At 41.2% G+C, this 114,487-nt stretch overlaps 1 protein-coding gene and 1 pseudogene across 2 annotated transcripts; one reads left to right on the plus strand and one right to left on the minus strand.

Moving 5' to 3' along the window:
• The first annotated feature begins 15,693 nt into the window (after positions 1-15,693).
• Positions 15,694-107,254, plus strand: GNPTAB (N-acetylglucosamine-1-phosphate transferase subunits alpha and beta). 2 transcript variants are annotated; one of them, XM_027855783.1, is made up of 21 exons: positions 15,694-15,845; positions 34,824-34,909; positions 47,461-47,580; positions 48,786-48,827; positions 49,613-49,818; positions 56,015-56,079; positions 56,329-56,463; positions 63,675-63,836; positions 64,242-64,421; positions 65,137-65,307; positions 68,232-68,355; positions 69,485-69,688; positions 70,629-71,716; positions 73,079-73,278; positions 74,005-74,224; positions 75,509-75,622; positions 95,555-95,640; positions 95,862-95,960; positions 101,948-102,115; positions 105,028-105,118; positions 106,084-107,254. In XM_027855783.1, exons 1-21 carry the CDS (start codon positions 15,729-15,731, stop codon positions 106,159-106,161), a joined length of 3,756 nt encoding a protein of 1,251 aa, XP_027711584.1. In that variant the 5' UTR covers positions 15,694-15,728; the 3' UTR covers positions 106,162-107,254. The 2 variants fall into 2 exon arrangements, with proteins under 2 accessions (XP_027711584.1, XP_027711585.1); XM_027855784.1 differs by lacking the exons at positions 15,694-15,845; positions 34,824-34,909; positions 47,461-47,580 and having other exon boundaries at positions 48,792-48,826; positions 49,611-49,818.
• On the minus strand, positions 45,308-45,895 carry LOC114038510 (annotated as a pseudogene).
• Positions 107,255-114,487: the final 7,233 nt, after the last annotated feature.

Here is a 114,487-nt window from a genome sequence, read left to right on the forward strand (position 1 = left end):
GTCCCCTCCTGCTCCAGCATTCAATGTGTTTCACAAGCTTTGGAGCAGGAAAGTTCTCCCCGATGTCTAACCTAAATCTCTCCAGCTGCAGTTAATAGCCCATTACCCCTCCCATAAGGAACATGGAAAACAGCTGTCTCACTGCAGTCACCAATACCTCCCAGCTCTAACTCCGAACTGCTTCTGTTACAAGAATTCTGGATTCAGACCACATGCTGCCACTGGGAACCTCTCCCATCCTGGGCCTATCAGCTCTTCCTGGGTTCTCTTTCCCCCTCGTCCTGGAAGTCACAAAAAGACCGGGCCTTTCTGTGGATTGTCATGTGGCTGGAGGAAAGGCTCTCCCTGCATCACCTCTGCTGAGCTGACCACAGATCAGCTGCCCAGCTTCTCACTAAGTTTTCTGGGAGGATTATTTTTCATGATAGGAAAAGTACCCTTGTTTATTGGCCAGCATTTTGTAGAGGAAGGAGTGCTTGACTTGGGGTCAGGAGATTCAGGTCAAATTCATTCTCTAGTATTTCCAGCTGTGTGACAACAAGCAAGCGATTTAACCACTTTGAGCCTTAGTTTCCTCATCTGTAAAATGGGGACAATAGCATTTTACTTCCTTCCTTGCTCCCTTTCTTTCTCCCTCCCTCCCTTCCCTCCCTCCTTTCTTCCTTTCCCTTTCCTCTTTCCTTCCTCTCTTCTTCCCTTCCCTCCCTCCTTCCTTCTTTCCTTCATCCTTTCTTTTTTCCTCTTCCTCAAATGAGATAATATATGTAAAGTATTTAGCTCTCAGAGCTTAGCACAGTGGCTGGTACATAGTAGGCACTTAATAAATGTCTATTGACTGACTGCTTTGCAAGCTTTAAATCACTATATAAGTGCTAGTTATTATTATTATAGCTTTGAAAATCCCATGTTGAATTGATTTTAGATTTCAAAAACAAAGCAAGCTTTTCATTAAACACATTGGCAACTTTCTATTTAATCCTCTTTTTTTCTGTTCTACTTCCCACATGATAATGCTTCTTTTATTTGGTGTTATTTAACTTCTGGGTTTTTTTTTTTTTTGTTTGTTTGTTTTTTGTTAAGGGGAGGGAAAGAGCAAAAGATGTGAGGGTCTCAGAGGCAGCTAGCTGGTGATGTGTGTATAGAGCTCTGGGTCTGAAGTTAACAAGACCTGAGTTCAAAATTAACCTTAGCTATTTAATAGCTGTAAGACCCTGGACAAGTCACTTAACCTCTGTTTGCCTCAGTTCCTCAGGTGTAAAATGAAAACAATAACAGCACTGACCTCTCTGGGTTGTTGTGAGGATTATATGAGATAACATTTGTAAAATTCTTAGCACAATGCCTGGCACATATGCTATATAAATGTTTATTCCATTCTTTCCTTTCCCCTGGTGGATTCTAAATTCAATGTAAGTCAACAGTGTGACATGGTAGCTAAAGAAGATGACACATTCTTGGGCTGAGGAAGGTGATAATTCTACTGTAATTCACCTTGGCCAGATCACAGCTATAGCTCTGTGTTCTGGGTTCCCCCATTTAATGAAGGGTAATAATAAACTGTAGGTCATCCCACAGAGGGTGACTAGAAGATGAAGAAGGAAAGAAGGAAGGAAGGAAAAAAGGAAGGAAGGAAGGAAGAAGGAAAGAAGGGAGGAAGGAAGGGAGGGAGACAGGGAGGAATTTAGGTAATTAGAAGATAGTTTTTCTCCAGAAATATTGGGTTGACCTACAAATCTATGATTTTCCCCTCATCTTCAGTTACTCTGTCCTTTAAACCTCCATACAAAATATGAGCCCCAACATGTAGAAGATAGTATTGCATATGGTGCCATCTACTTGTGAAATGTATAATTGTGTTATAGAACAAAAATCATTATTAAAGTTGTAAGAAAGACATTTAGTCCAGCTTGTACTTGAAGAATGAAATCTCTCTACAAAATCCCTGAGGAATAGTTTTTAACTTCTCTCAAAGTTAAGAAATTTGCTGTTACCTTGGGGCAGTTCATTCCTTGCTCACAGTCTAGATTATAGAATTGAAGTCCAAAAAGATATTGTGGGCAAAGGTAAGCCAATGACATTCTAAGGCACCAAGAAATAATGAAACAAAATCAAAAGAATGAAAAAATAGAAGAGAATGTGAAACATCTCATCAGAAAAACAACTTATCTGGGAGAACAGATCAAGGAGAAATAATGTAAGAATAGTTGGACTACCTGAAAATTATTTTTTAAAAAGAGAATTTTGATACAATATTACAAAAAATTATCAAAGAAAATTACCCTGAAGTTCTAGAACAAGAAGGCAAAGCAGAAATAGAAAAAAATCCACCAGTCACCACCTGAAAGAGATCCCAGGAGGAAAACTTACAGGAATATCATAGTCAAGTTTCAAAGCTCCCAGGTTAAGGAGAACATACTGGAAGCAACAAGAAAAAAAACCAATTTAAATATCATGGAGCTACAATAAGGATTACACGATACTACATTGAAAGACTCTCAGTCTTGGAATACTATATTTCTTTTTTTTTTCTATTTTCACTTTATTTTTTGTGTTTTTTTTTCTTTTGTCTGTTTCCTCTTTCACAACATGACTAATATAGAAATATGCTTTACAAGATTGCATATATACAACCTATTTCAAATTGCTTACCATCTTAAGGAAGGGGAAGGAAGGGAAGAAGGGAGAAAATTTAGAACTCAGTTTTTTTTAAATGAATGTTAAAAATTGTCTTTACATGTAATTAGAAAAAAATACAATTAAAATAATAATTGAAAAATATGGATACTACCTCTTTTTAAAAAGTTTTATAGAATTCTCTTGTGAATCTGTCATGTGAACCCTGAACCCCCTGAACCCCACAAACCCCAATTCGAAACATAGTCTGCTCTAAGAGACAAATGAAATTGGGGTACATGTATCCACGGTTTAATTTCTCTAAAGGTGGCTTGACATGCATTGTGTGGGAATTCAGTTCAAAATTGGGCCCCTCTAAGGGGGCAAGTTCAGAACTGGCTCAGTTTGGGATTTTGGGTACAATCTTACATGCCTTTCGAAGAGTAGGTGTATCCAAGGGATGCCAATCAACTGTGATTGGTCAACATACTAGGAGGTGGGTAGGTTCCTTAGATCACTCAGTCCACAGGGGCCAATATCACCTGCCATCAAAGGAAATACCACCCCCAGTCTTGGAAGTCTGTCTCCACCCAAAGCTGAGTAGGATAAAATCAGTTCAGGCCTGGGTTGGAGTTTGACCAAGATAAAAAGATTAAATGCAATCTCATTATCAGAGATGTCTTTCTGAACAACTTTGGACAGAAGACTGGTAGGGTGGAGCTGGAATACTATATTTCATAGAGCAAAAGAGCAGGAGTTAAAACCAAGGGTAACTTACCCAACAAAGTTAAGTGTAATCCTGAATGGGGGTTGGGGGGTGAGGAGAATGATATTTAATGAACTGAAAGATTTTCAGGTATTTGTAACAAAAAACCAGTAGAACTTAAGGGAAAATTTGACATATAACATCCAGGAGAAATATAAGGTAAACATTAAAGACTAATTATAAGGGATTCAATAAGGTCAAATTGTTTACTTCTTATACATGAAAATATCATCAGTACTCATGTAAGACTGTCATCAGTATTTGGGTTGTTTGAAAGAAAGGCTTGGGCTGAGCTGAGTGTGATGGAGTGCTTCTAAAAAAATAAAACTGTAGGGGGAGATAAAAGGGAGTAATTATGTCATAAAAAATGACGCATGAAAGGAAAAATTGATACAGAGGAAGGTAGTGGGGAGAGGGCAGGTAGTGTTGGAACCTTGCTGTCATCGGCAATAGGTTAAAGAGGGAATGTGTGTGTGTGTGTATGTATACAAACACGAGCTTGTGTGCGCGGGTGCACACACACACACACACACACACATATATACAGAAAGAGAGACAGAGTGAGACAGAGAGAGAGAGAGGATAAGGGAGGGACTTTTAAGGGGTGAGTAGGTTAAGGAAAATGAGGCCAAGGTAGCAGGTAGAAGTAAAGCAGAAGAGTGAGGAGGGATAGGAATAGGATGAGAAGGATAGTGAGGAAAAATAGGAAGGAGGAAAATACACAACAGGTAATTACAGCTTAGAATGAGAATGGGACGAATTTATCCATAAAATGGAAACTGATAGTAGATTAAAAATTTGAATTCAACAGTATGTTGCTTTCAGGGGATGCTATAAAAATGAGAGATCCATAAAAAAATAAAATAAAGGACTGGACTAGAATTTATTATGTAAAAAAAAAAGCAGAGATAGTAATCATGATCCCTGACAAAGTTAAAGCTAAAATAGATTTAATCAAAAGAGAAAAATAGAGAAAGTACACTGAGTCAGCAATATTATTCAATATTATTTTAGACCATTTAAAATAACTCAACAGTATGAAATATGTGAGAGTATACCTGCTAAAACAGACACAGGAGCTATATAAACATAAACATAAAACGCTTTTTATACAAATAAAGTCAGATCTAAATAATTGAAATAATATTTATTGTTCATGGGTAGGTAAAGCCAATATAATAAAAAAATGACAATTTTACCTAACTAATCTATCTATTCAATGTCATCCCAATTAAATTACTGAAAAATTACCTTACTGAGTTATAAAAAATAATAAGTTCATTTAGAAGAACAAAAGGTCAAGAACTTCAAAGAAACCAGGGAAAAAAGATCTACAGGAAGCAGATCCAGCAGTATCAGATCTTAAATTACATTATAAGGTGAGACCATTGTTGAAGTGGAAAATGGATAATTTTAATTATTTTAAATTGAAATTTTCTTGTATAAATAAAACCTATGCGGCCAAGAATAGAAGGAACGCAGAAAACTGGGGGAAAACCTTTCAAAGACAATCTCTCAGGATGTGATTGGGTTGGAATATTGCTGTGGTATAGGACATAATAAGCTGGTTGATTTAGAGAAACATGAAAAGACTTGGACTTAGGAAGGAAGATGCTCTCCACCATCAGAGAAACAGATGACAAGTAGAGATTAAGCATAGTATGGTCTTACATATATGTGTATGAATATATATATGCATATATATGTGTATATGTATGTATATATGATTGTATGTGTGTGTATATCAATGTTTAATTGCAACTTTTTCGGTGGGGAGGAGAGAGGGGGGAAAATAAAGTAAAAAGTGCACAGCAGAGAACAAAAGAAAACCTAGAAGGAAGCAAAGAAAAGTTGGGCAGCTTTGAAGACAATGTATAGTACTTATTATATAGGTTTTCTTGAAATGGAAATGTAGTGTTTTATATTGACTCCTCTCTTATGGTCTTCTGTGTACATGGCTTTTTTTTCTTTTCTCATTTTGTATTTAAGTTTAAAATAAAAACATTTCCACCCCCTCAAAAAAAAACCCAAAAGATACTGGCAGGCTAGATTGTTGAAGTGAAATTTAATAGAGATGAATGGGAAGTATTACTTAGGTTAAAACAATGAATTGTACAGGTAGGGGAGTTAGGTATAGACAACTAGGGCAAATCACTTAACCCACTTGGGCCTCAGTTTCCCCATCTGTGAAATGGTTGGACTAGATGGGCTCTGAGATTCCTTTCAGCTCTAGGTCTATGATCCTATATGAAAAAAGACCTTGAATTCTGAGTGGCCCACAAGTTCAATATACATCAGCAGTGTGACATGGTAGTCCCAAAAGCTAATGAAATTTTAGATTGCGTTAAGAGAAGTACAGACATGTATAACCTATATCAAACTGCTTGCCTTCTCAATGAGGGGGAAAGGCTAGGGAGGACGGGAGAGAATTTGGAAGTAAAATTTTAAAAATCAAATGTTAAAAATTATTTTTACATGTAATTGGAAAATTTTTTTTAATTTTTTAACAGTTTTTAAAAAGTGAAAAGTACAGACTTCTCCAGAGTGGGCTACAGAGTGAGAAGAAAACACAATTCTTTTTTTAGGCAATTGCCCCACACAGCTAGAAAGTAGCAAGTGTTGGGTCTGAGGTCACATTTGAACTCAGGTCCTCCTGACTCCAGGGCCAGTGCTCTGTCCACTGCGCCACCTCGCTGCCCTGAAAAAAACATCATTCTGTAGTACTCGGCCTGCTTAAACCATAGCTGCAGTAGGCAACCAAAGATCAAGAGGAAACCCTTCATCCTATATCTTTAAGGGAAGATATATAGAAGGACACGGATAAGAATCGGCGAGAGAAGGCTGGAAGCGAGTGCTCGCATTGGTGAGATTCCCGCTAAGATATTAAAGAAAAAGCCAGATTGTTATTAGTCCAGTTATTTCCATTTTAGCCAGTAAGACAGTAGCTCCTTTCATTTAAAACTCTATTTTTCCAGTGACTAGAGGAGAGAGTGAGGCTGATGACTTTGCACAGCTCCGAGTTACTCAAATCTAATTCACGAACAAGTCAAGACATCACCCTCATGATGTCAGTGATCCTCTGAGAAAATAAAGGACAAAGAATTTTTCCAATAGAGGATGAAGTATCTTTCTTTTCTTTTTCTTTTTTTGGGTAGGCAATGGGGTTAAGTGACTTGCCCAGGGTCACACAGCTAATAAGTGTTATGTATATGAGGTCAAATTTGAACTCAGGTCCTCCTGAATCCAGGGCTGGTGCTCTATCCACTGTGCCACCTACCTGCTCCCGATAAAGTATCTTTTGATTAGAGAAATTTCTATTTGCAGTAGTTCTCAACCAGTCAACTTATAAATTCATGTATTAAGTCCTTACTAGGTGCCAGGTACTCTGGCTGAACTCTGGGAAAATCATAACAACAATGGAACAACATCCCTACTTTTGAGGAGTTTACATATTAATGGGGTGGGAGAAGACATATATAGCTATATACAAGATACATAGAGTAAATATGGGGTAACCTTGGATGGGAATACAATTAATAGTATTTCAAACTTAATATAATGTGAGACATATAGTTTGAGACATTCTGTACCACTGCCAGTATAATATTAGGGACACACCTAGTAAGAATTCAGAGCAAATCCTTTGAGAACCATTTTTTACTACTACTACTACCACTACCACCACTACCACCACTACTACTACTAAAGTTAGTGTTTTCATGCTTGTAATTTTTTTAAAAATGAGATTCAAAGGCAAACTTGATTGAATTCTTCAAGGATCCATGACTTAGAGTGTTTTCTCCACTCAGCAATCAATCAACAAGTATTTAGGTGCAAATGCTAGTGATATAATTGCAAAAATAAAAGTCTCTAATGGCCCTTACAGATCAAGTGCCTGTGAGGGCTGTTCCACATTCATATAAGGTATATACTTCTCTATATACACATGCTGCTCCACATTAGAATGTAAGTTTTTTTTTTGTTTTTTTTTTTTGCTAGGCAATGGGGTTAAGTGACTTGCCCAGGGACACACAGCTAGTGAGTGTTATGTGTCTGAGGCCGGATTTGAACTCAGGTCTTCCTGAATCTAGGGCCAGTGATCTATCCACTGGGCCACCTAGCTGTCCCAAATGTAAGCTCTTTTAAGGCAGGGACTGTTTCATGTTTGTCTTTGTAAACCCAGGGCTTAGTACAGAGCCTGGAAAATAGAAAGTAATTAATAACTGGTCACAAGGAATTTGCATTCTATGACCAATCAATAAATCACCTTGACTCATTTCATTTCAGCAAACATTTCAGCCAGCCAGTCAATAAGCATTTATTAAGCTCTGCTATGTGTCAGGAACTGTGTTCAGCTTTGGATACAAAGAAAGGCAAAAGATAGTCTCTGATTGAGAAGCTTATAATTGAATGGAGGAAGACAACTTAGTGTGACCCTAGTCCCAAAGCCCATTGATATAGAACTCTCTCCTCATTGGTGGAAATCAATGTCCTGCACCTGTGTGAGGGGTGGGTTTAGTGAAGGAGGCAGACTTGGAGAGGTGTTGAATCTTTTTCAAGTTGTCTTCCAGTTGTTTGGAGTTCTGCAGTTGGTTTCTGCACTTATGGCTTACAGCTTCAAAAGAGAAGATGAAAGATGTCAACCCCACTTCAGGTTACTGAAGGAAAAGACTGGAAGAAGCTGATGTGAGGGGAGCTGCTAGTCTGCAAAGAGTTAGAGGACTCTTGTGGTTGAGCTGAGTTACCTCAATCCCAGTGGGAGATCTCCTTCACTCTGTATTGCTTTGTATATATTCTCTGATGTAAACTTTTTCTGATTTCTCTTTTGCTACCAATTTGGATAAATGGGTTTCTTAGCTAAGTGCTATGTGTATTGATTGTGGAACTAGTATTTGGTGAGGAGAGTGTCAAACCTTGGATATAAAGCTTGGGATTGTCTTCACCTCAATAAACAGTGATGAGAAGTTAGATTAAACCTGAAAATCACATCCCTTAACCTAACAAGATTTTAGGGAGTAGGTATATAGAATTCTAACCTGATTCCTGCCCTGTCTGTGAGAGGCCGTCAGCCCCCAACTTCCTGCTTCCCCTCCTGGCAGGAATTAAAATCTCCCTTGGAGAAATTGTGGGGAGAAGCTAGAGATGTCTGTTCTCCCTTTGAGGCACCCCATGCTACATGTGGGAGATAGCCCTCCCCACAATAGAATTATACATTCTGAGCTACAAGGGACCTTAGAGGCCAAATCCAACTCTCATTTTACAAATAAGGAAAGTAAGACACAGTTTAAGCAACCTGCCCAGCTAGTGAGTGTCTAAGGCAGCTCAGGTTATCCGGGGGGGGGGGGGCAGCTAAATGGCCCATTGGTTAGAGCACTGGCTCTGGAATCAGGAGGACCTGAGTTCAAATCCAGCCTCAGACACGTACTAGCTGTATGATCCTGGGCAAGTCACTTAACCTCAATTGCCTTTATAAAAAAAAAAAGACTCAAGTTATCTTGACTCCAAGCAAGTCTTTATTGTTTCCGTCTCTGTTATGTCTGACTGAATTTGGGGTTTTCTTGGCAAAGATACTGGAGTGGTTTCCAAAGTATGCTACACCTTGGTAAAACGGTCTGCCAAGACAGTTTAAACCAGGTTCAGAATAAGTGACAGGCCTCAAACCCATCAGTGAGTTAGCGGGATGTCTATGCCTAGCATGTGAAGACTTCCCCCTGGTGGAATGGGTAGATAAGAACATTTTGGTCCAAAGGTCATGAGGCAGTTGAAGCAGGTCATGGAGAGCTTAGAGCTTGGTAAAACATTGAAGATGCCAAGGTCATCCATTGCATCCCAGGCCATCACCTGTCATCTTGACTTTTGTCTTGTCATTGAACTTTATTTGCTCTGGAAGAGAGATTGAGGCGATGACATTGTACAACTGTTCCTCGCTTAAATCCAGTTCACATGGGAGTCAAGATGTCATCCCCAATGTCACTGGTCCTCTTCTAAAATAAAGGACAAACAACTCCCATCTCCCAGTGAGAAAGTAATGAGGAGGAGTGGAGGTGACTTGACCTACCTCCTCATTAAAATGTCTATTAATTGGGATTGTCTTGCCTTTGCCAGGGGAGGTCCAAATGAGGTACTGTCAGTCCAATCAGAAGGAAGACACAGCTATATTTAGAAGACCCTGTCAGCCCTTACTGGGGTCTTTGATCATTGAAAGAGTCCACTGACCCAATTTATTGGTTAATGCTAGCCTAACTAATAAATTGATCATGCTTAAACCATTGTCTCTCAGTTTACTTTCATTTTAAGTGTAACAGCTGACTATAAAGATTCTGGGAGTTGTATTTCTTCTAGCTTGAGAAGAGAGGAAGCTAATATGAAATCAGGACGGAAATTTTCCCAATATAGTGGAAGCTTTGAGGAGACAGAAAGAGGAAGGGGTAGGGGAAAGAGAAGGAGAGGAAGAGGAACAGCCGGGGACAGGCAGAGAGAGACAGAGAGACAGACCAACACAGACAGACTAGGGGAGGGGTGGGTGGGAGAGGGGAGAGAGGAAAAGAGGGAGGTTCCTGGGATTGGTCCACATACATGCATCAATGCTATGTGCCTACAGCAGTTGTGTTGTGACCTGTTGGAATTTCAGTCTTCAAACCCAAACTTTCCTGGAAGACCACGAGAGGTGACCTATAAATAGACAAGTTGTTCATGTGTTCAGTTGTGTCTGACTCTTTGTGACCTTGTGGGTCTTCTATCCTCCACCATCTCCCAAAGTCTGTCCAAGTTCATGTTCACTTCCATGATACTATCAATCACATAAATAGACAAGTAGAGAGGTCTATGTGACTGTAACATTTTTTTTCTTTCTTAAATCCCCACCCCTGTCCCAGCACTTAAAAAAATAAACAACCCAATATAATGACCAAGTGTTACTTGCGGAAAAAAAAAATACAAACTCATTTTTTCTTGGAGAGGAGAAGGCTTTGGTATTGTAGGGGTTGAAGAAAGGCCTCATGTAGGAAGTGGTTTTTGAGGTAAGCTTTAAAGAAAACCAGGGATTCTAGCCCTTCTAAGCCTTAATAAATGGTTTTCCTGAGTTTTTGTGGTTGAAAATTTCATTAACCTTCTGATGATGAACCTTTCTGACTTGGGCTGGTCCTCAAATGACAAACTCACTATAACAGGGCCCATGATCAAAGCCTTTCCAGCTTGGCATACTGCCCCTCCTCCTACCCCCAGTCCTCCAGCTCATGATCCTCTTTGAGCCAGGATAACTTCCAAACCTGATGAGATATTAGAGTAGAACTTCAGTTAAGAACCAGCTATACAAGGAGAAATTCTTTGTTCTTGATTTTCTTTCCTGAAAACATGTGCAGGAGTATTATGAAATTTAAAAAAAAAATACTCTAGTAAATATGAAAGAGTAAACTCTCATTTGTCCATTATCCTTAGGAAATAAGTTCCCCATGAGTGAATTTTCCAAGTTTTTCTTCTTTAAACACCAAACTTTTGCTTGTTTTCATTTATTCAGTTTTGTATAGAACTCTGATATATTGGAAAATAAGTTTGGATTCTGGAGACAGAAGACCTGGGTAAAAATTCTGGCTCTGCCAATTATCAGACCTTGGGCAAGTCACTTTATAACTTTAGACCTCAGCTTCCTCATCTGTAAAATGGAGGTGTTAGACTACTCATGTGTATAAATGACTTGGGATTAGCAATAATTTTGATGTCTCATTTTGTGACTGCAATGGTGCTACATGTTTGCTTCTGTTGACACCGGGGAAGATGCTTCAGTACTTCTGACCTTTACCAGATGAAATGAGGCTGAGCTGGTTTGCCCATCTTTAGCTAGTTCTCTGTCAGTTGAGTGCTGGATTCTATATCATACAAATATTTCATTGTTGTTTTTTATTTGTGTTTTTAATTCCGTGGCTTTTAAGAATAGGTATCACCACAAGGAAACAGGCAAAAGTTGTCACTCTTAATGAACACACTTCAATAACAGTTAGAGGTATTGATGGTGACATCAAACATTACAAGGATCATTTAAGCCTCCAATAAAAACAGGATTAGGTTTCTCTTGTTTTTCTTGCTCAGTCATTTCAGTTGTGTCCAACTCTTCATGACTACATTTGGGGTTTTCTTGGCAAAAATACTGCAGTGGTTTGCCATTTCCTTCTCCAGCTCCTTTTACTGATGAGGAAACTGAGGCAAACAGGATGAAGTGACTTACCCAGGGACATACAGCTATTAATGTCTGAGCCCAGATTTGAACTCAGGAAGATGAGTCTTCCTAAATCCAGGCCTGGCATTCCCAGCCCAGTGTGCCACCTAGCTGTCCCAATGAAAATGAGATTAGTTACACTGGGGGCAGCTAGGTGGCGCAGTGGACAGAGCATCGGCCCTGAAGTCAGGAGGACCTGAGTTCAAATCCAGCCTCAGACCAAACACTTGACATTTACTAGCTGTGTGACCCTGGGCAAGTCACTTAACCCTAACTGCCTTAATAAAAAAAAAAAAGAGAGAAGAGATTAGTTACACTGAAGTAAAATGGAAAAACTGATTGAAAACAAACATAAAAACTGATAAGCAAGAACTGATGAATCACTGATGCAAAATAGCTTAATAAGTCCTCAGAAAAAAAAGCCAAGGCCTTCTGATACAGCTAGCAGCTGAACAAGTTGATATGATTTTTTGAAGATGGAGGAACAAGAAGACCAGTAAAACAAAACCAGCTGCTGACTGTTGATATGAAGAAAAATATGTTTGTCACAAATAAGGCAGTACAAATGCTAGAGTACTTGTGATTGGAGAAAGGTAATTCTTATTAATAAAAATCACTTTTTAATTCAAGGCTTCATCAAACTATTGTCAAATGAATTCCAGGTGGATGCATCAGGACAGACTCCCCACTGGCTCAATGCCTTGGGGAAAAAGTGATTGTGGCTGATCACAGCTGTGGCCCAGGGCTGGGGGGATGGGGGGGAGCGTGCCCCAAAGGGTAAATGTGACCAACCCCATCAGCCACCTCAACCTCCCTCCTAGCGCCCAGAGGCCTACTGAGCCCACAGCACCCAAGGCCTCCGGGGGTGGCAACCACACCATGCAGACCACTCTGAACACCCTCCAGCAACAGACCTTCAAGATAGACATCAACCCTGACAAGACCGTTAAGGCACTGAAAGAGAAGATTGAATCTGAAAAGGGAAAGGATGCCTTTCCAGTAGCAGGCCAAAAATTAATTTATGCAGGCAAAATCCTCAATGATGATACGGCTCTCAGAGAATACACAATTGATGAGAAGAACTTTGTGGTGGTTATGGTGACAAAACCCAAAGCAGCAGCAGCTACTTCAACACCATCACCATCAACAACTCAATCATCAAATCCTGCTCCCACTACTCCAGTTAGTTCCTCTACAGCAGCATCTGTGGCTCAAGTCCCATCTCCTTCCGGGCCTTGGCGCCCACCCATGCCCCTACATCTGTTATTCCAACACCAGCTGCAGCAGCTTGGGAACCTAGACCTACCAGTGCTCCCAAGGAAGAGAAACCAGCAGAGAGGACAGTAGATGCTCCTGTTGGTATGAGCCCACCATCCTCTGACAGACTTTATGGGCACACAAAATCTCAGTTTAATGAATACCATTATGATGTCCACTTCTATGTAATGAGGATATTTCCACATCCCAGCCAACAGTCCATACTAACATTGCTTTGCTGATGTGGATACAGTAATAACTCATTTATTCGGAGGTCCCCTTTGTGGCAACCTCAACTATTCAGAACACCGCCAAGAACCTGGAAGTAAGCAAAATAATAATAATAATTAATAATAATAATAATAATAATAATAAAAAGAGGCCTTTAAGCAGTTAAAATAGGTGTCATACGGTCCACAAGGTTCATGCCTTTTACTCATTGGAAAATTCCTCATACTGTCACTCAAAACCCATTTAATTATTTGGGACACAGTTTTAATCACCCAGGTTATATAAGGTGGCTCCTTTTGGTAGGAACATTGATAGCAACGAGCAGTGACAACAAAGTAAAATACAGATAATAGAACAAGCAGGCAGAATAACTGAAAAAAAAGCATTACCATTTAATTAAAGATAATCAGTGACTGTGCTGATATTCTTCCTGTAGTCCCAGTACTAATAATTGATTGTGCATCATTATTACCCTAAGTCAAAGAAAGGGTTAAGTATACTCTATTTAAGAAGTTGGGGAAAGACTTCTATCTAAAATGGTTAAATTTTTAAAATTACATGGTGGGCTTCAGTTATCCAGTTATCCAGAAAATTAACATGTGAGAAACTTCATTTCTCTGAGATGAAGTAAATGAAGTGTATAGCCTAATTTTTAAAAAATTTAAATCCTATACTGCGTTTGTCCATTTAACAAGGATAATCCTTTTGATGAGATATTTCAGTATTTGTTCTTGAATAAGTATTAAATTGAATACTAATAAAATTTCTTTAAAAAAAAAACACACCTACTTCTGCTCCATTGACTACACTAAAGACTTTGTGTGGATCACAACAAAATATGGCAAGTCCTCAAAGAGACAGGAGTACCAGAACATCTTACTTGTCTCCTGAGGAACCTGTATTCGGATCAAGAAAAATTAGAAGCGAACATGGAACAACTGATTGGTTTAAGATTGAAAAGGAGAATGACAAGGTATATATTGTCACCTTATTTATTTAACTTATATGCAGAGTACCTCATGTGAAATGCCAGGCTGGAGGAATCAAAAGCTGGAATTAAGGTTGCTGGGAGAAATATCAACAATCTCAGATATGCAGATGATGCCACTCTGATGGCAGAAAGTGAGGAAGAATTAAGAAGCCTCTCGATAAGGGTGAATGGGCTTGAAGCTTAACATTGAATAAACTGAGATCTTGGCAACTGGTTCCATCACTTCCGGGCAAACAGAAGGAGAAGAAATGGAAGTGGTGTCAGATTTTATATTCTTGGACTCAAAGATCACTGAAGATGGCTACTGTAGCCATGAAATTAGAAGAGGCTTGCTCCTTAGAAGGAAAACTATGGCAAATCTGGACGGCAAACTAAAAAGCCGAGACAACGCCTTTCTGACAAAGGTCAAAGCTATGGGTTTTCCAATAATAATGTATGACTGTGAGAGTTGGAATACAAGGAAAGCGGAGCACCTCAGATGCTTTTGAATTGTGGTGCTGGAGAAGACTTTAGAGAGTCCCTTGGACAGCTGTGAGATCAAATCAAGTCAATACTTTAAAAAAATTAATCCAGACTATTCACTGGAAGGTTAACATCTGAAGATGAAGCTGAAATACCTTGGCCACATAATGAGAAGACAGGACTCATTGGAAAAGACCCTGATGTTGGGAAAGATTGAAGGCAAAAGGAAAAGGGGATGGTAGAGGATGAGATGGATAGATGGTGTCATGGAAGCAGTGAACGTGAGCTTGGATGAACTTTGAGAGGTAGTGGTTAATAAAAGGGCCTGGCATGCCACGATCAGAGGAATCACAAGGAGTTGGACAGGACTGAAGGAATGAACAACAAACGACGTGTGGTTTATAAAAAAAACACTTTCGAGGTTGCGAAACTCAAAATACATTGTCTCATTTAGGTTCTATAGGTTAAAATTGCACCAAGACTTTTGGGACACCCTGTGTTTAGAGGACTTTTCAAGCTTTGACGTTCTATAGACCATGCTTATTGCAAGGCACCCATGAAACAATGTATGCAAAGTGCTCTGTAAACTTCCAAACATAAAACCCACCTTTTTATGCAGCTCGAATGAGACTATGTTTAAAGTACTCTGCAATCTTGAAAATGTTTTTATAAGCCAGCAGGAGGCGAAGGGAAGCTCAAATGAGACAATGTATATAAAGGGCTCTGCAACTTTTAAAGTGTTTATATAACCACATTTCTGGGGGAGCAGGGGACTCCATTGAGACAGTGCATTTAAAGGACTCTGCAACCTTTACAACACTTATAAATCCTACTTCTCTCTGGGGAGGCTCCCACCGGCGCGGAGTACACCACTCGTTCGATCCTCCCGCCCCCGGCCTCCTCTGCTCTGCTCTGGCTGCGCGCACCGCCCAGGGGCCCACGCGGTGGGCGGGGCCTGAAGCGGCCCACGAGCCTCGGAGGGCACCGCGTCCCTCCGCACACCAGGGGGCGCTGCGTTGGGAGCCGGTGCCGCCGCAGGCTCCGCCCCCAGCCTCGCTCTCGCCGCGGCGCGCGGCGGGGGCGGGGCCGGGGCCCGGCAGCCTCCCGGAAGCGGCGGCGCCTGGCGCGCAGCTGAGCCCAGGGGCAGGCGGCCGTGGCCGGGGCTGCCATGAGCGGCGGCGGCGGTGGCAGCGGCGATGCTGCTCAAGCTCCTGCAGAGGCAGACCTACACCTGCCTGTCGCACAGGTACGGCCTCTACCTGTGCTTCGGGGGCGTCGTCCTCATGATCGTCTCCGCCTTCCAGTTTGGAGAGGTGAGTCCGCGCGGAGCCTCCGGGTCCTGGGGGGGGCTGCCGGGAGGGGGGGTTCTGCTATGCACCCCCCCACGCGTGTGCCTCCTCCGCGGGGGGTCCCCGCCATGCACCCCCACGTGCTGCCTCTGCGGGGGGTCCCGCTCTTGCACCCTCTGCTGGGGCGGGGGTCCTTGCTTTCCCTCCATATGCCGCCTCTGCAGAAGGGGTCCCAGCTTCCTTCCACCCCCAGGTGCTGGCCTCTGCAGGGGGTCTCTGCTGCTGTTTTCCACAGGCTTCCGCTCGGGACGGGTCTCCCCTAACCCCTTTCCCACATGCTCTCTCTCTCTCTTTATTTTAAGGGGGGGTGTCTTTGCCACCCTCCAGTGTTTTTATCTCTAGGGGGGAAATCTCTACTAACCACCACTTAATGCCTCGATTGTTCTATGTGGGGGGCTCTCTGCTAACCCCCCCACCCGCTGATTCCTTTGAAGGGCCATCTCCTCTTCTCGGCCTTCCAAGGTGGAGAGGTGCGACGCTTACCACTTTCCCTTCCAGCTTCTTTGTTTCTCCCTCTCACCGCATCCCGAGAGCCTCTAACTTCACCTCCCCAGCCGTGATCCTTTGGGGGAAGGCTGTGCTCCAGCCTTTCAGTTTGGAGAGAGAAGTGTAACCCTCACCCCCCACCCTGACATCTTCTAAATTCTCCTACCGTCTCCATTCTACCGCCTTTCCCCCATTATTACCTCTCTTTATAGGGAGGTAAGTTTGGAAAGGTGTGGCCCTTTCCGTCCTTCCCTATTTCCTAAATTTCTCTCTCCTCACACCCTGAAAGGTTTGTGAGCTCTGTCATCTTTGTTACACGTTTTCCCCTCATACTCTTTTTAGGGGGAGAGAGAAGGTGAAGTTTTGCTTCCTTTTAGTTTGGAGGGGTGAGTCTTTCACTTAAGACTCGGCCGGTTCTAAGGCATCCAGACCTGCCCTACTGCCTACTGTCATTCTCTCCTCCAAAACAAAACAAAACAAAACAAAAAAACAACCTTTTTTTTTTTTTTTGGAGGTTACTGAAGTACTGGCTTTCCCTTGGGAGAGATGAGCCTTTCACCAATATCATCCCCACTGCCCTCTGTTAACCTAAGTTTCCTAAATTTCTGTCTCCCTAATATACCCTGAAAGGGGTGTGCTAGCAAATGTTTAGCATTCAGCTGTGGGAGGACTTAGGGACACAGTTTTAAATCAATCTGCATTGAGGCAGTAGTAAGTGGAAGAGCTGAGATTTGAACCCAGGTCCTCTGACTCCAGAGGCAGCTAGGTAGCACCACAGCATACAGCGTGGGGGGCTTGGAATCAGGAAGACTCATCTTCCTGAGTTCAAATCTGGCCTCAGACACTTACTACCTGTATGACTTGCTCAGTTTCCTCATCTGTAAAATGAGCTGGGGAAGGAAATGGCAAACCCCTCCAGTATCTTTGCCAAGAAAATCTCAGAAAAGGGTCACAAACGGAATGACTGAACAATACCACCTTTGACTCCAAATCCATCACTCCATATTTACTCCATTTCCTCATTTCCCAAATCTCTACCTCTGTAAGGCATCCTGAGACTCTTAAATGCCCACCCTTCTATATTATCTGCCTCCCCACTCCGGTTTTGTTTTTGTTTGGGGGGGAAGGGTGTGGTCATCTCAGTTTTCCTTCTTGGAGAAGATGCGATCTGCACCTCACCTGACTCTTGTCTCTACATCTTCCACCTGAGTTCTTCCAGGGTCCTTTACCTGTTATTCACTGTGCAGTGTATACGTATGTCTCATTTTCTGAGTTGTGGCCCTTCAGTCTTAGCTTTTCTGTGCTCCTCCTTTGTTCATCTCTTCTTTGATCCAAGACACCTTGAATTCCGTTCCCTCTCCTGTCCTTTCAGCACCTGGGTATTCATCTGTTAACTGCCTTTAACACCAAGGTTTTCAAGTCCTTCATTGAAAGTCCCTGCTTACTTCTAATAGGCCTTGTCCTTACCTCCACTTTATCACTAGTTTGTGCCAGTTTTGCCACCTCTAATGGACAACCTTGTTCCCTTGCCCTGCCCTCCTGTACCTCTTCCCTTTTTTGCTCCTTCTTAATTCTCCTCTTTCCTCACTCCTATGTCTGGAAACTTTTGACCCTTTAGGCTTTTAGAAGTGAATTTGTGCTTGAATTTTGAGGGTTTCGACTCCACTGATGGGTTGAAGAATCCATGGGACTTGGTACTTTCTAAACCTTTACCGTAATTGCCAGGTTTTAGATTTTTGTACACTTGTTTCAAACAGATTACTCAGCGTAGGTCATCAACCGGTCTAGCCATAGTTTTCCTTTTAGATCTGTGTATCATCTCATGATCACAAGACCAACTCAGGCTCTGGGACACGTGACTTTATGAGGGCAGCTCCCTTGGACTTCAGCACAAGGCGTCTTGGGGTACAGCACAGGCAGTTAGAGAGAGAATACGGAAATATTCTAGATTTAACATGGAGATGGTCAAGTCTAAAATTCCTTAGAGTCAATATATGGTAATACTGCCTTTAGTTGAATTAGAAACTGTTAAGAGGGTATGTATGTTTGAACAGCACTTGGGGATGCCCTTAATGGTGGCTTATAACCTATTTAAAATGTCTTTGAGTGAAGAAATACATTAGTTGAGACACTTTTTTGCAGTTGTTTTACTTACTTAAAACTGAATCAATATTTTTCTCTTAGCATGATTTTTACTGAGGTAATAAAGAGTTGAATTGTTAATAGAATGCGTGTGTGTGTCTACAGGTGCAATTTATCTTGAATTTTTGAGGAGTTCTTATCTAACTATATGGTTGCAGTACTTTTTTTTTTTAAGTACTCTTCAGGTTGTTTAAAACCTGCTTTTTTGTTGAACTGAATTTTGGCTCCAGGGCAGAAAAGGATTATAGGATATAGTCCAAGAGCTTTGTAAACTTTCAAGTACTACCTACTGTGAGTTATTCACAAACACAAGTGTAGATGGTGCATTGTGCCCTCTTATCTGTATGCCATTTTGTACATGTGGCCCTTAGAATCCATGTTTTGACCCTTCTAAGGTGTTTTCAGTTGTAAAAAACCATTAAGTTTTAAGTCGATTACATCTAGGTTCATTAATATGTTTATTAATGTGCCTGACACATAAGCACTTAAGTACTTGCTGACTGTTGTATACTTCAAGGAACAATGATTTCATTGGCATGTGGGCTTTCTCCACTGATGCCAGTTTTACTGGTATAGTCTCTTTATGATTGACATGGTTTCACAAGTTACTTGGGTCAAAAATGTCATCCCTGGAGGCTACCTTTGGAGATCAGCTTCCATGCATTTCGCTAGGCTGGCTTTAGGCTGTGACAGTCCATTGGGTTTGATAGGACCAGAAAGAGGTTACCTGGCACTGCGTGACAATCCATCTTGATGCCTGCCTTCAAAGCCCTCCCTCCTCCCTAAAACCTGCCTTAATTATAGAAGCTGCTGCTAAAACTACCAGTTCACACTTATATAGTCCTTTAAGGTTTGCAAAGTATCTTACCAAGCACCGTTTGATCGGCACAATAATCCCAAGAGGGGAGTGCTGTTATTATCATCCGTATTTTGCAGCCCAGGAAGCCGAGGTTAGATGCCACACCCAGGCTCACACAGCTCACGCAGCTAGTGTCCACGGTGGCCTTCCAACCCAAGTCTTTCTGCCTCAGTCCAGCGCTCTCGCCCCGCTACTTCACAGGACCTCTCTGGAGTAAACAGTAGACCAGTTTATTCATTTTCCCAGTTGAAAAGGGGAGATTTACTATAATATGAACAAGTCATACCTTAAGCTGCTGGAGTTGGTCATTCTTGTAACGCTACTTAAGTGTAGTGGAGAGAAACCCTGGTGGTGTTTCAAGTCTGTGTAATGTTAATGCATGCACTGGGGTCAAGAATCCTTGTTAATAAAAACGGAAAAAGCAAACATCTTACAGAGTTGAGAAATGATGGAGCCTAGACCAGTACTCTGAACCACTTCTAATTTTTGTTCTGTTCAGTTGTCTTCTCTTGGCCACCCTTCACTTTGTCTGTTGCATTAGCTCCACTTGGATAAATGTAGCATGACTAACGTATCATTTTATCAACTTAACTAAAATTAAGATCGTTTTCTTCCTCTGTGCTCTTTGCTTCAAATGCTACTTTTTCTTCATTGCTTTATACTTCATTCCTCTTCACTTATTTCATAAATGCTCCAGTGTAGGTCAGCATTCCTCCATTCAATTCTAAGAATTTCCTAAGTAAGATGCTCTTTTTTCTTTAAAAAAAGTTTTATTCTGATTTTGAAAAATGCCAGCAAACATGAACCTTTCTATTTACAAAGAACAAAAAAAAGATTGCAAATTAAATTACAAAATTTTTAAAATAGTATTTTATTTTTTCCAATTATATGTAAAGATGATTTTTAACATTCATTTTTTAATAAAATTTTGAGTTTCAAATTTTTTTTCCTTCCTCCCCTCCCTCCTCCCTAAGACAGTAAGCAATTTGATATAGGTTATATAAAACCACAAATTTTTTATATACAGCTTGTATTTTTTTATTTTTTGGAGGTAGTCAGCATTAAGTGACTTGCCCAGCTAATAAGTGTCTGAGGCCTGATTTGGACTCAGGTCCTCCAGATTCCAGCGCTGGTGCTCTGTGAACCTTGCTACCTAGCTGCCTAGCTTATATTTTTTTTTAGAAGCATATAATACATTTGTTGTGATTTGAACAAGGAGATGAGTCTTCCTGACTCCAGGCCTGGCACTCTACTGTGCCACTCAGCTGCCCCCATAATATATGTTAGTTTCAAAACTATCCTTTGTGTCTGTAGCTCCCTCTGAATTTCTTTCTCTTCTCTTTTGTGCATTTTTAAAAAGTGTTTCAAAGACATTCCCTTCTTTGTCTTTGTTTGGAGAGGTCACTATGTCGTGATTCTTCTTCTATATACTTCCCTCACATTTCTCCCCAAACAAAAACAAAACAAAACAAAAACCCCCAATCCCTTATAATAAGCATAACTAATTCACATATTGGATGTGTCCAAGAATTTAGAATTTAGCACTAAGTCCATGATCTTTCTGGCAGGAGGTGGGTAGTTTGATATTTATCTGAATATACGTCATTTTTACTACCAAAACCTGATTCTTTTTTATCTTAAATTTCTTTAGAAAATAAGTGGCTGAACCAGTGTACCTAGCATAAAGATTATACATTTTTCATTTGTAAATTAAAATTATGCAATCGGCACAACTATTGAATGTAGCAAAATTTCCAATGGGTGGGTACATGTTTAGTTCTATATCATATATACATAGATAACCACATAGATAAAATACATAGATAACCACATAGATAAAATGCATAGATAAATACATGTAGCTATGTATTGCTGTTTGCTGCCTGCCAGATATCCTGACACATGCACAGCTCTGGAGTGCTAATAAGAACCTTGGTAGGGCAATTTGGTCTGCCATTTAGAAAGTCTTATAATCTGAACCGTGCACCATAGTGAAGTTCAGGTGGTCAGCTGGTAAACCTGGATCCCCCCAGGGAGTAGGTTTGAATCCATTTTTTCATTTTGAGACAGTTTTTATATTATCCTTAGTATGTGTTCCTCTTTCAAATGTTGCCAGCTTCCTCATTTCCAATACCTCTCCCTTATCTCAACTCACTCCCTACCCTGATTCAAGGTCTCTAGTCTTTTTAAAAGCTTTATCTAAAAGCATACCACTGCCCAGGTCCCCTTCCCCCCCCCCCCCCCCCGCCAGACTGCTTGATTTACCTCACATTATCTTGATCTTAGGTACTGTATTTTAATATGTAACATTGTGAGAGGTTCAGAGTAATTCCATTTCTGTAAATTCTTTGCTTTTTACAGGAGTGGGCAAGGTTGTGAACCCCTTTGGGCCTCAGTTTTCTTATTTGTAACACTAAAGTATTGGGATAAGGAATCTCCAAGACCTTTTCAAACCCTGTGATCTTCCATTTTATACCATTCTACAGCAACTAAAACAAATGAAAACAAGTTGTCTTTTTTTTTTTTTCCAAAGGAAGCCTTCTGCTGTTTCCCGTGGGAGGCATACAGAACTATATAAGATACTTCTGGAAAATTCAGAATCTAGTGGTAGTTGTCATAACCTAAAAGAGTTTTTCCTCCCACAGTGGGAAATGAACAAAAGACCAACCATTGACATAGACCATCACCATTTCCTATGGAATATAAATTAGTGTGAACTGATCCCCACAAAAACCAAAACAACTAGAAACTCATTTAGACAGCAAACGTTTACCTCCTTTCCAAGTAGATAGCAGCCACAGGCAATATCAATTTAGAATATAAACTGCTTTGTAAAATTTAATAGAGAATTGTAGAAGACTCTGAGTAGTATATCCTCATAATTTTTTTTTTAAGGGAGCGATCAGATTTTCAGAAAGCTTGTGAATAGACCTAGTTAAGTCTGAACATACCAAGAACATTTAGAATGACATTGTAAGGAATTTAAGGAGCAGCCAAAAAAAGAAAAAAAAACATGGCAAAGATGTGCTTAGATATTGCGACCAACTTTCCTCTGCAACTTTTATAGTCTAACCTGCCAGTTCACGGTGTGCTGCATGAAGGAGATTTGGGACTAAAGAAAACAAAGGGAGTTTTTCTTTGTTGGATGTGAAATCATTTTGAGGATATTGAGAGATTGATGCTCCAAATATCCGCAAGTGGCTAAAATACTAAACTCAGCAAAAATCACAGACCTTATTTTTCAAAGAAGTGATCTAGAGAAGAATCCCAGTAACAACTGATCTCACTGCCCGTTTCCCATGTCTGGCCTTTGATGGAGGTATGAGAAGGAACAGGCAGGCTTTCATAGCAATGGTACTCTGCAGTAGAGCACACATTTATAGTCACATAGTCTACCGAACGTCAGGGGGAATCCAGGATCCTTTCTGCGCTCATTGCTTCAGTAGAGCAAATGTTTCTTTATAGGCTCTTCTCCAACAAAGTATCTCCCAAGTATGTTAAGAGCATATAAGAATTTTTTAAAGCAGTAACCACACACAGAATTTTGTTTAACCCTCTGATGATTACTAGTGTTCAGTAAAGAATAAATCAAGGAGACATGCTTGCCAGAGGTGTTTGCCGCTGTCTTGGATGATGCTCAGTGTAGAGACCAAGAAGGTGGCTTCCCTCCGGGTGGTGAGGTCCTTTTGATGCTTCTGTCTCTGGGGACATTATACAGGTTACACCTAGCCTAAGGACACCGCAGAACCTACTAGATGAGATCTGTAATTATTCAAGAGTTTGGTCTGATCATCCACATAGGAAAAACCAAGTGGCCTATTGTCTATATTGAAAGATGCCAACAGATGGACAGCCTCTGGAACTGGTTCACTAATATTCGCATCTTAGACAACATAGATGAACAATGAACAGGGATTCTGATGGGAGGACGAAAACGGGGTCGTTTGCTTCAGGGGAATTGCCTGATGTTTTTAATGGACCCAAGCTTCCCCCGCTTTTAGAAAACTGTTTTCCCAGTGATACTGTTTGGCTGAGAGTCATGGCATATCCCTGCATCTGAAGAATTCAAATTGTAGATTGCCTTAAGGTCATAGGAGGAGCTCATTTTGTCAGCAGAAGTTAAATGATTCGAATTACAGCTTGGCCAGAAGGAGAAATGGGAATTTGGGATAAGTAGTGTGATATAGTGGTGTAATAGTGTTTCAGGGAGGTCGTTTCCTCTTTGCCATAGCATTTATGATTTCTTTTTTCAGTTTTCTTTTGCTAGGAAGTTGTCAAAAATCATATTTTTCACCATCTTATTCATTACTACACCATTTGCTTAGGCCTTCACATGATCCCACGTTGAGTTTGAAGGCTGTTGAACAGACATGCTTCCTACCTTCACAATTAAGAACAAAGTTGATTATCTAAAATTCTTAAGCATATATGTAGAATCTGAAAATCCAGAACTAACACATTGAATAGATTATGAGACTTGGGCTTATATTAAAGTAGGGAAGATTTACAATATAAAGAATCTTAGAACTGGAAGAAATCTCTTGAGGGCATGTAGTAACTAGTATCTGAATAAGAGTCAACCCTCCAGAGTAGCTTCACCCCAGCTTCACCCCAGTAGTTAGTCATTCCTTCTATTCATTATTTCCTATGATACTACATTACAGTTCCAGGCCACATTCAGACATTTCCCAACTGACAGGTGCCTATTTTGTTCCCAGTTTTTTGTTGCCACAAAAAGTGCTGTTCTAAATGTTTTTGTATATGTGAGACTTTTTTTTATTTGTTTGTTTTTTGGTTTGTTTTTTGCTTTCAACAAATAACCCAGTTTTTTCTTGAAGAATGGAGAGCCTACGTCAGATGAAAATATGAGTTCAAGGCCCCCTCATGATGTGTACTGGCTGTATGACCCCAGAGGAGTGACTTAACCTCTCAGTGCTTCTGTTACTATAACTACAGAGGAGATAGAATGAATGTCTTCATTGAGAGTTCTGTATGCCAATGAAATCATGGGTGTAGTCCAAAAAAAAAAACACAACCTTTGTTTCTGTTTCCCAATGATCCAGAATAGTTGCATGATTCTCTCCACCTTCATTCAGCAGCTTGAGTGTAGGTATGAAGGTGGTGAAAGGTAGGATCTATCCAAGGCTGAGGCTTGGCTGACCATGATCAGCAATATGGTAAGGGGGATAGGGCTTCAGGAGAAGAGGACAGTGTTGAGTTGAATTGGTTCACCAAGGGACCAAAATGAGGAAGTACAGCTAGTACAGGGGAGATGGCCTGGGAGAGAACTGAGGGATCAAGGGATGAGAGGGCGTAGTACAGATGAAGAGTAGGGTTATATAAAAGAAAGCAGAGGGAGAAAAGCTAAGAGGTTCTGGTCGGATAAGGGGATTTCACCATTCTTGAGCATAGAGATGGTACTTGAGAGTCATGGTAAGATCAAGGGTATAACCGGTGTTGTGTGTGTCTGAGGTAGGGTGGAGGAGTAGCTCATAGTAGGTGAGTAAGTAGAGGAACCAAGTAGTTAAGGCATTTAAAACAGAATCATTGTGAATGTTGAATTCCCCTAGTACAAGGTCAGCAGAGGAGAGAATTCTAATCCTTCCATGTAGTATCCCTTCAAACACTTGAACTCTTCTCCCATCCCTTTTAAGTCTTTCCTTTCCCGGTTAGGCATTCCCAGATCCTTTAACTGATTCTCATCTCCCCCCCCTTTCCCGAAGTGTAGACACTCTCCTTTGGAGCAGCATGGGACTCAGCTGAGCACATGCCTCCACTTGCCATCTGACCACAAGATCGCTAGTCAGGCAGCTTGAGATCACGGTTAGCTCTTTTAGTGGCACTGTTGACTCAGAGAAATTGTAGTTCACTGAAACCACGAGATCTTTGTCTCCTGAGCTGATGTCTAGCCAACCCTCCCCCATCTTTTACTTTATGCTGACATGCTTGGACCTCTTAAACATTTATTTAACCTAAGTGTAGGACTTTACCTTTCTTTCTCTTACATTCCATCATATTAGATTAAGCCTGTCAGCTTTACTTGTTGAAATCAGGGAATAAGCATTTCTTGAGCACCTGCTCTGTTCTGTTGTGGGGGAGGGGGAAGAAAGGAAGGGAAGGGCAGGGGGTGATGAGAATGAAACAAAGCCAGCTCACAACGAGCTTATTTACATTCTAATTTTTCTGGATCCTGACTTGGCATCCATTGTTTAACTTATCCCTTCCAGGTTTGTGTCATTTGCAAATTTGATGATTACCCTATCATTTTCTTCATCCTAGTTCTTGATACAAATGTGAAATAGCACCCCAAGGACAGATTCTTGTGAAACTGTACCACTGGAGTTCTGCCTCCAAGTCGACATTGACTCCTAAATGACTGTTTTGGGGTCTGGTCATTCCTCCATCTTAGAATCCACCTGACTTCTTTACACCAATCTAGTCATCTTGCCCACAAGAACTGCATGAGAACGTTTGTCCAATTCAATTCTTTGATGAAATTGAAGTTTGCCAGGACTAGGATAAGGACATTCTCCTTATCTGATAGTTTATAACTGTTAAAAAACAAAAAACAAAAAACGGGGCAGCTAGGTGGCGCAGTGGATAGAGCACCGGCCCTGAAGTCAGGAGGACCTGAGTTCAAATGTGGCCTCAGACCAAACACTTGACACTTACTAGCTGTGTGACCCTGGGCAAGTCACTTAACCCCAATTGCCTAAAAAAAAAAAACAAAAAAAAACCAAAGAGGGGGCCTAATGAGCTTAGTCTGGAAGTGAAGCAGCATTGGGTAGGGGAAGGAGTGTTGGACACGTTTTCTGGAGACCTTAAGAATCCAGCCTCAGAAGGGAAGTAACCCTGGGAAAGGTACTTAATGTGCCTGTAAAAGGGAGGCGATTACGGCTTGCATCACTTACCTGCCTTAGAGAGTTGTGAGAAAAGCATTTTGGCAATCTTGAAATGCTATAGAAAGGTGAGTTGTGGTTATTCTGACTTGTTACTGATGAAGCTTTAGTCACAAACCATCCCTGGCTTCCTTTTAAGTCCCAACTAGAATTCCACCTTCAACCTACCCCCTCTTAATTCCAGAGTTTTCCCTTTTTCAGTTATTTCCTCTTTATCCTGTGTATTGCTTTCTGTATATCTGTTTGCATGTTGTCTCCCTGCAGATTGTAAGCTCCTTGAGGTCAGGGCGGTCTTTTGCCTCTTTTTGTATCCCCAGCATTTAATATAGTGCCTGGTGCATAGGAGGCGCTCAGTAAACTTTGACTGATTGATTATTTAATCATACACTTTAGAATTTTTCCAGTAATAAAAGTCAGGCTTAGAGAGCCGGACCACATTTTACATCTGCTAGTCTTGAAGCGTCTCCAGTTACCCATGATTGTTCATTGCAGTAGATCAGGAGTTACATCTAACCTTTCTCTTAGTACTCTAGATCTGGTTTGTCTTGGCCTTGGTGCAGCTCTGCTCTCTCACTGTCCATTTATTTTAGTTTTCAATTCCTTGTTAACTACTTTGGTTCTTCACTTTTCTGCCCTTCTTGGCAAAGAAAATGGAATTAAGATTGCTATTGGGAAGTTATCAGTCATCTGTTCTGTTCTTATCCTCGCCTTCTCCCTGGGCAGGTCTCCCACCTTTTCTTTGATCTCCTTTCTACTTAAGTAACTAAAAAAAGCTTTTTGTTGTCTCTACTATTCCTTGCCAGCTTGATTTATTCCTGTTTATAGTGTCTTTTGAGGGCCTGCCTCTCCATGCTATTAAATTGAGTCATGCTATATAGCATAATATTAGAACAAAGCCAACCAGATCCAGTAAGTCTGGTTGTATGACCACATTTCTGTTGTGTATGTTCTAAGTCTGGCCCTGGAGTTGGCAAACCTTTGTGTTCTGTAAAACGGAAAGGGAGCAAATGGTCTGGGGTGAAAATCATTGTCTCATTGATTTAGAGCTGCCTAAGGCTTGTACAGCAGTAATGAGGATGCCTGGATTTGTACCCACATTCTATGACCCTAAGTCTTACTGTAGTTTGGTACTTATAAAAAACAAAGGCATAAAACAGAGACACATGCGCTTATTAAAGTATGTTAATGTTGTGGGGAATGTTCTGTGCAAAATTTTAAAAGTGAAGGAATTCATTTGCTAAATACAGAGAGGTTGTCCAAATACTCCCTTTTTTGTGTGGGTTATGTTGTACTAATTGCATCAAACTTTGAAATGGTATAAGGCCCTTTCAACTTTACACACACACACGCACACACACACTCACACACACACTTTTTTAGTTTTGATACAGACTTGTGTTCCTATGAATTTCTGCAACTTGTCTATAACTTATCATCATAGAAAATTGTCTGGGGTATTGAGAGATTAAGAGATTTCCCCTGGGCCATATGGTGAATGTATGCCCAAGGCAGGACTTGAAGCACAGGTCTTTAGCAGGCCTGGCCGTATATATCCACTGTACTGCTTTTAACACACTCTGGACACTCAGAAGAGACTGGCCTTGTCATCAACCCAGGAAACACAGAATGAATGAAGAATTCATACTGTGTAAGTTATGATGTGGAGTTGGATAGACGAGCGAGCCCATCTGTTCATATGCCTCGGGACATGCGCAGCAGCAGTGAGCTTGGGCCCCCAGTCATCTAGAACAGCGCGTCCTGAACTGTGGGTCTTCGTTTATGTGGTCCCACAGTTTAAGAAGCGCTGACGGGGTCTCAAGTGGAAAAAGTTTAAGGAGCCCAGAGAAGATTGGACACCATCTTACTTGGAGTAAGGTCCCTTGAGACTCTCCCTGCTGCTGAGGGTTGTCTTGTTTAACACCAACATTCTCCTCATTTTGCTGTATGTTTGCAAATCACGGGACCCCACGATGTCAGAGAAACATCAATTTCAGGCATCCTAATGGCCTCTGGAAATGTGTACAGTGTGTGTAAGTAGACATCTTTGCTTGACCAATGGTGATTTGTCTGTAAGAATTGGCTTAAAAGGCAGAAAGCAAGGGGTGACAAATGGGCAGCCTGAGAATGAAACTGATAGCCACAAAAAATAGTACAAGAAGCGGAGAGAGGATTCAAGGATTTATGGAGGGCAGAAATCACACACAGTACAGACATATGATGGGTTGCATTCAGTGATGGCAGAGGGAACGGCCGCACTTCTGTGTTCAGAGATCCAGAGAAGTTTATGCTACATAAAAGGAACTATAATACATTTGTAGGATGTGTATGAAAGAAGGCTAAGGTTTGGTCTCAGGCTTCAGATAGCTTCTGATGTAGGTGAGCACCATCTCTATGAGAAATAGTTGTGATAGAATTGCCCAGAGAGCATTGAGTTTTAGTGACTTGCCCAAGGTCCTACAGCCAAATGTGAGTCAGAAGCAGAGCTTGAACTAAGGGCTTCCTGGTTTTAAAGCCAAGTCTTCAGTCCACTGTGACAAGATTTCTTTTTTGGGAAGACTGATAAGGTACAAAAATGTGAAAAGTGCTGCCAAATTATAAGAGATAAAGGGTATGACAGTACAGAGAATGTTGCAAGAAGTCATCGAGTGAAACAGATGAGGAGACCATGGGTTGAATTCAGGTGGAGATCCCTTGTGGGCCAGTGTCATTGGACAGCCTTCCTGCCCGGGAACTTCAGCTTTGAACATTTGGGCTGTTTTGTTTTTTCCTTTTTTTTCCATTCCTTTTAACCATATCTCCTTTGTTGCTTTTAGAGATAGAAAATATTTATCTAGATCTATGCTAATTGGGGGAGGCAGTATTGAAATTTTTGTGGTTTGCTTCAACCCCCAAATTCCTTAGAATCAGTACTATCTCCGTATAAGTAGAGGGACAGTTCTGTTACAAAATCTCTCTCTGTTCTTTTCATAATGAGATTTTCTTTTAAGAAATTACTTTGTAAAGATTCATTTTGCTACTAACTAGTTGAGTGGCTTTTGATTTTTAGGGCCTCAGTTTGTTATGAAAAAGGAAGATAAAAGTATAGCACGTTTCTCTAAGGTGAAGTGAAGGTTAGAAGGAATCCAAGCTGGCCAGCAAAGCTAAGGCTGACAAAGGGGAAAGGTTGTATTGGATAAAAGGGGAGCCTCTAAGAGGGGATGAATTACCAACCACAGAAAGACCCTGGAGCCGTTCCATCCTTTTTTTTTTTAAATTATTTATTTATTTTCAGTTTTCAGCATTCACTTTTATGAGATTTTGCGTTCTAAATTTTTCCCCCTCCTCCTCCCCAAGATGGCGTGCATTGTGATATAGGCTATACATGTACAGTCATATTAAACACATTTCCATATTAGTCATGCTGTGAAAGAAGAATCAGAACAAAAGGGAAAAACCACGAGAAAGAAAAAACAACAAAAAAAATTAGTGTGCTTCAATTTGCATTCAGACTCCATAGTTCTTTCTCTGGATGTGGAAAGCATTTTCCATCATGAGGCTTTTGGAATTGTCTTAGATTCTTGTATTGCTGGGGAGAGCAAAGTCCAACAAAGTTGGTCATCGCACAGTGGTGCTGCTACTGTGTACCATGTTCTCCTGGTTTGAGCCGCTCCATTCTTAATAGCGTTTGTTTTCTTTGCTGAGGAGAATGGGTTTGGGACCAAAGGAACAAACCAAAAATGTCTGAAAAGGGGGTTATGCCCTAGATAACTGAGGTCGCTCCTCAGTTCAAGCCATTGGGCCCAGAGAAGCTGCATCTTAGGGTACTGGAAGGAAAGGCAGTGGTGATTTCTTAGTCACTTACAGCTTTGACTATTGTGGAGAACAGGAGAGATACCACAGAAGTAGAAAATGGCAAATATCCTGCTGACTTTCTGAAAGTGGGCCTGCCAACTGGAGGTGGTCATGGTGAACATCTGGAAGAGGATATGGCCGGTCACCACGGGCTGGTGTGACTTTGTCAAGAACAAGTTTTGTGGGGCAGCTAGGTGGCGCAGTGGATAGAGCTCTGGCCTTGGAGTCAGGAGGACCTGAGTTCAAATCCGCCTCAGACGATTGACACTTACTAGCTGTGTGACCGTGGGCAAGTCACTTAAGCCCATTGCCTAGCCAAAAAAACCCCCAAAATCCCCCAAAACAGGCTTTGCTGGGCATACAAGCAAGAGCTTTTACAGTGGAGAGGAAAATGGAGGGGGGGGGGTGCACAGTGCTTGAACCTCATTCTCATGGGAATCAGTTTAAAGAGGGAAGAACACACACACACACACACACACACACACACACACACACACTCAGTCATGTGTAGAAATCTGTCTTAGCCAGTAGTGAAATAGGAGGGCAAGGGAGAAGTGAAGTGGGAGGAGGAAATGATAAAAGGAAGGATGAATTAAGGGAGGCAGAGGTTAGAAGTAAGAGACTTTTGAGAAGGGATGGAATAAAAAGAGAGAGAAAAGGATAAGCAAGGAAATGGAATTGAGGGAAATAACCCAGTTAGTAATCATAACTGTGAATGGCATGAGCTTATCCATAAAATAGAAACGGATAGCAGAGTAGATTAGAAACCAGAATCCAACACTATGTTGTTTACAAGAGACACTTGAAACAGAAATACACACAGAATTAAAGTAAAGGCCTGGAGCAGAATCTAATATGCTTCAGCTGAAGTAAAAAGTCAGGGGTAGCAATCATAATTTCAGACAAGGCAAAAGTAAAAATAGAACTAATTAAAAGAGAATCCGGGAAGCTACATTTTGCTACAAGGTACCAAAGACAGTGAAGTAATATCAAAAAATTTTATAGCAAATTTCTCTGATAAAGGCCTTATTTCTCAAATATATAGAGAATTGAGTCAAATTTTAAAAAATAAATATATAGAGAATTGAGCCAAATTTAAAAAAATAAGAGCCATTCCCTAATTGATAAATGGTTAAAGGATATTAAGCAGGCAGGTTTCAGAAGAACAAATTAAAGTTATCTGTAATCATATGAAAAAATGCTCTAAATCACCATTGATTAGAGAGGCAAATTAAAATAGCTCTGAGGTACCACCTCATACTTATCAGAAATGACAAATGCTGGGGAGGATGAGGGAAAACAGGTCCACTAATGAACTGTTAGTGGAAAAGTGAACTGGTCTATCTATTCTGGAGAACAATTTGGAACTAGGCCCAAAGGACTATAAACTGTGAAAACCCTTTGATCCGGCAGCACCACTACTAGGTCTGTATCTCAAAGAGATAAAAAACCAAAAAGGAAAAGCACCTATGTATGTACAGATATATTTACAGCAGCTCTTTTTGTGGTGGCAAAGAATTGGAAATTGAGGGGATGCCCATTATTTGGGGAATGGCTAAACAAGTTGTCATATATGATTGTGTTAGAGCAATATTGTGCTGTGAGAAATGACAAGGGAGGTGATTTCAAAAAACATGGCAAGACCTATATGAACTGATGCAAAGTGAAGTGAGAAGAACCTGGAGATCATTGTGCACAGTAAAAGTATGAGCGAGTCTGAAAGACTTGACTACTCTGATCAATACAGTGGTCCAAAAGAGAACTGATGAACTCTGAGTGCAAATTGAAGTATCATTTTCTCTTATTTTTTTTTTTTGCCTCATTCATTTATTTATTTATTTTTGCAGTATGGCTATTATGGAAATATGTTTTGTATGATTTCACATGTATAATTGATACCGTATTGCTTGCCTTCTCAGTGGTTGTGAGAGGGGATGGGAGGGAGGGAGAGAATTTGGAACTCAAAATTTAAAAAGAAAAGAATATTAAAAATAATAATAATTTTTAAAAAAGAACAGGCCTTGCTGAACTAACTTTATTTCTGTTTTTGACAGTTTCTAGACTGAGTGGAAGAGGAGAGGATTCTTGGTCAGGGGTGAGATTGCTTGTCTCTGAGGTCCCTTAGAGTGCTCAGAGTCTGTGATTCATTCCGTTAGATACCATGTATATGGTTCCATAGTCCAGAGCTGGATGAATCCTGGGCTCCAGCTCCCCATGGCGGTTTCATCATGGATGTCTAATATTTATCTTCCCTGAAAGCAGCAGACAAGTGACAAGTGGCTGGGGATGGGGGCAGGAGATAGATGCTAGCATAGGTGTTTAGGAGAGTAGTTTGGTGAAGACTGGGCCATTCGGTCCAGGAAATGCTCTGCTTTGCGTGCTTAGCTCCCTCTTCTTGAACGTTTGCAAAGGAGTTTTCCTTTTAGAGCATTCTGCAAACCCTCAATGAGTTAAATGTGGGTTACACCTTGCTTGTGGGAACTAAACCCTCATCACAGGCTGCCCTTTGTTTCAGCTGAAGACTTTTCATCTGGTGCCTACATACTTTTGACTTATTTCTAGATCCAAACCAAATTTGCTGAGCCCTAGTTTAGTCTGTTACAAAAATTAGCTGTGGTCTTCGAAGAGTTAGGGCTAAACAGAAGGGATGAACAGAGAAGTGAAGCTGTGGCATGCAAGAAAGAAGAAAACAACCCTTCAGGGAGATAGATGGTGTACTGTACCCCGAGGAATCCCTCTTGGACTTAGTATGACAGTCCCCAGAATATTTGTGAATGTGTTGAAAAAGGTCAACTTCTCATTGGCTGGTTTTGTTCCTGTGTATAATGGAAGCAGTTTGAAGACCTTCAGATGAATTTATCTGATGAAAGAAATGATTAAGGGAGTATATGCATTTGTCCTTGAGGGCAGGGATGGTCTTATGATTGGCAGTGCCTCTTCTATTATACGTGCTTAAAAATAAGCATAGTACCAGCTATAGGAAAATGGAACATGTGTGTGTGTGTGTGTGTGTGTGTTTGTGTGTGTGTGTGTGTTAGGGCCTGGACCTGTAAATTAATTGATATAGGAAGTCCCAGATGACTAAACTCCCTCTACCAAAGCAGATCTGTACCTTCTTTACAATTTCTAGTCTTAGAGACTAGAGAGAGTTAGCTGGGGTACTGAGAAGTTAAGTGACTTGCCCAGGGTCACCCAGCAGACTTGTCAGCAGTGGGATCAGAAGCAGGATTGGAGCCCAGATTTCTACCTACTCTGCCAGGCCGCCTCTTCATATGTGTTGTATGTATATGTCTCTGTGTATATGTGTAAAAAAGGCAAGTGTAAGGCCAACTGGTGTCTATTGACATGTTGGTTAAAAGATGGATAATTAGGCCTTTTTCTCTTCAGAAACATACAGTTGTAGGGGTAGATCAGTGTTTCACAATTGAAAGAATTGGAAAACAAGACAGAGGCCCCAACAAACAAACATTCATTAAGCTCCCATTGTGTGTACACTGTAAGAGGAAATGGTTTAGGTAATGGATGGTCTCTGCCCTCAGCAGCTGTAGAGTCTATTAAGATTGCTAGCCATGAGCACAGACAGGAGGCTGGAGGCCGATCTCTCCATATTTAGTCTTACCTATGTTCAGCACACTCACAAACCACAAGCCATATGTTTACACTGGACATGCCACGTGGAGGGAGTGCCCTCCCTTCTCCCCTCCACCTGGAGAGTTCCCTTCTGCTTTAAGACCCAGCTTGAGCACAAAGTTCAGCCTGAAGCCTTCCCTGATCTTCCCAGCTGCTCCCTCCATGCCATAGTACCTTATATTTATATATATATTTGTGCTTTTTCAGTTTAGAGTTATGCAGTCTGTGTTTTTAGATGTACTTGTCTCCATTAGAATGTAAGCTTCCTGGGAGGAGGGGTTACAGCATTCTCTGTATTTGTACCCCAGCCCCTACACAGGGCGTGGCCCGCAGCGGGCACCCCAGTCCTTTGCCCTTCTCCTTATTGAAGCCTCTGCTGCTTTTCCCAGCTGGCCCAAGCTTATGCTTTCCTGGCATAGTCTTAGAGACACCAGGCCCACTGGCTTATGGGGAGGGGTTGTTTTTAGGGTTATTATTAGGAATAATAAAGTTTTTTTTTCATTTAAGCTAGCATATGTGTAAGGCTTTAAACTTTGCAAATTGTTTTACAAAGGAGGTGTTTGAAAAAGACTGAACTACAGTCTCTGTTCTGTTGGAAAGGCTTCCGCTCTTTGTGGATCTGGGCTCTGTAATGGGAACATTGCCATACTTAGGGGCCTTGCCATACTTTTGAGCAATGGCTGTAATTTTTATAGAAGCATCAATGTAAGTACACTAAATTATTTTTTTAACTTCATATTTTGAAAATAACGTCTGTGCCACAAAGGAAGCAACTCTTGAGTTCTGTCATGCCTCACTCGATTCAGTCAATATGCATTTATTAAGTGCCTCGGACTCACCGTGCTAAGTGCAGGAAATAAAAGAAGGCGAAAGATAGGAGCTCATAATAGGTGAAAGTTATTTTAGGGATAATCACGTTTGATGGATCTATGAAAATATTTTTGGAAGCAGTGCCTCTCCCCTTCCAACCCCATCACCTTTGGGTCCAGGCCCCCTTGGGAGTAGGAGGAAAGGGGCAGAGATAACAATTATTCTGTTATCCTTTGATGCCAAGAAAATGTATAATGATGTAATCGTTAAATTTTTCTTTTTTAGGTTGTTCTGGAATGGAGTCGGGACCAATATCATGTTCTGTTTGATTCATATAGAGACAACATTGCTGGCAAGTCTTTTCAGAATCGGTAAGATTTCTTTTGAAGACAATTAGACTTTTAGAATGCTTTCCACCTTGTCACTTTCAGTGTGTGTAAGATACGGTGCAGTTTTTGAGATACACAAATGAAGAGTTCTGCCAGTATCTATAGAGAGTATGTAACTGGTTCCATTCAGTGCACAGAATTTTAGTGCTTAGTTGAGCTCTAAACCAGGTTAGACATCACCCATGTATTTGGTCCAAATCTGGATCTGGATTGGGAAAGCAGATTGTCTATATGGTGAGTCCCCTTGGAATCTCTTCCTATGACGTAGGTAAGGTAGCAGCTTTCCTGGAGTAGCTACCTTCACGTGTTTCCCCTACTTCCTGTTCATTGTGTAGACTTACTATACTTTGTTAGTTGCTTCTGGTTGCCCTGTATGATTTCAAATTATAAACTGGAGGCAGCATGGAACAGAGGCTAGTGCTCTGGACTCAGTGGAAAGGTGTGGATTCAGACCCTTCCTCAGACGTGAATTGGCTGTGTGACTCTTACTTTTTTAACCTCAGTTTCCTTGTCTGTAAAATGAAGGGGGAGGCGGTAGATTCTATGGCCTGTGAGTTCCTTTCCAGCTCCAAGTTTATTATCCCCTGATTTTTAGCAAAGAAACCAGGTGCTCCGAAAATCGGCTATTAAGACAGTCAGTCATTAAGTACATGGGTTTGATTAGGTGTGTGTATCTATATTTCTTCTAATTTTAGATAGCATCATGCATCATTTGTTTTTATGACAATGTATTTCAAATTATTAAATCTTGCTGGCAAAAGCTACCAATGGAATATAATTTCAGTAAACGTTTAAAAATATTGTCCTGTGGACATTTTCAGCTTTAGTAGACAATGCTTAAGCTTGTATGCATTTTTTCCTAATTTGAATAGCTTAGAAAAATGATGCTAGTTTTTTTTAATTGAAAGAATTTAATATGTAAATGTCATTCATTTTTCACCCTCTTATTGGACATCCTGAAATCTGGCTATCCTGCTAACTCCTCAGGCTCAGTGTGACCAAAGCTTTTATCGTCTTCTTCACCAAACCTTCCGCCTTGCTTATTTCTGTCTCTGGCCTTGCCTGCCTTCCAGTCCCCCTCACCTTCATCCCTCCCAGTGCTCAGCGGGACTCTTTTTGAAGGCTTCCAGGCACTGAAGCCTGAGGCACCACAGATCTCTTTGGGGGATCTTGAATCTGCTCATCTGTAGCCACTTCCCATTGCCCCTCATTCTGCTCTCTGAGACCAAGCAGGAGAGCTCTGACCCCTCCTCCATGACAGCTCACCACAGGCTTGAAGGCAGCTGACATCCTGAAGTTTTCTCTGTAACCCGTTGATGTCCATCTCTCTTCAAGCTCCTAGATATCCTTGTTCATAGATTAGCTTATCCTTCCTTAACTGTGATGATGTCTGGAGCTGAACTGTCTGTAGTTTGGAGTGCTGTTCCCTCCTTAATGGGCTTTCTTGATACCCCACATGAGAGTGAGTTTTGCCCTCCTTGAATCTTGCATCTCTCACCCAATCTCTTCTTCCTCTCTCCTTTTCCTCTCTTTCTTTCTTTCCTTCTTTCCCCTCCCTCCCCTCTCTTCCTACCTCCTTCCCCCCTTTCTCTCCCTCTCTTACATACACACACACACACACACACACACTCACACACTCACACTCACAATGTGCACACACACCCTTACATTCTAGTTATTTTTGGGTTCCTACACTATATAAACCTGAGCTAGTATTACGAGAGGATGGGTGGCTTAGCGGAGAGCACCCTGGACTTCGAGTTCAAAGATTGAGGTTCAGGTGCCGGCTTTGACACTGTTACCATGGCCTTGCGTACTGTGCTTCTGGGGTCTTCATCCAACAATATCACCGCTTAATCTGAGCCTCAGTTTCCCCAACTGAAATGTAGGGGTAATGATAATACCTGTCTTATGGTTGTAAGGAAAGTACTTTATAAAGTTTGCAGTGTTGTATAAATATAAGTTATCATTTATGCACACATCTGCTTTCCACCTAGTAGACTGAGCTTCTGGAGGTCAGGGATCATGACATTTTTCATCCATCAGTTAAGTATTAAGTATCCCTCTGGGCCAGGCTCTGGGCGGGGTGCTGGGGTTGAAAGAGCGAAGGCAGGATCCCTATTCAATTTTCACGCTCTATTGAGAGAGACAAGAACCTATTTGAATATATTAGAATAAATACAAATGTAGACCTAGTTGTTAAATACAGGTAGGTCTTTTTTCTTGGGTGGGGGGGAATCACCAGCAGTCAGGGGTAGGGGACCAGGAAAAGCTTCATGACATTTGAGCTGTGGCATGAAGAGAGAGGAACTTCCTGAAATAGAAGCTAGGAGGGTATGTGTGCTAGGCAAGAGGGACAGAAATGGAGGAATGTGTATCAGAAACAGAGAGAAGGCCCGTTTGGGCAGCTTACAGAGTGTGGGAGCATGAGGGAAGAAGTAATATCCAGTGAGACTTGAAGGATGGACTGGGGCCACATTGTAAATGACTCTAAAATCTAAACCCTGGAGTTTATATCTAACCCTAAAGTCCATAGGGGACTGTTGGGAGTAGGGAGGTCAGGTGGTCAGATCTGCAGTAGGGAAACCTGCTTACCTGTTTGGGCAGCGGGATACTGGGGGGTGGGGAATGGGAGGACCTTGGGGTAAGAAGACCAGCTAGGAGATGTTTGAAGTCACCTGGGTGACTAGTGCCAGCGATGCTATAAGATGGTAGCAGTGTGCCTGGAATGAAGGGACAAGATGTGAACAATGTGGCGGAAAAGGGAAGAATCATGGCAAATGGTGGTGTTATGAACCCAGGGAATAGGATATTGGTGTCCTTGAGAGAAGAAGGGATGTTTGGAAGAGAGAGGAGGGGAGTTCTGTTTTGGACTTACTGAATTTGAGATGTCTCTAGGACATCCAGTTTGAAATGTCCAGTAGTCAGTTGATGATGTGGAACTGAAGCCCAGGAGAGAGACTGGGTATACTTACCTGTGAGTCATTTGCCTACAGAGGACAGTTAAATGTATGAGCATATCTTAGGTGATTACTGAGCAAGAGTGTAGAGGGAGAAGAGGAGAGGATTTAGCACAGAACCTTGGCCAGTACCCACAGTTAGGTGAGTATATGATGGATGATAGACCAACGTGGGGTCTGAGGACTGGTCAGACAGGTGGGACGAGAGAACCCAGAGAGAAGAGAGTATGCTGGTGGAGAGAGTTGTCCTTGCGTAGGGGCGGGACTGAGAAAAACCATTAATTAGCTTTGGCAGTTAAGAAGATCTTTGGCAAGTGCGGAGAGGTGTGCGTGGTGATGAGGTTGGAAGCTCAGTTGCAACGGATTATGGAGTGAAGGAAAGGAGGCCTTCACATAGATTCTGAATGTACCACTAGTAGCCCAGTGACCTTGGTAAAGTCACCATGCCTTCCTCATTTGTAGAATGGACAGTCTCTTGAGCTCTGTGATTTTAAGTTCTAAGTTCTGCAGTATTCTGTGTTGTAAGTTTTCTAAGATCCTTTTTGAAAAATCTTTTAGTTTTACCCAAAAGTTAATTTTAATACCCTCTGACATTGGATAGAGATCAAGCCTGAGTCATAGATGATGTAAATGTCAGTGCTTGTTTCTACCTATTTGGAAACTGATAGTGGTTTAGTGGTTGGAACAAAGCCTCAGATAGAAAAGCCATAGTCTAATCTTAGAGAAACTGCCAACTGACTCACTGACCTTGAGGAAGTCATGTGATTCGAAGCGTGTGCAAAAAAATTGTACTAACGCTCTTCATCTGTCCTAGAAGAGCTAATGTTTGGTATGAGCCCCCTTAGCTAGGCACATTGTGATTTCGGTTTATCAGCCAGTATATCAAGCAACTTTTCACACGATCTGACTTTTGTTTGTTTTTTAATCGTCAGATTTATCATCTTAGCATTCTACATAGGCTAGGGTTAAAATTAATCCGGTTCTGCTGGCAACTATTTCGGTGACCTCAATCAAGTCGTTTTGCTTTGGGGCTTTGGTTTCAAAAATAGTTTTACACATTTATGTGTAAAATCAGAGGGCTGGAGCCTTTGACTCTGTGGCTCTGGGTAGGGTGGAGAGCTGAGGATTAAGACTGTCCATCCCAGATCACTAAACCACATGAAGACAATTGATAGCATTTGATGGATACCCTACCAGAAATAGGCATATGTAAATATTTTATTTATAGAATAAATATGTGGGGCTACTGACTTTTTCATTTTTATCAAGCAGGAGTTGAGGGTTTTGTGAAAGAGCCTTTCCCTATAGCCTTGAGGATTTCTGAGTTGAAAATAAAGGAGCTCTTATTTCAAAACTTGGAGAAGAAAAAGTTGAGTGAGATTAGATAACTCCATACTTAAAGTATGTGGTTGAAGCTTCCAGGAAGGTTAAAATTTGCATTAGGAAATATTTCACTATACTAATAATCAAGTATTTGTGGGATTAGACAAGGTTGGGCAGTTTATGGTGTTAGATTTAGGGATCCTCCCAAAATACTTAAGGTTTTAAGCACAACTACTTGGGAGTGAGTACTATGATTATCTGTTTAGGGGTGTTACTATGATCTCTTAACTCCCTGGGCTGTGCTGGGCTCAGGAGTATAGACCACTTGCTTGTGGTAGGCATTAGAAGGCCATTCATTCATTGTAGCTTCTTTGGCAGGGGAATGAAATATAATCTTGAAAAAGGGACTCTTGTGGTTTGTTTACCAGCCTCTCCCTCAAGCATGAATCTTTCCCTGCAGTATTCCCAAATTATTATCTAGCCTCTGCTTAAAAAATCTCTAGTGACAGGGAGCTTGCTACCTAACCCATCAGTCCATTCTGCTTTTTAACATCCCCATTATATTGAGAAGCAGTAGTATGGTGTGGAAGAAAGCTGGCTTCAGTCAGAAAGACCTGAGTTCCAAGTCCTGTCTCTGACACATATTGGCTGTGTGATGTTTGTTGAGGGACTTATCTCTTCTCCTTGGCCCAGGCAACTCTCTACTCCCTCCAGCTGCTGCTGTGGTAGAGGGAATTTCCTCCCTGGGAGTTTTCATCCCTATGAAGTCACAGGGCCAGTCCATTGTTAAGGAATTCTTTTGGCCCCTACACTTCCTACCTGCTGTTCTTGGTACTGTCTCTTAAGCCTTAGCAGTGAAAAGCCTTCACATGCTTGAAGGCCTCCACGTGGGGAGTATCTTTCCCCAGCCCTTCACGAGGCCAAGCATCAGCAGGGCCTTTCCCCATAGGAATGGTAGGTGTGATCTCCAAGCCTTTCACCCTCAGTCACCTGCTCCATGACCAGCTCTAGTTTGTCCATGTTCTTTTTAAAATGGAGGGCACAGTGCTGAGCCTAGAACTCTGAGGTCATCTGAGTGGGGGGAGGAGTACAGGACTGCCCCCTCCCTCCTGCATTTTGGACATGCTGTCATTCTTCCACTGCAACCTAAGATCATGCAGTAGTTCATCCTCCCCCCCCCACCTTTTTGTTTTCCTTGACTCATTTTGAGCTTTAAACGTCCACTCCACCCTTCAGATGATTTTCGTGTGAAATGTGGTCTGACCATGATGTCCCCATCCTGTACTGAGAACCAGTATTGGCAGATGGAAATTGTACTAGGAAATTTAATAATACTGTTTATCCTCACTAGAACGAATTTGTGTTTGTGTTTTCAAAAATAATCTTTAAGAGCAAATACATAAAAAGATCTGTTTACACCTGGCTTTCACATCAAACTTTTGTGATTTTTTAAAAAAAATCAGATTTTTTAAAGGCTGATACTAACATTAATATGAACTCAGCCAAATCATTTAATTTCTTTGAGCTTTGGTTTCTTCAAGTCAACAAGCATTTCTTAAGTGTCTACTGTGTGCCAAATGCAGTGGGGATTACACTGGGGATACCAAGAAACATGAGCTCGGGGAGCTCAGAGCCATGAACAGATGGATGTCTGGGATTCGGTAGACCATCCTCCAGCTGACATTAGTCTAATAATGACGGTTTTTTGGTTCCAGTCATTCAACCAGTTCAGATCTACGCGGCTATACTGTCTTCTCCAGGCTGTATCTTTTAATCTTTTTTTCCTTTTTTTTTTTTTGACTAGGTAATGGGGTTAGGTGACTTGCCCAGGGTCACACAGCTAGTAGGTGTCAAGTGTCTGAGGCTGAATTTGAACTCAGGTCCTCCTGACTTCAGGACTGGTGCTCTATCCACTGTGCCACCTAGGTGCTCCCCCCCATGTCTTTTAATCTTGCATGTATCATGTAAGCATGAGACACCAACATTAAGTGGTTTGCCAAGATCCAGGTAGAAGGTGTTCAGCCTTTCTCTGGTCCGCCAGCCTCATGATCCTGTTAAATAAGTTACTTGCAGTTATTTTTGTGTGACCTGTTCTTGAAGAAGTTACACATTTAGTGTTCATAGCGTCCTCTAATAAATTCTTCCCAACCATTCCTTTAATATTATGTTGCAGAACTCTGCCAAAAATTGAAGGTAAGTTCACTGCCCTCTAACATCTGAAGACTTCACCTGCTAACTTGAGAACTCTTGTGGGGAGGCAACATACGTGCAGAAAATTAAATACAAAACACTCAAGATTTAGTCACATGCTTTGCTGAGAACAGGTCTACTGTCCTAAAGTCGTTCCCCTAATGTACTACTTGACCCTGACCAAAGAAGAGTGATGTTTCACATGACCTCTTTCTCAGTTAACCCATAGTGGCCCAGAGTGTCTTCTGACAAATTCTTTATCCATTTGATGTGGAAAGTGCTTGGACTAGGAACTGAGAAATCTGAGTTCTAGTCTTGGCACTTTCTGTAAATTTTCCTATGTGGAATATTTAACGCCAGTATTCTTCCAGTGATGTTATGTGATTATGAATCATAGAATGCCCCAGTATTTGAAGATGTGAGACTACTAGCAGCTCAGAAGGCAATGGAGAGATACCTGGTGGATGTATGCAGAGCACAGCTTATCTCGAAGATGATTTACTTGCAGGAAGTGACATAAATGAAATATGGGCTCAGAGAAGGAGGTGGATTGGTTATGTAGCAAGAGCAAGGCTTAGCACCTGGATAGTCTGAGTGAGGGTGGTGCTGGCACCAAGGGGGAAAAAAAAAACAACAGCCTTGAGCAAGCCAAGGGAAGGATCCTCTGTGGAGAATTTATGTGAAGACATGGGCAAAAAATCCGCTAGCTTGAGAAGTCATGGAGGAGAGGGAGCAAGATGAGAGAGAATATCTGCGTTTACCGGAGAGCCCAGGTCCATTGGTCCATTTAAGTATTGAGTTCTGTAACTCTTTTGTGTCTTTTGCTTACATCCTTTTTATAAATAAGTTAGTGAGAGCTCCCTTTGTAGCCACAACACTCTGTTTAATTGTTACCTTCATTTTCTTCCCTATCAGGATCATTCATATTTATATTGTCAAAATTTAATTCTTGAGGACTTCTCATCTCTTTTCATCTGATCTCCATGTAGAATCTATGGCCATGGAATATTTATAATTTTGCTGAATTGCAGTGAACTGCAGTTCAGATTTTGGATAAGTCATTTTACTTCCGTGGGCCTGAATTTCCTTATCTGTAAAAATGGGTCTCAGGGTGGGGAAGAAACCACTATTAACAAACACATATTGAGTGCTTTCTGTACCTTTGATATTCTGTTATAACCTGGGGACACCAAAAGGCTTCAAAATAAAATGCCTTAAGCTCTCTATTCAATGGTCTTCACTATTCTAGGGGGAATTTACATTTAAACTCATTTCTCATTTAATTTAATCTAATCTTGGCCACAACAAGTTAGACAGTCTGTTAACAAGATTACTTGGAACTAAACTCAAGGATGTATCCTTTCTCTTTCTTTTTGTTTTTTTGTTTTGTTTTGTTTTTTGTTTTAACCAGAAGTATTTATTGATGGATCAAAGAATACAATTTTAATGGAACAGTAAGGCATATCCATGGATTAAAACAGTTTGCTATACAGCCAAAGGGGAGAAATGAGTTTTTTTCTCTTAAGAACCTTAATTTTGCAAGTTGTGAAGCCGCTAAAGTACCTCTCTAACAAATCATCACATCAGGCAATTCTTCCCCCCCCCCCCCACTTAATAGTATTTTATTTTTTCCAATTACGTGTACATATAGTTTTCAACATTCACTTTTGTAAGATTTTCTCCCCCCCCAAGACAGCAAGCAGTCTGATATAGGCTATACATGTATAAACATATTAAAAGTATTTCCACATTAGTCATATTGTGAAAGAAGAATCAGAACAAAAGAGAAAAACCATGAGAAAGAAAAAAAGAGAGAGAGAGAGAAAATAGTATGTTTCAATTTGCATTCAGACACCATAGTTCTTTCTCTGGATGTGGATAGCATTTTCCATCATGAGTCTTTTGGAATTGTCTTGGATCATTGTATTGCTGAGAAGAGCTAAGTCTGTTAAAGCTGATCATCGCACAGTGTTGCTGTTACTGTGTACAATGTTCTCCTGATTCTGCTCACTTCCCTCTGCATCAATTCATGTAAGTCTTTCCAGGTTTTTCTGAATCAGCCTGCTCATCATTTCCTATAGCACAGTAGTGTTACATTGCATTCATATACCACAACTTGTTCAGCCATTCCACAGTTGATGAACATCCAATTCTTCTCTTTTATAGAATTCCCATATTATATCATCTGAGCAGTAATCTAGGTTCATTCCCTCATGAGAAAGTCATCAGCAGTTTGCATCTACATTGCTTCACCTAACTAGCTCCTTACCCCACCCTGTTTTTTCACCTGGCATTCTGATTCAGGATAGGTCAGCAAGATACCTTCTCAAAAAATCCCATGTATACCCTGCTCAGTCTTCTGATGCAAATAAGCAAGCAAAGAACCAGGAAAAAGCCAGTCCAGGGCAGATAAAGAAATTAATCAACTCCTACAACAATTAGCACAGCACAGCCTGATTCAGGGAGAGTCTCAGTTAAGCTGACATTGGCAGGGAAATTGCTCTGACTTTTTTCAAGGGCCTACGAACCCACCTCAGGATGTGTGATCATTGCCAGACCCCTCATTTCTGAAGAATCAGCTGCAGTATATATGAGGAGCTAGGAAGCTAGTTAACTGGCAGGCTAATTTTGCAATATATCCATCTCTTTGGACTTCTAACATGAGCTAGTCATGAATTCCAGCATAATAATTTGCAAATGTCAATTTTAAAGAGAATTTGAGCACAAAACTTCAAGGTACTGAGGACGATCTTAAAATCTCTTGGTCAGGGGTAAGTTAGGCACTTCCTTAACACTAGTTTGTCTTCTTGGACACTCAAAAGTGTGAGATAACTTCAATGAAGTAATATTGAAGTGTAAGCCATGCTGTAGGTGTCAATACTGAGGATCTCAGAGGACATTAAGCCTGCCTCCCTTTCCAAGGAGCCATGAGTAATCTCACATACATATCACCACAGATACCATCCCAGTAATACCTGCCCAGAAATCAAGTGTTTCCAGGTGGATGGCCAGTTCCTGAAGAGTAAATACTGTGTTAACAAGAGAAATCATGTGGGTCAGAGACCAGAGGTGAGGTGACCTAAGCAAGCACAACCAGAGGCTTGACCTCTGCCTCTCATCTTGGCCACTCCTTTTAGGAAGGATGCCTCTAATCTGCAGTCTTTGATCTACAGCACAGATTAAGGAGCCCAAGAATGTTTCTGTTCTTCAAAGAAAAGCTCTTGCGGAGGCAATGTCGTAGAGTCCCAATCAAGAGTGGAAGGTGATTAAAAACCAGCAAGCTATCTCACCGACCTTATTAAGTCCCAACAAATCGGAGTTGTGAGAATGTGGTAGGCATAGCTTGGGGGACGGAAGAGCAAGGTGGGGAAGGTAGAGCAAGGGGGGGGGGAGGAAGAGCAAGGGAGGGTGAGGCTTATTAAAAAGGAACTTTGAAACTGAAGGATTGGCTTTGCAGTTACATATGTGCAGATAGAGAAATTAAAGAGTCGAGGAGGGGTGCTAAAACCTGACTAGAACATATGTATGGCTCCAGTCTCCATCCAGGGAAGGGGCTTTGCTGGCTCTTTGGAGATGGGGCATGGGTGGCAGTGCTTCCCTTCTTCCCTTTCTTGGGCTGATGGATTTAGAGCTGACAACAGCACAAAAAGGAAAGGCAGCGTTGATATATGGAGAACATGGAGGGAGAAATGGAAGAGAGTAGGAGAGCCCAGGTGTCCCAGTCATTCCTTAGTGCCCTGCTTGTAACACCAAGGTTGACAGGTGTGTGCTGGCAGAAACAGGGCAGGGCTTGTCATACAACAGCAGTGGCACTTGGGGAGAGAAGGGGCTCTGAAGAGAGAGGGAGAAAAACTCAAGTTTTGCTTCTTAAATACAAGACAATCAGGAACAATTTGGTCCCATTCTATTAGTGAAGAAACTGGATGCACATCTTCAGCTTGACATCCACCTTCTCCATAACCTTGACAAACTCTGAAAAGGATATGACACTGTCCCCATACTAGTCAGCTTTTTGGATCATCCTATCTGCAATGTTGCCCAGCTGCTCATCAGAAATATTCACTCCAACCATCATGTGCAGGACATGTAACAGTTCATCTTGGGAAATCTTTTCATCTTTATCCAAGTCATATAATCAAAAAGAAAAGTGTAGTTTATTGCTCCGGCTGTTCACCGGTTCTGGTCCATTCACATCTTTGCTTTTCTCATTATCTTTGATTGGTCAAAAGTGAGCCAGAACTCTCATGAATCCACGGAAGTTTACCTGGTCCTCTCCCTCAGGGAAGAAGGCATTGATGATCTGTTCCCCCAGGGTGCTGATGGCAAGCTCTGGAATTTACTGGAAGTCTTCCCAGCTGAAAGTACCATTCTGTCCTTTGTCCAGGCTGGTAAACGGGCTGTAGAGACGGGTGATTTGACTGTGGGAAGAGCCAGTCTCTTGTTTTATCTCCTTGAATTCTTCATCCCGCAATAACATGGAAGCACAAGAACCCATCGCTGAGCTGGATGAGCTCATCCTGAGGCAGAGGCAGAGGCAATGGTGGGCAGCAAGGAAGGGGGGGGAGAAGGAAAGAAGGGAAACCCCCTTTCTTTTTCTCTTTCTAGCTTCCTTCCTTTTTCTTTCTTTTTTTCTCTCTTTCTTTTTGTCTCCCTCCCTTCTTTCTCTCTCTCTCTCTCTCATCAGAGAATGAGTACTTTGTACCCCAGTGTTTCCTTTTTATATCTTAGTTGCCAGGAAATTGGTCATCTCTTAGGACTCTGCCATAGTAATTAGCTATTCACGGTATAACTCTTGCATGATCTTTGTTCCGTTTCACCTGTCCTTTAACTGCATAGGTGGATTATAAAGCGGCCCCATTTTCTTCTATGTGCAGAGCAAGCACTTGATAAATTCTTGTTAATTGATTGATTCTGCAATTCTTGTCCATGTCCTTCCATAAATCCGCTACGGGAGTGTACCCACTGGGCTGGACACATTCCTCTAGACCTGAAATTCTTTACTTGGTATCCACAGAACCTCAAGGGGTATTTCTGGAGGTCCATGAACTTGGATGGGATAAAGCAATTACATTTTTATTTAATATAACTGCTTTTCTTTGTAATCCTATGTATTGTGTTGTGTGCATTTAAAAGCATTATTCTAAGTAAGGGTCTGTCCAAAGGTTTCCCCAACTGACTGCCTATGGGGTTTGTGAGCCAGGAGAGGTGAAGAAGCCCCTGCTCCAGATCCTAATTCAGTTTCTTAATGTGACAGTAAGAAATAAGCACCATAAATGTATGAGCTGTATTTTTATAATCATTCAGAAGCAGGCCAGAGAACCTGCTAATTTGGTGTTTGTGATAATTTAGAAAAAAAGATTTCTGCTCTCTTTGAAAAAAAGATTCAGCTGAGAAATGAAAAAGCATCCATAGATTTTTAAATGGAGCCTATTCGACTTGAATATTTTTTAAGGGCTTTAGAAGAGCCCATATACATTCAAATAATTATTTTGCTCATTTCCATTTTCTCTCTTCATTAATGTTGGCAGCCAGGGCCTGCATGCTTTCTTAGCCAAGGGTCTGTGTCTTGCTTGTGGTGCTTTAAATCCATTGATCATAAATTGCATAATTCTAAATATGTTGGATAGCTTACTATTTAAATGGACTATATTATGAGCTTTTTTAAAGGGGATGTTATCCTCTCCCATTAACTTTTCTGTGTAAATTATTGGCTTTGGAGATTGTTGCATTTGCTGTATGTAAAAGCAAAAACCAAATCTTATGTCCCTTCTAGCTCTAAAGCGATGGCCCCAGGATGCTAAGCCTTTTGGTTAAAAACTGCAGCATTTTGCTACTTTAGGTAGATCTTTCCCCAGTTTGACTTAAAAAAGTTTCATTGTTTTTGAAAATCTGTATATTTGGTACTTTACAAATGGTATTCATCACTGCCCAGCAGACACTTAGAGAAACATAGTCATGAGGCTTTTATAACTTGTTGATTCAAACTTTTTTTTTGAAGTTTTGGTTGTAATCCATGTAGAAGATTCAATCTCCAATGTTGTATGGGTCTTTCTCCTTCAGGCTCTGTTTGCCCATGCCCATCGATGTGGTCTACACCTGGGTAAATGGCACCGATGTTGAACTGCTTAAAGAACTTCGGCAGGTGAGAGAACAGATGGAGGAAGAACAGAAAGCAATGAGGTAAGATCAAGGTCCCCTTCTCCATCCCCCTCCTCAAAAACCTTTTGTCAGCATTTGGAGAGATTGAGCTTGAAGAGATAATGTTGTAAACACATCCATCCTCCTTTCAGAGTTGTTACATTTAAAGAAGTAATCACTCTATATAGATTTTATTCTATTTTATTTTACTTATTTATTTTATTATATAGAGATTTTAGTTCTCTTCAATTAAACAGTTTTTTTGAAGTTGAAAGCAGTTAATTTTTAGTTACTTTAATTCTGCCAAATCTAGTCTCTGGCCTCTCGAGGAAGTTGTCCTGCATTGAGTGGTTCATGTATTATAAGTATCATGTATTTACAATAGGATTAGCTTGAGCGTGAAAAACAATTTTATAAGATATCACTACTCAAGTTTTTCAGGTTTTGTCTGAAAACGGTCAGCTTTGCAAAATCTTAAACAAGAAGAGAGCATTCGTTTTCCTCAACTCCTCATTCATGCTCACTCCACCTATCCAGTCCAATTCCAATCTTGTTGTTTCTTCCTTCAGAACATCTCATATGTCCCTCCTTCTTTCAAATCCCATAGCCAGAACTGTAGTTCGGGCCCTCATCACCTCTTGCTTAGGTGACTGTGTAGGCCTTCTGGCTGGATTCCCTGCTTCAGCTCTCTCCCAGCTGCAGGTGCCAAAGTGGTCTTTCTAGAGCACGGTCTGACTGTCGGCACCGTCCTGGTCAGTAATTTGAGTGGTTGCCTATCACCTCCAGGGCATTTCCAGCTCTTTATCTCCAGGCTTGGCTTTAGTCTCTTAAGTTTCCCCGACTTCTGAGATTCAGCTCAAGTCCCACCCTCTGTGGGAGATAGACCTGCTCCCTGCCGTCTGCTCATGCTATCCCCTTTCAGATTATTTTCATGTACTCTGTATCTTCTTTGTTCCCAGACTCATTATTACGTATTATTTACCCCAGTAGAATTTACTCTTCCTGAGAGCAGGGACTGTGATTTTTTGCTATTAGCTAGTGTTTGGCAAAAAGTAAGTGCTTAATAAATGCTTGCTGACTAACTGACGTAAGGGATGGTAGAATACCTTTGGTCATCATTGACCGCTCATAATTGGCTCATCAGACATTCTATTTCTGTCCCTGTGTCTCCTATCTGACACCAGCTGAACTTCCTCATCCATTTGTACATATTCTATGGTGACCTTAATTTTATTGTTTTTGTTTAGAGAAATCCTTGGGAAGAACTCCACAGAACCCACAAAAAAAAGGTAAATGTAGTAGTTTTCTCTGAATAAGAATTAAAAAATACAATTTTATTATTACATATTAGTTATGACTTGTGTGCATTGGCCAATACATGTTTGAGCACACAAAGGTTTGAAACCCTGAAATCTTCTGCCGTTTATGAAGCTGACACTATCGGATTTGGTCATATTGTGGTCCAGGGACATATTCTGGCTTCAGGTTGATGGTAAAACCATTGTTTGGGGGAAGAAAGGAGAGGTAGGAGTTAGAATGAGTAATCGAGGATTCTAGAAAGGCCATGATGACAACAATGCAGCTTTGTTTACTCTGATGTTGGGACCATGGGCAGGGGATTGTTCTCTCCCAGCCTCAGACTCCACATCTGCAAAATGGGGCTAGCTTGCGCACAGTTGCAGATAATTATGTTGCATACACGGTTGTTGTTTTGTGGTTGGATTTTGGTGGGGTTTTTTGCACTGTACAAGCCTTGGATGCTGTAAGGATATGAATTATTAGTTTCTTTGACAACTTACGATGAATCAATGTGTAAGAATCATTTTTAAAATGTTAATTCATATAGGTAACTAGTTTCATTATTCTGGGGGATCATGAGAGGAAGCTGTAGCTTCAAGTTGTCTTTATTTCCTGGAATCCCTATGTTCTTGATAAAAATGCTTGTATGTTAAAACATCCTGACTTTTCAAAGGATGCAATTAAAAAGCAGCAATGTTTGGCAGCATTACTATAATTTTCATCGTCAGATTGGTTTTTCAAGGCTATTAGTGGTAATGTTGGCGTTTCTTTCCAGTGAAAAGCAGTTAGAATGTTTGCTGACGCATTGCATTAAAGTACCCATGCTCGTACTTGACCCTGCCCTGCCCGCCAACATCAGTCTGAAGGAGCTGCCGTCCATATATCCTTCTCTGCAGTCTGCGAGTGACACGTTCTTTGTTGCAAAACCCAAAAACCCATCAACTAATGTTTCTGTTGTCGTTTTTGACAGTCAGAAGGAAGGTAAGCTTCTTTTTATGGGTATGAAAAAAATGTAACGATCACTTGTTTGATATTTGTATTAAAATACTTTGCATATTGAATTAATTGCAGTTGAATTAATGTTATGAGAACAACAAAAAGAGACCAGTAAACAGAACATTTAGAGAGTGATTAAAAAAAAAAAGCCAGTGCTTTTAGTCCCATGTTAGGGAGAGATAATTTAGTTGACTTTATATAAGGATGGACCTGGACCTGGATCTGGGCCTGTGATTTCACTGCTGTAAGGAACCCCGTAGATGCTTAATAATTGTTTGTTTCCTTACCCCTATAGGGAAGCTTCTTTTACTAATGAAAGTCAGGGCCTTCTCTGTAACTTAAGAGTTTTAGAGACTGGTCTAGAGCAGAGGTATCAGTGTTCATGGCTTATCTAGGGTCACATACATGGCCCGTATGTGACAAAGCTGGTACTTGAACCCCGTTCTTTTTGCTCCATGGTGCCATGCTGTATTTCATGATACAGAATTACCTAAAAGCTCACCTTTTACAGATCTGCTGCTGACCATTGTGTTGTGTATGGCAGCCAGGTGGCACAGTGAATAGAGCGCTGGGCCTGGAGTTAAGAAACAGGAGTTCATATCCAGCCTCAGACATTTATCAGCTGTGGCAAGTCACCGAACCCTGTTTATCTCAGTTTCCTCAGCTGTAAGATGAGCTGGAGAAGGAAGCAGCAAACCACTCTAGTGTCTTTGCCAAGAAAACCCCAAATGGGAGTCGGATGTGATTGAAATGATTAAACCACAAAAACTTTGTGTTTTATTCTCTCCCCCCACCCCCAACCCATAAAGGTGTATGCACAGCTGCACCCCTCTCTGCTGCAAGGCAGCTCTTTGATTTATTTCTTGTTGACCAAGTCATGGGGGTGCCCCACAGCTCCTCAAGCCCTCATCTCACCTACCCACCCCTGCCCTCAGCGGATGACCTTGGTCTACTGCTTTCCAGATGAATGTCAAAGCCATCTGACACGAGCGCTTAAAACTCCCCTCCTCCCTTCTTCCCAAGTCTTTTGTGTTCTCACTGCTCCTTTCCTCCTTCCTTTCCTTCTCAGAGGAGGAGGAAGCCGTCTTCGTTGCTAAAAACTAATAATAATAATAATAATAATAATAATAACCACAATTGTTGTTTATGTATCATCTTACATAAATTATCTCATTTGGGCCTCACAACAGCCTTATCAAGTTAGGCTCTATGGGCATCAGTGTTCCCATGTTATATAGGAGGAAAACGAGTCTCAGGTTAATGGACTTGCCCATAGTTACACAGCTGGCAAGTATCAGAGGTGGGATTCAAACTCACACATCCCCTATTTCAAGCCCAGAGCTCTGGCCACTCGGCCACCTTGTCTTTTATCTGACCTCTTCACCTGGGTTCTGGGTTCCAGTTCCTCCTCATGTAATGTAATCCTTGACCTTGTTCCCTCAGTCATCCCAGTCATAAGGTGAGACTGCCAAGGGAGAGAGTCTCTTAATGGGACTTCCTATTTCTGCTCTTTCCACGTGCCAAACCTTTTTCACACCTCTGCCATCTTATTCTCCCATGCACTTCTGTCTCAGACCAATAGTGGCTACCTGTTGGCTACCGAACAAAATCTAAAATCCTTGGCTTGTCATTCAAGACATTCCTAATTCCTCCCTAATTCCTCTCTGGACTGACTTCACATGCTTTCCTTCCTTGGACTCCATACTGTAGCCAAATTGGACTGTATGTTTTTCTGTTTCGGCCTTGTATTTCTTTATTCACAGTATCCTGCCCTCTGCTTTCTTCCTGCCGGCTTTCCTGGTTTCGCTCCCATCCCCCCCAGTGGTAATGACCTCTCCCCACTTTGGATCTCACATTGACTTTGCTTGCCTGTCTTTGATAAACATTATTTTATGTTCTCGTTATTCGTGGAAGTACTGTGTGCACCTTCTAGACTGTGTTAAAGGCAGGATGGGGAGTAAGAAAAGGCCAGAGGATTGGGCAGCGAAGAGCTCATTGGTAACCCTGGAGAGAGTAGAGAGAGCCAGCCTGACAGTGGCTGAAGAGGGTCTGAGAAGTGAGGAAAATGGAGGCAACAAGCCTGCGTGACACTTGGAAAGCTTGGCTGCTGCAGGGAGAAGAAATAAAGGGGGATCGATCACTTGATGGTGTCCGGGGTCTGGGAAGGTTTTCTGTAGGATCTAGATCCCTGGGCATGGTTGTTATTGTTTGTCCTTTGTTCTCTAAGAGGACCTTGATGTTAGGGAGGTGATGCCATGACTTACAAGTGAGTTGGATTTAAGTGAGGGAGGGCTGTGCAAAGTCACCAGCCTTACTTTCTCCTCCAGAGCCATCTGGGTCCAGTGGCCAGATGTAGATCAGGATGACTAGAGATGGCCCTGTCTGGCATGCTTGTGGGAGTTGGAAGAACTAATGGAGGTAAGGATGCAGTGACCAATGGCCCAGCTTCCCAAGTCAACAGGGAATGAGGGCCAGGGTACAAGTCACGGGTTAGGCTTTGATGAGGAGGACAGCCACTCCTTCCATAGACTCTGGAGCACAGGAAGAGAGAATAGAGCATATTATGAGGGACCAGATGTATGGAAGAGGGGAGAAGGAGCTCATGGTGGATGGCCTTTCTCTTCTCATTCAATGAGGAGTCCAAGTTCTTTATCAAGTGGGAATGGAGAAGAGAAGATGAAGCTTGGACTAGGCACTGCAGGGAGCTTGGTAGAGAATTAACCTGGAAAAAAGAGAGGTGAAGTTTGTAACCCTTTGTGCCTTGGATTCCTTTGGCCGTCTGATGCTGCCTGTGGCTGCCTTTTCTTACTCATGGTTTTAAAAGTGTGTGTGTGTGTGTGTGTGTGTGTGTGTGTGTGTGTGTGTGTGTGTGATTACAAAAAACCCAGTTCTACCAAAATACAGCCTAGACTCCTTCAGGTTAAGAAGCTCTAGTTTAATATATGGTGCTGAGCACCCAGTTAAAATTAGATTACCTAAATTGGTAATGGGCCCAGTGGGTATTGCAATACACTTTAACATTATGCAGTTAGGAATGGAGAAAATGAGGGATTACTTGGGGTCGAGGTTTGACTAAGTGATGGATAAAATGGGAAAAGAGGCAAAGGATTCAAGGGTTGAGAATAGCAGGGGACTAGTTTGGTGCTAATAGGGTCAGAACTCTAAAGAGTAGACCATGGTCCATTGAGGGATCATGAACTTGGAGAGCAGAGGGAGGGATCTTGGTCCCAGAGGAATTTCAGAGTTCCGAATTGTAGAGGTCGTAGTTCTTTAAATCCTCAAAGACAGCTATCATGTCCTGATTTGTAGCTCTTCTAAAACAGGTCTTACCTGACTTTACCCAAGCTCATCCTTAATCATTCTGGGTAGAACAAAATTTTGCAAATCAATTCCTGTTTGAAGTTCATTTGAGGAATTACACTTTAAAGAAATCTTGTGTTTTCTATCAATTCAGATTTTTAATTTTAGAGTTTGCTTTAAATGAGATCACCTGTTTAAGTTTTATTGGGAGATAAAGACAGCTCATGGTTAAGTTGGTGTTTATTAGTTCTGTGAAGCAGACCCTATTCTGTATTGATTTTTGTGGCACAGCTGATGTTGAAAGACCTTGAGCTTGTGAAGAGATAGAAGTAACTATGGTTTTGTGATTGGGGTTGAAGTATCTGGATGACATCCAAGTGGGAAATTAATTTAATGCAATATTGAATTATTCTGAATTATTGACTGTTGGAGTTCAAAGAGAACTTAGGGATGATTGTCTGAATTCAGCACTTTTAGTTAAACTTGTAGTTCCAAGTTTTCAGATCGACCCACTCAATCCATCCCTTAATTCTGGCTTTTCTTTCCTTTAAATGTCTTGCGTTTCTTCCTTGTTCTCCATTCCCACTGCTCCTGTGAGTGTCTATACCAGGCCTGTACAACATACTGCCCTCAGGCCACAAGGGCCTGTTTTTACATCCTCTACATTTTTCGCAGGCCACCCAAAATCCTTTCGCAGGCTGCAAGTGGCACGTGGGCTATATGTTGTGCAGGCCTGGTCTATACCCTTGACTACCTTATCCCTATAATCATCCTGCACAGGATTTTCAGATTTTTTTTTTTGGTCTGGGCCTATTCTTTCTTGGTCTTAGAGATCTCAGTGAGGAAGCCACCTTTACCAAAGCAGATGGACTTTTTCCTTAGAGAGAGGTGTCTGTGGCACTGAAAGGTTAATTAAGTAAAAACCAAGTAAATACTGGCAATGCAGCCAGTATTTGTGAGAGGTGGAACTTGAATCCCGAGTGTCCTGACAGTGAGGCCAGCTCTATCCACCGTACCACACTCCTGCTCGTTTCATGATTCATCTTCCCCATACTTCACTTCCTTTATTTCACTCTCCAGAATATATGAGTCTGGAAAAGAGAAGCAGCTTGGGGAAATAGGAAGTCTGGATCCAGACCTGGATTCAGATCCCATCTCTGCCATTTGCTACCTGTGTTACTACCTAGGACAAGGCACTTCCTCTTAGGACTGGACGTTGGCCTCCACGTGCTATATCTGTGATTCTGTGATCTCTCCCTGGGCCTCAGTTTCTAAATCTGTAAAATTAAGGAAAGTGGACTAGATGGCACTGAAGATGCCTCCCAGCTCTAAATCTATGCTTCCTTGATCATTGTCTGTTTATTGTCTGAAGTCTAAACTGCTTTGTTTGGCTTCCCGAATGTTTCCTCATCTAGTCCCACCCGCATTATCCAGTTTCCATTCTCCTAGTTTTTCATCATTATTGTTCACTCTAGAGAGCATGTGAAGATGCTCTGACACATCCTGGCTATGTGATCTTGGGCCAGTTCATCCCTGGACTTCTCGGTGCCCTTGGACCTCTCTGAAGTTGATAGAGGGAGTTTCATCACCTTGGAGTTTTCTGTAACAGCAAAACCACAGCTCTGGTCCTTTGGCCTATCCCCTAATCCTCCACTCTGCCTTTATATGAACCTCCCCCCAAATATATAAAATGCTCCCTAATTTCTCACTGCTGTAATTTAGCTGTTGTTCTGCCTTTGTTTGAAAGCCCTGCCCACATCCTGCTCCTCCTTTAAAAGACTTGCTTGACTTCTTCCTCCAAGCCTTCCTGAACTGCTCTGGCCCCAGCAGATGCCCCCAGGGTCTCAACTCCTTACTCAGTCTATACTGTTTTATATTGTCCCAAAACGATTTTATATCTTTTTTTTTTTTGGCTAGGCAGTGGGCTTAAGTGACTTGCCCAGGGTCACACAGCTAGTAAGTGTTATGTGTCTGAGGTGGGATTTGAACTCAGGTCCTCCTAAATCCAGGGCCAGTGCTCTATCCACTGTGCCACCTAGCTGCCCCTATATCTTTTTTTCTTAACTGTCAAATAAGTTTTATTGGTACTAGGTTTATTCTCAGTATTTGATCTTACAAATTCTGGGAACTTTCAGATATTCAGGATCCTTGAAAGTAACTGATGTAAATCTCATTATCTGAGCCTGCTTAATAGCCTTTGTAATCTCTTTCTGTGTTTTTTTTCCCCTTAAGCCTTTATGTATCTTCCATAAATGTATCCAGTGAATGGAGAAACACACCGGGACAAAAACTGTACATTCTTGTAACCTACAGGTTTTCCATACAAGATACATATTTGGTGTAATTTCTTGTAGGGATTTTCCATTGGAACTGGCAGGTTTCCATCACTGACCACCTGTTTATACTGGGAACAACTTCTCCAAAGGACTGTCACAATCTGAACCCAGCAGCTAGCTCAGCCAGTGCACACACTTTCCAAACACATGATTAGCTTCTCCCTCCCAAGTGCGAGACCATCCACCGCTAGCACTGTGGCAGGCCTGATCACCTTCCTTCCCTCACTCCCAGCAATTTTACTTGTTAAATGGGGCAGCTAGGTGGCACGGTGGATAGAGCACCGGCCCTGAAGTCAGGAGGACCTGAGTTCAAATCCGGCCTCAGACCAACACTTGACAGTTACTAGCTGTGTGACCCTGGGCAAGTCACTTAGCCCCAGTTGCCTTAAAAAAAAAAAAAAACTAAAAAAAAAATTTACTTCTTAATTTTGTCTCCCCAGCTTGCTTTTCAGCTCTCTGAAGCCAAAGATTATCATGTCTTACACTTGTTTTGTGTGTTCAGCACAGAGTGGATTCTCAAAACATATCATAATTGTGTTTTGTAGTTGAAGACGCCCAGGCTGGAATGTTAAAAGATGCTGACAAACAGTCCGTGTGGAGGGGCTACCTGGTAGGTTACCTACGTTACTTACACATAACAGCATCAGTGATAAATACTCTGAAACTCTGAGGATCTTCTCATCTCCCTCGTTTGTTAGTATTAACCCAAATTGTTTCTGGCATCGTGACTCTGAGGCTTGTATAAAGTTACATCTTTATTCATTTTCTCACCTCGGAGGTCCTCTCCATGGGTCACAAATGCAGCTCTGAAGTGTAAAAAGCCAGAGAATTGGGTCATGTGTATTTTGTCTTCTTTCAGACCACAGACAAAGAAGTCCCGGGCCTGGTGCTCATGCGTGACTTGGCTTTCCTGAGTGGATTTCCACCGACATTCAAGGAAACAGAGCAGCTAAGGGCAAAGCTCCCGGAGAACCTGTCCTCCAAAATAACATTGGTAAGGATTTGGAGGAGAGGGCAGTTGAATAGAGGAGGAACCTGCTGCTCCTTGTGAAATTAAAGAACATCGATTGGCCTGAGCCCCTTCAGTGGATGGACTGTGGGTCCAGGTAAAGAAGGCGGGGATTCTCCAGCCTCAGTCCCTGGGTCTTTGTGATCACGACAGCTCTCTAAAATGGTGTCCAGAACCAGGAAAGACGCCGATAAAGGTCTGGGAGCAGCCAAAGTGTGCAGTGCATGTGTGTGCACATGTGTGGAGTGGGGGGGGGGGGGGGGTCAGGAGATGTCACCAAGGCCTGCTCTGCTTTACTCTTACTTTATACACTATTCTCTCCTACTGTGTGTTAAAAATAGATTGAAAAAGGGAAGAGGATATACTTTCAGAGGCAGTTGTTTTAAAAATGGTGGCTGACAGTATTGGGGTAGGCCCGCTGAACCCCCACTTTCACATACATGTGTGGGTGCACACAACACAGAAATAGGCAGGCCCCAGTGCTTGTTTCTCTCTCAGGAGCCAGTTGTGTTAGCTCAGGAACAAAAAATGAGCACCTGCTATGTACGGGGGCTGGGCTCAGGACTGGAGGAGATTCCAATTTTAAACAAGATAAAGTCCTTTCCCTCAAGGGGCTTACAGTTTCATAATTTCGTGTTTACCTTTACGGAAGGTGCATTAAAGAGAGTTGAAAAGCAGCGCTGAAAATCATCAGATGGGAAAAGCTGCCAAGAAGCTGCCCCAGGTCAGGGAGGACTTCAGGGGGGAGGTGACCTTTGTGGGGAGCATTTCATGGACAGGGAACTTTCGAGGCTGGAGAATGCCCAGCATGGCCAAGGGTGTGACGGGCAGAGGAGATGGCGAGGTCTAAACCTAGATTCACTTTTTTGGCAGCTGTGGTTCACTGCTGGCTTTCCCAGAATCTAGAGTTGAGTAAAACCTGTATCTAGCTCTTTTTTTTCTCTCATGAGCTCTAAGTCAAGCCTCCCCCATTCTCCACTTGTGGGGTTGATGTTTTGAACCTGTGAGAGCCAAAGCTCAGAAACCAGAGATGGGCCACTCTGAGAATTGCTGGAACCAGAGCCTAGACAGACCTGTCATGGTGGGGCAGCCCTATCTCCTCTGCAGGTCATGGGCAGTCTAGCCAGGTGGGTGAAGCGGCCGGCAGAAGCTTGGCAGGGGTCAGGCAGCAGCTGACCAGGCAAGGGCTGAGTGCATCCTAGTGTGTGGATTGGGGCAACGCCACGTGAGACTTGTACTGAGCAAGGCAGGGGTGGAGGGCAGCACAGCAGGGAGCCAGTGATCATGCTTGGCTGAAGTGGACTCCCAGCTCCAAGGAGCTGGAGAGGGGCGTGCTGAGAAGAGTCAGGGCGCTCACTTTGGAATTGTCTGTGGAGCAGGGGCTTATGACGTCTTCCTTTTCTTTGCATTGATGGGGCTGAAAGCTTGGAGCAGGACCAAGTTGGCAGGGATGCAGGGTGGGGGAATAAAGCTGGTGTTTACACAACCAAAGTGGTCTTTAGTGAGCACCTTTAGGTTCCATCTGATTACTCCCAGTGCTTTCTTCTGACCTCTCAGGATGAGGTACTTGAGCCTCATCTGTAAGCTGGCTTAGTGTGAGCATCTGAGCTGCCAGGTTGTAATGATCACCAAACGAGGTGATAACCATGCACATAAGGACCTGTGTGAGTGTAAGGCACATTGCCCAGCTCTTTAGGCCCGGTGTCCAATGATGTTTCATCTGCTTGTGTGATGATGGGCCCAGGAGTTGCATATTCCTCCAAATGAGTGATAAGGACAGTGACACACCCGGGGTGAGCTGATAAACCACTGGAGACCTCCTGGTGGTGCCGTGGTTCTTCAGCTCACCCTTCCTCATCTTGTGCCCAAGAATTAGCAGGAGAATCAGTTCCCAATTTTAAATAACCCTATCAAAAAGAAACTGAAGTTAGTCTACATCTGCTACTTTTCCTTTCTTTATTTAAAGTGTTCTCATCCCACCAGTTTAGTAATTAAAACTTTTCTCTAGAGTGAATCACACGTCAAGCCCACTGGGTTATTTTTGGGGTCCGCATCTATCCCCCATTTTCATAGGGACACAAAAACTGCCAGTCTCCAGGTGCTTGCAACAGCCCCAGCCCTTTGTGATGCTTCTGAGATGAGGGATGGCAGCTCACCGTAACATCCCCCATTTCTCTCTGATTATAAATCATTTGGGCCTGGAGATTTCCTTTCACCTCCCTCCTCATCTTGAACTCTGCTTCCTTCTTTCAGCATATTCTTTCCTTCCCAATTTCCAGGTCATTCTCTTTCAGAGAAAAGCCCAGCTCAGAGTCAGAATTCATCAGGCTTACTTTCCTGTGTCTGCTAGCCTGACATTACCTGTCTTGGGCATTGCATCTGTCTCTTCTTTCCTTCCCATCTTGGTCAGGACATAGCTGAGTCAGCCTTCTGCTTTGTCCTCCACATTTTTGGTAAACTGTGGCTTGTTTCCAACACCTTTTGTTAAAGCTTGTGCCCCTCATCACCCCTAGGTTATTTATGCTGCCCCCCTTTAAAAAAATGCCTCCCGCTAAAGATAGAGCCCATCAGGGCTGATGCCCAGCTTAGAGGCAAAGACTCCAGACCATGGGTACTTAGCCCAGCCCTGCCTCCTACTTCTCACGTTACTTTGGTCAAATAGCAATCAACTTTTGTGAGGCTGAGTTTCTTCCACCTGCAAAATAACAGCTTTGAATTAGATACTGGTTCTTTTCAGACCTGAAATGGGATGATTCTGGGATATATTTCCCCTGGCAGCCACATTGGTTCCTTTCAATATGCCTTTCTTTTCTTTCTCTGTGAGATCATTGGGCATTGTATAAAATTCTCAACGTCTCAGATTAGGCTGTGCTGCTCAGTGGAGAGAGAGAGGTGACATATCCCTGATGGACTCCCAATTCTGATCTGCAAGAAACCAGGAAATGTGTGTATTTGTGCAAGCGCATGATGGTACCATTAACATGATCACAGGATTTCACACCTGAATGGACCTTAGATCACCTTGTTCATCACCTTGTTCTGCGCTCTCCTTTTACATGTGAAGACATTTTCTGTGTTCACATTTATAGATGTTCAGTGAGTTCCCACAGTGTAGCCAAGCCCTCTCTTGTAGGCAAGGGATTCTAGGACCGCTTCACCCAATCCTTTTTTATAGAAAATCCCAGAATTTTTTTCAGACATGTCTTGGTATTATGCTGATGTCTCATCTAGAGGCCTGATTCGGGGGAATCAGTCAACAAACAAGAATTGGGCCCTGTGCCTGAATACTGGGGGGACAAAGAATTAGGACAGAAAGGAAGCAATCCTTTCTCCTTAAGGAGTGTGTGTGTGTGGAAAGAATGGGGACTGCACCTCTGATTTCTCCCCATCGAGGCGTTCCCTCCACCAGGGCAGGGTCATGGGCACCTTCTTTCAGTCTTAGATCATTACCAAGAGGCGGAAGTGACTTTCCCACAGTTTGGGTCAGAGGGGAGAATTGAACCCAGCTCCTGCTCTCAGGCTGACACTCTATATGCCTTTTCCTTGAAAACTTGGTGCTTTGTCAAAGATTTCAGTGGATTCTAGAAAGATGGGGGGGTTAGGTGTCCCCTGTGTACAGAGTTGTGCTTGGTGCTGGGGTGGGGCAAAGTTTAGTTCTTAAGGAGCTAAGGACTAGTGGGGGGTATGAAGGCCCACCCAGTGTAATCTAGATTGAGACAAGCAAAGGTACACCAAGGGGCTGCCGCATGCTGTGGAGGGCCGAGGAGAAGAGGCCACTGCTGACAGTGGCAGCGGAAATCAGGGCTGCCATGGTGTTTCAATTTAGGCCAATTTGAAACAGAGATGAAAATTGAGCCCGGGAGGCTGGACTGGGAGGTAGAAGGATGTGTGGAATTCAGGCTGGGGGACAGTATGGACAAAGGCAGGGAGGCGGGAAGTATAGCACCAGGGAAGTGGGGAGTGGCCTCATCTGGTTGGCATGCTGGCAGCAGAGGAGAGTGATGAAAAAAACCTCTTGAAGATTTGGGCAGTGAAGCAGAGAAGAGAGGAAACATGGTTGGATGGGCCTGAGATTCAGAGAGAGGCTTTCATAGGATGGGCGAGGCCCTGAGCACGTTGCAGGCCCATGAGACAAGCTGGCAGAGAGGGGAAGGAGATGAGCGCTGGAGCCAGGGCTGCAGGAGGAGCTGGGAGCCGGGGAGCAGTACAGGGCTGAAGGGCAGATTGAGGTCTTCCTCTGAGACTAGGAGACCTTGGGCTGGTGAAGATGCCGAGGACGGAAACAGAAGGGCCCCTGTCTGGCCCCCTGAGAAGCAGGCCAGGCTGTGGCGTCCGTAAGACCGGCTGAAGAAGAGGGAGGGCAGGTAGTGAAGGAGGGAGGCAGGAACCATGGGGCCGCAGGGGCTGCCCTGGGCAGGGAGGGCTCGACCACCAAAGTCAGACTGCACTCTAAGCGAATCCCCGTGTTTCAGGTCACTTTCATAGAAGTAATCAGATCTTCTCTTCCTTTTTTAGTTAATGTTCCATTTAAATCACTTTTTTCTCCTGACCTGAGATTTTATTGATCTAGGAGACTCAATCAGGAAACCCCTTAGAATACTCCAGAACAGCCCCCGCCCCACCCCTTCTGGTCTCAGCAGTGCGAGGGCCAGGGGCACACAGCTTCCTGTTCACTGTGTCATGCTGCCCCTCTCACCTTTTTGAAACTTGCCATCCCAAGGTCCCAAAGGCTGGCACATGGTCCTCGTGCCAAGGATTCCCTGAATCCTTTTCTTGGGGTCACTGGCTTCAGTGTCGTTTTCTGCTGAACTTCCCATCACTCCACTTTAGCACCTAACTTGGGGTTCCTTAGTCAGAATGCAGTGCCTCGTCAGAGTGCTTCCTGCCTTGTTTTTTCCTTGTCCTTACAAGAGATTAAATTTTTTTTTTTGGAAGCAGTCAGGGTTAAGTCACATAGCTAGTAAATGTCTGAGGCCAGATTTGAACTCAGGTCCTCCTGACTCCAGGGCCAGTGCCACCTTGCTGACCCCAAGAGATGAAGTCTTAAGCTAGACAAGTCAAGAACTTACCAGACTCCCTCAAGTCCCTCATCATTTGTCTCTATGCCCATTGGTTAATCACATTTGGTGTCCAATATATATCCCCTCCACTTGTGTGGACAATTATATACCACTACCAAAGGTCATAAGATTTAGAGCTGGAAGGAACCTTAGATCATTTAATTTACCCTCTCCCCTCCATTCGCATTGTACAGTTATGGAAATTGAGGCCTAGTGATATTATGGGACTTATCCAAGCTTATGTAGCTAGTGAATAGCAAGGCATACCCTCTAATTAACTAATTCTAAAGCCAGCATTTATCTTTATATCACCCCCACCCCGATGCTTCTTCTGTCTGCTGGTGCATTGGTTATTAAGCATACTCTCCTGATAATCCCTTTTAGGATTCTGAGGTAACAAGATGCACCCCCTTCCATCGCCGTATTCCAGTCAGCAGTGTGACTGGGAGTAGCAAGGAGGAGCCATGAACTGGACTTGTACTTTCATTAGTGTTGGGCAGAGGGGTCATACACACAGCCTCCCTGAACCAGATTAAAATGGAATTGGGAAATACTTCACAAGGCACATAAGAATACAGTACAACACAGATAAGATTTTTAAGTCAGTATGTGACCTGCAGGCATCCTTATGTGTTTCTTTTCGAGTTTGACTCCACTGGGGTCAGGAACGCTTGAGGAGAAAACTCCTGTTAGCAATCCAGATGTTCCATGCACTGTGACTTACATTGAGAAGTTAAGTCCCTTGCCCAGGGACCCACAGCCAGCAGGGGTCATTGGCTGGCCTCGAACGTGGGTACTCCTGGCTGTAGACCGGTGTTCTCTGCCCTGTGTCCTGCTGCCTCTCAGGAGATAAGGTCACGCTTAGCTCCTTTTATTATGTGACTTGATTTTTTGTGGTTATCCACACAGGGGCTTCCAAAAGTCTTGGGGCACCTTTAGGTGTTCTTGTCCTTAGCTCTGTTCCCTCTCATTTTCTTGTAAAAATTAAGGATTTTTGGACACACTCCCGACTCCCCTACGACCCTCACCTTCTTTCTGTGTTATTTTGTTTTCCATAATACTGCTTTTTTACAGTATTATGTGGGTATTTTATTCCCTCCTTAAATTCCCAGGGAGCACCCATGATACTGGGTTGGTAGTACTCTTGCCAAACAAACCTGGACTGCCTAGGTCTCCTGTAACAAATTTGATTTCATTGCCATGAACCCGTCTTCTTATGTGAAGAGCTAATGGGCCAGAAAATTGCATCTGGTTGTATTGGGTCTTCACTAGAGGGTGACGTGAGTGGGGAAGAAGTGACCACTCATCCTTCACATCTCATGGTTTTGGTTTGGTTTTGGTTTGGTTTTTGGCTTGGTATCCATAGTACCTGATTGATTGACTGATGGCCTGTCCCTCCTTCCCCCAGTTTCCCATCACACATAGCTCTTCTTTAATTTCTCTTCCAACTTTTGTTTATTAATTCAGGAAGATCTCCCCTCTTTTCATTTCATTTGTGAGTCCCTAAAATGACCTAATAATGGCTGGTGAGAAAAGTAAGAATGCTACTAGTATAATTGTATAAAGGAAAAGGAAAGCTGTGAATTTTAGGGGGACAGTTAGCTATACTAAGCCATCAGCATTATCAATTTCTTCCATCCCTTCCCGGCCTGTCCTAGGGGTGTGGTTTGGAACTTGTCCCTTTCTGGAGACCTTAACTTACACACCCGTCCACCTTTCATCCCTAGTACCTTTCATGGTATTCGTTTTGGCTGCACCCCTGGAGACTGTGAGTTATGGCGTTGATTGAACCACACTGTACAGGCCACGTGGGGAGCCCTCCATGGAGCTGTGTGGCAGGCCCCTGGCCTTGCCTGCAAGCAGCCGAATGTCATTTTGGTTTGTCGTTCAGAAACCTGCTGTTATCTGCACCTGGAGCAATTCCACAGGAGTCCCTGTAGGAAGGGTCCCTCCGGTCTATGGCCATAGAGCCCACCCAGTGGCCTGATGGCATTCCGGCATTCCTTTCTGGGGAGATTGTTCCTCCACAATTAACTGTATTGAGGAAATACACTGAAAATGTGACTTTGGAGCGTCTGAGGTGCCTCTTTTTTTTCCCTGGAAACTTTCTTATGATGTCATGCTGTTTCTGTGTAGCTGCAGTTGTATTCAGAAGCCAGTGTAGCCCTTCTGAAACTGAATAACCCCAGAGGCTTCCAGGAGTTGAATAAACAAGCTAAGAAGAACATGACCATTGAGGGAAAGGGGCTGACCCTCAGTCCTGCCTATTTGTTGTGGGATCTCAGCGCCATCAGTCAGGTAAGAAATGGAGGGGGATTTTTAAAAGTTAGCAGCAATGAGAGTCAAGGGCCCGAAAAGAAAAATGAGAAATCCCATGGGTGTGGCGTGTGATACCCACCACAGTTGACTGACAAGTGATTGGGTATTTCTACTTCTCCAGGCCGCCATGCTGTTCCTGCCTCAAATCCCAGCTTCAGAAGGGAACAGCAGGGTCAAAGACAGGAGGAAGGGTGGGGAGAAGGAAGGGGCTGACAGGGAGGGAGTTACTTGGTTGTGCCTGATAGGACGCTGCCCTGTGCAGGCCCTGCTGTGTGCACAGAGGCAGGTCAGAGCCCCTCCGCTGCTGTCTGTGTGAAGCTTCCTTTCCCAGCTCCGTGGTGGAGTGTCTCTGAGCTAAACTAACGGGCTGAATGGTTCTTGCAGTCTAAACAGGATGAGGATGTTTCTGCCAGCCGTTTTGAAGATAACGAAGAGCTGAGATATTCTTTGAGGTCCATAGAGAAGCACGCTCCGTGGGTGAGAAATATCTTCATCGTAACCAATGGGCAGATTCCTTCCTGGCTGAATCTTGATAACCCTCGGATAACTATAGTAACTCATCAGGTAAGTATCTTCCCGTCAGTTGGTCAGCCACCAAGCATTTATTAAGCACCTTTTGCATGCTAGGCATTGTTCTCAGAATACAAAGGCAGAGAGTAAAACCACCCCTGCTTACAGGAGCCCACCTCTGTGCCATTTCCTTTTTGTTTTCTTTTTTTTTTTTTAGTGATTTTTTTTTCTGGTGAGGCAATTGGGGTTAATTGACTTGCCCAGGGTCACACAGCTAGTAAGTGTTATGTGTCTGAGGCTGGATTTGAACTCAGGTCCTCCTGACCCTAGAGCCGGTGCTCTACCCACTGCGCCACCTAGCTACCTGCCATTTCCTTTTCTTATCTTCTGTTGTGCCACAAGGATTGTCTCAGTTGCCTCAAATTACTGTGCACGTTCGCCAGTCTTTACATTTGGATTCTAATATGAAATTTATCTCCTGTTCTGTAATTGGTACTCAGGCATCAGGTCACCAGAATTAGGAAAGACAGTAGAAGACCCAAGTGGGGAGGTGCGGAGGGAGGGAGACCTCCTGGAGATGCCGCTGCCCTGCAGGGAAAGAGTTTAAGGGAAGCCCTACCTTAGCGGCAGAAGGGTCTCCTGTAAGTCAAGGAAAAGTGGTCCTCGAGTAATTGCTAGAGGAAGTGTAAAGAGTGTGTTGTTTGTATCAAAAGAGTCTTTCGATAAAATAGCGATGATAGCTAACCCTTTCCCTGCTTTGTCTTCCTAGGAGGTGTTTCGGAATGTGAGTCACTTGCCTACCTTTAGCTCTCCTGCTATTGAAAGCCATATTCATCGGATTGAAGGGCTGTCGCAGAAGTTTATTTACTTAAATGACGATGTGATGTTTGGGAAGGATGTCTGGCCAGATGATTTTTACAGTCACTCCAAAGGTCAGAAGGTGAGTGGAGCTGGGGAGAAAGTTCCCACCTCGATGTGAGGTCAGTTGATAGGTATTTATTGAGTCACTTCCACACCTTGCTAGACGCTCATCGCCTGAACGCTGGGCATGAGCTAATAACTTTTTGCCACAGTAATGAATGAAACCACTTGTTGAGGAATGGACAGGTCAGACTCTCCGTTAGCAGCAGAGGGCCTTTGAGATACTCCATCCTCAGCTGCTCAGAAAATTAAAGAGAAAGAAAGGACGTAAGAAGACTGAAAATGTACATCTCCCAAATCGTTTGTATTTATGACATCTACTCATGTCCTCATCTTCTGAGTCCATTCTGTCCAGAGAGAGAGCTACCATTTCATTTAAAGCAGTGACTTTCAATCCTATAGGCTTCTTTTTCAAAAAAATATATTCGTGTCTTCCAGTTATTCCAATAATTATCATGCATACAAGCAAATTTATTGTTATTGAAAAATAGCTCTGTACCACATAGGACTTTTAAAATTGGAAAAACATCACAATTCCCTAGCTATTGTAAGAGTTTCTATTTAAATTTGCGATAAGTCTTCAGGTGGAAAGGGTTAATATTGAGCTTTCATCTCACCAGGAGAGAGGATTGTACCTACAGATTTTCTAGACCAGTCTCAATTTCAAAGAAAAAAAGGTATGTTTTTTAATGAGGCTTTGCTCTGAGGGAGTTTAGGAAGAAATGAATGGAATTAGATTATTTTTACTCATTTTTGGTTGAGATGCAGTGCTGCTGGTCCATGCCCATCATTGAGTGAGTGCCCTGACCTGAGCTTCTTGTTATTCCAGTGTGATCCTTGGGCACATTTTCAAGCCCAAGACTGCATTGCATTTTAGGGAGCCAGGCATTCATCTATTCGTAGAGCGTTAGAGCTAGTGGACCTTAGGGACATCGGCCCATCCCAAGGCTTTTATAAATGAGGACAGCTGAGCCCAGCGAGGCCAGCATTGGTCAGCTTGCTTACTAAGATCCATTATGCCATTTGGAAGGAAACCTTTGATGTCTCCAAAACAGAAATGAGAGAGAAGGGAGGGCTACAGATTTTCGTTGGGTCCAGACACTCACAGAAATTAGTTATGATCTGGGATTTAAGACCTGATCCCCCAGATGAAGGTTGATGAGAATCAGTAAATCTCCCTGTCCAGTTAAGGGAGAGCCACCCTTTTGATTTCTGTATGAGATTGAGAAAAGTGATTGTTTTCGAGAATAAAATAAGGTCTGCCCTTGACCCTTCCCATTTGGCCTTTTTAATCCTGGTGCAGTGGGAGGTGTGCTGGATTTAGTCATTGAAGATCATAGATTTAAAGCTGGAAGGGATCATAGAGGCTCCTCCTCATTTACAAATGGGGAAACTGAGGTGTAAAGAAGTGAAATGACTTGGCCAGGGTCACACAGTTTGTGTGAGTCAGGATTAGCACTGTCCATGTGCCTAGCTGCTTCTGAGGACCTGAGTTCCCATCTCGGTTCTGCCCCTGGCTGAATCATTAAACTTCTCTCATCTCCATTTCTTCACCTGTAAAATGAAAGGAATGACCCCCAGGATACCCTCGATTCTAAATGTCTTATGATCCCAACAGACTAGAACCATAGGCCATTTGTTACAAAATGCAGTTTACAAGGCAGTGTGAAATCCTGCATGTGGGTACCTGACGGGCACCAGAATAAGACGTGAGAGGTCACGGCAGCAGATCAGTGGGAAAAGACTTGGGGTCTTAATCAACTTCAGACACAGCCTGTGTCTGCTTGTAATCACTTTTCTCAATTTCATACAGAAATCAAAAGGGTGGCTCTCCCTTAACTGGACAGGGAGATTTACTGACTCCCATCAACCTTCGTCTGGGGGTTCAGGTCTTAAATCCCAGATCATAACTAATTTCTGTGAGTGTCTGGACCCAACGAAAATCTGTAGCCCTCCCTTCTCTCTCATTTCTGTTTTGGAGACGTCAAAGGTTTCCTTCCAAATGGCATAATGGATCTTAGTAAGCAAGCTGACCAATGCTGTAAAGCCGGTGTCTGCAGAGTGGCTTAGATCTCAGAACCACCCTTCATGGGAAATGTGGAAGAGCCGAGGTGAGTGACAGGGGTGGTTGGGAGACTCAAAACCACATCCTGGGCTGAGCCGGGGAAGTCATGGTGGCTGTCTGTTCTGAAGGGTTGTCCTGTGGAAGAGGATGAGCTAGTCTTACTCCGTGGGTCCCTAGAGGGCACCAGTGAGGCACAATTACAGGGAGACAGTCTGAAGTTCAGTGTGAAAAAGCTGGAGCTGTCCAGCGGTGGAATGAGCTCTTTGGGAAGTGGGCAGGTCGAAGGGAGATGAGCTTGGACAGGGATGCTTGGGGCCAGGGCAGATGCCAGACGTCCTTCTAGATAGGATTCTGTACTTGAGGAGGAGTCTGTTTCAATCTATTTCCCTTACAGTGACACTTCACTGCAAGGAGGTAGCTTCCTTCTGAGTGATACAAAGCCCTGGCAGAAACAGAACTTACCCCAGTGTTTCTAGGCTCAGGGATGATCATTAAATGTTTAGATTTCAAGAAGCTGTACTCCTGAGATGATGGCTATAGGCAGAGGAATTCTGTAAGGTAAGGGGCGAAGGGGGAGGGGAGAGCAAAGAGAGAAGGAGTTGAGAGAGAGAGAGAGATGGGCGAAGGAGAGGGGGAGAGAAAGAAGGGAGGGAGGGAAGCCAGGAAGGCTATCACCAGAACAAGTTGCTGAACCAAATACTCTAGTTGCTATTAATGAATTTGGTAGCAAAGTTTGTCAGCTCCTTAGCCTTTGGGTAGTTGAGATTTGACAGCTTCTAGCACTTGCCTTTTTCCAAGTGTCCTGTAGATAGTTTTTTGGAGTCCTGACCTGTGGATGGAGATCCTCGAAGTTAAAAACGTTTCTTCTCTTCCCGTAGGTTTATTTGACCTGGCCCGTTCCCAACTGTGCTGAGGGCTGCCCCGGCTCCTGGATTAAAGATGGGTACTGTGATAAGGCCTGTAATAATTCAGCATGTGATTGGGATGGAGGAGATTGCATTGGTAAGAAGGAGGGGCAGGTGCAGTTAGGTGATATTATTTACAGTCATTAAACAAAAGCATTAGGGCTTATATAGTTATTCAAAGTACTGCTCTGGGCTTTAGTCTCATCTTTTACTTCGAAGGCATTTTCCCCGTGTCAGTGTGGAATCTGAGAAACCTTTTTGCTTATTTAAAGTGAGTAAATCCATAATGCCTCAGATATTAAGCACTGGAGTTGCTGCTATTGATTTCTCAAAGAACGTAATGGCTTTAAGGTCCACAAAGCATAGCTGTATCCACAGTGAATAGAGCACCTGGCCTGGAGTCAAGAAGACCTGAGTTCAAATCTGGCCTCAGGCATTTACCAGCTGTGGCCCTGGCCAAGTCACTTGACCCTGTTATCCCCAGTTTCCTCATCTATTAGATGAGCTGGAGAAGCCAATGGCAAACTACTCCAGCATCTCTGCCAAGAAAACCCCAAAGGGGGTTATGGAGAGTCAGACGACTGAAATGACTGAACAACAAAACAGCACAGAGATGCACATTCCTTATAACAGCCTGGTGAGATAAGGGAGTGGAGGCGTTATACCCACTTTATAGATGAGATACCTGAGACTCCAGAGGGATGTGCCTGTAGTTGCACACCTGGGATCCCCGTGAGTCAGGATTAGGATCTGGGGCTCTTTCTGCTGCCTTGTGTCTCCTGTCCCTAGGGAGTATATATACTCACGGCCCAGCCAGCACTTATTAAGCACTTACTGTATCCTAGGCCTGGGGACACACGGTCAGAGAATGACACAGTGCCCGCTTTCAAGGGTCTTTCATTCTATTGAGGGACACAAGAAACGCAGATAATAAGTGTATGTGGAATAAATTTTAAAAGAGCAGATACAGGGCAGTTAGGGAGAGGGAGCTCTTGCAGTTGTGGCAGATGGGGGAAGGCTTCGTAGAAAGTGGTGCGTAAGGAAGGAAAAGAGGGATTCTGTGAGGAAGTGGTGAGCGGGGAGTGCATTGTGGGCATGGGGACCAGCAAGTGCAAAGCCATAGAGGTGGGGGATGAGTATCACGGAGGGAAAACAGAGAGGAAGTCACTTCTGAGAACGGAAATAAGTTCATTCTATATAATGAGAGCCAGTCTCTTCTCTTTCAGGCAACACTGGCAGCAATCGATATGTTGCTCCAGGAGGTGGCCACGGCGGTGGAGCAGTTGGGCCACCCTGGCACTTTGGTGGTGGAATAAGCGGTATCTCTTACTGTAACCAGGGATGTGCCAATTCTTGGCTCGCCGATAAGTTCTGTGATCAGGCGTGCAACGTGTTGTCTTGTGGGTTTGACGCTGGCGACTGTGGGCAAGGTATGTGACCTGCTGACGGAAGGGAGGATGTGTTGTTGAAAAGCATAGGGTGCTTTTTGGAAAGGGACTCTTCTCTGTCAAGTTACATTTTGGCTCAGACCCAAACTGTGGGACGTTTCTAAGTTGGGGCTGAGACGACATGGGTCCTTTGAATAATGTAGAAACTGAGCAAGTTTCATTTCCTGCTGTTACTGGCATTTGGTTACTGTAGCCAAGTAGTATACCTTAGCTTTCAAAAATGCTGAAAACGATGTATATATATATATATATATACACACATACGCAGAAACAATGATAAGAAGTTTCAGGATGGGATCACACTGATAGCTCTATAATTTTGCTTGAATGTATTGCATTAGAAATGTACAGAAAGATGAAATTGGTCATTGGAATACACTGGCATAATGTCTTATCACCTTGGGTTCCACATAATGCTAGATGTTTATTAAGTACCTATTGTGTTCAAGGCACTGAGTACTGGGGATATAGAAGTGAAAACTTATACTTTGCGTGCCTTCAGGGAGCTTACACTTTCATGGCAAATACATATGCATATATATGACAAATCAGAATGTTCTGAGTGCATCAGAGGGGGCCGTCACAAAAAAAGGTGCACAGAATTCTTGAGAGGGATTGGAAAAGAAATCCCTTCTAGATGGGGGTGGATGAAGATTAGAGTCTTGAGGGCTGAGGCACAAAAGAAGGATTGCAAGAGACACTGGTGGAGATGGCAGTCAGTCTCAAGTGTGCCTGCACATGGGCCAATGTTTTAAGCTTGCCTGTGGGCTAGCAGTGAGGAGTAAAGAGAAAAGAAGAAAAAGATCTGCCCCTGCCCCCTGTTTTAATACCAGATCTGTGATTTCATTGGTGCGGGGAACTCCCAGGACTGAACTTCCCTCTGCCAGTGTGAAACATTCGAGTGTTATGGTATTTTTTCTAGATCATTTTGATGAATTACACAAGGTGACTCTCATCCCAAACCAGACTCACTACGTTATCCCCAAGGGAGAATGCCTCCCCTATTTCAGCTTTGCTGAAATTGCCAAAAGAGGAATCGAGGGTGCCTACAGTGACAATCCGATCATCCGCCATGCCTCTGTTGCCAACAAGTGGAAGACGATCCACCTCATACTGCACAGTGGCATGAATGCCACCGTCATACATTTCAACATCACATTTCAAAATAAAAACAACCGAGAGTTTAAAATGCAGATCACAGTAGAAGTGGACACTAGGGAGGAGCCAAAACCCAATATTACCACCCAGAAGTCTCTTTCAAGTCCAGCTAGCCCCACCATACCTCTGCCAGAAGCTGAAATCCTATTTGAAGATGTTCCAGAAGAAAAACGCTTCCCACAGTACAAGAAACATGCGGATGGCTTTCAGGAAACCATAAAAATACCCCTTGTAAATATCTCTGAACTTCCAAAAGAAGTACAACTGAGTCTAAAGAAGTTGGATGTAAAACTGGAAGGTGGTGACATTACTCTGAAGGGATATAACCTGTCCAAGTCTGTTCTGCTGAGACCATTTCTGAAAGGCGCTCAAGTCATCGAAGTAAACGCTAACCAAATTGTAAAAACGGAAAAAGACAGTCTGCAAGACCCTGTGAGGAGTGAGCATCACACCAGCCTCACCAAAGAGAACTCAGAAAATGTCGATGGCGTGAAGAGAATAGACTTGCCAGCCGAAGGTGCTGGCAGGACAGTCAAGGTGGGCGGGAGGCATTGGGATCACTCTTTACCTCAGGACTGGGCAAAAGCTGCTTCTGCAACTCAGAAAGCCGGAGACAGTGTTGGCTTCAGAGGAACGACCGTTGTCCCAACCCAAGACCAAATGGCCCAGGAGAAGGAGCTCTTAGAGAAAGCCAAGGAGAACAGAGGAGTGGAGCCGATTGAAGGGCATGCTGAGGACAATGATCTAGGCAATGGTGGAGTAAGGCCTGGAAGAAAACTTCAAGAATATGCTGGGAGCTATCCAGGATTCTTGCCTTGGGAAAAAAAGAAGTATTTCCAAGATCTTCTTGAGGTAAGTCGAGTTTAATGTCATCTCTTATTTAGAAGGAAAAAAAGGTAATTTTACACATACTTTCCGGGGTCATTCATCGTGGCGCGCTTCATGCGGAAGATGGAGTTTGAGCTGTCTCCCATAGGAAGGGAGGGGGCTATAGAGGAGGAAAAGGAAGACCAGCAAGGGACGTGGTAGGAGAGAGAATGAAGATTATTATTGGTGGATGGACATAGCCAGGTCACGTTTCTGTTGTTGGGACTTAGAATCTCATTGTAGGTGACTCCCAGGGAGGAAACTCCCCAAGAGAGCATCTGGGACTGCTCTTAGCTTGGTAGTCTTGGGGCATGTTGGTTGGTGCATTGAGAGGCTGAGTGAGTTTCTTGGGATCATGGAGCTCATATGCATTAGAGGCAAGTTGTGAGCCCAGATCATCTTGATTCCAAAACTACTTCTCTGTTCGTTGCCCCCCACTGTCTGCCTACCTCCCTCTCATAGAATATTGGGAAGGGGCACAGCAGTGTCAAAGGAAGGCAGGATTGCGGTAATGGTTCTATCTAGCAACAAAATGAGAAGCACTGTAGTGCAGTGGGTAGAGCACTTGATGGAGGATCAGAAGACCAGAGCCCTGGTACTGTCCCTGACCAGCTCTATGTCCCTAAGCAAGTCACTTAATCTTTCTAGGCCTTAGTTTCTTCTACTTAATTAGGGTTGCAGACTAAATGATCTCTGAGGTCCCTTCTGGTGCAAACATGTTAGGATTCTACCGTTTCTCCCAGGTGGGCAGTCTCTGGCAAGAGGACCAAGGTTCTTATAGCGCTCCTTGTCATGTATTTCAAGCTTAAGCTCTTTTAATTGTTCTAATGCTGACTTATTAAAATGAAGCAAGATTATGGTCCCCATGTCATCTGCCATATTTGTGGAGAGTTTGGCCTTTTCCATTTTGTGTTTGCTAAGGCAAGAAACTTAATATTGAAGTCTTCTTTCTCTACATTTAAGCTACTAGGAACCATCCTTTTTTATAGTTACACAATTCTTGACTTGTCCATATTGACTTCTGGTACTGTGTATTCTTCTGGGCATGAACAGACTCGGGTTTTGATATCAGCAGAAAGGCAAAACATGTGCTAGTCCATAATAGCTTGGCAAATATGATTGCTTTAGGAACAGCCCCTTCAGAGAGCTTGGTAAAACTCTACTCTACAGTTCCTCCTCCCCAGGCAGCCTAAGAATATTACTCAAAACTGTTTTATCCTAAACTTAGAATGTTAGGTTTTTCCTTCACTGACCATCATTAATTCTCCTTATAAAATAGTACCCAGTTCTCTCCTTTTCAGTCATTTTCATTTTACAGTCTTTTATATTTTTTTATGGATTTCTTAGGAAGAAGAATCATTAAAGAAACAGTTGTCATACTTCACGGATAGCAAATATGTTGGAAGACAACTAAAAGATACATTTGCTGATTCTCTCCGATATGTAAATAAAATTCTAAACAGCAAGTTTGGATTTACATCTCGGAAAGTCCCCGCCCATATGCCTCATATGATTGACCGCATTGTTATGCAAGAACTACAGGATATGTGAGTAAAAGTGCCTCTTTCTAGACTTAAATGTCCACCGTTTTGGATTTGTAGCAGCAATATTTGGTGATGTGTTGAACTAGTCATTTAAACCAAAGCAAAAGTCACCTCTATGGATTTTGCTTTTTTTCCTCTTTTTAAAAAAGACACTCTTGATTGTTACATCAATTCCAAATATATTCTTCTCTTCCACCCACCTCCCCACATCTACCCAGTGAACTATCTCTTATAATTAATATTTTAAGTAATACTTTATTTTTCCCCCAGTTACACATGAAAACATTTTTTAACAGTTTCAAAGTTTTGAGTTCCAAATTCTATCCTTCCCTTCCTCCTCTCACCACTCCCTGAGACAGTAAGCAGACTGAAACAGGTTATACATGTGCAATCATGTAAACCATAATATAATAAATATTTTAAAAGAGAGACGGAGAAAAAGCCATTGAGCAAAACAAACCAACCAACATGTCACGTGTCTGACAGCATATGCATCATTCCACAGCCATAGTCCCCCTTTCTCTACAGTGAAAGGAGTGAGTTGATTTTCTCAGCTGTAATCCAGGCCAGCGTTGCTCTTCAGAATTGTTGGACGCAATTGTTCCTTCTTCCCTTTACGCTATTGAAGCTGTTACGTACTCTTTACTAGCCTGGCCCACTCTGTGTTTTATGGCACATTGATATTCTGGACGTAGCCAGCTTTGACTTCCCTATGTTGTATCGGACTAGGTTTCCTGAAGAATTTGACAAGACTTCCGTTCACAAAGTGCGCCACTCTGAAGACATGCAGTTTGCTTTTTCTTACTTCTACTATCTCATGAGTGCACTTCAGCCGCTGAACATTGCTCAAGTTTTTGATGAAGTTGATACTGACCAGTCTGGCATCTTGTCGGACAGGGAGATTCGGACATTAGCTACAAGGATTCATGACCTGCCTTTAAGCTTGCAGGTACTAATTAGAGGTGTCACTACTAGGGGTGGGTGTGTTTTGGGGAGGGGTGCTAGGAAGGAAAGAATGTGGACCTTTGTGTCCCACTTCAAAACAGTCATGGGCAGTGTTTTTAAAAAATACATTTAATATTTTATACATTGAGGTTATGGATTTAGACCTAGGAGGGATGGCAGTGGTTACTCTACAAAATGACAACTTGGATTTTTAAGATTTTGCTTTTGTTCCCCCAATAGATTAAAATTTTGTTATGATCCAAAGAAAAAGTAATGCACATTTATTGGGGAAAGTACTTGCCTCTATCTTTTTTTTTTTTTTTTTTGTTAAAAGACAGAGTAGAATATAGCCTGAATTAAGACTGGTTATTACACAAAATTTGTATTTTTCTATTTGGTTCTCTAGCAGGGCAGATTTTTTGAGTCACAGTCCAGGAAAAGCCCTGGCAGCTGACTGTGCTAAAAATGCATTTAAAATGGTCTTCCACTTCCATTTTCAAGGGCAGAAGGCCTTGGGGCTCTGGGGCTTGCCTCATTCAATCTTTGGGCTGTTCCAGGCAGGGCCGGATCCATAGATCGAAGTTGGATGAGACCTAAGAGGTCATCTAGTCCATCCTCATCTTTAGATGAGTAACCTGAGGCCCAGGAAGATGAAAGGACTTGCCCAAAGTCACACAGTGCCAGATTTGAGCCCGGGGCCTTTGCAGAGTCAATGTTCTTTCCTCTCGTTCACTCCTAGAATGGAGAGGGATAGGAGGGGAATTGAGCTGAAGAGCTGTGGAGATCTGGCCACAAGAGCTGAAAGAGAAAGGCCATGGCCCCAGTGAAGAGGTTAGGTTAACCTCTTCTTTCACCTTTACAACCATGTTTGAAATTCTGTCCATTTGGAGGAATGCTTGGAGACTTGTATGAAGTATTTGCTTTGCTTTACTCTACTTTGGGCTTGGGAGGAGGGGGCCAGAGATAAGACCTTTGATTTCCCTGGGATAAGGCACTTCTTCCAGGAGAGATGCCTTCAGCCCGTGCACATCAGCAGTCGCTTTGCAATTTGTAGTCTTAGGAAGTTGCCTCTCAGAGGCCAGCTCTATGCACTCACAAGATGCCTTTTTCTATTTTTAATGGGTTTCTTAATGTTCTCCTTTTTGCAAGGTCAACTTTAAATATATTATTTTTGCTATTTTGGAGTATTTCACTGTACCACTAAATAGCATTTAAAAAAAAACAAACAAATGCCACTAGTCCCTGAAATGCTTATAACTTATTTGTTCTTTTTGTTTTCTTATGTTAGGATTTGACAGGTCTGGAGCACATGTTAATAAATTGTTCTAAAATGCTCCCTACTAACGTCACTCAGATAAACAACATCCCTCCAACGCAGGAAGCTTACTACGACCCTAACCTGGTAAGAGAATTTCCTGGGACAGCATTTCTCAGAACTATAATTCAGACCAGCAAATAGTGGTTTCCCTGGCTAGAGCTCTTTTAATCATTTCTGTAGCATACAGCAGTGGCTGCACATGATGAGATGCCATGCCACGCCTTGGCATGGATGTGGTCCACAATCAGTTCTGTCTGACTGTGGCACACCTTGTGTTTCTTTTTTACCAAGATGCTACATCCCACATCAACCTTTGTTTTGGTTAATATTTCAGTTGCTTTGCTTATGCTTACGCATTTCATAAAAATAACAGAGCGGAGAAGGTGGCCAAAAAGTATCCAAAAGTAGGGCGAAAACATGGCCGGAAGGAAAAATGTATGAAGGGAAATCCACCAAGTTTATCAATAATGTGACAGTTCACCCATGTAGAAATGATTATTGACTATGCATTGCAACATCTTAGAGACTACTAAGACTTGCTAAGTGTTTAAGTTATTTATTTTGGATAAAAGTGGATGTCTGCATGGATAGAAGAGCCAGGTGCATGCCTCACTTATTGAGAGCCCCATAGCCAAACATTTAAGTGTCAAAATGGATCAGTTGGGGGCCAGGGGAACTGAGGGAGAGGGCAGTTATTTGTGTTACAGAGGGATTCACAGCAGAATTACTTTAAATAATAAAATGCCTTTAGTGTATATAATTGTCTTTTTATGGCACGGTTATGTTAGCGTCTCTTAATTTATCCAGGCATCGATTATTTCTGGTTGTTGCTATTGTAAAACAACAAAGGCTACTTTCAGACCAGCAAGTTTTTCTCTAGGATGTAGCCCCAGCAGTGGCATTACTCTTGCACAAGTTAGATCTTGTTCGTGGTTCATGTTGTAGTCTGTCTCTGACACTCGGCTTGCTGTGTGACACGGAACACCTGGCTTCACCTGTTCCTCATGGCCTCATGTTCTTCATCTGTTGATGGGAAGGAATGACAGCACACCTTTTAGAGATGACGCGTGCACTAGAAAAGTGAAAGGTTACACGCGGTGGCTGTGTATGAGGACGGCGCTCGATGAGCATGAGTTGTTGGGGAGCTCTAGGTTCTGCACCTGGGATTCCAACCACGTAGGGAATGCCTGTCCTGGAAACTCTCCTGAGCGTCACAAATCAGCAGCCCCTCTGTAGCTGAGAGCCTTAGCTGTCTGATGTACCAAGAGCTTAAGGGACTTGACCAGGGTCTCGTAGCGGGTATTTGTTAGAGGCTAGACTTGAACTCAAGTCTTCCTTCCTCCAAAGCCAGCCCAAAATCCATTCCTTCATGCTACACCTCGTGTCTTGATCGTGAGCTTGCCCGATTGCTCTTCATAAAGCTACACAATCAGTTATAGGACAGTGGAACTGTCTATTTCCCTGCAACCTCATTAATATTAATTTTTAGTTACTTTTGCCATTTGGGGAACAAAGTGCTGTCTTAAAGTCATTTCAAAATCATTTTTCTTAATTTGAGATTTTGAGGAATTTTCCAGGTAGTCCTTAAAAATCTGTATTTCCTCCTTCAAAAGTTGTCAGTTATGACCCTTAACTGTCTTACTAGTTGGGTAATGATTGTGACTCTCAGAAATATGTACCAGTTTATTATAGATTCTGAATGTCAGATTTTGATCAGATGTATTTACCACAGGTATTTATCCTTGTCTTTTCTTTTTTGGGAAGACATAGCTTTTTGTCATACACATTCCTTTTATCTTTATAGAAATCTAACCTATTGATTTTGTCCCTGTTAGTTGATTCCATTTGTATGATAAACATTTTTTCCTCCACAAATGAGATGAACATACTTCCATTTTAGAAATTTAAAAAAAATTTTTTTAAAATTTGAATTATTTTAGGAATAATTTTAAAATTTCTTAGATCATTGATCCAAGTAGAATTCAGAGTAGTGTATGGTTTGAACTATAGATCTGTACCCATTTCCCCCATATAGTTCAAATACATGCAAGTTTTTATGTGTTTTTTCTAGTTATTTTTGTTGTTGTTTTAATCTTTGATAAACCCAATATTAATTTCTTGTATACATTTATACATTTGTGATTCTGTTTTTGGATTCTCTATTCTCTTCCATTGATTTACTTTTATGTGTTTTGTTTTTTTTAATCACCGTCAGTCAATTTCAGCAATCTCAGCTTTATGTTAAGCTTAGATTTTTCACCATTAGTTGTTCCATTTGTATGATAAACATTTCTTCCTTCCATCAGATATTTTTCCCAGGGCTTCTCCTCTTGATCATCTCTTCTTATTCTTCCTTATGAATTTTGTTAGAGTTTTATCTGATTTCTGGCCAATGGTACTTGAATATCACATTAAATCTGCATATTAATTTGGGAAATGCTGATATTTTTACCGTATTAGCTTAATATGACCACATGCATGGGAGAAAGAGCAATAATATCGTTTGGGACCTTGGTTGCTTATTTGTATAACTGAAGGGGGCACAGATTCCTGTTTCGGTCTAGATTCTAATCTTATGATCTATTCTTGTTCAGTTTTCTTTGCACAATATCACAAAATCCATAGCTGTCATGAACAAGTATTTTTTAGCTCCTCTTTCACCCCGAAAGAAATATACAGTCCTTTTAACAAATAGGCAGAGTCAAGCAGAACAAATCCACACGTTTACCATGCCCCAAAACATATGCCTAACATTCTCCACCTTGGGTCCATTGTCAACCTGTTAAGAGATGGGGGGCAGACTTCATCTTCCAGCCTTTAGCATCCTGACTAGCGAATGTACTGGTCAGGGTCCAAAGCCTTTCAGCGTTGTTTTTTCTTTACAGTGTTGTGGTTATTGTATAAATTGTTCTTTCGGCTCAGTTCCCTCCACTCTTTATCCTTCAGAAAAGTGTTCCCAGGATTCCTTTTGTCATTTCATCAGTCGTATTCCATTCTTTTGTAGACCAGCTGTTCAGCCATTCCTCAGTCGATGGGCACCCTCTTTGTTCCTAGCTCTTTGCTGCAACAAAAAAAGGTGCTGTAAGAATTTTTATGCATACAGCTCTTTTTCCTCTTTTTTTGGATATCTTTGGGGTATAAGCTTAATAGTATTATTTCTTTACAGTTAAGTGATTTTGGGGACCTTGTCATTTTCTTTTTGTCATCTTTGCCCAATATGATGGGTATTGAAGTGGAGCCTCAGGGTTGTTTTAATTTGCATATCTCTAATTGTTTAGTGATTTGGAGCTTTTTTTTTTTAAAATATGTCTGTTGATAGCTTGGATTTCTTCATCTGAAAACTCTCAGATCAGTTCCTTTGATTAGTTTTCTTGGGGGAATGACTGTTGTTCTTATAAATTTGAATCAGTTCCTCATTTATCTTGGATAGGGCAGTGGACCTGGAGTCAGGAATACCTGAGTTCAGTTTTGCCATCAGAAAGTTTCTAGCTGTGACCCTGGGCACATCATTTAACCTCTGTTTGCCACAGTTTCCTCGACTGTAAAATGGGGATGATAATAACATCTACCTCACAGGGTTGTTGTGAGGATCAGATGAGATGATATGTTTGCAAAGCACTTAGCACAGTTTCTGGCACGTAGTAGGTGATTCATAAATTGCTGAAGTGAATGATGTGCTAAGTGCTTTATTCCTTCCCTCTTATTTTTAACTGCATTGCCTTTGTGCAAAAAGTTTTCAGTTATCTGGTCACAAACTTTTCCTTTTTACAGAGTTAGCAGAAAGGTGTTTTATTCCTTGATCCTGTAATTTGTTTGTAATGTGACCTTTCATATATATTCTTTTTGAACTCATTATGGTATAAAATATGAGGTGCTATTTCAAACCTGATTTTCTCCCAGATTCCCTTTTAGTTTTCTTAGCATTTTTTGGTTGAGTAGAATCCTTACCCAGTAGCTGTAGTCTCTGGCTTTATTAAGCATCATTACTATATTCATTTGCTTCTCTATTATGTAACTAATCTGTTGCACTCATAGACTTTTCTATTTTTTTGGCCAGGACCAAATAGTTTTGATTATTATTGCTTTGTAGTATAGTTTGAAATCTGGTTCTGATAGACCTACCATCCTTCTTTTTGTTTTTTCCCCATTATTTCTCTTGAAAATCTTAACCTTATTCTTTGAAACAAGCTTTATTATTTTTTTTCTACCTTTCTAATGTACTTTAAAAATTTTGATTGGTATAGCACTAAATAAGTAAATTAATATAGGTAGTATTATCACAAGATAATACTATCTGTTTCAGTTTCTGTAAAGAATGTTTTGTAGTTTTATTCATATAGTTCTTATGTGTCATTTGGCAGGTACGTACATAAATTTATTTTGTTGCTGTGAATGGAATTATTTTTATATCTCTTCGTGCTTGGTTTTGTTGGTGGCATATAGAAAAGCTGATGGACTTGTAGGGGGTTATTTTGTATCTTGCTACTTTGCTGAAGTTACCAATTGTTTTAATTAATTTTTTAGTTGACTATAGACTTCTTTATGTAGACCATCTCATCATTTGCGAAAGTGCTAATTTTATTTACTTTTTGCCTGTGCTTATTCTCTCAGTTCCTTTTACTTGTCTTATTGCTGTTACCAACATCTCTAGTAGTAATGTTTAAAGAATAAGGTAATAAAAGACATCCTTATTTTACCTTTGATCTTACTGGAAAGATCTCTAGTTTATTTCCATTATATAGAAAGCTAGCCTGGTCTTGGTTTTAGATAGATACTACTTGTCATAATATGGAAAGTTCCATTTATTCCTGTGCTATTTAGTGTTTTTAAAAGAAATAGGGATTGTATTTTGTCAAGCTTTTTCTGCATCTATTCATATGTAATTTTGATTGTAATTTAATATGGTCTATTAAGTTAATAGTTTTCCTAATATTGAACAACTTTGCATTCCTGGTATAATAATCTTACATGGTCATAATGTATAATCTTTTTGATTTGTTGATGTAGCTGCTTTTAAAATATTTGTGCAAATATTCATTAGCCATTGGTCTTTAGTTTTCTTTCTCTGATTTTTCTCTTTCTGGTTTAGGTATCAAGAACATATTTGTATCATAGAAGGAATTTGGTAGGATCCCTTCTTTTCCTATTTTTGCATACAGTTGCTATAATATTGGAATTCATTGTTCTTTGAACGTTTGATCAAATTCGGTTTTAAATCCATCTGGTCCTGGGTTATTTTGTTGTGTTTTTTTTTCCCTCCTTTGGGAGCTCATTTATGGCTTGTTCAGTTTGTTTTTCTGAAATTGTGTCATTTAATAAAATTTTTCCTTCTGTTAACCTGGGCATTTAATATTTTTATAGATGTTAATCCATTTCATTTAAATTGTATTTGGGGCAAAATAATTTCAAAAAATTTCCTTTATTCATCTTTTGTAGTTTCTTCTTTTTCATTTTTAACATTTGTTATTTGGTTTTCCTCCTTTTTTCTTATAAGACTAACTCATGTTTTATCACTTTTATTGGTTTTGGTTTTTTGCTCTGAATCTTTGATTTTCAGCATTTCTGTTTGGGTGTTTTAATTGGGTTTTAAATTGGGGGGGCATTTTTTTAGTTGCATGCTAAATTCATTGATCTTTTCTTTCTCTTTTGTTGAATAAAGTGTTTAGAGATATAAATTTTCTCCCTTAGGACTTCTTTGGCTGCATTTCAAAAGTTTTGGTATGTTTATCTCTTGTCATTTTTTTAAATGAAATTTTGTTTGGTTTTTTTTTTATATATGCCATTCACTATATTAAGGAAAGGTCCCATGCTTTTTAGTACTTTTAGCAGAAATGAATGTGGTATTTTGTGGGAAACTTGTTCTATTTCTGTTGATATAATCATGAGTTTAGTATGATTTAATCAAATTTTATATCTCCAATTAATTTTTATGCTATCTTCAACCCTTTATTAAGTGTGAGTTTTATTGTATTGTGATTGATAAAGGATGTAATTAATCTTTCTTGTTCTCTTGCATTTGTTTGTGAGGTTTTTATGCCCTAATACGTGGTCATTTTTGTAAAGGATCTGTGATCAGCTGTGAAATATGTAAATTCCTTTCTGCTACCATTTAGTGATCACTAGTTGTTAATAATTCGTTGTCATTGGTGCCTTTTATGCATAATGTAATTTCTCTGTTTTTCTCTATTAATCATTTCTCTTTGTTCTGTTGCCTTGTCTGAGATCATGATTGCCATTCATGCTTTTTTGAGTTCACCTGAGGCATATTGAATTCTGCTCCATCTTCTAATCTAAAGTGTTTCTTGTAAACGACATATTGTTGGATTCTGCTTTTTAGACCCATTCTGCTAATTTTTTTAATTTTATAAGTGAATTCATCCCATTCATGATTATGGTGATTGATTGTTTACTGTATATTCTCCTCTATTCTCTCCTCTTATGATCTTTCCTTTCTTTACCCCTACTCCATCCTTTATAAAGAAGGAAGTGAGATAGAAGGGGTGTTCAATTTTAGTGAGTGACCTTCTGTTCTACTGCTCCCCTAGTCTTTACCTCAGGTTTTTGCCCTTTCTTTCCCTTTACCTCTGTCTCACAATCCACTTTCCAATGTTGGAGTTTATTTTTATTATGCTTCATTCCCTTTGCCCACTCTCCTTCTTAAGCCTTCCCTCCTCTTTTCTTTTTCTCAGCTGATTCTCTGTTGAATTTGATATTTTATACACCCCAATGTATATGTTTTCAACTTTCCTTTGCCTTTTTCTTTTGTACCCTTGGCTATGGCAAATAGTAAGTTCCTCCCTCTTTCTTCTTTAGTGTATTCTATTCTACCTCTTTTTTCTTCACTTTATATCATTAAAAGTGAACAAAATTACCCATAGGGCCTCAATTTGTCTTATTTGACTCCCTCTATGACCCTTGACATCAGAGGATTCTGAAGGGACACTTGTTTCTTCTTCCCCTGTTAGCTTATACAAATTTATTGTATAGGCCCTTCCAATCGCTGGATTTTCCTTTCTAGGTTCTCTTGATTTTTGTGTTTCAAAGATGTAATCAGCTCTCATCTTTTCATCAGGAATAACTGAGTTTCTTCTTTCATTAAGAGTCCATTTTTTTTCCTCTTTCACATTTATACTCAGTTTTACTAAGTAAATTATTGATTAAAAGCTTTTTATCATTTGTCTTTTGTTATAGCATGTTTCGAGCTCTCCTATCCCTTAACATCATAGCTACCAAGTCTTGCTTAATCCTGATTATAGTCCCTTGGTACTCCAACTCTCACAGTGTGGCTGCTCATAGTATTTTTTCTTTCATTTAGAAGCTTTGGATTTTGTCTATGCCATTCCTGGGAATTTTCATTTTAGGATTTCTTTCAGGAAGTGACTGATGCATTTTTCTATTTTCACTTTATCCTGTGGTTATAATAGGTATATATAATTTTCATTTATGATTTCTTAGAATGTGGTATACAGGACTTTTTTGTGGGGGGAGGGCGGAAGCAGAATAGAGGGTAGTCATGGTTTTCTGTTGGTTCCATGATTCTTAGACTATATCTCCTTGACCCATTTTCTAGATCAGTTGTTTTGGATAGGAGCTATCTTACTTTTTTTTTTTAATTAAAAAAATCTGTTTTAATATTTCTTGTTTCATGGAATCATTTATTTCTGCTTGGTCTATTCTGATTTTCAGGGAGCCTATTACTCGATTAACATTTTGCATATTCTTTACTAAACTGTTGATTCTCCTTTCAGTTCTTTGCTCTAGGTCTGTCATTTTACTTATAATATTTTGATTTCTGTCATCTCTTCCAGAATTCTCATAGACCTTGTGGACAAGCCATACCCCTATCTGAGACTTTGCTTGTATTCACTGTAGAACTAAGTATCTTTTTCTAAGCTTATGCCCTGAAGATCCCTGGATGCACACATGTTCTTTATCATTGATGTCTTCGTATTTGATTTACTCATATTCCAAACCTTTTTGTCAAGTCTAGGGTCTGTCTGCTTCTACCTTCTTAGATGGAATGGTGGACTCCTGTTTGGTCTCCATTTGTGTTGTCCAGGCTTCTGTCACTGGCCACTCCCTCTGTTGTTTTGTGTTAAATACAGAATGCTGGCAGCTCCCAGGTTCTCCTGTGTGCCCTGGGAACAAACTGCTGAACTAGCTCTCAGGTCTGTCAGACAGCTCAGGTCAGTAGCTGTGAACTCTTAGAGCCTCTCAGGCATCAGACTGATAGCTGATTCTTCTGGGGCTCGACAGGCTTCTTGGCTAGCGCTTTCTGGCGTTTTGGCTAGACATGTTTGAGCTGGAAGGCCTCCAAGGCACCTCAATGCCTGCAACCTTCTAGGTGTTCTCTTACCGACTTAGGCTAGAGGGAGGTACTCACTGTAAGTTTTCTTTATTTCCTAATCATTATGATTTCTGGTACTCTTGTTTTATCTTTTCTGGAGTATATGAGTATGAATTGGGCTGCCATCTTGACCAGGAATATACAAGTGTTTGTTTGTTTGTTTTTTTCCAATTAATAGTATTTTATTTTATTTTCCAATTACATGTAAAGATAGTTTTCAGCATTCACTTTTGTAAGATTTTGAATTCCACATTTTTTTTCCCTCCCCTCTCCCTTCCCCAAGATGGCATGCAATATGATACAGGCTATACATGTACAGTCATATTAACATTAGTCATGTTGTGAAAGAAGAATCAGAACAAAAGGGAAAAACCACAAGAAAGAAGAAACAAAAAAAAGAAGAGAAAATAGTATGCTTCGATCTGCATTCATACTCCATAGTTCTTTCTCTGTATGTGGATAACATTTTCCATCATGAGTCTTAGATCATTATATTACTGAGAAGAGCTAAGTATCAAAGTTGGTCATTGCACAGTGTTGCTATTACTATGTACAATGTTCTCCTGATTCTCACTTTACTCAGCATAAGTTCATGTAAGTCTTTCCGGGTTTTTCTGAAATCTCCCTGCTTATCGTTTCTTATAGCACAGTAGTATCCATTACATTCATATGCCACAACTTGTGCAGCCATTCCCCAGTTGATGGGCATCCCCTCAATTTCCAATTCTTGGCCACCACAAAAAGAGCTGCTATAAATATTTTTGTACATTTCCCATTTTTGTGATCTCTTTAGGATACAAACCTAGTAATGGTATTGTTGGATCAAAGGGTATGCACAGTTTGATTGCCCTTTGGGCATAGTTCCAAATCACTCTCCAGAATGGTTGGATTAATTGGCAACTCCTGTTTGTTTTTTTTAAACATGTTCAAAGCCCATAGTGCTATACTTGGCACTTAGGGTAGACATTGACCAGGCCATGCCCTTTAAAAGAAAAAAAAATATAATCTCATGGAGGATTTTAGTGTTCAACACAACTATTAAAGTCATGTATTCCACACTCTCTTTTTTTTTTTTTTGGCTATAGGAGCAAATTAGAAAAAAGGAAGAAAAAACAAACAAATCAGAAATATGTACCTAGCACGTAGGCTTCTATGTGGTAGCCACTTGATAAATTGTGTCGACTTAAATCAAAGAGAAGGAAATGTACGTGTGCATCCATCCATCCATGTGCATCTATCTCCACATATACTTACCAGTGCGTCCCTCTTCTACACCTTCACACAATCAGAGTTGGAAGGAATGACTGACTGCAGGAACCATTGTCCACGTGTTCTCAGAGGAGAATCCCCTTGACAGCCTCCTGAAGGAGGGGTTCTCTAGCTTTTGCTTGAAGACATCAAGGAAGGGGGAGCCCAGGGCTCCCAATCCACTGTTGATCAAGTCTTACCCTAAAGAGGAAGTTTTCCTTGCCTTGAGCCTTAATCTGTCTCTGGGCAACTTCCACCCCTTCTGCTTCTCCCCTCTGGGACCTAGGTGAACAAATCTAATTGTTCTTCCACCTGACAGCCCTCCAAGGACTTCAAGACAGGCAGCACATTCCCCTAAATCCTTCCTTTCCCAAAGGAAATGCCCGTGGGCTAGTCCTCAGATTTTCATGGAGCCCAGTTGCCAGGTCCTTCTTTATCCTGTCCCTCCTCCTGTGAGTGCCGTCCAGCTTGTCATGGGCTTCCAAGAGCTGAGTGCCGTGCTGATGAGGGCAAGGAGCCGGCTACCTTTCTACTTCCAGACACTCTGCCTCTCCCCAGAGCCTCTTAGGTTCTTCTTCACCTCAGCTCATGTTGAGCTTGGAGCCCACCAGAATCCCCAGGCCTTTTTCAAGTGAATTTCCTTTCCCATTTTGTACTTGTGAAGTTCTTTTTTTAAGTGTTTATAAACCTCCATTGAATTTCACCTCATTAGATTGGGTTTTTGGGGGGGGTTTTTGGGGTTTTTTTGGCTAGGCAGTGGGGTTAAGTGACTTGCCCACGGTCATGCAGCTAGTAAGTGTTATGTGTCTGAGGCCGGATTTGAACTCAGGGCCTCCTGACTCCAGGGCCAGTGCTCTATCCACTGTGCCACCTTACCCACCTCCTCATTAGATTGAAGCCAACAGTCTAGCCCCTTGAGGTCCTTTTTGCCCCCTTTGTCTTCCGGCATGTTAACCATCCCTCCTGGCTTTGTCACTTACCAATTTGATCAACACGCCATTTATCCCCTTACCCAAACTGTTAATAAAAAATGTGAGATAGCACGGGGCCAGTGACGTCTGTGTGAGGCACTGTACACAAGACCCCCTAATATCCTGCTTCTCAGGTCCCATCTTCGCGCAGCTCTGAGCTGAAATAGCTCATTACATTGTCATCTAGCCCTCATCCCTCATCTCCTTCACAGGGATTCACAGACGTGTTATCCATCAGAAGACAGTCAGACCTGTAACCTCATCTGTTTGGATGTTCTCTCCAGAATGCCGATTTTGGCTTATCCACACCTGGCTACTCTGTGTTTCCCTTGTTCCTGTCTTAGGATCATATCTCTGGAGCTGGAAGGGACCAACCTCCTCATTTTACAGTTGAGGAAACTGAGGCACAGAGAAGTGACTTGACTTGCCCAGGGTCACATGTAAAGTGAGTTGTAGAGCTGGGATTTGAACTCAGGTCCTCTGAGTCCAAATACTGTGCTCTTTCCACTGCACCTTAATGTCCTGTAAGTACTGGGGCTCTTCCTCGCTGTCTCCTGATATCGTGAAATTGTCAGTAGAGCCAAGCTCTCAGCTCTTCACCCAGGGTCTCTTACTCTGACCTCATGGGCAGTGCATTGTTTTTGCTCAGTTCTTTTGGGAAGATGCTCGTGTTGCATTCTCATACCCACCATGCACCTTGGCACTGTCTTCATGAATGTGATGTTCTTTTAATATTATCTTTTTATCCAAGTTTTTTGGTTCTGTGTCATCTATGTTTTTCATGGTATGCTCAGCTCACTCTGACCCTCTTTCAATTCTTCAGTCAAGAATCTTGGCATTAAAAGTAGGGACCTTTGTTTCTAGGAGAAATACGAAGTTATTAAAGAAGCTTTCCTGAAGGCAGGCCAGTTAGCCAACTCTTCTCCTGTTTAATTCTGGGCCCAACTCATTTTCCTTTTGTACTGTCTGGGGCGTGTGGTTAAAAAAATGATAAGTAGCACAGAGCCAATGACAGATGCCTAAGGAGGAAAGGCACACACTCACACACACACACACACACACACACACAGATATTGATAGACAAGCTCTCTGTTTATAGTTTATCTAACTGCATGTCATAACCTCAAAAACCAATATTTTTTGTAATTTTTTTGTAATTGTATTTTTTCTCTATTTATTTAGTTTTCAGCATTCACTTCCACAAGATTTTGAGTTCCAAATTTTCTCCCCATCTCATCCCTCCCCCCACCCCAAGATGGCATGCATTCTGAATACTCCTTCCCCTAATCTGCCTTCCCTTCTATCCCCCACCCCTCTTCTCTTATCCCCTTCCCCTTCTATTTTCCTGTAGGGCAGGATAGATTTCTATACCCCACTGCCTGTATATCTTATTTCCCAGTTGCATGTGAAAATAATTTTTAACATTTGTTTTTAAAACTTTGGGTTCCAAATTCTCTCCCTTCCTCCCTCCCCACCCACCCTCATTGAGAAGGCAAGCAACTCGATACAGGTTATACATGTGTAGTCATGCAAAACACTTTCATAATAGTCATGTTGTGGAAAACTATATTTCCCTTCATCCTATCCCACCCCCTGTTTATTCTCTCTTTTGACCCTGTCCCTCTTCAGAAGTGTTTACTTCTGATTATCCCTTCCCCCAGTCTTCCCTCCCCTCTATTGTCCCCCTGCTCTCTTATCCCCTTACCCCCTATTTTCCTGGAGGGTAAGATAGATTTCCATACCCAATTGAGTGTGTATATTATTCTCCTTAAGCCAAATCTGATGAGAATGAGATTCACTTATTCCCTCTCACCTTCCCCTATTTCCTGTCCACTGTAGGAAGCCTTTTCTTGTCTGTTTTATGTGAGATACTTTGCCCCATTCTACTTCTCCTTTTCTCCTTCTCCCAGTATAATCCTCTCTCACCCCTTAATTTTATTCTACAGGTATCACCCATTCATCTTCAACTCACCCTGTGCCCTCTATCTATCTGTCTGTCTGTCTATCTATACATATAATTTTTTTCCCCTCCAAGTACCCTAATACTGACAAAGGTCTCATGAGTTACAAATATCATCTTTCCATGTAGGAATGTAAACAGTTCAACCTTAATAAGTCCCTTATGATTTCTTTTTCCTGTTTACCTCTTCATGCTTCTCTTGAGTGTTGTATTTGAAAGTCAGATTTTCTGTTCAGCTCTGGTCTTTTCATCAAGAATGCTTGAAAGTCCTCTATTTCACTGAATGTCCTTTTTTTCCCCTGAAGGATTATACTCAAATTTGCTGGGTAGGTGATTTTTGGTTGTAATCCTATTTCCTTTGCCCTCCGGAACATTGTATTCCACGCCCTCTGGTCCCTTAATGTAGAAGCTGCTAAATCTTGTGTTGTCCTGATTGTGTTTCCACAGTACTTGAATTGTTTCTTTCTTTGGGCTACTTGCAATATTTTCTCCTTGACCTGGGAACTCTGGAATTTGGCTACAATATTCCTAGGAGTTTTCCGTTGGGGATTTCCTTCAGGAGGTGATCGGTGGATTCTTTCCATTTCTATTTTACCCTCTGGTTCTCGAATATCAGGGCAGTTTTCCTTGATAACTTCTGGAAAGATCATATCTAGGCTCTTTTTTTGATCATGGCTTTCAAATAGTCCAATAATTTTAAAATTCTCTCTCCTGGATCTTTTTTCTAGGTCATTTGTTTTTCCAGTGAGATATTTCACGTTGTCTTCTATTTTTTCATTCTTTTGGTTTTGAAAAACCAATATTCTTTATGATTTAATCTTGATTGAATTTAGGTGTCAAGGAATGGAATGTGGTCCCTGACTTTTTCTTCCCTCTTCCTGTTTGTACATCTTCCCTCCCTCCCCTAGAATGAGTGGTGGGGACAGAGACAGCAGGCCTGCTTGGCTTTTGACTTTCAGAACTGATTTAAAGCCTAAGGTTGCTAGTCTGTACTTCAGAAGCAAGCTAGAAATAGATGTTGACACCCCCTAAAACTTCACTTGAAGGTCATTGCCAAATACTGCATGAATGGGATAGGGAGCTAACTTTATGGGAAAACCCGTGTGCAAAGGAACAGATTCAGTGACCCTGTCATCAGTATGATGGAATGAGGCTGAACCTCCTTTGCCTTCTAAAAGGGGAAAACAAAGCTGCCAGCAGTTTGTTCCTGTCTGGGTTTTTTAGTGGATTATAGTTAAGACTTCTAGCAAATGGAAAACCTTTCCCAGCAGTTTTGCTTTTTTCCTTTCAGAAACGCTGAAAACACTTTATGTAAAAGAATTCATAGTCAGTGGAAGGACTAGAGGAAGGTCAGGACGTGACAAAAGAATTAGGGGCATCAGTTAGGGGAGTTGGGTCAGTACAAAGCACCCCAGTTCCGCAGTCTGTTCAGATCCTGCCTCGGATGCTCACAGCCTGGGTGACCTTTGGAAAGTCAGGTCAGCTCACCAGGGCCCTTGCTCTCCCCATCTGTATGATGAGGGACCGGGCCAGGTGTCCTTGAAGGTGTCTTCCAACCCTAGGTCTATAATTGTGTGATCTCCTCATCTCTTAAGGTTACTTTCTGCTTCAGATCATAAAATCTTATACAAAGCTGACAGGTAAGATTGATGGCTAAGAGAATGAGAAAAGCAGGAGGCTACTTTTTTAATTGCGTGGTGGTATTTCCTGAGGAGTGCAGGAAATGATCGAAAGCTGTGGTTTTGTGGGGAAAATGGACAGCCATTTGGTGTCATTTCCTTGGAGGACTCTTCGGTGAGCAAACTCCCTCCTCCCAGTGTTGATTAGTCAGCACCTGCTTTTCAACAGAGAGAAGCTTCTGAAATATATATTTAATTTCATTTCTGTCTTTGGTCTTTCCATCCCCTACATTCCCTTAGTATGTCCCCTTTCCTCTATCAGTCACTAATCTTTTCACAAAGAATAAAAAAGAAAAAGGAAAAAACAGTTTGACCACACTAACCGTTGTATCAACAGTGTGATAGAGCATGCCGTGCTCCACACCCACAGGCCCCCACCCTCTCGCCGTCATTTCTTTCCATGTACACTGTTGCAGTTGTGTTAATTGCTTCCCCATTGATGCTTTCTTTATTTTGTAATGTCAGTTCATCCAAGTCCTGACTTCTCTGCCCATGCTCATCATACGCATTGTTTCACAGAGCCCAGTAATATTCTGTTATATCCACGAATTGCAGCTGCTTTCGCTGTCCCCTATTTGTTGCACATCCAGTACTTTGCTACCACAAAAGTCCACTCTGTAAATATTTTGGTGTTTATAGGACAGTTGTTTTTATCATTGACCTCTGTGGTGCATATGTGTATCCGTGGGATCTCTGGGTCAAGGGGTATGGACAATCATTTTCTTCAGATAATTCCAAATTGTCTTCCAGCTCTATCAACCATCCCTCCGACACTATTCCCCTCTTTTGCCATTTTTGGTAATTTGCTGCAAAGTGAAACCTCAGACTTAGTTTGGTTTGTATTTCCCTTAGTAGTTGCCATCTAGAGTACTTTTTTCATATGGATATTAACAGTGTATAATTGTTCTTTTGACCACTTCTCTATTGGGGTATGGCATTTGGTCTTAGGTCTTTAAGTGTTTGCCCATATAATTTGGATAATTGACCTTTATCAGAGGTATTTGATACTGAAATTTTCCCTCCAGTTAACTGCTTCAAAAGGAAGCTTCTTAAACCGTATTTACAACCTGAACATTGTGCAGAATGCTTTTCTTTGTAAAGGGGAGATCTAAAGTTTGAATAAAACCTTTCCTGCCTTTTTTTTTTTTTTTTTTGATGGAGGGGTGTGAAGTGGACCCAGATCCATAAGTGTCTCAGGGCTACATATGATGTTACTTCTGGGAGGTTTGAGAAGGGGGATGTCATTACTAGATGGGGGGAAGGGTCCCTCCAGGCATATTCCCAGAGGTGGTTACATTGGAGCTGAGCTTTAAAAAGATGGGCAGGGCTTCCACTGGGAGAGATTGGACAGGGAGGTGGAGATACTAGCTATACAAGTGGGGAAGTATGGGGCATACATATAGGGGATGATCATTTTTGTCAGAGGGTAGATTATATAGGGGAGAGGAATACAACATAAGGCTGGGAAGGCAGGAAAGCCATAGTGGGCCTCATATGCCCATCAGAAAAGGACCAATAAGCTTGGTATTTTGACTTTGTACTCTAACAGCTAGTACAATGCTTCATACACAAGTAGTTAATAATGAGTCTTGATTGAATGAAAGAATAATTATGAAATTCAAATATCGCTTCCATTTATCAGGAGCTACTCCAAGATATAAAGTACCTGCTTAGGGAATAAGTATAAATAGAAACATTTATCTTTGTTCTTTCCTACTGCATACATTAACTTTAGTCCTGAGTTATAACATGTAGCTAATACTTCAGTTTAGGCAGCTGGGAAACAGTGGATAGAGTGTTGGAACAGGAGTCAGGAAGACCTGAGTTCAACTTCACCCTCAAATACTTAGTAGCTGTGTGACTCTGGGCAAGTCACTCTTCCTGCCTCAGTTTTCTCATTTGTAAGATGGGGATAATAATACCACCTGTCTCCTAAGGTTGTTCTGAGAATCAAATGAGATACTGTCTGCAAAGCACTTTGGAAACCTTAAAGCACTATACAAATACTTGCTCACTATTATTGTTATTATATGTTCAAACATGTTTATGACTTCACATGGGTCTTGGAAGCTCTCCATGACACCATTCATTGTATTGCACTTAGCATAAGGCAGCTTAATTTCAGGCCCCACTGAAAGCAGAAGTGCTGCTAAAAGACCATTAGTTACTTCTGCCACCATTATCCAAAGAAGTATAGTCCTTGGGAACATAACTCATGGTGCTCTTCAGACAGCCACTAGTCTCTTCCTAGACGGTTAAGGAAATCATGAGCTGTAGGCGTTACCTAAGTGAGGCTTCTGTTTTCCACCTTTTCCCCTACCCTCTCTCACTCTAAAAGTCATCTAGATTACAGGTTATCCTGTGTGTCCTGACTCCAGAATTAGGATCGACGATGGGTGGAAATTAGAAGGAAGCCGATTTGACTCTGGAGGGATTGGCCTGACTCAGTCCCTACCTCTAGCAGTCTTAAAGAGGGTTGGAGGACCACTTGTCAGGAATATTATAGAGTAGTTATTTGCCAGATGAGGGTTAAATCAGCTCAACCTCTCAGAACCTTTTTTGTGCCAGGATGAGATGGACGCTCTCAACCCAACTTATTGAGAAAACAAGGCTCTTTCTGGCGGGTCATCAAGACCCTTTCTGGCAGGTCAACTTGACCGTGGATCCAGGCCCAGCAGACTTCCCAAGAGCCTCTCCAAATGTGCTCCAGCCTCCTTAGATTCTCTGGCCACAGATCCCTTTAATTAATCTTTCCCCTGCTCATCAAGCCCAATTCAACATCAGCTGTGCCTTCTTTTTTTTTTGCTTTTGAGTGATCTGTACATTTCCTTCTTCTTCTTCCTCACATTATGGAGTTTTAGAGGTCATCTAGTCTAACCCACCAAAAAAAATAATGCCTTTTTCTAATTATTTCACATTAATTTCTGAATATATATTCCTTCCCCTCCCTTTTCTCTGCCTTAGCAAAACCAATTAAAAAACGTGAACTACATCTCCCAGTATTTGCAGTATTCCGTACCTGTAGTGGCTTAGCCCAACAAAGAAGAGAGAGAGAGAGAGAGAGAGAGTGCTTCTCATCTCTTCTTCAGGACCAAGCCCTGTCATTTTAATTAAACAGAATTCAAATTTGTTTTCTAATTCTTTACATTTAAATACATGTATGATATTTCCTGGTTCTCCTTACTGAATTCATTCTGTAATCAGTGCGAATCACTCTCCTTGTGTTTCTGAATTCTCCATAGTCCTCATTTCTTACAGCACAGTAACATCCCAATGCATTCATGTACATCAGTGTTGTTTAGCCATTCTCCAGTCTGTGGGTGCCTGTGTTGTTGCTAATTCTTTGCTACCACAAAAAAGTCCTTTTCTGCATATTTTGATATCGATCAGGCCTTTCTTTTTTATCCTCGACCCCCACTGCCCCACAGTGGATCAAAGGGTATGGACGAGTTAGTCACTTTCTTAGGATGACTTCGTATTGATTCCCTCAATGGTTAGGACAGTCACAGTTCAACCAACAATGCATTAGAGTGTCTGTCTTTCCTCTCCCTCTTCGACAATGACTTCCCTCATTTGTCACCTTTGTCAGTTTGCTTACACTAGCTGCATTGATTTTGTTCATGTCAAGGATTTTCATCCTCATGTAATCACAAACGGGTTTTTAATGTTTTGTAATCTCCTCCATCCCTTTTTTAGTTAAAAATGAATGCTCCACCTAGGCAGTCACCTGCTTCTTATTCCATTCTTCTAATTTGTTTATGTTCAAGTCACATGCTTATATGTATATGGATCGAGGTATTGGTCTAAATCTAATTTTTGCCAAACTGTCTTTTAGTTTCTCCAGTATTTCTTGTTAAATGGGGAGTTTCTTCCTCAACTAGTTTATGTTCTCAGGTTTATCCTACTCTAGGTTATTGAACTGGATTGTTTTTGATTCATAGGTTTCTTTTTTTGTACTTGAATCTTTAATACTCAGCATTAGCAGTGATTGGCACAATAAGTATATGCTGGATTAGAATACTCTTTTCCACCTATATCCTTTTCTATTTTTCAACCAGTACTAAAGAGTTTTAATGATTACCGCTTTATAATTTGAAATCTGAAAGTAATATTATGCCTTGATTTCCTTTTTTGTCATGTGAAATTTTGAATTAATTTGTCTGGTTACAAAACCCTCTTATTGGTTATGCACATAAATACATATGTATTATTTACAAATTTATAAATTATTTTAGATGGTATCATCATTTTAATTATATTGACAAAACCCAATCATGAGCAGTGAATGCTCCTTCAATTTTTGTCATTTGTTATTTCTGTAAACAATACCTTGTAATTGTATCTACGTTAATTTTGAGTCTGTCTTGGTAGATTGATTACCCAGATGGTTTTTGCATTTCTTTGCAGTTCTTTTGAGTGAGATTTTTGTTTTTTATGATTTCCTCCTGCATTTTGTTATTGCTATATAGAAATGCTCGTGACTTTTGTCAGTTTCTTTTATTTGCTGCCATTTTACTGAAATTATTCATTGTCTTAGTTTCTTTACTGATTGATACCCTGGAGTTTTCTAGATAAACTATCATTTCATCTGTATTTAACCCCCTTCATTTTTTTTTTTCAACCAAAAATTTATTTTCTTTCTTTAAACTTTCCCACCTTCGTGGGAAAAAAAAAGGGAAAAAACCTCCTCTTGCAACAGATATCAAATATGCATTGTAAAACAAAACAAGTTTCTAGACTGGCTAGGTCCAAAAAAGTCTGTTTCATCATTCATATTGAGTCCCTCATCTCACTGTCAGAGGGGAGGGTAGCATGCTTCCCATGGGGCGGGGAGGGGGAGTAAAGGTTGTCTAATAAATGATGGCCATTAAAGCCTTTTTTATGATGCATAGAAGAGATCAGAGACAAGCAGAGCAGATTTTAAAGTGGGTGGAATTTATTATGTACTTTTTAAGAAAGCATGTGCTATGAAATGGCAGCTTATGCTTTCACATGTGTATGTAGCAATGCAGCTTTTATGTTGTTAAAGTGCAGAATAAAGAGATATCTTTAAAGAATATAAGCCCCTCTTGCATGGCGATGATTTCATTTGATGTACTTGTATTCCCAGTGTCTGGCACGCAGTAGGCATTTAATAAATGCTTGTTGATTATCTTGGAGTGGAGAACTCCAAGTGAGGAAGTCCCTCCTACCAATACAGATCCACTGCTGTTCTGCAGTTTCTATAGCTTACTGTCTGTGGCACTGAGAAGTTACATGATTTGTCAAGGGTCACACAACCAGCCTATGAAACGTAGGACCTGAATTCAGGTCTTCCTGACTCAGAAGCCAGCTGCTATCTACTCTACTGTGCTCCTTTTCCTTGGACAATCATGGCCTTCAAAATTTCCAGCATAACAATTGACATTGGATTATATAATCCTTAAGAGATGAGATTTCAATACAATTCTGTTGTAATTCAAATTTGAAATATTAAGTTTATTTTTAAAACTTCTGTTTAGTGCATGAGGAGCAGGTTTATTAGTTATTAGCATAAATAGATTTTCTTCTAGAAGTGTAAGACTGCACCTGTTGTAACTGGTCACAGTTAGAGCTGAGGTGCAGAAAATATTTATAAATAAAGATTGGAAGTTAAGTAATGTAGGGGTTTGTAAATTCTCTTGGTTTGCATCAAGAACCAAGACCAGTTTTGTTTTGTGATAGAACAGGATATTCTTTCCATTGATTGTACCCATGAAGAGATGGTTTTGTAATGTGTGTGTGTTGGGGGGTGTGTGTTTAACATCTGATATGTCTTATATTTTCTCACAGCCACCCGTGACTAAAAGTCTAGTAACCAACTGTAAACCAGTAACTGATAAAATCCATAAAGCGTATAAAGACAAAAACAAATATAGGTATGTAATTTGGTGGTGGGGGTGTTGAGCTTAAGCATGACGGGGCCAATCATTTTTCATTCTTTTTAAAGTATCCTCTTGTTGACTAAACATTTTTATTTAACGCAAAACTTTTTCTAAGACTATATACTTACTGATTATTATTTTAGCTAAGTAACTATATTTATATTAAATCTGTATAAATGTTTTTCTCCCCTTCATTATGTCTTGGTAATTATTAGGTTTGAAATCATGGGAGAAGAGGAAATTGCTTTCAAAATGATTCGCACCAATGTTTCTCATGTGGTTGGCCAATTAGATGACATAAGAAAAAATCCCAGGTACTCATTTCTTAATATGCATATTAAAATTTAAATGGTTCTTTTCTTCTTTTTTAAAATTCTTTTTTAAAAGCAAAAAATAATTTAGAATAAACTTAGTAAATACTAACTAGCAAAAAGAAACCTTCAAATAAAATTAAAAATGATCATTCAACCAGAAGGTGTCCAGGTTATTTGTAATTGGTTTTAAAACATGCATATTAATGTCACATTATTTCATATATCATCTTTGTTTGGCTTTTCCCTCCATCATGAATGTACAATATCTGGCTTATTTCCAGGGGATCTTTTTTGCTGTTTCATCTAAAATGGTTATGAATGGTTTTGTACAGATGGAAATTACCTCTCCTAATTTGTATGTTAGACTGGTCTTGACTTTTATTTTAAAATGTGGTGTAACTTAATTATTTTCTAAATGTTCAATCCACAGTTGAGAGGAGAGTGTAAGCTGTAATGTAGCACTTACATCAGAAAACATCCACAGCTTCTTCCTTTGTGGCATTTTCAGTGAATTATATTGGACATAACATTCATGTAGCGATTCACCAAGCAGTGTAAGATGCAGACCCAGACTTCCATTGTAAGGTCCCAGCTGCAGACTTTAAGAGACCCAGAATGGATAGTTGAATCTATGGCAGTGAATGAGAAGGGCAAGGGAGGGGGAAAAGAAAATGAAGAGAAAGGGGATAAGGGAAGAGAACAAAACTTTGAAGGACGCTTAGATTTAGGGGCCAGGAGGAAGAAAAAGAGCTCGGGTATCTGTTACTGCTCAAAGAGAGAGACAAGTCATGGCAGTACCTTGTGAGTGTCCATGACTTCACGTGGACAGTTGAGAATCTTCCTACCATATATATCTAGGGTGTCATTGAGAGTATCCTGTGAATTGTCCAAGCTGCTATCTCTCCACTAACCTCTTTTTTTTTTTTTTCTTGGAGGCAATCAGGGATAAGTAACTTGCCTGGGCTTACACAGCTAGTAAGTGTCTGAGGCCTGATTTGAACTCAGGTCCACTTGGCTCCAGGGCCAGTGCTCTATCCACTGTGCCACCTAGCTGCCCTCATTATCCACTTCTTATGATTAATGTAGAGACAGATGATAACATCGGGAAGAATTGCTTAGGGATTATGGAGTGCTAGATGAAAAACTGGACAATTGGGGCAGAATATACATAGCTATTCATTGCTACTAACATGAAGGTAGGAGCTTCAGAAAAGAAAGACAGGTATAGATAAGAAATGTACAAAAGATTAAGAAGATAAACATCGAGGAGAAGGGTATTTGGATTTCTGGTTCAAATACTGGAATCAATCAACAAGCATTTATTACATGCATATTCCATGGCAGACATGGTGGTTGGTACTGGAGAGACCATGAATGAAACAGTCCCTGCTCATAAAGAGCTTACTTCTCATGGGGAATTGGGTTTGGGACATCAAGGATATAAATAAATATTAAGTGAATAAAACACATGGTAGTTAGGGGGAGAGGACACTAGTTTAGAGGATCAGGAAGGCTTCATGTAGAAGGCGGTGCTTGGGCTTCATGTGAGGGAAAGGAGCTCTATTTCTAGAGCTGAGCAGGAAATGCATTGTAGGCATGTGGACTTTCTGTGCAAAAGCATGGAAATGGGAGAAAACAGAGAATGCCAATTTGACTGGACTGCAGAATAGCAAAGTAATGTCTAGTGAGCCCAGAAAAAATAGTCTGTGGCTGGGTTGTAAAGGGCTCATTCCTTTGTTCCACAAGCAGTTCTGGCCCTTAGTTAAGCCATTTAACAGTAACATAAATTACATGCAGTACTCATGAACAATTCACAATGCCAGAAGAAAATAGTCATAGGCAGGCGCACACCAAAGCAATAAAACCAAACATAAAATAAACCTCAAGAATGCCTTGCATTAATAAGTGTGTCCTCAGAACTGAACCCACTGGGTATTGTTGGGACTCCCAAGTCAGAAAATTCTCTTGGAAGAAGTATTGAGAAGAAAGGAGCAGACTTCAGCTCATCTCATAATTCTTTTAGACCCTTGAGCAATTCAAATACCTCAGAAGTGAAACACATCTTTCAGAATATATTTTCTTGTCCTGAGTCACCAACCAGTCCAATGCTCAGAAATTGTTGTGTAAGTCCTGGAGAAAAGTATTGTCTCCAAATTTTAAAACACTTGTTTTAATCTATGGTAAGTTACCATGGTTATGGCAAGAAGCCATCACACTAGTTTTGTTTGCCTGTTTGTTCTCCCTCCTTCAGACCCCAAACTCAAAGTAAGTTGGCAAGCAGGAAGTTACCTTTGCTTAAGATTAGTAGTAGTTTAAAATGAACAGTCAGACTATTCCGGACACAACCTGTAAGAACGCTGGAGTAGTGATGAGCCCTTGACCGGGCTTGGAGTATGTCTAATGATGGGTGGTAGACACATGTTTGTTAAATGTTCTTTATCCGTAACTCGTTTTGATTAATTTAAAAAATTTTCAGCAGTCAAGCATTAAAATGCAGTTTAGGGAGAGAGGAGGAAAAACTGTCAGGAAGAAGAGCAAGCAGCAGAGAAGGCCAGTGTGTCATGGAAGATATCCAGGAAGAATGATAGGAGTAATCTTCAAGGCTTCAGATAAATATATTCAGATACACAGAATGTAAATAAAATGAATGAGAAATCTTCCTATGGAGCAGATGCCTCATAGGTATCACTGTCACTTGGTAAGATGGAATTTTTTTTTTATTAATTTATTTTGATTTATCAACAATCACTTCCATAAGCTTTTGAGTTTTAAATTTTTATCCTCCTTCCTCCCCACCTCCCTCCCCAAGATGGAGCGCAGTCTGATATAGGCTATACATATACATTCCTATTAAACATATTTTCACCTTAGTGATATTGTAAGTAAGAATTGGAACCAATAGGAGGAACCACCAGAAAGAGGAAACAAAACACAACAGAAGAAAAAAAAATAGCAAATAATATACTTCGATCTGCATTCAGACTCCATAGTTCTTTCTTCTTTGTGGATAGCATTTTCCGTAAGATGGAATTCTTGATTAGAATATGGACAAGGAAGAAAATACTTGTTAAAAAAGAACTGATTTGATAGAAAGGCCCACATCATTACTGTGTTCTTATAGATACAAGAGATGTCACCTATGAGAAAATGCAAGAGCAAAGATGGGACTGGGGGTGAGTAACCATGGACCCTGCTCAGGAACATTTGGGTTAAAAGCAATAGAAGGGGAACCAGACCAGGTGGGAGTGGATTAAAGACCACCTGGCCAAAAGGAAGAAAATGGATGATGAGTTGGGAACCTTTACAAATCTGGCGTAGAACATGATATCAGTCAGCCAATAAACATTTATTAAGCACCTACTGTATTCCAGGCATTGTGCTAAGTGCTGGGGATGCAAAGAAAGGCAAAAGACAGTCCCTGCCCTCAAGGATCTTACAGTCTAATAGGGGTGACAATATGGCAAACAATTATGTACAGACCAGCTATAAACAGGATAAAATGGAGATAAATCAACAGAGGGAGGACGTTAGAATTATAAGGGATCAGGAAGGGTATCCTGTAGATGGGATTTTAGTTGGGACTTGAAGGAAGCCAGATGGAGCTGAGGAAGGAGAACATTCTGTGCATGGTGGACAGTATTTGGCGGTGGAATATTTTGGAGGAACAGCAAGAAGGCTGGTGTTGCTGGATCACAGAGTGAGGCAGGGCAGGTTATAAGTTGTAGGAAGACTAGATAGGTAAGAGGGTGGGACAGATTAGAAAGGGCTTTGAATTCCAGAGGATTTTTTTCTATTTGATTCTGGAAGTTCTAGGGAACCAGGGAAGTGGTTTTTTTTTGGGTGGGGTGGCATAGGGTTGCAATTCCCCACCCAGATATTTCCTTGAGTGTCATGTCTGCTAAAAAGAAAACACTGATAAATTCTTGACTTGCCTTACTGATCATTTTATTCATCAAAGGAGAGGGGAAGAGAATTAGAACTCTTAATCTGCACCAGATTCTGACTAATAAGGATGTGACCAAGTCAAAACATTGAGAACCTTGGGAGAAAGTAGCCTCTTGGGAGAAAGTAACTCTTACATTTAGCTAGACACAGGGAAGGATAGGAATAAACTGATACCCACCCTGTATTTGGAGACAATGGATTTCAGAGAGTTTGAGCAAAGGACAGGTATAGTCCCTGGCTGAAAATTCTTTGGGGAAAATTAACCACAAAGGAAGGGGATGTGACAATGCTTACATTTCCATTGAGTAACAAAAAAAAGATAATGATGTGGTTGTGCCTTTAACTCATCGACTACTATAGATTAAAAAAAAAAATACAGGAAATGGAAGCAAAGTTAAGTAATTGATGAATGCAAAATGGTAACATAGCCCTCTGAGAAGAGTTGGCAGCAGTGTCAAAGTTCAGAGCCCCCTGAAGCTGGCAAACACCACTAAGGACAACCAGAACCTTTTTTAGCTATTTTGAGAGAAAGGAATGAATGGGAGTATTGGAACACCGAGGTGAGGGAAGGCAGAACTAGTCAAATCTCTTTTTGCTTCTTGCATGTTAATTTTATTTTAGTTTTCTGTCTTCCTGATGTGGCAAGCAGGCTGTATTCTTGGAAAAGTCATCATGTATGTCATGTAACAATATAATGTAGAAATTTTTGGTGACTAGTAAGGCATACTGTAAAAACATAGTTTAATGTTATCATTAACTTTATCAGTATAATTTATATGTCTCTAGTTGTTGGTTTCTCAAAGGCAATCTGTGTTTATTTTCCCTGTGCTGGTAATCTAACTTTTCTAAGTAAGAGCCAGGGAATTCTAGTTTTTGTAATACTTTAATTTCCCTGTCAAGTTTCTTAATCATCCATCAGGCCGATGCTATGGGGTTAGTGAGAGTGTCTCTTTTTCCCACTGAGAGAATATTCTTTATGTACCTAAAATTGTTGCAGCCACGAGATATCAGACTCACTTTTTTCTCCATGGCCCCTACTTCAACCACAAATTCATTCTGATGTAGGCTAGCTAACTGATGCCAAATGTTTTGGGCCAGGCCAAGCTCAGATCAAGTCCAGTCATTCAGGCTTGGGATTGAAATCCAGTGAAGTGCTGAGGGCACATAAAATGAAATTAAAATTGCTTTTACTTGTAGTGAAAGAATTAAAGGGAATATCATTACTTAAAAAAAATGCTGCTGTCTTCCACCTCCACATTAATAGGATAACAATGCTGGATCAAATTGTCTCCTACAGGACACTGGGAAGGAGTACCACCATCACTCCCTTAGGGTGGGCTCTCTATATTGCTGTTCCCCTAGACCTACTAAATCCTAAGGTTGGCATCCTTAAAGGGAAACCACCCTAACTTAAATAAAATAAATGCTGTTCTTTCTACATGGCCCCTACCAAATTGTAAAAGATAGGTATGTTCTGGTTGATAAACCGTGTTTCTGTGGTCTGAGAAATGTCTTTATTAGATTTGGGAAGGTTTATCACTCAGTTGGATACAGCTTTTTTTTTTTTTTTTTTGGTAAGGCAGTTGGGGTTAAGTGACTGGGCCAGAGTCACACAACTAGTAAGTGTTATGTGTCTGAGGCCAGATTTTAGCTCAGGTCCTCCTCACTCGTGGTTTGGTGCTCTATCCACTGCGCCACCTAGCTGCCCCATGTTATAGCTATTCTTAAAGACCATCTATTCATTTCTATACTTAGAATCGGTGGAAGGGGTGCCCTTACTGATGACACTGCTTATCTGTAGCATCTCTTAAAAGATTTTAAGAAACTTTAAGCTTCTATCTCTTGCTGTGTTTTAACAAATACTGTTGTCTATTCAATAAGACACAAGCCATCTTTTACGCGGATTACTTCTTAGGGAGATTCACAAATGGCTAGTCTCATTCCTTTGCACTGATTGTCATTTGTTTCCATTTCAGAATGTGATAGATTGAGTCTTTCTGAAGGTATACCTTATAAATAACAGCAGATGCTTATTCTTTCAGAAAATTTGTTTGCCTGAATGACAACATTGATCACAATCATAAGGATGCACAGACAGTAAAAGCAGTGCTCAGAGATTTTTACGAGTCCATGTTTCCCCAGCCATCCCAGTTTGAGCTGCCACGAGAATATCGGAACCGTTTCCTTCATATGCATGAGCTTCAGGAATGGTACGTTCTTATGTCATGGAGTGTTCATATAATTAGTCAGCAATAATCATAGAGTGTATACTTTTCCTTCTTAGAATATTCATTTATGCAAAAAAAAATACCCCTACAAAATAAAGACATCTTAATATCATAAAAAGTAAGGAGCTTCAGAAAAGAAAGGCAGGTGTAGATGGCAAATGTACAAAAGATTAAGAAGATAAAAATTAAGGAGAAGGGTATTTAACTTTCTGCATCCTGTATCAAGATACAGAAATGAGAATACACTAGCAATTTCCCAATTATCTAAGAATATAAAGCAATGATGCTCACTCTCTCTGATAATATTTGATATAATTCTAGAAATGCTTGCAGTAGAACTAAGATAAAAGAATTGCAAGGTGTAAAGATAGGCAAAGAAGAGTTAAAACTATCCTTTTTTGCTGATGACAGGATGGTTAACTTGGAAAGTATTAGGGAGGAATCATTCTACCAAAGCATACCCAGTACTTAGGCAGTTACAAAGCGTTTCTTAAAGAAATAAAATCAAAGAGATACTCGTTAATTTAACCTTGGAACGCATATTATAGAGCATTCTACCATATGCCCACCATTCCGGATGCCATGCGGGATCCAAAGAAGCAAGAGGGTGTGCCATCCATGGTGGTATGTTGTAGGGGTGAAAGTCAGTCCTAAAAGGGTGGGAGCAAGATAGCATAGCATGAGTGCCTACATAGGCTGATGGCAAGAGTTCTGGACTAGGTTCTGCAGTCAGCTGACCCTGCCCTTGGGAGAATCTCCAGCCTCTTGGACTCAGTCTCCTCATCTGTAAAGTGAGGGGAGTGGATGAGCAGATCTCTAAGTTTCCTTCTAGCATTTGAGAACTATTTGAGGGAACCATGTCAGTGAGGACATTGAGATGGAAAGGAGAAAAGTTTTTCAGGGATAGTGAGAGAGAGAGAGAGAATGTTTGTATGCATGGATAGGTAGATAGGATGGATGGCCAGATTCAAGCCATTGGGTAGTAGTAGAAGATGAGGTTAAAAAAAGTAAATTGGGGCCCAATTGTGGAGGGTTTGGAATGTTAGCCTCAAGAATTTAGACTTTATCCCATTTACAAATGAAATGTTATATGTAAAGAAAGCACTTTATAAACCTCAAGTGTTCTAAAAGTGTTAGCAATTCCTAATCTTGGGGGAACCATTCAGAGTGGTTCATGAGCAGTGGAGTAACATCTCAAAAGTGTTATTTTAGGAAGATTAATCTAGTTAGTGGCTCTCAGCAAGATGGACTGAAGGGAAGAGGCAAGAAAGTTATTGAAATAATCCCAGTGTGAGGTGATTAGGGCTTAAACTAGGGCAGTGGCATTGGGCATTGAAAGGTGGGGATGGATGAGAGAGAAGAGAATTGATGGGCCTTGGGGATGGACCATATTTGAGACTTGAGAAAATAGGAGAAGGTAAAGAATAATAGAAATTTCAAGTCTGAGTGACAGACATCAGGAATGTTGAATATGGGAGGGAAGCCCAGACAAGCTGGGTGGTTTTGAAAAGAAAGGATTGGAGTTATTATGGATTTTTTTAAATACATGCAGTATGAAATCAAGAGTCACAGTTTCATGGACAGTCTCCCTTGTGGTCTCCCTTCTGTGTGGAAATGCTCTTTGTGTGTGCGTGTGTGTGTGTGAAGTTCATAATAAGATGAGAAATGTGGGAGGCAGATGTGAAGCAGATTTGGGAGGGGAAATGTTAAGTTTGATTTTAGGTTAGTCCTATGGACAAAGTCATCTGCATAGAGATAGCAGGAGAATCTGAGAGCATCAGTCAGTGAGTTTTCCGGAGGATGGGTGGGTTCAAAGAGAAAAGCAGAAGGCCAAGAGCAGTGACCTTGGGCCAGAAGAAGAGGAAGAGGAGCCAGCAAAACACAGACTCGGTGTAGGGCAGCTCTGCACCGAGGGAGGAAAAGTACAGATTGAAGGAAGTGGCGCGCCGGTCCTCCCATCTCCCCCATGCCAGCTTTCTCACTTGTCTTGTCAATGAATTTCTAAAAGACCACGGCGCTGTCGTTGGCATCCAAATGTTTTCCTTTGTAATAGGAGAGGAAGTTGTTTGTGGGCCGTGGCACTTCCTCCCCCACGCTCCCCCTTCCGTTTTTTCCTTCCTTCCTGAAATTTAAAGAATTGACTTGAGAGCATCTTTGCTTCCCCTCCATCCAGAGGAGGAGCGTGAGCTACTTTCCAGCCTTCCTCTCTAGAAAAACACTGCTAACTGTTGATATGCCTTTTCATTTTGGTGTATGCCTGCCATTCAGGAAAAACATGACTAAAGACTGATGGGGGACATGGCTAGTTAGTGTATTGGTAAAAATGAAAAGATAAGTTTTGTACAAAACCTTATTGAGGTCAGACTCGAGAGCTTCAAATACTTAAAGATTTTCCCTTGAGTGATTCCTTTCACAAAGGGAAAATAATAGTATATGACATTGAAAAAAAAAATGTTTGCTCTGTGAGATTGTCTTTAGATTTTGACAAAATACCTTCAAAAGTAGATTGTGCAAATGATGCTTTTGATTTTGAAGTTATTGTGGATTTTAATGGTGGTAGGATTGCATAGTGAGTAGTGTGCTAGCTGGACTTAGCATCAAGAAAATCTAAGATGAGATCATACCTCTGACACTCAGTGCCCCTAGACAAGCAACTTACCTTCTGCACATTTCAGGCTACTCCCAGGACTGTTGAAAGAAGTCAGTGATATTGTTGTCTGTGTTGGTGAAGGACTTTTTTCCACACTGGAAGTTCCTCTCACTAGTGAAACCACATATCCTTCCCATATTCATTTATTTTGTGTAAAGAATGATAAATATTTGACTACCACCCAAATATTGGTAGGGATAAGCATATGTAAAGTACATATTTGTTTTCTTCTTTCTCTTTTCAGGAGGGCATATAGAGATAAATTAAAATTTTGGACCCATTGTGTACTTGTAACGTTGATCATGTTTACCGTATTCTCATTTTTTGCTGAGCAGGTAAGTTTTGTGAGCTTTAGCTAGCTACCAAGCCCTATGTGTTGGTATATTAACGTCTGATAATTTTTAGAAAATGATAACAAATTTATAATCTATCATATTTTAAAACTTTAACAACATTTGAGATCTATGATATCCAAATATCATCAAACAGTGTACCCTCTTTACTTAATTATCTTCAAAACTTATTGCCTGTAATATTTTTGACCTGAAGACTCAATGGGTAACCTTTGGTGACTCAAGCTCTAACCCTATTAGAACCTTCCCAGTTCTGATGCCAGGTCTGCATAATCCTAAGAGATACTTGATCATTTTTCTTCACTGTTTCAATAGTTCTAGTTCTCCAGCTAGTTTTCATGTTATCTGATGCCATTACATTTTGTAAGACTTACACATCTGTAATGCTGTCTGTATGCAGAATCTTTAGGAGTGTGCATACACGTGTGTCTGTATAAACAGTCTAAACTGATGATTATTCCTTCAAGATATGTAATAAAAGTTTTCCAAAGCTTTTAAGCAGATGACCATCTCTTGTGCATTTTTAGACACAGAAACTCGGTTCATCTATTACGTGAATATGACTGTCATCTTTTACTTTTAGCTAACAGTCAGCCATGTCCTTAAAAAAGAGCACGCCTCCTAACACAGACTTGCATGGGCTCTTGGTTCTTGACGAAATTAAGCTTCATCGATAAGTTTGTATTCATTTAAAATGCCAGTCCAGAGCTCACATGCTGCATTTTTTTAAGTTTCTTAGTGCAGTACAGATATGCGGTAGGCTTCTGGAAATTCTGCATGCTGCTGAATATTTTCTCAGGGTTGGCAGGATTAAAAATATATGTAGAGGGTTGGTTTGCTGAGTTTGATGTACAGTTGGTGCTGCCATGTCTACTGTCGCTTGGTATGTTTTGAATCCCTCTTATGGACAATTAAGAGACATGTTCTGCCTTCCTTCCACTATTTAGCTAATTGCACTCAAACGGAGGATTTTTCCCAGAAGGAGGATCTACAAGGAAGTTGGTACTGAACGGATCGGGGTGTAGGAGATGGAAAGAGCTTGCCTCCATGTTCACTCAATGACAACAGCATCTTTGTGATGGGATGCCTCGAGATCCAGGCCTGAAGAAATAAAGAGAAACATCCCAAAAGATGACAAGTTGTGGGCACAAAGTGTGGCCCCCAGACCAGCCAAGCTGTTTAAGAGACAGACTAAAAAATTATAGGTGTGTTGGGCAGCCCTCCGCTGGAATTCTACTTTGGAAACATTAGCTCATGGACATGTTATCCTTTTTATAAAAAGGGTTACCGACATAGAGACAGCTGCCTTTATTGCAGTGGACATTGCCAAGTAAATTTAATATCTGAATCCCACACCAGTGTGGGAGCAGTTACTGAGAGGCCTCACTCAGCCTTTGCATTCCAGAGCATTCTGCTGGTGTCTTACTGGGATGCTTTTTTCATTTTCTGTTTTTAAATAAGTAACGACTAAGTTAACTCTTTTAGCTGTCCTTGTGTCTGAACTGTGATGCCGAAACAAATTGGTGAATGTATAATTTCAACCCAGCTTTATATTGGGAGGATCAAAAAAGTTTGGATTTGAAGAATGTTAATGGGATTCAGCTATGGAAGATCTCAGGAACTGATGTCTGAAGTATCTTGATTTGGGTTTACTTGACCCCCTAGGAACACAGGGATTATGTTTGGAGGCCTGTGCACACAGGGCTACTGATCGAGCGTACTCGTGTTTTGGAAACGTTGTAAAATACAAACAAAAGTGCCTCATTGTAGAAATTGGTGGTACTGTCCCTGACCCACCATCACATCACGTTGATGGTTCCTTTGATAGAATAGCAGGTGGTACCAAGGGCCACATGTCATGAGGATCTTTTAAGTTTGGGCAGACCCTCACACTGAGTCATACTGTGTAATGACATCAGCAGAGCTACAGAAGACTTGGGGAGGAGAGGAAACCTTTTCAAGTTGACATTTCTGACATGTACTTTAAATCACAGTCACAGCACTAGTCTTTCAAAAATCACATTAATCATTTTGTAGTAATTGTAAAATTTGGAATTTGGAATGTACAGAATGTGTTTGTGCTGTCACTGCGTAATTAAAAAGGCTCATTGAAAAAAACTCACTTGTCTGATGCTTCTCCCCACCTTACATTTTAAACAAAAATTTCATGAAGTTTTTCTAGACTAGTTCATTGTTTGCCGCTGAATATTCAGCAATATTTAAACAAGGGTATGTATCAGAAGGCCAACAGGTGCTAGTTGAGGGGTGGGAGGAAGGGTGGTTCTATTCTGGAAGAGAAATGTTATCCAAGATTACTGGAGGGAGAATAGTTTTCATTTACATACTTTCACATATATACTTTCAGGCTTTCTGTCAATTAGCAAGTATATATATATATATATGTGTGTGTGTGTATGTGTATATATATATGTGTACATGTGTATTTTATATATGTGTATGTATATATAATATACATTTAATGTATATTACACACACATACACACACATAGATATATATTAGGGTCTGGCTTTTATTTTAGACTTTATTGTTTTTTTAATTATTTATCTTTTAGACTTAATATTTTCTACATTCGTTTTTTTCTCCCTCCTTCCAATCCACCTCATTGAGAAGTCAAGCAATGTGATACCCATTATACGTGTGAAGTCATACAAAACACATTGCTAAGTTAGTCATGTCAGCAAGTATATCTTTTCTCAAGAATTTATTTTTAGTTTTCAACATTCACTTTTATAAGATTTTGAGTTCTAAATTTCCCCTCTACCCTCCCCAAGACAGCAAGCAATCTGATGTAGGTTGTATATATACAATCATGTTAAACATATTTCCACATTAGTCATGTGGTGAAAGAAGAATCAGAACAAAAGGGGAAAACCACGAGAAAGAAAAAAAAGAGAAAATAGAATGCTTCGATCTGCATTCATACTTTATAGTTCTTCCTCTGGATGTGGATAGCATTTTTCATCATCAGCAAGTGTATCTTAGGCGTACTACTGTTCTCCAGGTGCTGTGTTAGGCTCTGGAAATACAAAGACAAGAATGAAACATCCTTATAGATAAGGTGTTTGATAACATTCTAATTGAAGAACTTAACAAAAACATTAAAAGCCCCCGTTTTACAGATTTGGAAGCTAACCCTTAGCTTTGAAGTGTCTTGCTCGAGGTTATACAAATGGTAAGTGGAAGAACTAGTATTTGAACTCTAATTTCTTTAATGCAATGTTTTTTCTATTATAGGAGGCCTCTCTAGTCTGTGTATAAATAGGGATTTAGTATATACTTGGTATAATGGTAATAATAAATTACAGTAATTTGGTGTTGGAGAATGCTGTGGGAGGAGGGGGCTGACTCAGGAATGGAGGTCTGAACTAGAATTTGTCAGCATTTTCTTTCTTTTTCCCTTAATAGCATTTTATTTTTTTTTCCAATTATGTATAAAGATAGTTTTCAACTTCAATTTCAATTCAAAATTTTGAATTCCAAATATTTCTCCCTCCTCCTTTCCCTCCTTCTTCCCCAGGACAACAAGCAACCTGATATAGGTTATACATGTAAAATCATATTAATCATATTTCCATATTAGTCATGTTGTCAAAGAAGAATCAGAACAAAAGGGAAAACCACTAGAAAGAAAAAAAAAGTGAAAATGGTATGCTTCGCTCTGCATAAAGACTCCATAGTTCTTTCTTTGTATGTGGTTAGCATTTTCCATCACAAGTCTTTTGGAATTGTCTTGGATCATTGTATTGCTGAGAAGAGCTAAATCAGTCATAGTTGATCATCACACAATGTTGCTGTTACTGTGTACAATATTCTCCTGGTCCTGCTCACTTCACGTAAGTCTTTCCAGGTTTTTCTGAAATCAGCCTGCTCAGCATTTCTCATAGCACAATTGTATTTCATCACAATGATATAACACAACGTGTTAACCATTGCCCAATTGATGGGCATCCCCTCAATTTCAATTCTTGGCCACCACAAAAAGAGCTGCTGTAAGTATTTTTGTACATGTGGGTACTTTCCCCTTTTTTATGATCTCTTTGGGGTACAGACCTAGTAGTGGTATTTTTGCGTTTTCTTTCACTTTTGCAGAGGAGGAGGGTGTTTTGGTTTGGTTTTCCACCACACCACTCCCAGTATCTCCCATAACCCCCAAGACTTTTGACCATGCTTAGGTTTTAGAATTGGAAGCTCTTCTTGTAGACACACTTGCTTGGCTCTGTCTACTCAATTATGACATTTGTGTGTCAAGATAAATATCATTTTTTATTAGGAATTCATATTAATTGGACCAGAATTGGACTGGTTTTACTTTGTACCCAATTGTATTTGAAGAAAGGCTTAACTGAACTGATTACTGTTGGAGCAAGATTGCAAGGAAAATAAATGCCTACATCTACATCAAAGCACTTTGCAAACACTGATTTCCAAAACCAAGAAGCATTACCCAGTGGCACTTGGCTAGTTAAGTTATAATTATAAATGTCCAAATGGCATTTCTTTTAGCCTTTATAGTTTAAACATTCTACTAATTCAGATTCAGATCCAGTAATTCCACATCATCAAAGAAATTTTACTTCACACACACACACACACACACACACACACACACACACACACACACAAAACACCATGATTTAGATTATGTCCTTTGTGTTTGAAAACAGTGCTTCTACCTGTCTTACGCAGATGGGTCCCTAAAAGATGGATTATTTGGTTCTTGTCATCATCCGGACTTACCTTGCTCTCTGCCACACCCTTTCTATGTTAAAGATTGATGGACCCTTATTAAAATGGAGCCATCCCATGTATTTAAATTCCTCTGTGCCAGATGGAGGCATAATCTGGGGCAATTCCCCACGATTTGTCAGTACTGCTGATGAATGCCTTTATCTCTTATCATCTCAAGTCATGATTCATTATGCTGCCCTTGGTTGCTTGTGGCCTCTTGCCCAGGCATCCAGCCTGTTGCAGAAAGCATTATTTCTGTGCTTTTCTCCTGGCTGTCCTGTGAAGCCATCTGTGACATTCTAGCCTGGTCATAAATGCCAGTCCTAGGATTATAAATAAAGCGGCACTGCCAGCTGCTCTCCAGGCCTTTAGTTGGTTGTCTGATGTGCAGTTGACGTTACCATGCTTGATAGCTTTCAGGAAGACAGAATGAACCAGGTTTTTGCTATTTTATTTTCTATCAGTAAACAGTCTTATTGTGTATTTCCCACATGCAGCTGGGTGGCAAAGTAGATAGAGTGCCAGACCTGTAGTTAGACCCTGCTTTGAATCCTGCCTCTAGCTAAGCTGGGTGATGGTAGGCAAATCGCTTTACCTCTCAGCCTCAGTTTCCTCATTTGTAAATGGGGATAATACCAACCCTTCCCAGTGTTCTTGAGGATAAAAGTGTTTTGCAAACTTTAAAGCATTCTATAAATGGTAGCTATTATTATTGTTATGGGTACTTGGGGGAGCTGGATCTCAGCAGAGTAGTGGGTTATTTAACTGTTATCTCCAGCCCACTTGGAGGAGTGAAGCTCAACCCCGGGGATAGTCCTGTGAATTTGGAGGTGTTTGGGAAGAAAAGGGAAGACTGAACCAAGTTCTAAATCCTTGAAGAGTAGAAGACTCACTGAGGATGACAGGAAGGAGGATTCAGCTCTTGTCTTGGAGCCCTGGGCAACTGATTGGTGAGAGCTCTCCATGTCTAGCCCAGCCCAAACCCAGTCTGTTCAGATTCATATACCTCGTGTCTCCCTGCTCCACTCTTGGCCTTGGAGGGAGCATATACTTTCTCTACCTCTTTCTACTTCTAGCTAGAAAGGAAGTGTCGCTTACTTATGACTCCACACAATGTCTCTGTGACTTCTCTGTGGTTGACTCCTTGAAGGCAGGTGTCTTGCTTCTTGGATTTATATTCCCAGTGCTTATGTCTGTCTCATAGAAGCCATAATATGTGTCGCTTGGTTCATTCATTCATCTGGCCAAAATGGTTCAACTAGATGGTATGAATGTGAAAGGAGAGGCCTCTGGGTGACAGCTGCAAAGACAGCGTCTACAAAGAAACATGGGGTAAGCCTGCCCCTTCTATCCTAGGCATAGGCAGGGATCAGGGATGAGGGAGGAGTGGGAGAGAGCACAAATGGCCTTGGAGAAGGGGACCAGAAATGCAGTACCTTCCAGAGAGAGGCATGTTTTCCTTCAGTGCAAAAATTGTGAAAAAAAATCAAGAGCCAAGGGGAGTATATTAATGACGGGGGAGATGCCAAAGGTGGGCAGAAGAGGAAAGGGAAAGAGTCTCAGTAGAGATGAGTACAAAAGGGAAAGCCAGGAAGGACATTTTCATTGTGGCGGCTGGCAACCAGCTCAAAGGGATTTGACCTCTAACACATTTGATAGACCCTTTGGAGGATTTATGGGAGAGCATGGATCAGAATTATAAAAGGTAAGAAGACATTTGGGTTGTAGTCTGCAACAGTGGAGAAAATACTGGTACCAATCATACTACAGTCTTATCAAAGGGTCCAAGTAAGCAGAATACCTTTAAGTTCTGCTTCTTTCATTCCATAAATGTTCCCCCTGACACTGTTCAAGGTTTAATCTGCCAGTCCTTGGTTTCAGTGAACTCACAGGAATTCAGCTTTTACTGAGTGCCTGCTAGTACCTGGTATCCTCACACATCTTCTCTACTTATCAGAAAACTATGAGATCAATTATACAAAATTGAATCAATAAGGTGAATTTAAGCATAGTGTTAAAATAGCTGTAGTCCATGGGTCCCACCTATTATTAACCCCCTTGGATTTGGGTTCAAATTATTAGAATTTTTAATGATATTTCTCCTAATGTGGTTCATTTAGTCTTCATTTAATTTGAAACTGAGAACTGTTGAAGCCAGTTCAAATCTAAAACATTCAATTTCTCACCTTATTATAAGCCCTAGGTTAAAAAAAAATAGCGTTGAAAAAATAACATGAACGAATGAAGAATTTATTTTTAAGTGCTAAACTCAGCACTGAAGTTACAAGCAGACAAAGCAAGACAGTCAGTACCCTCAAAGAGTTTACATTCTTTTTTAAAAAATATTTATTTTAGTTTTCAACATTCCTTCTATAAGATTTTGAGTTTTAAATTTTCTCCTCTTCCCTCCCCTCCCCCTTCCCCAAGATGGTGTGTAAACTGATACAGGCTCTACATATATATTCATATTAAACATTTTCATATTAGTCGTATTGTAAAGATTTATTAGAACTAATGGGAGAAACCATGAAAAAGAAGAAACAAACAAAAAGAGCAAATAATATGCTACGGTCTGCATTCAGACTCCATAGTTCTTTTTCTGGATGTGGATAACATTCTCCATCATGAGTCTTTTGAAATTGTCTTGGATCATTGTATTGCTGAGAAGAGCTAAGTCTATCATAGTTGATCATCACACAGTGTTACTATTACTGTGTACAATGCTCTCCTGGTTCCGCTCACTTCACTCAGCGTCAGTTCATGTAAGTCATTCCAGGTTTTTCTGAAATCTGCCTGCTCATCATTTCTTATGGAACAATAGTATTCCATCACATTCATATACTGTAACTTGTTCAGCCATTCCCCAATTGATACCCATCCCCTCAATTTCCAATTCTTGGCCACTACAAAAAGAACTGCTACAAATATTTTTATCCATGTGGGTCCTTTTCCTTTTTTATGATCTCTTTGGGATACAGACCTAATAATGGTATTGCTAGGTCAGAGGGTATGCAGTTTTATAGCTCTTTGGGCATAGTTCCAAATTGCTCTCCAGAATGGCTGGATCAGTAAGGAGTTTACATTCTAATTGCTGAAGATAACACATACAGGAGAGTGACAGCGAAGGAGGGGTGATTTGCTCCAAGAAGTCACTGAGATGATAAAGGGAACCATGGGGCAATTGATTGAAAATAGAATTTATATAGTGCTGTAAGGTTTACATAGTACTTTATGTTGTTCAGTTGATTCAGTCATGTCTGATGATGTGACCCCATTTGGGTTTTTCTTGACAAAGGTACTGGAGTGGTTTGACATTTCCTTCTCCAGCTCATTGTACAGATGAGGAAACTGAGACAAACAGGGTAAAGTGACTTGCCCGGAGTCACACAGCTATTAAGTATCTGAGGCCAGATCTGAACTCAGGGAGATGACTCTTTCGGACTTGAAGCCTGGCTCCCTATCCGCTGCACTACCTAGCTGCTCTTGGTGTTTTTTATGTGATCTCATTTGCTTCTGACATGCCCTTCCAGGAATGGTAGTGTGGATTGAAAACCAAGAATAAAGCAAGAGAAAACATTATCAGCCCATGTTCCCAAATGGGTAGAACCTCAGTCTTTACCCACTTCTGCCTCCCTTCCCCTACCCTCCGGTACTTTTGGAAATAAGCTCCTCCAGGATGCATATTCCCGCTGCCCCGCCTCTCCCCCCCCAGGGGAGCAAAATGCAGGTGAAGCCTCAGTGACCTGACTGTGTTCTTAGCTGGGTCTGGGCTTGGTCTGACTTGAATGAAGAGCTGAGTCTACTCTAACTGCTTCTGTCACTGCCATTCCAGTGAACTCAAGAATGTCAGTTATAGTTGGCCAACCTTTCAGAGGTCAGGAGGATTCCTTCCTTCATCTCAACCTCAAATAAGATAAAACAAAACTGCTACCACTGTTCATTCTCAGAAGGCCCTAATGGCCACATCTAGTTAAGACCTCTGTCTTCTCCATTCCTTCGTGTCTGTCATGTCTCAGACAATCATGTGATAGATACATACACTTTATGGGAATTGGAGTTCTTGTATTTCGTCAAATGAAGTCTGACGCCAGGCATCCAGGGAAACGTAGCCCTTTCCACCACCTGAGTTATGGCTCTTCCATCATTTCCCCGAGGAAGATAAGATTATGAATGTAGAATTAGAAGGAGGCTTCAAAGCCACATTCAGTACAAATCCCTATCTTTTTTTTTTTTTGATAGATGAGAAAATTGGGGCCTACAGAGGTCGTGACTTGCCTGAAGTCACACAAGTAGTAATCAGAGGTGGAATTTGAACCTGGATCCCCTGACTCCAGGTCAGAAGTTCTTAACCTTTTTTGTGTCCCAGAAGCCTATGGACCGCTTCTCAGAATCATATTTCTAAATGCATAAATTAAATAGGATTACGAAGGAAACCAATTCAATCGAAATACCATCATCAAAACTTTTTTTATGTCCACAGATCCCTTATTAAACAATTTTGACTGCTCTAGAGCCTGTTTTTTTTTCCCATTGTATCAGACAGCTTGCCACACTGTTCCCCAGTTTAAAAAAAAATTTATAATCCTTATAAATTACATTAG

The sequence above is a fragment of the Vombatus ursinus genome, unplaced genomic scaffold (assembly GCF_900497805.2).
Source record: "Vombatus ursinus unplaced genomic scaffold, bare-nosed wombat genome assembly UNPS02011334.1, whole genome shotgun sequence".
In the NCBI taxonomy this organism is placed as follows: domain Eukaryota; kingdom Metazoa; phylum Chordata; class Mammalia; order Diprotodontia; family Vombatidae; genus Vombatus; species Vombatus ursinus.

Coding starts and splice junctions, on each gene's coding strand:
- GNPTAB (XM_027855783.1), top strand. CDS start 15,729: ATGCTGCTCAAGCTCCTGCAGAGGCAGACCTACACCTGCCTGTCGCAC. Junction 47,581..48,785: donor GAAGAACAGAAAGCAATGAG/GTAAGATCAAGG, acceptor GTTTTTGTTTAG/AGAAATCCTTGGGAAGAACT. Junction 64,422..65,136: donor TAACTATAGTAACTCATCAG/GTAAGTATCTTC, acceptor TTGTCTTCCTAG/GAGGTGTTTCGGAATGTGAG.